The sequence below is a fragment of the Pseudorca crassidens genome, chromosome 1 (genome assembly GCF_039906515.1).
Source record: "Pseudorca crassidens isolate mPseCra1 chromosome 1, mPseCra1.hap1, whole genome shotgun sequence".
In the NCBI taxonomy this organism is placed as follows: Eukaryota; Metazoa; Chordata; class Mammalia; order Artiodactyla; family Delphinidae; genus Pseudorca; species Pseudorca crassidens.
Window position 1 is genome coordinate 20,179,977 of NC_090296.1, and position 144,179 is coordinate 20,324,155.

General features: G+C 35.4%; 1 non-coding gene across 1 annotated transcript; it reads left to right on the forward strand.

Moving 5' to 3' along the window:
• The first annotated feature begins 30,271 nt into the window (after positions 1 to 30,271).
• LOC137207174 (U6 spliceosomal RNA) lies at positions 30,272 to 30,378 on the forward strand. Its single transcript, XR_010934964.1, has one exon. It is a non-coding gene; the product is annotated as a U6 spliceosomal RNA (small nuclear RNA).
• The last annotated feature ends 113,801 nt before the right edge of the window (positions 30,379 to 144,179 follow it).

Here is a 144,179-nt window from a genome sequence, read left to right on the forward strand (position 1 = left end):
CCTAAATGGATCAGAACCCAGAAAAAAATGCAGCCTTAAAGTGAGCCAAATTTTGTTATCAAATTTTCTAAATTCTATGATACCAACAATTTTGAGATGCACTAATGATTTAATGGCAGGTTTTTAGAAAAAAAAAATAAAGCAGAACATAATATTAAATAAGCACAATGATGTTAAAATGTCTTTCATTTCAAATGCTGAAATATGATGTTGCGTGTTATAATAAGGAAAACATACACTTGTCATCCAACAAAAGTCAGAAATTATTATTATGCTGAGTCACAAGCATGAAAATAGAAAACACAAAACTCTTAGATATACATTAAAAAAAAAGAAAGTATGCTAGTGGGAAATCGAATACCTGTCTCACAACAAATCATAAAGATAAAATTTGGGAATCACAAGTTCATGTGCATTGAAGAGACATAGAGACAGCAGATGAATGAGTGGAAAAAATATTTAAAGTTTGAAGAAAGGGAATTTTGTAACCTGGATGCTATATGCCCTGTTTTTGGGGCAGCCACTAATAAATGTTAGCACTGTTGCCTTAATAGAGTGCTGACCTATTCTGGGCACCAAACAAAACATGCAAATGAGCAAAAAAGAAATGTCATTGCTCCAATACTCAGGTCACTTTCTGTGATCACTAATTTTATGTGTCAACTTGAGTGGCCACGGAGTGCCCAGATTAAACATTATTTCTGGATGTGAGGGTGTATGCGTGTTTCTAGATGAGATTAGTATTTGAATTGGTAGACTCAGAAAAGTAGGTGGCCTCTCTTCCCAGTGTGGGTTGGCATTATTCAATCTGTTGAGAATCTGAATAGCACCACAGGCAGAAGAAGGAAGACTTTGCCCTTTTTTCTGCCTGACTGGATGAGCTGAGACATCTCATATTATCTTCTACCCTCCACCAGAATTTACACCATCAGCTCTCCTGGTTCACAGACATTTGGACTCAGATTTCCCCTAGTCTCTAGCTTACAGACAGCAGTCTGTGGGACTTCTCAGCTTCCATAATAATGAGAGGAAATTCCTCATAATAAATTTCCTTTTACAGTGGTTCTGCTTCTCTGGAGAACCTAATCCAACCTGGAACACACATTGGATGCTTTGATAAAGTTTCCTACCAGGAGACATACTACTTATAGTAATCATCATCGTCCTTGATAGGCATTGGATTGACACCGATTTCCTAGAATTTCATGATCTTTGGAGAGGTTGTAAATAATTCCCTTATAATTGCCCTACATAACAGAGGTCCTAAGTCTGAGTTCTTTGTCCACCAGTACCGACTAGAGTTTCCAGTGAGACAATCTTTCCCATTTTTGACTATCCCTTGATCTCTATCTGACATGTACATAGAGAACTAGGCAAATGATTCAAGATACAAGGATTTTCCCATATCTAAGTTTCTATTTAGCCTCACTAATGTTCCTAATTTAGCCTTATATCAGAATGACTATTGTTCTGTTGCTCTCATTAATACCCAAATTTGTTTGATATTCTGGATCCTTTGAATATTTTTCATATCTTCCTTCAATCATAAAACCAAAGTTGTGCTCCACTTGAGAGATTAGTGGGAGCAAGTGATGTGGGTGTTTTCTCTGTTTCAATTTCATGGAACTCATTTTAAACTTCAGTTCCTGAGAAAATTATTACCAACATGCACATCTGAACTTTTTGAGAAACTAGAAGGTGATGAGCAGTTCCTCAAAACTATTGCTGACTGCTTTGATTATAGACTTACATTTGATAGAGGATTGTGCCATATCACTGCTATGTTTAAAGTTTGGCAGTATACCTAGGATTGTTCTCATTTTTCCAAACAGAACATACTGGAACTATTCAATATGGTGGCATAAAATATAAATGACGTTATTTATTAGGTACTGTAAGTCAAACTTTACCTCAGGTCACTAATATAAATGAGATCTATGCTTTGCAGACCTTCATATATCAGCAAAATGAAAATAACTGGACCATCCTTTATCTGTAAACTATGTTAAATTCCTTTTATCAAACCTTAAAGATTATCATTTGCTCATAGAAAAAATACATTCTAAATATATAATTATCTGTATGCTATGGAAGAAACGGTATAAATGTTAAAAAATAAAAAAATTTTCATTTAATGGAAAATATACTACCCAAAGATGCTTATGATAAAATTAGGTTTTGAACTGATCTTTGAAAGCAGTTTTTTTGTCTCTACCCCACAGCTTATTCTTTTTCATTTTTGTGAAAAATGAGATCCATGTAAAGAATCCAAATAAGGTTTTTATCAAGGTCATGGAGCAAATGATATGAGTTTAGAAATGAAACATCAAAATGGCTACATACAATGCTCAGTCAAAATCTGTGTTGCCCATCAGAAGACAATGCATCTCAACGTATTTATATTCAAGCTGAATTGGAACTACTTTCATATAAGAATTGCCTATTGACTTTGATGAAAACCAGGACAAAAAAATAAAATCATACATGCTGACACTTTTTGTTTTGTTCAGTGTTTGCAGATTCATTTGTACATAGTTGTAAAATGGTACGTTCAACCACTTTAATTTTATAAATATTTGCTATATACCACAATATGTATGTTTAAAACAATTTACCTCTATTTACATTTACCAACCTGCGTACATTATATTTGAGAAGTGTTCCACTGAAAATTTGAGTCAAATCGAAGCACGGGAAAGTAGAGTTAGACTTTTTGTTCCATTCAGCCATTATGTTGGCAAGTATAAAATGCTTGCCGTGTGCCGGGCACAGTGCTAGATGCCAGGGATTTGATGGTGAATGAGACATAGTTTCTAGAGTTCATAGTAGTATATGGTTGCAAAAACATCAGCAAATGGAAAAACTACAGATTGCACTACATGCTAAATTAAAAATAAGTTTTTATTCAGTAGAGCCAGGCAGTGGAGACTGGGAGAATGCAGTCCCAGGGAGCTCTATGATTTATTGGAATGTAAGGTCCTGAAGGTAGGAATTCAGTATGTCTCGTGTATCATCATATCTTTAGTATCTCACAGAGTATCTGGCCCATAGTAACACTTAGTTGATATTTGTGAACTGAATGAATGAATGGTATATTTTTCTAGAATGGTAATGAATATCCTTTCTAAGGACGTCACCTAAGTGTAGACTTGAAGTGGGAGGGGAAGTCTACCATGAGAAGAATGGGAGAAATTTTTCAGAAAGAAGAGAGAGTAGGTAAAATGGTCAAAGCTAGGAAAGACTGTCTGCACATCTGAAAGGCTAGTGTGGCTTGAGTAGAATTATCAGTGGGGGAATATGGCAGAAGTTAAGCTGGAGTTGTTTTCAGAGCCTCCTGTAGGTCATGGCAAATTTAGATGTATTTTCAAAGTCATCAAATGGGAGTAAGTTGCTATTAAAGGGCTTCTGACAATTATTAACTTATGAGATGGCCCTAATGGGTTATAAAAGAGAGTTCCACTGCCTGCCTTGAGCTACCATACACTTTAAGTATTCCCTACTACCCACATCTATTGACTTTCTTATTTGAGCAGCACAAGTTTAGCATGTGAGTTTGGATAAAGAAATATGACATTATTTAATTTTTCTAATTTTTTTCTTGAGTTTGAGAGAGCAGGTAGTGAGATGTCAGATAGTAAAGATTTCATTTAAAAATATATCGAGGGACTTCCCTAGTGGCGCAATGGTTAAGAATCTGCCTGCCAATGTAGGGGACACAGGTTTGAGCCCTGGTCTGGGAAGATCCCATGTGCCGCAGAGCAACTAAACCCATGCTCCACAACTACTGAGCCTGCGCTCTAGAGCCCATGAGCCACAGCTACTGAAGCCTGCACGCCTACAGCCCGTGCTCCGCAACAAATAAGCCACCACAATAAAAAGCTTGCAAGCTGCAAGGAAGAGTAGCCTCCGCTCGCCGCAACTAGAAAGCCCGCGTGCAGCAACAGACCCAACACAGCCAAAAATAAATTTATTAAAAATCAATATCAAAATTTGTTGATTCCTGATTTCTGATAGTGAGAGTTTAAATAACAACATTTGGGATGACAACGATTATCTGAATACACATAAGACATTTCATGCAGGAAGAAGATATACCCTTTGAAAAAAGTTGGATTTTCATTGAATCAAATACCATGTGAATGAATATATTTCATAATTCAGGATGACAGTCTAGTGGGGAGAAACAACTGCATCCCAAGGAAATTCAAAAATGTCTTTACATTTTAAGAGAGAAGAACAGTACATTTTACACACCAATACTAGTGGAGAGGCAATGAGTAGATGGGAGATTGAAGGGATGAGAACTTCTTCAAGGAGATCTTCAGAACCATCATATGGGCATAACAAGCAGAGGGAAATTCAAACTGCTATATAGAGCAGAAATTGCAAATTGGGCCCAATCTTACTCCATTCATTTTTTTTTTTTTTAAGAATTAGAGCACATAGCCTCAAGTTAATCACAAGGCTCACCACACTTTATGATATTATAACATTTCAGTTTTATGTATTTAAGTTATTTCCTGGCTATTGTAAGCACCTGAGTTTATAACCCTGGAAGAGGAACCAAAAGGAAAAAAAGGAAAGTTTTCAAATGCACTCTAAGTAGTAAACTAAAAGGTGGAGTTACTAAACATCTTATTTATTGTACTCTTAGAAATAATCTAAATCAGTGTTCAGCAAACTCTAGCCCAAGAGCCTTTTTGCATCTTCTATGTATTTTTTAAAGATAGCTTTATTGAGACGCAGCCATGTACATTCAATTGCATAATATCAATGTTTGTTTTCACACTACAATGGCAAAGACCACATTGCCTGTAAAGCTGAAAATATTTATTATTTCATCTTTTTGAAGACTAAGTTTGCCAATCACTGGTTTAAATGAGAATGATCTAGAGTAAATTTATTTAATTATGTGTTAATATTGATCCTTTCACGTCAGTATACACAATATGCAGGGAACTTCCTATGTATTTTGTCTGATTTACACCTGTATAGATCCTTTATGCTCTAATTTATCCAAAGATGTCTTGCATAAATCTAGAGACAGAAATGGAACCCATTTGCTGAGTTAACAACAACAACTCTATTAGCATAATTCTCCAATCCACTTATGTGCTGTTTAGTGAAATCTGAAGGGATCATTACACAGATGATCAAACTCTCCACGTGTCATCTTAAAATAACACCACTTGCACAAAAGATAAATGAGGTAAATACCTTAAGCTCAGTATAAATAAGAACGCTGAATTTTAAATTAATTAAAAAAAAAATAGTAAAAAGTATGGCTTGAAAATAAAATAGATTTAAAAAATATAACTAAATGTACATCCTGACCTTAGTAATATCTCCTGCAGATACTGGCAAGTAGAAAGAGAGATGGATAAATCATAGCACCATCATTCCAACTTCATTTTTAGTGTCTGTCTGTCTATCCATTTGGCTTTTAAAATAAAGTGCAGGTACATATTTTAAAGCAGCTCACAATGTGATTAATAAGGGCAGCACAGCAAAGAAACATAAAATTGCCCTGTCTCCTTCATCTATTCTTCTGGTGCAGTGATTAACCTTTGAGTTTATGAGTATTTTTACACTTGCTTCAGATAAAGTATTTTATGAGTTCTTCCCTCCCAGGCAACTTGGATTAAACTTATCAGGCCCAGGAAGATAGTGACCCATAATGGCTGTTCCCTTTGAAATCATAATTGTCCCCTTTGCTGCATTACCTGAACATTCCTTGCACACACCAGATGGAAACATCAAGGCAGAGATAAGACAACTTGTTAAGGTCACATTCTATACCATATACATCATTCATGCTTAATTGATTTGCAGCCCCACCAAAAGACAGATTGTCATACATCATGAAGCCTGAGAATATGAAAAGATCATTTTTGCTCCCCATTAATTCCCATTTGGAATGGCTCCTGACTTTAAAAACTTTTCGGCAGCACACTCACTGATGACTGATCACTCCTTTTCAGTGTAGAAATAGGGCAGAAGCAGGAAGATTTATCTTTCAGTAAATTTCTAATGAAATAACAAAGTGTTTAGGGTAACTCCAGTACTGCACCAACCCCCGAAAATAGCAAGTCAAAAATGACTGACTTCACCAATAGTTTGAGATTCTACAGACTCTCATTTAAAGGGGTACTCGCCTCAGCTTTGGAACTAGCACCCTGTCATGATAAAGGAATTAGGTTAACTTCTGTTTCCACATCCTGACAGTTTGCATCTTCATGTGTGTCATGCAGATCCATCATCCTGTCATCTCTGCCACCAAACCTGGGCTTTCACACCAGGATCAGCGTGTATCTGATCTGAGGTAACTCAGGACGTCCTTCTCATTAAATGTACCCTGTTAACTGTCCCTGTTTCTCCACAATTTGGATAAAGAACACCAAGAAGAAAAACAAAAATGAGAAAAGAGTGTTTTCTGTCCGTGGACCTCTACTATAATCCGTGCTTTCTAGTGAAGCAGTGTTCCAGGAAAAAAAAAAAAAAGAGAGAGAGAGAAACTGGTAGACAAATGGGATGAGTGAAGTAAAGATGGGACTTAAGAAACAGTATTTCAGAAAATGCTATAGCATTAGAAAAAACTAAATAAAACAGAGAGGATTTCCTGGTAACATATGTTGGTGTCTTCAGGAAGAGTTTCTGTTGAGAAAACAAAACTCTACACATACTGAAAATAATAATAGTAATTTTTATAAGCAATATATCATAATAATGGGAGTATGTGTAAATGAGCCAAGAGATGGTTCCAAGCCAGAAATTCAGAAACTGAGTATATAACAGAGAACAGCATGAGTAGCATCATATGCTAGTTTATAAGATACTGACTTGACCTGTTTCCAGGGTGATTGTGAGTGATACTAATTATCGTGCTTGTATTCACCATATGGAATCATGCAGTTCATTTTCATTTGATGATATTCTCTGATAATTCAACCTCTTTTAAAACACTGTTTTAAGAAATTTTATGTATAAGGAAAACAGATCTCTAACAAGAAGATGTACAAGCTTAGGTTTTTGATAGAATTTCTAATTGATTGTTGGCCTGTCCATGGTGAAAAAAAATCTGGACTCTTCTATCCAAATCATGAATCACACAAGGAAACTTTGAAAAAAGTTTTGGGGCTAATTTTAAATACTTGGAGAATAGATATGTACACATTTCTCAAAATTGCAGTATCTGTTTTCCTGAAAATGATATCAAGCCAGTGGTTCCAGAAAGAAGTCTATAGTGCCAAAATCTATTCTGCTAGTATAAACACCACATACACCCACCTGTTTCCATGAAGCTTGGTTTATTGTCTGAATGAGAATCATACTGGCAGGTATGATATGGGAAATTAAAAGGATTCTGTTGACCTGTGAGCCTACACGGGCAGAAAATAGTTAGGCCGTTAGTCAAACACTGGCAGCAAGGAGGTGACAGTGGAGAAAAGACAAGAGGGGAATAATCAAGTCACACTCCAACCATCTGGGGACACTCACCGACTGAACCCAGAACTGGCAAAACTATGGTCAGGTGATGGGCAACTTTTCCTGATAAAGAGGGAGCACAGTAACAGGAGACAATGCCCCCGGAATGCACATGCCCAGACCAGACAGGCGTATAACCTATAGTAAACCCAAACTCATTATACCGTCATTATAATAAAATCTGCATGTGGTTTTGCCCCGCCCTGGGTGGGTATGTCTTAGAGAATCAAGGAGCATGCGCAATAATGAACCTGTTACATAACTCGGGACTGTCAATCAAATAATGATCCCCTGTCACTCACTCCACCCCCACCCCCGCCTCCTTGCAGAACGCTCCTTATAAACACCCTTAAGCCTGTACAGGAGCGCTGGTTTCACTTTGCAGAAATAGCTCACACTCTCTCTGAGAGTGCAACTATGCTTACAGGCTGGTTTCAGTTCGCAGAAACAGCCCACTCTCCCTCTGAGAGTATAGATATGCTTTAATAAACTTTGCTTTGCGCTTAAGCCTGAAGTGGTAGTCTGCAATTCTTTGCTTGCTATCACAAGGAACGAGATTGCTGGTCCAGGTCTTCCATTGACCAGCTCAGTTGAAGTCATTTGACACAACACATGCCAACCCAGTAACAGAAATAAGACTGTGTCTGTGCTCTCTGGGGAAAACTCCCCTCTGGAGCTGCTATACTTCTATCAGCTGAGTCACGTGGGACCACAGAATTATATACCCTGACAGGGCAACTTCCATAAACCGACATCAGAGTCACCAGTACTCTCTGCCTTAGAATCAGCAGGACAGTTATTTCTTTCCTTTATCAATGTTCACAACACTCACCATAAAAAAAACAGGTCATTCAGATAATGATGTCAACCACTGGACTCTATAATTTCATCTCTTCCTAACTCTGGAATTCCTCCCTCTGTGCTCTCTGATAGTCATTTTCAGTCATCAGCAAAATCTTTTACATCCTAGAAAATTTATCTGAATGTTTTCTTTATCATCTGTCTCTAATGGAAAATTGATTCTCCGAGGTTCATCTTCCCTTGGAGTTCTCTATATAAAGTTGACTTTTCTTCTTGCTTTACCCCCACTACTTCACCTGAAGGAAAAAGAGCAACCTTTCTTACCTCCTCCATAAAAATACCAACCTTTGAATTTCATGGCATCAGGCTACAACATACACCACCACTGCTTATAGAATTCATCCACAAATTCCCAGGACACTTCTCTCTTGCTGTTGGAATATTTTAGCTCCAAGATCACTGTCCCTTTTTTCCACACTGTTTCTTCCAGAATACTTGGTGATTTCAGCATCCACATTGATGAAACTTCCAGCAAACTGGACCCTCAAATTAATGATTTTCTTGTCTTGCATCCCACCAAAACTACTCAATCTCATGATGATACTCTGGTAGAAATTGTCCCTACCCATAACTTCAGTCCCTCCTTAAACTGAATTTCAGAAACTCCACTCTCTGATAAAAAATTTCTGTCTAGCTAGTTTACTCGGTCTATTTCCTTGCATCTAACAATCTTTGCAGCAATCAACACATATAACACTTAAATTCATTTACCCTTCCAATATTTAACTCTCCCTGGTTCCAATAATTATCCTCTCTTTTCTCCTTATTCAGCATAAATTCAATATTCAATTACACTAAGCATTTTTTCTCTGACATTTTCAAATTCCTTGCTTTGTTCTAATTTTTTACTTTACCGAAACCACAACCCCAATTTTAATCAGTTTTTCTCTTGCACTGTTCCTGTATTAGTGGCAAGCAATTGAGAGTGGTGAAAAACACAACTATGCTGACTGCTCTCACTTTAAATTCATAATCACTCATTGCAAATAAGTCATATTGGTGCCTCTAACTACTATACTTATCTATTCAATTTCTAAGTCATCTAAATGATTATTCCATCTTACTCAAACTCCTTAAACTATTTTATTTAAGACCTTTCCCCTATTCATACTCTTAGTTGACTACCTTGTTTCCTATTTCACTGAACAAATGGCAAACAATCTTTATAAACATCCACCACACATCTAGCCATCTATATGTGTCCACATCCTCGTGCTGTGCCTTTTCTCCTGTTCTTATCGAGAAATATCTGTGCTCCTGGTAAAAGTAAAACTTAATACTTGTGTATTAGATTCCATCTCTTTCTCCACACTCAGACATCACACCAGCAATTATTTTTCTCATCTGTTTTATCAATTTGTTCCCTTTAAACTGGATCTTTCTATTATTATAAAATCACTTGTATTTATCTTATTTAAAAATAAAAATTCTTAAACTTACCTTCCTTTTCAGCTTTTGATCAATTTTCTTCTTCCCTTTGTGAAAACATTTCAAGAGAGGAAATCCTTTACTTAGTCCCTCCTCAGGTTCCTAAACTTTCACCATTGCTATGCCCCAGGGCTCAGTCCTTGTGCTTCTGTGCTTTTCTGTCTTCATACACTCCCCTGGCAAGTTCATCTAACTTTTTTGTTTTAGATACCATCTATATGCTGATAAAAAAATATATAGCCAGGAAGAGTTTCCCCTTGAAATACAGACTTTTAAATCCAACTTCTACTTGATGGTAGTCTCCACTTAATTGTCTAATGGTCATCTTGACCTTCATAAATTCAAAGTTCAAATCTGTTCCTCTCCTCCAAAACTATTCCTTCCATGCCTTTTATGTCTCAGTTTGCAGCTAACTTCTTTCTTCTAGTGGCTCAAGTCAAAAACTGTGAAGTAACTCCTCCTTCTTTTTCCTTTATATACCACATCCAATCAATTAGCATATCATGTGGGAGTTTTTATTCAAAATACACCCAAACTTCTACCACTTTTTACCATCTTTAGGACTATTGTCCTGTTCGCATGAACCATGGTCTTTTGCTCCATTATTTGCTCCAACCTCTAAATTGAATTTGTGCTTCTACCCTTGAGCACATTTACTCTAGTCTCAATATTGCATAATCCTATTAAGACTAGATCAGATCCTATTGCCCCTCTGCTCAGTGCCTTCCAATGGTTCTACACCTTACCCAGAGGCAAAGTGAAAGTCCTTACCATGGCACATAAAGCCTTCCAGGATTTGAGCCCTGCCCCAGTTGGACTCATATTCACTAACAACTGCATTCCACTCTTGTTTGAACATGCAAGGCAAGTTTCAGCCTCAAGGTCATAGCACCTACTGTCCTCTCCGCATGGAATGATCTTCTCCTAGACATCCACTTCACTCACTTCCTCACCATCTCCAAGTCTACACCAATAGTATTTGCTCATAAAGGCTTCCTTTATTCCCTACATAAAACTGGACCTAGCACAGCACCTGGTTTGTCTCCCTAATAACTCATATTAATATAATGTACTTTACATTTTATTAATTTATTATAGAATTTTCATCTGTCTCCTCCACTAATGTGAATTTCATGAGGGTAGGGATTTTAGTCTCTTGTATTTGCTTCTGTACCTTGCTCCCCACACACAGCCCACCTAGAACAGTGCCCAGTTCACAGTATATTCTCAATAAATGGGATCTGAATGAATAAATGAATGAATGAATAAAAATACTATTTCAGTCCATGTCCAATTTTGAGTTTCATGGAAAGAAGTAAAAGAAACAGAACTTTCCAACTTAGCAGAGACTTTATGAAACCTTGACTACAGAAGACTCAAGGTGTTACACAACCCAAGAGCCAATATATGACACACACATGAAGAGAAAGCCCTTCTCCCCACTTCCCTCCAGATCCCCCAGTTTATCTGGCAATCCTAAAGACCAGCATTACTTTGAAAATAACATTTTTGATAAAGGCTGATTATAATGAGCTTTTCTATTTTATATTTAAGAGTAGACAATATGACTCTAAGGAAAAGAAAAAAATATGAAGAAACAGTATGTGGAGCCTGAGAATGATAAGCTCTATGTTAGCACACACGAAACCAGAATTTTGAAGTCTCAGAAACAACTGGCAACTTTCTGAGGGATAGCCATTTGGGAATAGCAGTAAATGTGCTCTTATAGACGCAGGAAAATAGGGCCAGTGATAATTGTTTTACACATTATAATAACTCACTGAAATTTCAGTAATCTATAAGTAAAGTTAAAGATCTTAGTTGGGATAGGGAGGGTGGGAGGGAGACACAAGAGGGAGGGGATATGGGGATATATATATACATACTGCTGATTCACTTTGTTATACAGCAGAAGCTAACACAACATTGTAAAGCAATTTTACTCCAATAAAGATGTTAAAAAAAAAAAAGATCTTAATTGAGAACACAAGTGATATTGTCACCTAGACTACTTACAGAAGCTACTTCCCAGAGGCAGGAACGCTGCAGATGAGCTGACACTGTGCTTTCATGGGTGTTGGTCCCATCAGAGTCTAGTGAATTTTCCAAATGCCTGATTTAGTTGGAAAATCACCCTCTTCCTCAACAACACATATTTAGTTCATGATTTAAATAATATAGAATTTTATAGGAGTTTGTTTTAAAATTATAACCCATAACTACAGGACATTTACTTTACAGGCTTTAAAAAAAAATCTGTGAATAATTTCTTCCTTAACAAAAGTATTAGAACAAATACTAAATCATGACTCATGAGGTTACCTCCAGGCATGATATTTTTTACTCTTTGAGGTAGGTTCTGATCCCTTGTATAGCATTTGTTCTCTTACTGGACTTAACAGGCATCAAAAATATTATTATGTATACGTGGCTATGTTTATATATAGCTCTCTCTCTATAAGGGGGAAAACAAGGACTTTAGGGAAGAGAACCACTCCCATTTTTGAACACCAAATACATCGACACTTAGATTTTTGTTTGAAAGTTATAGACTGTTTGAAAAAAGCATTTTACTTGCCCCTTACTGAAAATTCTTATTGCACAGTATGGTAATATGAGGAAAACATAGTTTCTAGAGTTCTGATTATGAATTTTGTTCATTTGAAAGAGCATCCCCATTGAAAATAGGATTGTTACTATTTCAGTTTGTAAATTTCATCTTAACAGCAATTTTACATTTACTTGGTGTTGATTAAAATGATAATTCTGTGGCAGGGGTAGTTTCTGAAATAGTCAAAGATCGCATTTAGTAAATAAATGACTTAAGAGCGTAAAGAAGATCCAGCTACCCTCCTTAGGAGAAAACACTTTTAAATCCAGGCTTACCTCCATTAGTAAACAAAAAAAGACATCTTCATAACTGTTTCTTTTCTTTTAAGTATATTTTTAAAAATACACATTTTGTTAGACAACAGGCCTCATGAGACCAGGGACTGTGTTTTATTCATCATGGTTCACCCTGGTGACCAAGAGAGACCTTTACTAAGAGTATGCATCAAGGAAGGAAATTGCTTTCTCAGTGTCATGTATCTGAATGGAATGGCACAGTTCACACAATCAGGCTAGGAGAGAGACGGGTCCAAGTTAACATGCCTATGTCACCGGGGCAACTTGTTCGATTACATCCATCCCTTTCTGAAAATGTGAACCAGATGGTCTCTGACCTTGTAAGACCAGGACTCCGCATACAGGAGAAATTCTTCCTTTTGTTTGTATCTGCTGCTAACACCTGCCTCATTACCTTTAACTCCCCCAAGAGCCTTTTGCGTGGCATTCAGGGATAAAAAGCAGAAAAACTGATTAGGAATTGGTAAGAAGGGAACCTGCCATTCTGCAGCATTTCTGACAACTACAGAAATTAGACGCTCAATTCCACTGAGGCGAGGCAAGTGTAGACCTTAGCATGCAAAATAGAGTTTATTTATTGAGCTCCACCGTTTAGATATAAGCTGTCACTGCTTCATGGCAAGATGTCCTTTCTATCTCTCCACTTTGCTCAAAGGAGCTGTCAGGTCAGGAAAGGGGAAAAATGAAACAAATGCTTTTTCTCTTTCAATTTCCCAGCGGGGGAAGCCCTGTTGAAATGCCAGGCATACCCTGCTGCTTTCTGCATCAACAGATGGCAGACGGCTCCATTCCTTGTGTTTGTTTCCCATTCAGCAAACTGCAGGTCACATCTGGTCTAGCCTCTGCTTGGTTTGAGCAGATGGGAGTTCACATTCTTTATAGGTGGCTGGTTTAAAAAAATAAGGTAAAAAAGGAGTGCAAGAGGATAGAAATAAAAGAGAAAGACAAAGAATCCTTTAAAATGGTGACAAGGAAATCTGAACAGTTGGTATGATTTCAGTATCAGCAAACCATTTAGCCAGACCCCAGCCAACAATGAATGGAACAGAATCACACTTCGAGACAGCCAAGCAGTCCAGAACAGTAAAGAGCAAGCTTCCAGATGTAGCAAAGGAGATACACACAATTCAATTTACCCTCCAGAGATGTTATGCTTTCTTCTACCCTGATTTTTACAAGTAAGTTTTAGGAAAATCGTTTATGCTTTGGGTTGTTAAAATACACTTCTACTATATTGTTCTAATTGACTCTAGCTCTCACTGGAAAAGTGTTAAAATTGAGCATTCTGCTAAATGATCATCTGGGCAAAACAATGGACCAGAGAAATCATAGTTATAGGCTTCAGGGACGTAAGATTTTTCCTGAGCTAAGTTTGTGATGTAAAAAAACACTTCTCAAATTTGGATGTTCATAATAATCATCAGTTGTGGTTATTAGACATGCAGACATAGGAACACCAGCCCAGCTATTCTGATTCAGTGGGTCTAAACCAATGTTTCTAAAATTTACTTTGCATAAAAATCACCTTATGTGTTTGTTAAATACATAGGTTCTGGACCTCACATATATCTTCTAAGATTCTACTTCAACAGTTCTGGGAAAAAGATAATGTACATTTTTAATAAATATTCCAAAATAGCTTTATGCCAATGAAGTTTGAAGAACACTGGTTTCAAGAAGGGCTTGGAGGCCTTTCTATTTAAAAAGCCACACAGGTAGTTCAGGTGTTAAGAAAGGCTCATCAGTATCTAACTTATATGTTAATGTTTAGCAATACTGTTTAGATTGTACAGTGTCAAACCTAATACAGGTATTTATCATTGAAATATCACTTTTTAACCCTGGTCATCCTTAGACATCTTGAATGCTCCCAAACAAAAAGCAAGAAGCAGAAGAGTATAATCAGTAAGTAAGTTACTTTTATGTAACAAAGGACGTAAGAATGTATATTTGTATTCATATTTCCTTGTACAGCCAGCTTGTTTTGAAAATGTGAATTTGTTCCAATGCTTTTAATATATTAGAAAGCAATTTGAGCATAGCTTGAATTTCACATTTGCTTAGGCATGATTTGTCTGCAAGAAACACTAGAAAAATGCAGAAAACGGCATCCAGCTGAACTAAGTAGGCATGTATAAGATGTGGATGTACAGGTGCAGGCAGGCATAGAAACACATATGTGCGCACACACGCCTCCAACATCTACCAGCTATGGCCACACCAGTTCACCCCTTCAGTTATGTGACACATGCATCTGCATCTGGCGTTAAAACATTCAATCCAATTTCACTTAACCCACCTTCCAGGAAATCACAATAGCTCACAAGATACAACCCTTTGTATGGAGCCTGAGCCCTCCTCTCTTTTTAGTTTATCTCACTTTTTAATCAACTTACATTTTTTCTCTCTTTTCATCTGTATTTTTCTCTCTTTTCTCTCTATTTCTATTTCTCTTTTATTTAGCACACAAGGTGGCAGATATGGGAGTCCAGCAGGTAGGCCATGAGAGAATGGGTGCTCCTTTCCCCCAGGGAACTTTAGGTCCTTTTTGAGGTCAAGAGCAATTTATTGTGGTATTTAGGCATTTCTTAGCCATTTGAGATATGGCAAATTGTACTGCTGTTCCTAGAAGTTGCCTAACTTTTTTAATTTTAATGTGTTACTGTAAAAGTTTTTGAATGCTGCACCCATAATTCCATATTTTACTTAAGCCCCATGTATTTTTTTGATAAACTTTCTTTTTTAGAACAGTTTTTAAAATAGTCTGCTTTTATTTACTTTTTAATTGTTTTTGGAGTATAGTTGAGTTTTAGAGTAACAGAAATTGTGAAGAAAGTAGGGAGAGTTCCCAGATATGCCAAACGCAGTTTCCCTTATAATTAATATCTTAACATTAGAATGGTGCGTTTGCCCCATATATGAACCAGTATTGATACATTATCATCAATAAAGTTGGTACTTTTTCACTTCCTTAGTTCTTCTTTAATATGTTTTTTGCTGTTGCTGTGTTCCAAGATCCCTTCCAGAACACCACATTACATTTATTCCCCATGTCTCCTTAAGTCTCTTGGCTTTGACAGTTTCTTAGACTTTCCTTGTGTTTTACAACTTTTATGCTTTTGAAAAGTATTGGTCAAGTGTTTTGTAAAACATCCCTCAAATGCGATATATCTGATGTTCTCCCATGATAAGACTGGAGATATGTGTTTCTGGGAGGAAAACCACAGAGGCCAGGAAGGTGAAGTGCCCTTCATCAACTTACGTCAAGGATATGTATCATCAATGCAATTTATGACTATGTTAACCTTGATCTCCTGGATGAGGTTTGACAGGTTTTTCCATCGTAAGGTCTCTTTTTTTAATCCCCCTTTCTGTGCTGTACTCATTGGAAGGAGGTTACTATGTGCTTCTCACACTTAAGGAGTGAAAATCTCCACCTCCTTAAGGGCAAAGTAACTACATGAATTATTTGGAATTTTTCTAAATAATTACAGTATCACACTTAGTTTCACCACCCTAACGAATCCTCTGTGTGTGTTCACCCATTCAACACCCCTCTGTCCCCCTCAAACTCCTAGTAACTGCTAATATCTTTATTGTAGCTATAGGCTCTGCCTTTCCCGAATGTTATGTAATTGGAACCATATATTATGTAACATTTCAGATGGACTTCTAACGTGTAGCAGTATGCCTTTAAATGCATCTATGTATTTATATGGCTTGATAGCTCACATATTAAAATAGCTGAATGGTATTATCCACAGGTATATACCAGTTGATTATCCATTTATTGAAGGGCAACTTGGTTGCTTCCATTTTTTTGGCAATTATGAATTAAGCTGCTTTAAACATTCACATGCAGGAACACACATTTCCAAATCAATTTGATAAATACCTAGGAGCATAATTACTTGATCATAAGGTAAGACTTTGTAAGAAACTATGATAGTCTTGCAAAGTGAGTTTATAATTCTGAATTAAATTTTTTTAAAAATTAATTTATTTACTTTTGGCTGCGTTGGGTCTTTGCTGCTGCACGTGGGCTTTCTCTAGTTGCGGTGAGCGGGGGCTACTCTTCGTTGTGGTGCACAGGCTTCTCATTGCCGTGTCTTCTCTTGTTGCAGAGCATGGGCTATAGGTGCATGGGCTTCCGTAGTTGTGGCACGTGGGCTCAGTAGTTGTGGCTTACGGGCTCTAGAGCACAGGCTCAGTAGTTGTGGCGCATGGGCTTAGTTGCTCCGCAGCATGTGGGATCTTCCCAGACCAGTGGTTCAACCCGTGTTCCCTGCATTGGCAGGCAGATTCTTAACCATTGCGCCACCAGGGAAGCCCCAGTTCTGAATTTTCAAAAGTAATAGATGAGAGTTCCAGCTGTTCTTCATCTTTGCCAGGAATTGGTACTCTCAGGTTTTTTCTATTTTAGGCATTCTAATAAATGTGTAGTCATATCTCATAGCTGTTTTAATTTGCTATTCTATAATGAAAAGACATGTTAAGCATCTTTTCCTATATTTATTTGCCATCTGAATGTCTTCTTTGGTGAAGTGTCTGTTCATATAATTTTCTCATTTTTAAAATGAGTTATTTTCTTGTGATGATTTATAGGAGTTATTTGCATATTTTGGGTATTGGAACCTTATCAGATATTTGTTTTGAAAATTCTTCCCTAGTCTATGACTTTTTTTCCAATTTTTAAACAATGTCTTTCACATAGTCAAAATTTTTAATTTTAATAAAATCCAAGTTGGCAATACTTACTTCATGGAATGTGTTATTGATATTGTATCTAAAAACTCTTTGCAAGACTTAGTGTTATTAACATTTTACCTTTAACTTCTAGAAGTGTTATAGTTTTGCATTTTACATTTGAGTCAATAATTAATTTTGAGTATATATATATATTTTTTGTGTGTGTGGTACGCGGGTCTCTCACTGTTGTGGCCTCTCCCGTTGAGGAGCACAGGCTCCAGATGCGCAGGCTCAGCAGCCATGGCTCAACGGGCCCAGCCACTCCACCGGCATGTGGGATCTTCCCGGACCGGGGCACGAACCCGTGTCCTCTGCATCGGCAGGCGGACTCTCAACCACTGCGCCACCAGGGAAGGCCACATCACTATACTTTTTGAACCAAATAATTCTATCCCTAGAACATGCAATATACATTTTTAACTAATCTAAGTCCACTTTGAAATAACACTATACCACTTTATGTGTAGTATAAAGCCTTAGAGTATTCCTAATTTCTCTCTCCTGTTATGAGATGATTGTGATTCATTTTGCTAATCCTTATGCTAAAATTGTAACAAACTTAAGTAGATGGCTCTACTACTAAAGTATAAGGTATAAAAATTTTCTTTTCTTTAATCAATTTTATACATTGATATATAAAATCTTCAGAGGAGCAATGTAAATAGGCAGCCAGAAAGGCAACAGATGATAGAAGATAGTGTAAACCCAAAAGGTCTAAAGTACCATTCTGCCCCTCAGGTGCTACATGTCCTCTCTTAAAATCACTAGTCTTCAGTTTTCTATTCAATAAAGTGTGAGTAATAAGAGCACCGAATATTTTTGTAAGAATAAAATATTCTTATGATATAGTGCCTGATGGTATAGTACCTCATGGTATAGTGCCTGGCAAAAAAATAAATACATGATGATTATAACTATTTTACTACAATTTATCATAAGTCTATCAATGGGGACATTTTCCCCCTCATATAGTTCCTTCCTTCAAGGTTATGCCTGAGGGTTAGACTTTCCTTATTGTTCTTCAACATGCTCAAACTCTTTCTGCTTCCTCACCTTTTTTCCTCCTTCTATTTTCGAAGACTCAACATTCTTCAAACTATCTAACTGAGGTATTTATATTCCCGACTACTTGTTTACCATTTGTTGTATGGCACTTAACTATTCCATGACTAGCTTTCACATCAGGAAAATGGGGAAGATTATAGAAGTTTTCTCAGAAAATTTTTGTAAGGGTTAAACGGAAAGTCTGTATATGATACACTTAGTACAGTGTTTGGCATATAGTAAGTTCTTAATAAATGTTAACTATTATTATATATAGTGTGATTTGGCATTTTAATTTCCCTGTGTGTTGTTTTATATATGTGTATTTGTGCATTTGTGTCCCCATTTCCTTTAAGTTTTTACCTTGTGTGAGATTTTTAGCAATATTTTACCCATACTCTTCATTCCTGTCATACTGGGCTGTTACAAGGTGACATTGTGTTCAGTTGACTCTTCCCAAAAGAAAACCTTTAGATAAAGATTTAAGAACAAGTGACTTATTTGAAAATGTATCCCAGGAAGCATATGAAGGGAAGTACATAAGTGAAATAAGGAAGGAAAGGAAGGCAGTATAGATTATATAAAGGAGCAGGTTACCATGACGGGCTATACTCTTGGGGAAGTATAAGAGACATACAAAAAATCACACCTCAGAGTTGTCCCACCAAAACTGCAAGGAAGGTGGGAGATGTGGTCAGGATGGGAGAGTAGGAAGACCCTGAACTCATCTCCCCCCAGAAACACATCAGAATTAAAACTACTTACTGAGAAAGTATATGAGAATGACTTGAAGATTAGCAGAAAAGATTTTCCACAACTAAATACATAGAGAAAGAACCCACAATGAGACAGATAGGAGGGACCCACCTCTCCAGGTCAGTGATCCCAAAACAGGAGGAATATCATAATCATAGAGGTCCTCCCCAAGAAGTGAATTGTCTGAGACCCATGTTGGACACCCCAACATGGCAGTCCTGCACCAGAAAGTTGAGTCCCTACAATTGCCTGTAATTAAATTGCATCAGTAAGAAAAATAAAAGAGAAAAACTCTGAACAAAAGAAGTCCAGAACCAGATAGCTTCACAGGTGAATTCTACCAAACATTTAAAGAAGAGTTAACACCTATCCTTCTCAAATTGTTCCAAAAACTAAAAGAGGAAGTAATGCTTCCAAACTCATTCTACAAGGCCAGCATCACTCTGATAGCAAAAATAAAGACACTGCCAAAAAAATAGAAAAAAAGAATATAGGCCAATATCACTGATAAATATATATATATATATATAAATAATCAGCAAAATATTAGCAAATCAAATTTAACAATACATTGAAGAGATCATACACGATGGTCAAGTGGGATTTATTTCAGGGATGGAAATATAGTTCAATATCTGTGAAAAAATCAACTTGATATTCCACATTAACAAATTGAAGAAGAAAAATAAGATCATCTCAATAGAGGCAGAAAAAGCTTTTGACAAAATTCAACATCCATATATGATTAAAAACTCTTAGTGGTATAGAGGGAACATACTTCAAGATAATAAAAACCATATATGAAAAACCTACAGCACCATCATGCTCCATGGTGAAAAGCTAAAAACATTTTCTCTAACATCAAGAGCAAGACAAGGATGCCCACTCTCATCACTTTTATTCAACATAGTATTGGAATCCCTAGACAGAGTAGACAAGAAAAATAAATAAAAGGAATTCAAATTGGAAAGAAAGAAGTAAAACTATCATTGTTTGTAGATGACATGATTCTATATAAAGAAAATCCTGAAGATGCCACCAAAATTTATTAGAACTCATCAATGAATTTAGGAAAGTTCAGGATACAAATTAATATACAATATTAATTTTCAATTAATATTAATAGACAGAAGTCTGTAGCATTTATATACACTATCAACAAACTATCAAAAAGAGAAATTAAGAAAATGATCTCATTTACAATTGCATTAAAAAGAATTAAGAATCTAAAATAAATCTAACCAAGGAAGTAAGGGACCTGGACTAAGAAGATTGTAACATATTGATGAAAGTAATTGAAGACAACTCAAGGAAATAGAAAGATATATCCTGCTCATGAATTGGAAGAATTAATATTGTTAAAATGACCATACTACCCAAAGCAATTGACAGATTCAATGCAGTCTCTATCAAAATGCCAATGGCATTTTTCACAGAACTAGAGCAAATAATTCTAAAATTTGTATAGAAACACAAAAGACCTCAAGAGCCAAAGCAATTTTGAGAAACAAGAACAAAGCTGGAGGTTCATGCTCCCTGATCTCAAACTATACTACAAAGCTGCAGTAACAAAACATTATGGTACTAGCACAAAAACAATCATATACATCAATGGAACATAGTAGAGAGCCCAGAAATAAATCCACACATACATGATCAATTAATCTACAAAAAGGCAAGTATATGCAATGGGAAAAAGATAGCCTCTTCAATAAAAAGCACTAGGAAAACTGAACAACAACAAGCAAAAGAATCAAACTGGACTATTTTTTCACACAATATAAAAATAAACTCAAAATGGATTAAAGACTTAACTGTATAATCTGAAACCATAAAACTCTTAGAAGAAAACATAGGCAGTATTGGTGTGCTCTTTGACAATATTCCTAGCAATATACTTTTTGTTCTGTCTCCTTAGTCAAGGGCAAAATAAATAAATAAATAAATAAATAAACAAATGGAACTTCATCAAACTAAAAACATTTGGCACAGTGAAAGAAACCACCAATAAAATGAAAAGTCAACCTATTGAATGGGAGAAGATATGTGCAAATGATATATCTCATAAGAGGTTAATAACCAAAATATATAATGAACTCACACAACTCAGTATCAGGAAAACACTACCTGATTAAAAAATATGCAGAGAACATGAATAGACATTTTCTTAAGGAATACATACAGATGGCCAACAGGCATGTGAAAAGATGCTTAACATCACTAATCATCAGGGAGATGCAAGTTAAAACCATAATGGAATATCACTTTACACCTGTCAGAATGGCGATTATCAAAATGATAAGAAATAAAAAGTGTTGGGGAGGATGTGAAGAAAAGAGAACCCTTGTGAACTGTAGGTGGGAATGTAAATTGGTATAACAACTAGGGAAAATAATAAGGATGTTCCTCAAAAGTTAAAAATATAACTACCATATGACTCAGGAATTCCACTTCTGGGTATTTACCAGAAGAAAACAAAAACACTAATTTGAAAAGATATATGCAACCCCATGTTTCTAGAAGCATTCTTTAAAGTAGTCAATTTGGAAGCAACCCAAATGTGTCTATCAGTAGATGAATGGATAAAAAATGTGATATATATATATATATATATATATATATATATATATATATATATATGGAATATTATTCAGCCATAAAAAATGAAATCTTGCTATTTGTGAAAACATGGATGGATCTAGAGGGTATTATGTTAAGTGAAGTATGTCGGACAGAGACAGGCAGATATTGTATCATCTCACTTATATGGAGAGTCTAAAAAACAAAACAAAAGAAAAAAACAAAGCCAGACTCATAGATACAGTGAACAAATGGGCAGTTGTGAAAAAGAGGTGTGGAGTGGGACTGAAACAGGTGAAGGGGACTAGTTTGTACAAAACTCCAGTTATAGAGTAAATGAGTCACAGGGATGTAATATACAGTATAAGGAATTTTATCAATAACATTTTAGTAACTTTGTATGGGGACGAATGCTTACTGGACTTATTGTGGTGATAATTTTGTAATGTATGTGGTGATCATTTCACTATGCAGTACACCTGAAACTAACATAATATTGTACATCAATTATATTTCAATTAAAAATGAAAGGATGTTATGCTTTTGGTCACTCAATTCCAATTCATCATTGCCTGGGGGTTGTTCTCTGGTGCACTAATTCCCTGGCACTTCTGCCTACCCCATGGTGCACATGTGAAGAGAGAGCCCTCAAAAACAAAACAAAATCATAGAGCCTTGCCCTAAGATACAATCTGCACAGACTGGAGTTGAGCTTGCACTGGATATGGGTGGGGCACTAACAGCATCTCATAAAGTGTTTTATGCTGTGCATGAAAGTCCATACTATTCTTTCCAACAAGAATATTCTGCTTATTTCTTATTTAATTATTAAATTTCAACTTATCCACCATAACTCATCTCAAGAGCCACCTCTTCTAGAAGTCTTCATGATATAAGATCTGATGGAGTTGTCCTATCCTTCACGACAAGATGTAATGTGGGTGTCATGACACCCCATGCTTTCTTCTATAACACCATTTAAATGACTGGATTTTAATGATCAATTAACTTTCCTCCTAAGAAATTTGACTTTATTTTTTTTGAATGACCAAACATATATATATATATATATATATGCTTTTTTTCTTATTATCTATTTTATACTTATTAGTGTATAATGTTAATCTCAATCTCTCAATTAACGCCCCCCCCACCACTTTCCCCCCGTGGTGTCCATACATTTTTCTCTACATCTATGCCTCTATTTCTGCCTTGCAAACTGGTTCATCTGTACCATTTTTCTAGATTCCACATATATGCGTTAATATATGATATTTCCAAACTTGAGTTTAAACTCCTTAAAGGCAGAAATTATATACCTGGAGTCTTGCATGGTATTTAGCACATAGCTCTTTTTCAACAACTATTGGTTAGAGAGATGTTTATTTCTAACTGCCAAATCTTTAAAACCTTTGAGCACAATCAAGGCTGATTAAAATGATATTCACTGAATGCCGATTAGAAATACACATCTGAGGTAAGAATGTTTACCTTTGTTCACAAATGAACATATTTGTACTGCAATAAAATGTTGTCTCTTTTGTGATCATTTATAACAATCATAAAAATGACTCTTTTAATGGAAAAAAAAGGTAACTTTCTAAGCAATATAACAGGGATAATTGTGTTTTTTTTCTCCTATGTCATTCTTTATTCCAAGAGTATACTTCCCTTTGTGTCACTTTATTCTATGTTATGCCATTAATATTGCCTGCAAGGATTGAGATTAGCTCATGGTAAGTAATTTAAAGTTATTCAAGCAGTCTTCCTTTTTGTGCAGAAGAGTGAAAAGCAGCATGGAAGCTCCAACCCAGCCATCATAGATTCTGAGTATAGGAGCTCGTTACATTCCATCAATGCAAATAATGTATCAAAACATGCAGTTCCTAGAACGCTGGCATTTACTATTTTTCCACACATATCACTATAAATTAAAATAACATAATATTTTATAAGAAAAAAGGAAGCTATGGGTGATACACAGTCCCTACCTGTTTAACAATAAATGTGTTCAGAGAATCTCCTAACCATCATAAGGAGTGAAAACAATAAACTATAGATGATAGATAGATAGATAGATAGATAGATAGATATTAACTTACAGTGTTGAAATTCTGTACTATCATTGCCTTCTTCATTAAATGTATTAATGCTAAAGTAACTTTTTTATAGCTCTTGAAGGGCTCTTAAATATACATGTCAGATTAATAAAAAGAACAATCTCAGTAACTGTGACCATCAATAGATACCTTTAAGTCAAGTTTTATTTTCATGGTTTCTTTTCAATACACAATCAAAATTCTCCTTCCTTGGGAAGAGTCATGGGAATGGAATTTTTAAAGAATTGAGAAGGGATTGCAAAATTTTGATGAGAAATGGACTTAGATATTTTCTTCTTGGGGGTCTTACTTTATCCATGATCAGGATTATTTATTCCCCATAATGTTTTTCCTCTCTGTATATTTAAAAATATCTAACAAAGCTTATATCTAATACTATACATTGACATTTGTTGTTAAATACACTGCTGCAAAGTCCTTTAAAATTAGTGAATAAATGAAGTAGAGCATTAATTAGATATTCAATTTATACATCCTTTTTCAAAATAGGAAAAGATATTCTTTTGTAAATTTTTAGCACCCATTTCTGACCTCCTATACTCTCCAAAACACAGACTTCCAAAATTAACTATGAATTCTACTAAAATTCAAGTGTTACTCAACAGGCATATGTTAAATTCTGTCCAGTACTTTTTTGCCCAGTGAGAGATTAGTAGATTTACTTATAATGATCAATTTTCTAATACATAAAAATGCTTTATGTAAATTCACTCAAGTTTGGGTAGACTGTCTACAAAAATGGCCACCAAAATTCTCTCCATCTTTGTGTTTTTATACCTTGTCTTTAATCAGCAGTTGGAAACTATTTCTGTGTCAGTTGAACCAGGGTTGCCTTTATTTATTTTGACCATCAGAATATGGCAGAAGTGATGAAGTATGAGTTCTAGAGACCAGATCTTAAGAGAGCTGGTAGCTTCCCTTTTGCTCTCTGGAACCCAAAGAGCATCCTGTAAGTAAACTTGTCTACATATCTGCAGGAAGAAAAGCCACATGGAAGAAAATTGAGATACCTCAGCCAATAGCCAGTGTCAATGCCAGGCATGTAAATAAAGCTATTTTGAGATTGTTAGGACCAGCTGCTCCCATCTGCAAGTGAGCAAAAGAGAGACCAATAAAAGAATTGCCCTGCTGAGACCAGTAACCATTAGCCTCATGAAAAATCATAAATTGATTTTACTTTAAGCCACTTTAATTTGTGATAACTTGTTTGAGACAACATATAACCAATATAAAGATGAAGGGGAAACACAATGTATAATCTAAAATTCACTCATTTTACTTGATAAGAAGCATCACAGATTTTAGAAGATCTTTTTTTTTTGTCACTTGTTTTTCTATTTACATCCTTTCCACGATTAAGTTTAAACTTTTTTTTTTTTGGCAAATTAAAGCTAGCTCTGAAACTAAACCAAAAGATCAATGTATATCAAAGAATTTTGAAAATGTACAGCAACGTGTGATACAAAAATTAAAGTACATTAATAAAGCCTATAGAAAATTTTCTTCCCTGTGTATCTTGAACAAAACCCTGTTTAGCACTGACCTTAGGGTTAAACATTGGATTGAATGCCTCCTGATCATGAAGGTACTCCTGGAAACATATTTCTATTTGAGAAATTTTTATTAGAGGAGAATTGTCATATTATTAAAACCTCACTGAGAGTTAGTACAACATTGAAGTGTTACCCCTATCAAATATCAAAATTAAGTAAATTTTACAGTAAAATTTTGTCCCTACTCAATTCATCCCACCCCCCCTTCCCCCTTGGTATCCATACGTTTGTTCTCTACATCTGTGTCTCTATTTCTGCTTTGTAAATAAGATCGTCTATACCAATTTTTTCAGTTTCCACTTATATGCATTAATATACAATATTTGTTTTTCTCTTTCTGACTTACTTTGTTCTGTTGGGAGATTTGGATTGACATATACACACTATCAATACTACGTATAAAATAGATAACTAATGAGAACCTACTGTATAACACAGGAAACTCTACTCAATGTTCTGTGGTGACCTAAATAGGAAGGAAATCCAAAAAAGAGGAGATATATGTATATGTATAGTGGTCTCACTTTGCTGTAAAGTAGAAACTAACACAACATTGTAAAGCAACTGTACTCCAATAAAAATTTTAAAAAAATAAAATTTTGCCCCTACCGATCTGTCACGGTAATTAGTGACTTGTGCTATTACATTAGTCAACATGAACAGTTTGACTAAAAGTGGTTTCATTCCATAGTATTTTTCAGTATATTCATAATGAATAGAGACTTCCATTGATTTATAATTTAAATTGTAAACAAAAAATTTTAGACTTGTTTTGATTGTTGGACACACGCCACCTGTCCTTCTCAAATCTGGAAGCTCATTAGAGCCTACTACAGCAGAATAATTTCTACAAAGTATTCTGATATGCTGTCAGGGTTGTAATCCATTGCCTTTATAAAGGACATCCCTTCACTGCAAAAATCATTCCTGATGAATCCTGAGTAAAACCATGAAATCTCCCCTTTATGCCTTGGCAGCCACATGCTGCTTCTAGGCTTTCACCCTGATATTTTCATGTGATGCCTCCTTCCTCCTCTGGAGTATCTCAGTGTGCTCCCTGGACCAAATGTGTCAGATTCATCTGGAGTGATTATAAAATTTAAATTCTTAAGCCACTTCCACGACCTACTAAATCCAAATGATTAGAAAGAGCCTAGGGATCTGTATTTTAAACCAACACAGCTGTTTGCCATTTTCTTTTTCTTCAGTGAAATCATGGGCAATAGCTACCGTCTGAGCCATGCATTTTATCAGATAAAATTTGTGCATTACAGTTAAATTAAAGGATGAATGCCTAATAGGAAAAACTTCCAAAATATTATTCATCTTTTAATGTTACCCTACAGTGACTCGCCCTTCCAATGCTGGATTTTCACACTCAAAATGAGAGAAATTTGAAGTTGGTTGCTGATTTTAGGTTTCCCTTCTATTTTCATATTATAGTATGCAAATCGCTCCTAGAGAATCTACCTACCATGTCAGTAAGGAAGGAGTTCTCCACCAATGATTCCTAACTGCAGGGGACAACAATTTGTATTAGAGATAAACACTTCTGGTGTACAAAACTGCACTCAATGTACTCTGAAATATGACATGTTGTAGATCCACCCCCTATGTGGACTAGTGCCTATTGCAGAAACAAGGATGCAGCTGGTTTCATTAAGCTGACAGCACCAAGATATGTGCGAATATATGATGTGATGATTTTTTTTATATACTTCATCAGCCAAAGATGAAGATAAATTGTATTGAACCAGCAGCTTTCCAGCTGAAGAGTGTTTAAATTGTTAGTGTGAAGCTGAAACAATAATGCCAGGATAAGAGCCAGGTTTTATTATTGGTGATAGAGCTTAGATGGATAAATTCTAACCATTTCATTTAAACTTTCCAACTTTATATTATGTATGAGATACAATGAAATGGAAAAAATATAGCAATAGGGGAATGTGAAAATAAAAGCAACTTTACAAAATCAAGGCATTACAAAGGTCAGCTTCTCTAGGAGAAGGTAAATATTTCTGTATTTTAAATTCAATCATGGAGTTTGAAATATATTTCCTATATCATCTTGTCCTATGCTCAATCTATAGAAGAGAGTAGATCAATTGGAAAAACTGATTTGTTTTCTGACTTCGTCATTACTTTTCTATGAGATCTTGGGCAAATCATGCATCTCTCTAGACTGCAGTTTCCTTTTATGTAAATTTAGATCATTAAGTAAGATGAGTTGAAAGCCTTAATTTTGGAGAATTTTATTGATAATCCATGGAGATTTAGTGTATATAAACAAGTTATTTTAAAAATAAATAAATTCTATCCTTACAACATTTAAGATAGAACAACATTTTGTGCCAGATCAATAAATTATGAATTTTATTGAGAATTTTTAATTTGCCAATCACTATGTTAAGCTATTAATATAAATTTTCTGTTTCTAACATTCACTGCAACATTAAGTCATAGTATTGTTATTTTCCCCTTTTAACATAGTGAAATTGAGGCTTAGAGAGTGTAACCTGCCCAAGATCTCACAGTCGGTAATAGTTACAGCTTGATACCCCAAGGATTGTGACTATGGATTTTGTGGTCTTAAAGATGGTTCCGTTATAAATAAGTTAGCACCTTATTATATGTGTAGTGTGTTCTTGTGTCAGAATAATAAAGCCTGTTATTTGTGTCAGAATACTAAAGCCTGTTATTTTTTAATTAAAATCTGTTAATTCTCTAGCAAATGCTTGTTGGAATAGATTCCAAATCACAACAATTTTTCCTTCTTTTTCACCTGTACTTATTCAAAGGACAGTGTCTGTCAAGGATGTCCTGAAAAATAAAGTAATGTAGGTGGATTAACTCTACCAGATACGTGAACATTCTGTAAAGCCTCTAAAATTAAAATAGTATAGAACCATATGAATAGACAGACTAACTGTATGGAACAAAAAACTCAGAAAGAGGTCCAAGAACATTTGAAAATTTTATATATGATAAGATTAGCATTTCAAATACTGCAAAATAGAGTAACTTTTCAATAAATGTTATTGGAAAAACTGTATAGTCATTTGGGCAAAGAAAAAATTGGATCCATAACACACATTATACAGCAGAATAACCCCCAACAATTTCGGAGATCTAAATGTAAAAATAAAATCATACAAGCAGGAGAAATAAGCATGAGAAAAATTTATTTGTTACCTGGGATTGGAGTCAGCTTTTCTAAATTTGTCTGAAAAATCCAGAAAAAAGTAAAAGATTGATAACTTGTTCCATTAAAGAAAAATTGCATGACAGGAACACGAGTCAAAATTAAAAGACCATAACAAACTGGAAGAAAAATGTCTGTAACTTTTTATTTTTATCTCAAACAAGGAACTCATAAAATCAAGAAGAAAAAAACTAAAAGCCACTTAGAAATAATTTTTCACAATAATACAAAGGTTACAAAGATTTAAAAATGTTAAAAGCACCTGTGAGCATCTGAGAAGATATTCAGATCCAAATTTAATCTTTACAGAGATATAATTGTTTATATTTCAGACTGTCAAGCTCCAAAATCTTGTCAACACCCTCTCTTTAGAGAGATGATAAAAAATCTGACATTTTCAAAATTGCTCAAGGGAATGCAAAATGAAGTGAATCTTATGGAAATTATCTGGAAATATTTAATAAACATCCATAACATTTTATTATTTTATCCAGGAACCCCATTTCTAAAATTTTGTCATGAACATTTATGCCAAGAGAAAACTTATATACAAAGTTATTTGTAAAAGAATATACTAAAATCAACACAAACATCCTTCCATAAGAGGTTAATTGAATATACTCCAGTATATTTACAAAATTATATACTAACAAATCATTTATAAAGAACAAATGAAGAGCGTCTATAATTTTTTTTTAATTTGTGCTTAACCATTTTTTTCTCACTATCCAACAAAATGTATTTTTGAATCGTTATACAAGTAAAAAGAAGTAAATCTTACAATTCTCTAAATCTATACCTTTCTTTTATTTCTTGATGTATTCCCTTTATATTTGACAACATCCAGGAGAAAAAAATGGGTGAAATGACAGAAAAAGCTACTCCCTAGATATTTACAGGTGATGTTGAAAAACCAGTTATATACAATAAATCTTAAGAGAAAATAAAATTACAATAGCTATTGACACATACATGTAGAAAAATTGCAAGCAAATTTCTAAAATAGTGATTGGTGGCTCTTCCTATTAACTGAATCAGTTCCACCAATGTCCAGAAATTTAGAATATTTCCAAAAACTCTCCACTATCTCTATCAAGGCTTTTTAAATTTTGTATTTATGTAAATCAGTGTGAGATTAAAAACACCATAATTATTTAGTTTATGTCATAGATATAATTAAAATAAAGCCAAAAATAAGGTTATATTGCAAATATTTAAAAACTATGGGAAGAAATAAAAAACAATTCTAGTTGATAAAAAGTAGTTTTTGCTTGTTTTAAAGGTCACTGAAAGAGGATAAAGTCTAGAGTTAATAAAATATTATAGAGTGATATCAATAAAATCATTAAGTAAAGAACTCCAAAATCCATTCCTGGATAAAGGCAATCTACAGACTCAATGCAATCCCTGTCAAATTACCAATGGCATTTTTCACAGAACTAAAACAAAAATTTTAAAATTTGTATGGAAACACAAAAGACCCCAAATAGCTAAAGAAAACCTGAGAAAGAAAACAGTGCTGAAGGAATCAGGCTCCGTGACTTCACACTATACTACGAAGATACAGTCATCAAAACCGTATGGTAGTGCTCACTTTGGCAGCACACATACTAAAATTGGAATGATACAGAGAAGATTAGCACGGCCCTTGCACAAGGATGACATGCAAATTCATAAAGCATTCCATATTTTGTGCCCTTCCTCACCGTCTGGACACCCTTTGCTCTTCAGCTCCAAAGGAAAAGCTATGGGTCAAAAGCACAACATCTGGCACTCCATGCTGACATTGTGATTTTTCACTATAAAAAAAAAAAGGTATGGTACTGGTACAAAAATATAGATCAAAAGTCTTTTGACTTTTGAAATATAGACCAATGCAATAGGATAGAAAGCCCAGAAACAAACCCACACATGTGTGGTCAATTAATCTATGACAAAGGAGGCAAGAATATACAATGCAGAAAAGCCAGTCTCTTCAATAAGTGGTGCTGGGAAAACTGGGCAGGTACATGTAAAAGAATGAAGTTAGAACATTCTTTAACACCATATACAAAAATAAACTCAAAATGGGTTAAAGACGTAAATGTAAGATCTAATACTATAAAACTCTTAGAGAAAACAATAAGCAGAACACTCCCTGACATAAATCGCAGCAATATATTTTTGGATCCACCTCCTAGAGTAATGAAAATAAAAACAAAAATAAATAAATGGAACCTAATTAAACTTAGAAGCTTTTGCACAGCAAAGAAAAGCATAAACAAAATGAAAAGACAACTCACAGAATGGGAAAAAAATATTTGCAAATGAAGTGACTGACAAGGGATTGATCGCTAAAATATACAAACAGCTCATGCAGCTCAGTATCAAAAGCACAAACAACCCAATCAAAAAAATGGGCAGATATAAATAGGCATTTTACCAAAAAAGACATACAGATGGCCAAAAAGCACATGAAAAGATGCTCAACATCTCTAATTATTAAAGACATGCAAATCAAAACTGCAATGAGGTACCACCTCACACTAGTCAGAATGGGCATCATCAAAAATTCTACAAACAATAAATGCTGGAGAGGGTGTGGAAAAAAGGGAACCCTCTTGCACTGTTAGTGGGAATGTAAATTGGTACAACCACTATGGAGAACAGCATGGAGGTTCCTTAAAAAAGTAAAAATAGAACTACCATACGATCCAGCAATCCCACTACTGGGCATATACCTTGAGAAAACCATAATTCAAAATGTTCATTGCAGCACTATTTACAATAGCCAGGACACGGAAGCAACCTAAGTATCCATCGACAGGTGAATGAATAAAGAAGATGTGGCACATATATACAATAGAATATTACTCAGCCATAAAAAGAAATGAAATTGAGTTATTTGTAGTGAGGTGGATGGACCTAGAGTTTGTCATACAGAGTGAAGTAAGTCAGACAGAGAAGGACAAATATCACATGATATCACTTATATGTGGAATCTAAACAAAAGTGATACAAATGAACTTATTTACAAAACAGAAACAGACTCACAGACTTGGAAAACAAACTTATGGTTACCAAAGGGGAAAGGTCAGTGGGAGGGGTAAATTAGGACTCTGGGATTAATATATACACACTACTATATACAAAATAGATAATCAACAAAGACCTACTGTATAGCACAGGAAACTCTACTCAATATTCTGTAATAAGCTATATGGGAAAAGAATCTGAAAAAGAATAGCTATATGTACATGTGTAATTGAATCACTTTGCTGTACACCTGAAACTAACACAATATTGTAATTCAACTATACTCCAAAATAGAGTAAAAATTAAATTAAAAAAGCATTAGTCTTTAGGAAGTACAAATCAAATCACGAGATACCACTTCATACCCACTAGGATGGCTGTAATATGTAAATGACAAATAACAATTGTTGTTGAGGATGCAGAGAAACTGGAACCCTCATACATTGTGGGAGATGTAAAATGATACAGCCACTTCAGAAAATAAAGAAATAGTATCAAATAACCCAGCAATTCTATTTCTAGATATCCATAAATATCAAGGAGAATCAAAAACATACATTCAAGCAAAATTTGTACAGGAATGCTCATAGGAACATTATTCATGGCAGCCTACAAACAGAAACAACACAAAATGGCCATCAACTTATGAATAGACAAATAAAATGTAATAAATCCATACAATATTTTATTTAATATTTAACCATAAAAAGTGCTGATTTAGCCAAAAAGTATTTAGCAAAAAATGAAGTGCTGATACATGCTATGATGTATCTTGAAAACATTATGCTAAGTGAAAGAAGTCATGTATAAAAGGTCACATAATGTATGATTCTCTTCATATGAAATATCCAGAATAGACAATACCATAGAAATAGAAAGTAGATTAGGGAGGGGTGAATTGTGAGGTACCAGGTTTCTATTTACAAATATTTATAAAAATATTCAGTGATGGGGCTTCCCTGGTGGCGCAGTGGTTGAGAATCTGCCTGCTAATGCAGGGGACACGGGTTCGAGCCCTGGTCTGGGAGGATCCCACATGCCGCGGAGCAACTAGGCCCGTGAGCCACAACTACTGAGCCTGCGCGTCTGGAGCCTGTGCTCCGCAACAAGAGAGGCCGCGACAGTGAGAGGCCCGCGCACTGCGATGAAGAGTGGCCCCCGCTTGCCACAACTAGAGAAAGCCCTCACACAGAAACGAAGACCCAACACAGCCAAAAATAAATTAATTAATTAAAAAAAAATAGTAATGACATAGTATCTTAAAATATATATATATATATTCAGTGATGCAAACACTCTGGAATTAGACAGTAATGATGGCTGTACAATATTGTGAATATTAAAAAAACACTGAATTTACACCTTAAATGATTTAAACTGTGAATTTTATGTTATATAGATTTTGCATCGATTAAAAATGGTATTATTTTATAGGAAACATAGTTAAATTTAAAATATAAATATGTGTAAATGGTATATTTCATTATTTTATTAATTTATTAAAATTTAAACCATGGAACAGAATGAACAAAATATGTTTAAGGTTCAATATTACCCTTTATACAGAAAATATATATATTAAATAATTATGGACAATGCTTTGTATATGTTGATTTACTATCTACAGCCTATCACTTTTATGAAGTTGAGCACTTTTACACTTGAATAATGTTTTCACATATTCCATTTATTGGGCTGAGAAAGATCTAATTCCCATTGCTAATTCACTTCAAAATAAGTAACTGAATAAGGATAGATCTTCTGAAGTGATAGTATACAGCAATGCAGGAAAATAAGCAGATATTCTCTCTTTCCTTCCCATACACACTTTTACAGATTATCTCTCCTGAAAACATCTGCTGTCACTGCTTCTTATTTGATTCTCCTTCTCACACCAACATCAATTTTTCAGTCCATAGGCTTCTGCCAGAACTGAATTCACCCAGCCCTGGGGTTGGGCAGGTAATTATGGTCTGGGAAATCAGAGCCATACAACATGCTGGTCCCTGTGATTAAGTCATGGGTGTCTCAATTAGAGGAACTAATTGCAGTTAACATTTTGCTTAGAATGTGACCCTACCTGTGCTTTCTAATACTATAGATACTAGCCTTATGTAATAATTGAAATTAATTACATTTAAATAAAATTAGCAGTTTAATTTCTTAGTCACACTAGCTACACTAGTCAGGTGCTTAATAGTCACAGTTGTTGGATAATGCAGATAAAAGAACATTTCCATCATTGCAGTAATTTTTATTGGACAGCACTACTATATAGTATTTCTATTGGATATATAGTATGGTATTTCTATAGGATAGTACTACTATAGTTTATCTAGACCAGCAGTATCCAGTGTTAGTATAATGGTAGTTTTTGTCTAGTAACCACATTTTTAAAAGGAGAAGAAAAAAATATAAAATATGTTTTAATAAAATATTTTATTTGACACAGTCAATCCAAAATAGTATCATTTTAAACAGATTATCAATGTAAAATTGTTAATGAGAGATTTTTGTATTCATTTTTCATAGTATCTTCAAAATATGGTGTGTATTTTACACCTAAAGCATATCTCAATTTGTATCACTCACATTCCAGTTGTTCAATAGCCTCTTGTGACTAGTGGCTAGTATTGGACAGTGTAGATCTAGATGTTATTGCTGGATTTCTCAACCTTAGCATTACTGATATTTGGGGATGGATAATTCTTTTTCTTGGAGGGCTATACTGTATGTTGTAAGATGGTTAGTAGCACCTCTGGCCTCTACCCGCTAGATGCCAGTAGCCTCCCGACCCAGTTGTGACAAACACAATATATACAGTCATTGCCAACTGTCTCCTGAGGAGCAAAATTATCCCCAGGCAAGTATCACTACTCTAGGGGAAAAGCTGATCTTTCTTCTGGGAATGCTGGCCCAAAGAATGAAATAAGCCTAGAGCCATCAGGGCTACCAAGTGGAAGCTGAGTATGAAGCCAACAGGGTAGGAGCCAGAGTACAAAAATGGGAAGATAGGAGTACCAGTGACATTTTCTAGTCACTTGATCAAGACTTACCTGAATGCTATTGTTCCTCTGGATCTTTCAGTGACATAAACAAATACATTTCTTTCCTTGACCTAAGCCACTTTGTTTTTTCTTTATTTGGCAACTGAAATAGTCATAAACAATCTGTCATTACAATCTAAATATGCAAAATGAAATGAACCCACAAATATTTCTACTTCAAAAACTGAAGATGATTAATCCTTCCTCCCATATGATTTATGATAGATTTCAGTATCCTTCCAAGAGTTACCACATACAGAATGGAAGTTATTTTGCCTGCTTGACAGCAAATCCACAGCTTGACACTTTTTCCAGCCTTCTGGTGAGGACAACTAGAGTTATTAAGATCATGTGTAAATCTAAGGTACCACAGGATTGTCAAAGGGAAAAAATAAATAAAAATAAAACTTTAGCAATTTCATCATCAACAAAACTTTTGTGGTCACAAATTTTGTGCACAGTTCAATTCTGGGGATATAAAACAATATAAGAAAAAGTAAGAAAGGAACTGCTATTTGTCCAAAGTCTTTATATGTTAGCAAACTTTCTGAAAACGTTGCATATTTACTACTTAATTTTAAAACAATGAAACACAGGAACCTAAGGTTCAGAGAAATACAAATGTCACTGTATAAACATTTAACAATTTGAACTGATATAAATGATTTCTAAGTATTGATAGAACAACAAACTAAATTTATCATTTTACTCCTTTAGAAGAATTTAAGAGAAAAACTATCCTATGATTTTGCCCCATACACTATTTTCACTGAAGAAAAAAGTATTTAAAAATAACTCTTTTGTCTTATATGGATCTAATTGGAAAAATATTTTAAAACCAAAGGAAAATGTCACCAAGTCACTTGAACACCTGTACTAAGATGAAAACTTAATTAGCATCAATAATTGTTAACCAATTCCTCATAAAGATTAAACATTCTGGGTTCTTCTCTCAAGATTTTCTGGGGTATGCAAAAAAATGAGGGCAGTGAGGTAGTTATTTTCATTTGATTTTGTTTTTTAACCAAAAGTTTTCTAGTTATATTACTTAGAAAACTGATGCTGCTGTGTTTCTTAGGTCTGCCATTTATATTAAATAATCTCATCAGAATAAAATATTTCACAAATTTTAATAAAACTGATAATCAGGTATAGAAATCTACAGATTTTATCTTTTAAGAATATGTTATATTTATATCACCTTAATCTTATATCTTTTAAGAATATCTGTCTATGTACATATGTATGTATGAATGTAACTCTCTACTTACATTTAAATCTGTCTATATCTTTATTAGGGTGTTGCTGACCTCCTAATAATATTTTTGCATAAAAAGTTTACATTATTCCCCATCAGACTGTCCATAGCACAGCTTACATTGTGATAAAAGTGTTAACAAACATTCTGGTTTTCCCCTATGAAATATCTATATCTAATAAAAATTTAGAAGAATAAACAAACTCAAACAATGGATTTTCAAAAACCAAGAGCTGGAAAAAATGTACTTCTTCTTGTGAAGACATTTTATTATTTTTTTTGAAAGTGACATTTTGAATCCAGCTTATTGTTTGACCCATTCTTCTCCCTCCTTCTCACTATTTGAGCCTAGAAAAAGAAAAAGGAACATGACAGAAATGTTCCAAGTAATGGACTTTCAAAGGAACAACTGTGGGATGGTAAATAGCAGAGTCAAAGTTGGAGATTTGGCTCCTTGTTTGGAACACAATTTTCTAAAATGAAGCTGCTAGATGCCCTTCCATTTCCAAAAGAAGGGGGAATATTGGCACCTCCAGCACAGTTCATTGCTGCTGTTACCTGGAGAATTTTGAATAGATTTTGAGATTCTCTGAGAAGACAAAAAATAAATAACAAACAAACAAAACACTTGACTTTGTCTAATTCATAACAATCTCACTAAGACAGGAAAAAATTTTGCATTAAATGTGATGGGTGTTAAACAAAACAGAACATATTTTTAATTACTAAAATAACAGCTATAGCTATAGTAATTCACATTAGGTATGTACATGAGTTGGATGAAAGTGAGAATTATACAATTGAAAAGCATTTTATTTTTAAAAATTTAAATGATTTAGAAATATAAAGCAGAAAAATCTGCTATTCTTATTCTTAGTGGATGTGTATATGTTGATGGTGTTGCATCCTCATGTATATTTGTAGGAGGAGGGAGAAAGAGGAGGAGGTACAAATTTATCTCACCTTCTAGTTTTTCATGCATGTTTCTAGTTGAGGAAACAAAATGGTTCTGACACATACAGAATTATATTTACGATATGTCAGCTATCATATTCACAATATAGAAAATCAAATATGTCAAATCGCTAAAAAGTTCTATGATTCAGAATGGTAAGTTTTATATGCATTCAACAGTTTTTGGTAAAACTTTATGATTAAAAATAATAAACAAATTGGCTTCCCAATAATTCTAGAAACGTAATAGATTTAGCTTATTATCTATGTATGGTTGTTAATTTTTGGCATCAATGTTTTTAACAAACAGGTTGGAATGATTGGTGTTACATCCATTGAACAGTTAACTGATTACTAGGTTTCTATTTCAGTGAAGAACAAATGCGATGATTATTAAGGTCAGTAAGCTATGGTTATTGGCTCTCATAGCATGCCATCTAACAGATGAGACAGTCACATAAATTGATAATTATAATAGATTGTAATATGTGCTATATAAATATACACACACAAAAGCTTTCCAAGCACAAAGAAGGCAGTGAATGAGGAGTATTCAGTTCACTGGAAGCTTTGCTAAGGAGGCACTTCTTGAAATAGGCTTGGAAGAAATGATGCTTATTTAACCCACTTCTTTCTCTAAAACTCTCTTACTCTACTCCTTCCTGCCTACAGCCTATGTTTTAGTTGCTTCCCTAAATGTGGCTTCTCAGATCCTCCAGAATGACCACAGATAATACTTGACACTTTTACAGCACATCTGCACATATGACAGTATATTTGAGTTATAATGTCAACCTGCCTCATCACACTGACCTTCTTGATGACCACAGTAAATTTATGCAGCAACAGCATATGAAACAATGTCTGCGCTGATGTTAAAAAGAATGGATGAATTAATTAATATATTATTGGGTTGGCCAAAAAGTTCATTCGATTTTTCCATAACATTTTATGGAAAACCCCGAATGAACATTTTGGCCAACACAATATTTTCCCAGATAGAGCATTGGGGGAAAGGTCATTCCTGAAAGCTGTAATTGCACCTACAAAATGCAATGAAGAATATACCAAGAATTATTTTGTGACCCTAGAACTTAGTATGGTTGGAAGTTCCTTACCTTATTCTACTTCTTTATATTCCAGAATATTTAACAGCTTCTAATATTGTATATAATTTATATATTTGTTGTATGTATTTTTTTTAACCCTGCTACAATACAAGATAGTCAAAGTAAGGATCTAGCTCTCTTTTGTTTTCTCATGTCCCACCAGAGCCAAGAATAATGCCAAAGGTGATTTCAGTTGGACAATATTAGAACTGAAATTCAAACTCAGGTCTCAGCTATTCATAAAGTAACTTTCCAAAACCGACATTCAAAAATAGACATAACAACTAATGATATTCTTCATAATTTATTTCAACTAAACACTTGTACATTAATAATTTGTCATCTTCAAAATAAATTATAAGTAATAATAAAGCATACAAAAGTGAACGAAGTAGAATATATTCTCTTGAGTTAATCATGTTCTACCATGTAATTCAGACAATTATGGATCCAGTTATAAGGTGGAGAGATATTAGTTATGACCGATCTAAGAAAGCACTATGGAAGCACAGGATTCTATTCTGTTTGGGATGATTGAAAAAAGTTTTGTGGATGAGATAGCATTTGAGCTGAAATTTTGAAAATCTGCTTTCTTTATAAAAGAAAATTATAATAACAAATAAATCTACGCTCTCTAAGGTTAGCACTGAAACAATTTATACATGATAAGAGATAGTTGTACATACATTTGCAGCTCACATGTTTACCATCTGAGGTTCAACATTCAGTTATTTATTACCTGACAACATTATTCTTGTCTCAGGAGTGAAAAATAAGAAGTACCCTATGGAAAGACAAATCATGAGAAATAGAGTCTTGCCTAAAATTTTTAACTTCCCATGCCTCAGTGGATATACTCCCTGCAGTGAAAACTTTGTAAGGCATGGGTTTTACTTTTTTTTTTTCTAAAGAAAGATGATAGTTTCTTTACAAAGAGTAAATTTTTAAAAGCAGAGACATGGCATAGATATTTCAGCCTAAAGAACATTAGACTCAAATGCACAACTGTGCAAAGAAAATATTGGCAAATGGAGGATGATTCCAAAGTTACGGTGTGGGATAACTGTGATATTGTGTAATGGGAAGACTGAAAAAGTAGACAAAAGAGTGGATCTTTAGTGACACTGATATGTTGAATTTGATTAAACTAGCAATGGAGAGTTAGGAATATGTGTCAATTTATCTTCAGGATGAATCAGAGAGATCAGAAAATAGAAGCACAGATCCTCAGGATAATATTTCAGCAGGAAATTATTGCCCTAACTAGGGCAACAGAAAAGAATAATGGATGTAAGAGTTCTGAATGGGTTCTATAAAACTTAAAAACGATAAAGTCACAGAAACACTGAAGAATAGAACGAGGTGTGGCTTGGCTTCTTCTGCATTATGCTAATAAACTCCAGAGAGACAACATGAACATAGAAAAGATGCCAGGGCTAAATGCTATCATAAAACAATCTCAAACTCTCAAAAGTTTATATAATAATCAGATGAAGTTCTGAAGATCCATTTGAAATAACCAAATCCCAATGTAACATGGCCAATCAAAATCACAGACACTGTGAATCTGGTAAAGAATTTTCTTTCTAAAATCTACCCAGAAGATTTACAGTTAAGAATAGCAAAATTAACTTGAAAAGAAAGAGGGTACATGGCTTAAAACCCCAAATATGTAAATCCATTCCATATCTTAATGAAAATCTTAGTAATGGAATAGGAATACATATAATGATGGACTACAATAAGATGACCGCTCAGGTATATATCTATATATCTCATGTTTGATATTTAACTTCACTTATTTTTTGACATGCAAACATTTCATGGGTAATTAACTGTTGTTCTGTTGTTTGTAAAGTTTTATGTACACTGAGCCATCTATATTTCTTCTTTTGCTTTTATAAACAGAAGAGCAATCATCAACCTGAGGTGAAAATAATTATTCACAGATAGTTTTTCTAGTCATTTTACGGTAGATTTATGCATTTACCCTTTCTAAGTGACAAACTATTTTGCAACATGTTGCAAGATAGGAATCCAGCACTATATTTTCAAACTGGTTAGCTTTAGCTTCAACAACATTTATCCAATATTCTATACCTCCCTCGTTGAATTCAGGTGCATTTTTGTTATATATATAATAGCTAATTATATATATATATATAATTTTGTTATATATATAACAAAATTATATAATTATATATAATTTTGTTATATATATAATAGCTAATTATAAAAACACTACCAAATAATGTTATTAACTGATAAATTAAAAAGGCCATTCAAATGAATATGTTGAGCATATAGGCAAGAACTTACAAGAAAAAAATGTGAAAGGCTATCAATCTTTTAAAAATATTCAACTTCATTATGCTAATGGAGAGTCTATTTAATCTCCCAGAATGTATTTATAGCCATTGAAATGCTTTCAATCTTTGTGCCCTATTTTGTGGGAGGAGGGGTGTTTGTTTTTAATTGGAGAAAGAATGGGTCACTTGTCTTGAGTAGAAGACAAGAAGTAGACAAGCTGAGGAAGATGGAATTTAAGTAATGCTGTCTCATTTTCTGATCCTAGATATTTCTTTGGTCTCCTATGGATATAAGAGAAAGGACTTCAAATGGACAGAACTATTCATGATGGACTTTGGAGCCTATTGACATAGCAAAGCAGCTTTGAGGTGCAGATGACAGAGTGGGGTAAGGGACCCGCTCTGACTGCCTTTTAGGAATCTAGCAGCCTCCAGAGGATTGGGAGATTTAGGCAAAGCCAAAGACCACCCTTGGTAGACCCTCATTTCTCACTCTGCCCAGTGGAAGCAGAGATTTTATATCAAGCGCCTTAGTAGGAATAGGAATAGGAAAGTGAGAATAAAAGGTTACTTGGTAGACACATATGAGGCCAACCCTTGAGAACTTGAGCAAATAAGTGGGTTCACTTTCTCAGAAGCCAACCTTCTCTTTTAGCATATTGGCTAGTCGGGGCTAGAGCCACCACAGTTTTGTCTATGAAGTCAAATATTATTTTATTTTGTAGAAACAGGCTATTAGGTCTTAGATATCAAGGTTAATTTGAAATCAAAGAAATAAAAATGAAATAATGGGTAATCATAATGGCTAATATGGTTTGAGCTTTTATTATTTTGCTAGACATTGTTCTATGCGCTGTGACTATAATTCACTCTTCTCATATCCTTATATGGAAATGACCTTCTTAAAATATGTGACTACTGTAGGTTTGTAGGTTTGTGGTGGATAAATTCCAACCAGTTATCCTTTAAATATCTATAGTAACCCTAATATACAGAAAATTTAAGAGCATAATTTAGGATCACATGAAGCAGTAAATGGACTAGTTGAATCCATCGAATAGTAGAGCTACCTAGGTTGGTGATACTCATTTAAATCTGACCTGAAAATTAGGTAATAAGATGGCTTTTATTCTCAAGCATGTGGGTTTCTACCTTAACTTTTAGAATTTAAGAACATAGTAACTGTATACAAAAGCTTCATTTGATACATTTATAAGAAAAACATCTCTTTAAACAGGGTAGTTTTATGAAAAACTGAAAGTTTCTTATAATGTGAAACCTGCATTTCTCCTATGTTGGAGCAATTCCACTGCTGGATATCTACCTTTGATAAGTAAATACTTATGTTCACATGAATTCCATACATAGATTTTTAGAATGGCTTTATTCATAATCATCCCAAACTGAAAACAACCCAATATCCTTCAGTGGGTGAAGGGATAAACACACTGTGTTCATCCATGTGATGGAATAGTAACAGTGAAAAGGAAAGAATGATTGATAAACAAAACAACATAGATGAATCTCAAAGGCGTTATGCTAAGCAAGTAAACCTGTCTCAAAAAGTTACATACTTTATGACTTCTTTTACATGACTTTCTAGAAAATCAAAACTATGGTGAGAGAGAACAGTTTGGTGGTTTCTAGGGGTAAAGACTGGAGGGAATGTGTGACTAAAAAGGGCAGCACAAGAGAATTTTGGAGAGTGTGATAATGGAAATCTTCTGTATCCTAATTGTGGTAGGGCTACACAAATCTATACATGTGTTAAAATTCTTAGAACTATAGATTGCAAAAGAGTCAATTTTATTTTACATTAACTTTAAATAAAGTGTGTTTTTTTTAAAGAACTAAAAACATTGTACTGATAAGATATGCCCTCAAACACAAGTATTTACTTATGAATGAGCAAATTTTCAGCCAGGAAAATTTAGAATTGAATGAAGAAATATTTGAGAAAAACAAATACTTTATTACTTTTCTGGAGAATAGGAATCTATTCATCTGAGATAAATTAAGTACAAGTAGTTACTTTAAGAAAATCTGGCCTATATTTAATGTAATATCTTCATAACTATAATTTCAAATATGTTGTTTAGTAATCTACTAAGAATTTTTATTCTAATTTGAAATCTTATTATGTTTATACACAGTAGTAGAATGTTCCTAATAATTTATTTTATCATATTTATAAATTTATTGTACTTTTATTAATCTTAAGTGCCTATAAGTCAAACTATTGAATGATTTTAAATGAAATCATATGGTACAAATTTAACTTGAAATATTCTACCTTTAATTATGTATGTTAATGATGCCAAGCATTATTCAAAGGCCATTTAAAATGTTTTTCAAATTTCTTAGCCTTGTAAATACAATGACAAAAATCATAAGTTGACTATAAAAGCTTAAGGAGGATCTAGGCAATTAGAAAATTTGTTTACTATTTCTAAGATCAAAATAATGCCTAAATGACACTTCCCTAACATAAATTTACCCTCAAGAACATCAAAGATCTGATACAAACAGGTACTATTATTTTCCCCATTTTACAGATGAAGAACAGGTTACAGGGAGGCTAATTTACATACCTCATGTCAAACAGAAATACTATCCAATATTCCTGCAAGTAAAAAAATAATAGCCCTTCTATGGTTCTGATATAGTTGTAAATGATAAAATCCTGGAGAGCAAATGGACAACATAAATTTAAAAATATATGTCCTTATATCTGGTAATTCCCTTACTAGCCATATTTTTATATTAAAATTAACTTTCATTATAATGAAAATTAGGGAAATAATATCCTCTGTTAAAGAATTGGATACGTCTACACAATGTAAATGGCTCTTCAGCTATTTGATATAATACAATCTAGTGCTTAAAATTTTCTTTTAGGAGGATATTTAAATATTGGTAAAATAATTAAGTGAAAAATGTTTAGGGGCTTCCCTGGTGGAACAGTGGTTAAGAATCTGCCTGCCAATTCAGGGGATACGGGTTCGAGCCCTGGTCCGGAAAGATCCCACATGCCGCAGAGCAACTAAGCCCATACACCACAACTACTGTAGCCCAGGTGCCTAGAGACCGTGCTCTGCAAAGAGAAGCTACCGCAGTGAGAAGCCACGCGCCGCAACGAAGAGTAGCCCCCGCTCGCTGCAACTAGAGAAAGCCGGTGTGCAGCAACGAAGACCCAATGCAGCCAAAAATAAACGAATAATAAATTTATTTTTTAAAAAAAGTTTAAAGTAGTAAGGGCATATGATTTTAAGTACACTGAGTATGTACTTTATGTACTGGGTATGTACATGTAATAAATGAAATACAAGGAAAGAAAAAAAGAATTGAACACACATTCTAAAATGGTTCCATTGTTTTTTCCTAAGTGGTGAGCTGATTTTTGCTTTATTCTTTTCCTAAATTTCCTGACTTAATGAAAATATACTGGAAGCAGAAAAATATTTCCCATTAAAAAACAGACAAGTAGTGCTTATGTGCAATATTGTGTGTACTGATTCATTCGCTGATAGAGAAAACCTATAAGCTTGTCATGAAGGCAGTTAGTGCTTTCTGTTATGCAGTTGTATTAACTAATACTAACCTCAGGGTCAGCATCTTTTCTCACAGGACTTCATGGATCAGTTTCACACACAAGGTGCCTATTGGTCGTTTGGGTAATTGAACACATAAAACATATTTTTTCGGGTAGGTGTCTTATTTCACTTGTAGTTTTTCTTCTAAGATGACACCCTGTATCTGTAATACACATAGTCATAGGTATTCTCCAAACTCTAAAGAGCAAAAAATGTACAGATGTGTAACCTCTAAAACTCAGAGCAAAATGGAAGGCTAGAGAAGGCACAAAAACTTAGCCAAATTCCTGGTTCACACTCTGTATTTTTCTTAAGCTACCATAACCCTAATTGGATTTCTCTCTGGCCTGACTGCTACAGACTTACTCCAAAGGGCTGGCAGCACCCTTGTTTCACTCCTTGTTGTTTTCATTCAGTCAGCGTGATTTTTGAACAGGGTTATGTGCAATGTACAAGATTAATCTTCTTCTGAAAATAGCATTTCCCTAGCAGTGGTTAATCCATGAAAGGCTCAAAATTAAACAAAATCTTTTGACCTCAAGTAACATAAAGCAGGGATTTGGAATAGCGTGCCGATCTCTTGTTTTGCCTTTGATATTCAGATTGCTTCCTGAGCCCTCTTAGACATTTGCTAGACCTCCAGGTATAAGGGATGCGGCTTTGTTTTGACATCAAAGTTCAAGGGGAGAGTGTAGAATGCTAACGAGCAGTCTGAGCTCCAAAGGACATGATTAAGCTGTAACTGGTAAGCAGATGCAGCTCAGGGAATTAGCAGTAGGAGAGAACACACAAGCTAATAAAATAAAATAAAAATAATGTCATCTGATTTGTCCTTTCTTTTTCTTTTTTTTGGACAATAGTGGACAGCTAATAACAGGAGGTACTGAATCATTAATGATTCTGCAGAGGTGGCTGATTAAGGTAATAACCAATGACAAGAAGAGCAGATGTATTTGTCACAGGAAATTGTATTAAAAGATCACAGACCCTGAAATAGGAATATTTCCAGTTTGGTTACAGCAAAGTAGAATATGCCATCACCCATTATCTACAGCACACCGCTTAAGAAATTCTTTCCCCTACTGCTGAAACAGCAACGTATGGTGGTCCATTGGAGTCTGTGGTTATCTTCCTAGGTCAAGCAAAGCAGATCCTGGAATCCATCCTGCTGGAGTGTGGCTACAAGAAGTGAAGCCATTTATCTGGGCTGTAGCACAACAGGGACTTAATAGGAAGAGAATCTGATTGCCAGCAGTGAATTTGCTTCACAACTAGCCAGCAGCTATTTGTAAGGGGTTGAGAAAAGATTGGCCCTCAGGTAACGGGATAGAATGAAGTGTCATACTGAACTGCTGTGTCATGGAAGGATCTACTAAAGAGCTCTAAGTCCAGAAAGCCACATTCATTTTTGGCAACTTAAATTATTCTTTTTTATAAAAACACCTGATTTTTCACTGTTAGAACAAGGGCCCTCACCATTAAAAAATACAAATAAAAAAATACAACAAACTATTCTAATCTAACTCCACCTCCCATTTTAAATATTGGAGAGTAACATATGTGGGTTTTGCTACTGTTTTAAACAATTTTCTGAACGGAAATTTTCTTCTGAACAAGTTGTGTGTGTGTGTATGAGTTTGTGTGGTGTCTGTTGTACTGCTGTTACTTTCCGTCTTTATGGTCCAAATTGCCACATGTAAAATGAGTTTAATGGACTAAGTAGTGTGTAAGGTCCTTTCCAGCTCATTGGTAATATCAATTTCCCCAGTACCTTAGTTAAAAACATATAATGGGTTACATCAGCTGAAGTTTGTCAGGGAAACATAATTTTTATTTGATTTTCATATACATTAATAAAGAATTTTCATTCTCTTAAAGTTAAAAATAATTTACGCATGAAAGTCAAATAAGAATTTTTTTCTTGACAAACTAAGGATATATATGAAAGTTTATTTAATAAAGATGTTTACAAGAGATTTTGTCAATAATAAAATACTGTCTTACGTCCTGCAATATATACCTTCTCGGAGTCCTTTAAACAATTATAGCAATTGGCTGTTATTAGCAGTGACTGTTCCATTTCACCAAATCCTCATCAACATTAACCTTCCTCGTTTACAAAGTTTATAACCTGTTTGGTTAAAAAAAAAAAAATCTCTCTTTTTTTTTTTTATTAAGTGGGAGTTTGTTTTTCCTGTTTTATATTTTTCTTCTCCCTAAATAAAAGCCAACATGAAGATTATGAATAAGGGCTTCCCTGATGGCGCAGTGGTTGAGAGTCTGCCTGCCAATTCAGCAGACATGGGTTCGTGCCCTGGTCCGGGAAGATCCCACATGCCGTGGAGCGGCTAGACCCATGAGCCATGGCTGCTGAGCCTGCTCGTCCGGAGCCTGTGCTCCGCAACGGGAGAGGCCACAACAGTGAGAGGCCCGAGTACCGCAAAAAAAAAAAAAAGATTATGAATAAGAATGGCATCTGCTTGTGAATCACCTTTACCTTTCATTAAATCAACACTTCTGAGGGTCAGAATACTAGTTAAGAGCATTGGCTCCAGAAGCAGATGCCTGAGTTTGAATCCCTGATGAGCCAAACACTAGCATGTGACCTTGCGCAAATTATTTAACTTCTCTGTACCTCAGCTTCCTCATTTATAAAAATGAGGACAAATTTACCACATATAGCAGCTGCTGAACGTAAACAAAACAATATGTGCAAAATGTTTAACACAGTGCCTGGTATACAGTAAATGCTTAATAAATATTAGCTATTATTTTAACAAATTCATCTGCACACAATATTTTAAGTTTAACAGGTCTCCACGATATCTTGGTAAAACATTCAATCTTGATGAGACAATTTTAAAATAAAATATATTGTATTTAATTTCCATTACCATTTATGAAAGTACACTCTCACTTCCACACTGAGGTACCATAGTGAAAATTTTTACCCACCCCCCCCTTTCTTTTTAAAGGCAGGGAGATCCCAGCATGAGAACTTCGGAACTAAGATCCCAATTTGTACCAGTTTGTAAGAAAGGTTTCCAGGCATTTCTACAGTCTAATACTTTCCTTCACACATCCTCTGACTTACTGTGCTCCCTCTGTTCAGATTTTCCCGCAGTTTCTTTATCCATAATGAGAGAGCAGTTGGGAAGAGAACATCAGCCTGTGAGTCAGAAGCTCTGGGTTCTATGCTAGGTTCTGTCATCTGTAAAATCTAAACCTCCAACTATCTCTGATAACAAAGAAGGCAAGAAGCCTGGGAGAACTCGAGGTGCCTTCAGGCCTCGAGGTGCCCTTGTGGCCTCTGGTCCTATTTCACCTGTCTAGTAGTTACGTACTATTAGTTAATCTGTCTAATACGAGGCCAGTAGTTAAGAATTCAATCATGTAAGGCTGTAAAAACGCTGCCATGAATGAACAAAGGTGGCAAGTCAGGGCCAGGTGTCCAGTCCCACCCCCCAGAGCATCTCTGGCGTGTGGTGTGGTCCGAGCTGGGTGAGTGAGGCCTCCGAACCTCAGCCTCTCATCAGGCAGCTGCTCTGGTACCTGACCCAGGAATCCCCTCCACACCCCGGTTGACCCGCGGGCCGGATACGGCTTTCCCTCGCTCCCACTTTGCACCGGATGGCCCCGACTTCCCCCCAGGTCACCCACCCCTGCTTTCTGCTCGCCCTCCCCGGCATGGGCGAGTCCTCCTGGGCTGGCATCCGGGCTCAAACCCGGGCGTCCGCTGAGGTTTGGCAAACACTTGAGCTGCCTGAGCCTCGGTTTTCTCGGCTGTTAGGTGGGGGCGACACCAGCGCTCAGAGGACGGCCATGCCACCCACTGACTAAATTCTCCTCACTGAGCACCCCGCGGGCTTTACTGCCCAGATGCTCCCACGCCCCACTTCTCCTCTGCTCCTCACAACCCCATGAGGGACACTCTGACTTTCACCGGATCCTATCATTCCCGAACCTTCCTTCACCCCCTCAGGCAAAGCCAGACCCCTCTGCCCAAACTTCGCGGCCTCCTCACAAGGCCCGTCTCCTCAGAGTGTCCTCCTCCGCTTTCACTCCCTTTCCGGCATCACCTCGCAGACGGCCACGGCCGTCCTCTCCATGCCGCGCGGCAAGCCGTAGCAACACCCAATTGCTGGGCGCCCGCCAGGGATTCCAAAAAATCTCATTTTAACACATTTGATTAGTACTGAGCCTAATTTAATACTTGCTTATTTGTATTTCTTCATTTTCCCCCCTATTTTTTGTCTATTATTACTCTGGTATTCATATATCATTTATTTATGAGTTTATCTATTAGAATATCAGCTCAAACAATTGTTGCTATTTATCCAGATTTTTCAAAGAATTTTGAGGTGTGATTATACATAATTAATGTATGCAACTTGATGAATTTGGAGACAGCCATCACCACAATCTGCCATAAACATATCCATCACTTCTAAAAATTTCCTACCATCTTCTTTATTTATTGTTATTGTTATTTTTGTGGTAAGAACAACATAAAATTGGGAATTCCTTGATGGTCCAGTGGTCAGGACTCCTTGCTTTCACTGAAAAGGACGGAGGTTCAATCCCTGGTCAGGGAACTAAGATCCCGCAAGCTGCATGGCACGGTCAAAAAACAACAACAGCATAAGATCTACTCTGTTAGCAATTTTTAAAGTATACAATACAGTACTGTAAACCATAGACACTCTGCTGTACAGTAGCTCTCTAAAAGTTTATTAATCTTGAATAACCAAAACTTTGTACCCTTGGCTAATACCTCCCCATATACCCCTACCCTCAGTCCCTGACAACCACCATTTAATTCTCTGCTCATCTAGATTTTTCATCTTTAATATGTGTTGATTTTTTTTTTTTTTTTTTTCAGTACGCGGGCCTCTCACTGTTGTGGCCTCTCCCGTTGCGGAGCACAGGCTCAGGACACGCAGGCTCAGCGGCCATGGCTCACGGGCCTAGCCGCTCCGCGGCATGTGGGATCCTCCCGGACCGGGGCATGAACCCACGTCCCCTGAATCGGCAGGCGGACTCTCAACCACTGCGCCACCAGGGAAGTCCTAATATGGGTTGATTTTTTTTTTTTTTTTTTTACTTTATAGATATTGCCTTAGTTCATGATGGTTTATTTTAATATGTTTGTGAATTACTTATTTTCTAGTTTTTCATGGACTCATACATTTAACTTCTTTAAACATTTTCTTCTAATTAGAAAACATTATTTTCTTCTGATTAGAAAAAAACATACATGATCTAAAAGTAAGAAAATATCAAGAAGAAAATAAATATTATCCATCATTTCACCAGAAGAAAAGGCAATTCATTTATTTCTGGCTATTGCTTGTGTCACTATCATTGTGTACAGTCATACTGCATTTCATCAGTGTCTTTGAGGTTAGAGGCTGTGAGAGATTGATGCAGGCTCCAGTTTGTTTTCACGGGTTCCAGTTTGTTCTCTTAAGTTCCAATTTATCCCTTTGGACTTCATTTGTCCTTATTTTTCCTCACTATATGTCCAGCTTTCCTTTCTACCCCTAGTCCTGCTGACCTATAATGACTTCAGGCTCCCATAATTGTGTAAGAATTGATCCCTAGGGCAGATTCCCTGTGGTTCTGTTTTTCTGATCAAACTCTCTCGATAAGATATATGTTATAGACTTAAAAAAAAAGATTTGGGATCTGACTGCATAGTTTACACATATTGGCATCTTGTACTTTAATATTATAGAATAGATATTTTGAATACCATGCTTTGAAAAAAATAAATTACTAATAATTTATTTTCTGCAACATTTTCTGTCATGTAAATGAATGGTAATTAATTTAACTATATCTATATATTGAATAGTATACTGTTTCCATAATGAACAATCTTATACATAAATATTTATAGGATTTCTGATTATGTCCTTACCTTGAATCTCTAGAGGTAGATTACTAGGTTAAATGTAATGACTTTAATAGTTATGTACAAATTGCTTTCCAGAAATGCTAATATTTGCACCTAGAGTACAAGACAGAGCTCATCCTATATGAACTTTTTTATTCTAGTTTCTTAGGTAGTCTTTTCCTCTCAAGACCCAAAGTATATTTATCTGCATTTTACTTTATTTTATTTTTCAATCTTTATCCTGCTATCTAGCTTACTTTTAATTATTTAAAATATTTGGAATTCCCTCTTATTTAAAGTGAAAATCTAATTTTATTTTAATTCAAGTACTTTATCAAATATTCTAAAAAAACCTGAAATGGTGTTGTGAAATCATCAGAACATTTTAGAATATAAACTATATGCATAAAGAAAGAAAAATAGTATATGATTCCAATTATTACCACTCTGATTATTATGTTCTTTTCAGACATATGGAAAATAAATTCTGTAGAAAGTGATGAGTGCTATGTGTACATGCATATGTGTGTGTACATGCATTTTTTAATAGTATGTGATAATCATGTTGTATTTATGTTTTCTACTGTGGTCCTTTTAGTTACTTCTTATTTTAATTATTATACAAATTCTGAGATGAGCCATACTTATTCAATATATGCAAAGTTCTGGACAGATCCTCTAATATTTCTTCGGGTTAACTTTGAGAACTAAAATAATCAGGACAAATAATTTTTCTTTTCCTTGAAACTCAAACATTTCACAGCACTGTTATTTAAGAGTTCAGATTTTCAAATTTTCCTAGGTTAGATAAACCTATCGATTTGCAGATATAAGTCTCAAGCTCTGGATAATTTTCTCCTATTTTATTATGCATTGAACATATTTTCTTTTATTCTGTTCTAATGTCCATAAATATTATGTGTGTGTATATATATAAATGTTATATACAACATATATATACACATATACATATATACATATGTACACATACAGCATATGGATAAATTCTTCATAGATGACATTTTTGCTCTCATTTATTTAAACTCTTTGGCTTTTTCCTTGGGAATCCTCTCCTTCACACCTCACTCCTAATTGTTTTCTGTTCGAAGGACTTCTAATTACTGATTCACCTCTCAAGTTGCAATACACTGTAACTGGTCTATTTCTGCCCCTGGATATGTTGCACTACCAGAGGTGTGGCCTTTAAATGCATATTGACGTATGAAATACACCACAGGGCAGTGAGGTGAGTAGGGATCTGAAATGCTCATGCCATCTTAGAAGTTAGTTGTTTGAGGGTAGTAAAGTACATTTCAATTGTAAAGTGGCAGAAAATAAATCAGAAGCAGTAGCTGACCACATTAATCTGAAAGTCTTTTATCAAATAGTTGGATCCTCTCGAATATCCTGTGAGATACCAAGGACTTAAGGCCTTATTTTCAGGTATCAATGATGAAAACAGCAGCCCAAAGACTTTAGTGATGTATCCAAAGTCACACAAAGTGGGTGACCCAAATGGGACTCAATATAAGTTCACAGATTTGGTAATTTCTGCTGGCCTTATTGTAGCATATGCCAATTTTGTAGGAAATAAAATTAGCCTCATCCTCATAATTTTTATGGGCTTTATTTCTGATTGGCAAATCATTTCACACCATGCTGTCTACCATCATGTTGCATATTTATTTATTTTTTGTGGTACACGGGCCTCTCACTGCTGTGGTCTCTCCCATTGCGGAGCACAGGCTCCAGACACGCAGGCTCAGTGGCCATGGCTCACGAGCCCAGACGCTTGAGGCATGTGAGATCTTCCCGGACCGGGGCACGAACCCGTGTCCCCTGCAACGGCAGGTGGACTCTCAACCACTGCGCCACCAGGGAAGCCCTCATATTTATTTTTAACATGAAACCAAAACCAAATTTTTGGCATAGTTGTCAAAATATTCATTTGATTATACTCATAGCTACAACTTTTGAAGACCTTTAAGGTAAACAAAATGGAACACTTCGTTTTTAATTTGTTACTAACAATCTTGTGGCAGCTAGTCTAGGTGCCTGTGGCTGGTTGTTAATAACACTGAATTAAGAAACTTGATTCCTTTATGAAATGAGTAACATTCATGATCACCACTGCACTTCCAATTCTGGACAGAGGTCCCGTGACTCCAAGCTCAGAAATGTATTCTGTTAATTGCAGAGAGCAAAAAAGAGACCTGGCTGTTGATTGAAAGCCAGCTTTTGATATTTGTTGCTTAGCTACAGCTATTTCTCATGCTGATTCCTTATATATACTTACATAAAAAACCACTTATTATACAGGCTTGATTATATCACTTTTGTCCAAGGCTATGACCTTAGTACCTTTAAATGAAACATTTTAAAGGATTTGCTATCTCGGCAAATGCATATTTTTTTCTTTCTGATATTGTATTTTTGTTATTGTTTGCTTTAAATTTAGTTATATATACTGTTGTAAAGGGCTTAATTACAATCAACTTTTGTCCTTCACAGGAACTTATAATTACACTTTAAATATAATTTTGGTAAGAGATACATTACTCATTCATTCTTTCATTAAATAAATATGAATATAGATATTCACAGCAATATAGGTATATACATAGAGAGAGAGATATTAGATATAGATTATGCCTACAATGTGCCAGGCACCATTAGGAAATTTTAAATAAAAATGGTTGTATAGGGCTTCCCTGGTGGCGCAGTGGTTGAGAGTCCGCCTGCCAATGCAGGGGACACGCGTTCATGCCCTGGTCCGGGAAGATCCCACATGCCGTGGAGCGGCTAGGCCCGTGAGCCATGGCTCCTGGGCCTGCACGTCCGGAGCCTGTGCTCTGCAAAGGGAGAAGCCACAACAGTGAGAGGTCTGCGCACCGAAAAAAAAAAAAAAAAAAGTTGTATATATAGTCTTCTTGGTATACCACAGCTTCTCTTCGTAGTGCAAGTGAAAACTTATTTCTAGCTAAATAGTGATTTACACACAAATATTTTCCCTGTCAACCAAGACTGAAGATGTACAAGGGGATTTCTAATATTCATACAAAGAGCTGAGCAGACATGTGCACTTATCTTTTAATAAATAAGATTCCCTTTGCATGCAACTAAGCTTTTGTTACAAATATAAAAATCTATACATTTTGCATCTGTTTGTGTGTCATTGAGCTGAATAGAAGTGAAAGGTTTCAATCCTATTGAGAAGAAATGTTCTCTAATAGCTGACACTACTTAGATGGATTCAGACCTATTTCACCAGAGTTGCCCAAGTAAAATTTCAATAAGCTGAGAACTTTTGGTGGCAGATTATGTAGAACACTAGAATGTAATTCTTGGTCCACACTGATTTACAATTATTTAGGAGTCTAGTTACAGGATGCTAATAAAGAAGCTGCTAGTTATCCCATGTAATGTACTTCCTGACTTTATCACTTGGTAAACAAGGTGTCAACTTGAAATTGGTGGGTATTTTTCTTCAAATATTTAAGTAAAGTAGAAAGTTATGATGTCCAGGTTGATGTTTGAAAACAAAACAAAATGACACTTCAATCATCATCAGAAATTAAGGATAGATTTACAGAATCTTTGTAACTTTATTTCTTTGGGAAATGAAAGATCAAGTGTTAAAGTAAATTACTTCCACAGGTTTTTTTTTTTTATGAAAGCATTACTTATATTAAAGAGATTAAATATTTTTATTACTGTTCCACACATTGGGGCACTGATTTGATAAGACATAAATAAATGTATTAGAATATACTAACATTAAACTACCTGATAAGTAAATGATACTTGTTCAAAATTTGTAAAAATATAGTAACTTTGTTAATTTTATGTTTGAACTGAGTGATGTGAAAATATCTTCTTGCTTCTATTGTTTTGACTCATGCTATTAATTTAGTTTGGAAAATTACTACCGTGATTGGGCACAGGTTTATACATATATATTTTTTCAAATTTGTATTAAGGACCCCTTCTCATAATTAGAATTGATCTCTCTTTTTGTACACCAGTCTCATTCTTATACTCACTTCAGTTTGATGTGCATGATGATTGTGGATGCATATGTCTTCTCCTATACATTTGTATATTCCATATAAAAATGGGTTATTCTTTCTAGTTACCCAGAATCAAATATGCTGCCTTGTAAATAATAGGCATCTAAACTTTGTTGAAATTCCCTGAATGTTTTGTTCATTAAAGCAAATGGATAACTAGATCATATGCCACCAATTAATACTTCTTAAATACAATCAATATTATTAAAACATTTAGGCAGAGAGAAACAGCGTGAATTCTTGACACCTAGTTTAATCCTGACACTTCCTAAATTTTTCATGAAATTTCCATAATCCTAGGGGGGCAATAATCTAGCAGTTAAACACAAGTGATAATAAACACTGTATATATTCTTTGTTACAAGGTTTTATTTGCTCAAAATACTATGATTCTTCACTACCTGCCCTTTGACATCAAAAGATGCAATGAAGATTTCCAAGAATGAAAATTCATTCTGCTAAAATCCAAGCTGTTAAGCAAATGGTTAAAATTGTACTAGTTGATGTTTCAGTTTGAATTACAATTTACCTGCAATGCTATTTAGGGTTTTATGAACTTTGAGTAATATGGAGAAGGGAAAAACTTGATAGAAATGTAGCCAACCTCCTTAACTTTACTAATTAAGACAGCGCTATATTAAAAATAATCATAGAGAATGTGCTGTATGAAATAATCAGGTCAGAAATTGGGCATATATTTTTATGACCTATATTGCTTAAAAATACTATTCATTCATTCTTTCATTTATGAATTTATCCATAATGTATCTATTAAATGTCTGTAATTTGAAAGCCAATATGCACTGTGTCTAAACACTACTATCTGTTCTACATCAAAATATTTGAAATATCAGTTTTATTTGTCTAATTGGTTTATTTCTCTACATAACTAGAGAAGAAATGAACTCATTAAACTAAATATGTTTATTAGTGATCAAAGTAAACATAGTTGTATTTCCAAAAGAAAGAAAAAATAGCCACAAAACATACTGAGAATATTTGGCTGTGATTATGAGTCGAAAAGTATGATCCTCAAAAAAGTCACATAATTCTAAAAAAGGTTTGAGACAATATTTTATAAAAGATTTAATTTTACTCATATGTTTTGTTAATTCACTGAAAAGCATGTATTTAGCACCTATTATATGCCAGAACTGCATTATATATAGGGGTTATAACAGTGAGCAAAACAAATACAGTCTATGACTTCACAGAAAATTCAGCCTACTAGGGGAGTTTCATAATGATTACATAATCATGCAAATATACAATTAGTTATATTATATTTAAAATTTTATGTATGATAGGTATAGAGAGCTATGGAAATATATGATACAGTGGCAGAACTCAATGACTAATTGGATGTGGGAGAAAAAAGGTCAAGGATTAAATTTTGGTTCTTGACTGCATACATAGCTGGAGACATTCACAGATATAGGAATCTTAAATGATCATTACATTGCACAATTTCACAGGGTATCATTCACAGGTTTGCAGTGAAAATCATTAACTTCTTTGGCTTTGTACATAAGCTTGATATTCATCTGAAAGATCTAAGAAAATTTGGCATGTAGGCAATTGGATGTATGCATGGTAAACTCAGGGAAACTGAGGTGGAGAAATAAATGAAGCCACAGAGAATAAATGAAGCCATGAGACTGTAGAGAAAAGATATAGGATGAGAAGAAAATAGCATCTGTGAAGCTAAAATATTTTAGGGCCTAATAGTCGTCCTGAGCAAAGAATACAGTCTAAGAATAGCCAGATAAATAGAATGAAAATAAAAAAGCACATGCTAATTAGCTTAATGGTGGTAATTATTTCATGATGTATACATATATCAAAGCATCACGTTGTACACCTTAAATATGTACAATTTTTATTTGTCAATGATACTTCAATAAAGTTCTTCTTAATTAATCTTGGTTAGCTGAGATTTATTTGCTAAGGTCAAGTTTTCACTATGACGAATATAAAATACTGTATCTCCACTTAATGAATTAGTCTCGTATACCCCATTGCCTCTTTCTGGACTTCACTTGGGTGAACTACATTTCAAATTTACAGTGTTCAAACCAAACTCTTGATGTCTAAACATAACTCTCACAAACCTATTCTTTCTACACTCCTCCTTTTTAACTATATTTCACTCTTATTTTTTTAGCTCTTCCCTAAGTCCTGCCTCAAAACATTCTGGATATTTCTATTACAGTGTTTTTACTGAGCCATCTCTTTTTGCCTTGGCAACTACAATTGCTCATCTGGTCTTCCCCAAAGTAACCCTTGCCACAAACACTCAACACCCACTCTACATTGACAACAATCTACAGGTTACCCAGCTTCCATTTGACCAAGTCATTCTTTCCTAGCCCATCTCCAAGATGAATGACTTCCCATCACAACTGAAATAAAATCTAAGTGCAAACTCCAAACTTTAATGCCACTTCATTGCATTAAAATATCCCACATGCTGCATCTCAGTGGATTGTGCTGTTTGTTGAAAATGCCAAGCTCTTCACTGCCTGAAATGCTCTCCTTTCTGTTCATTGGTGGATTTACCTGTTCTTTTATGGGTCTTAAAGTCACCTTCCCAACTCCCACTCAAATGGAGCCCTGTTTTTGTCCTTTTATTATAATGTGATTATTAATTCCATTTGTATCATGATTTCTAATTGTTTTCTTTCTTTCTTTAGTTTTTTTGTTTTCTTTTTTATCAGACACCTCTCAAAACTTTAAGCTGCATGAACAAGGGAAGAGGTCTCTTATTCTCTCTTTCATCTTTTGCATTTAGCTACATGCCTGCACATTGCAGAGGCTCAATAAATACAAGTTAAAAGACTGAATGACAGTGAATCCCTAGACCTCAATTTATTAATCTATAAAATAAAGGCAAAGGGCTGGATAATCCATATTGTTTCTTCTCACATCAATAAAAGTAATATTGTACACTTGAATAAAATAATTTGATGTCTAATTATTTTACCCAAATTCATTGTCAAAATTATCCTATCTGAATCATATTTAACTAATATATTTGTTGGGTTAGTGGGGTGGGTTAGGGCAAAGGTTATAATTCCAGACCAAATCAATTACTATATTGCTTTTACCAAAAGGAGAACTAGTTCAAGGAGCACTGTGTTCTCGCCATTTTTCATTTCACAAACTTTACACTGACAGTTTTGAAACTAAAGTGCTGATACACTGTTTCCAGGTAATTCAAAAGCAGGAAACAATAAAAAATGTTGCAAGATGAGGGTGAGGGGTATACCCTTTTATGAGGTCCTGGTTTACTTTTGCTGACTCCAAATTTTAGATGTTTCAGATTGGAAGTAATATACGATTTTATCCGTGTAATTTACAACAGAAGTATAAACTTCAGTACCTGAATCCTAGAGAAATGGAACTAATTCAAAATATCAAATAGACAATTTTTGGTGAATTGGGTCATGCACTCTAAATTCCTTCGCTCAATGTAAGGCACTTCATGTCCTAAGTTGCCAGAAGTTTTTCTCAGGGCTCAGGGCTGAGTCCTTCTCCACGAATTCCTCTATGTCCTTCCTGAAGGATATCACTTCACCCAATATTAGTCCCTTCCCAGAGTAGATCAAATTACTGGTTGATGTGAGGGTGAAAAGGCCTGACACTCTTACCTTGAATGGGAACAACTCTGAGAAGCTAGAGCAGCTGTTGAGGTCTCTGTAGAATTGTCTCTGTCTTTTGTAGCAACTCCATCACAGTTCAATATTCTTGCTATGGCTGTTTTTCTCATTCCCTTAAAGGTGTCATTCATAAGCATACACTCCGTTAATATTCCTTTATGCAAATCTCTTCCTCAGGGTTTGATTCCTAAGAAATCCTACACACCATGCATTCTAAAATATATTTTTGCCTATATCCGTGCTAAAAAAAAAATGTTCTCTTCGAAATTTTCAAAATCTTATTAAAAACATTGCATTACCCATTTGAAATATCTTTCTTTGCTGTTAATTAGGGAGGAAATCACCTACAGTGGTTCTTGTTCACTATCACACTGTAGAAAAGAGCTTAGTGGGCCAGCATCATCAGCATCATCTAGGAGCCTGTTAGAAAATAGAAAACTCTGGCCCCATCCCAGCTCTATTGAATCAAAATCTCTAGAATGGGGACCCAGGAATCCGTGTTGTAAACATCTCTCCAGGTGACTTTTACATGTGTTGAAGTTTGACAAGCATTGCAAATATTGAATGTTAATGGAGAAAGAATGGGCAATACTATTGCATAATTATATTCAAAAAATAAGAAATTATCTTTTAATTAAATTACTTATACCAACAGGAGAGGCATCAATATTAGGGATATATATTAATTGTTTACAGGTGAAATATGAAGTTACAGAGTAACATAAGTAGTTAGACTCCCATTCTGATTGTGGTTCATACATTAGATTATTCCAGCCCTTTCCTTTAGTCAAAACCTAATACTTTGACTTTTCTATTTTTTCTATCAAACTGCTCTAATCTTTCTAAAAATCAGGTCATCAAAAGTCTTTTACCAAGCCTAACAATTGAGAGTACTAACCCTGTCAGTATTGGGCTACTCCTTCACAGTTTACAAATCGCTTTCACAGGTCACATGTCTTTTGATGCCAGTGAAAGTCACATGCCAGGTTTTATTTTAATTACCACATGATAATGTGTGTGTTTATTGAGGCCAAGTGGCTTGCACAAGATCAAGCTTGGAACTGATAAAATAAGATTAAGATTCAGGTTGTCTGAGTCTACATCTTGTTCTCTGTTAAATGGAGTTCAGACACTACCATTGGAAGGATCTATCATCATCTCTCTATCAATCTCTGGTGATTTCTACTGGATGCTGAGAGAATCACCTCAATGTGTAGTCTCCTTAAATTAAGAGAACACTTCAAACAAATTCAGATCTTCAGTACACTCTCCACGAAGGCTACGTCCCCATTGCTTTCTTTTCTAGTCGAGTCTGTGAGTCTATGTGTAAACATGCATGATAAGGTCTTGTGCTCAGGGACGAACTAAAGGGGCAACTAGAATATCTGAAAATCTGGAATCATTTTCCTGTTGATATTCAGTTTAGTATGTGATATTTGGTAACATTTTAGACAATATAACTGATCTTTATTAATTTTTAAGATATCCTACACTATTTATTGTGTCTATGGTTTGTCAGTTGTTTTGCTGAGTACCTTGTAAAAAGAAATGAGAAAAGTAAAATCCCTGCTATCCTGGAGAATGCTGTCTAATGAAGTGGAAAGCTGATAACAAAGTGTAAAAGCATACAAAGAAAATTTCCTCCAAAATGGGGATGCTATACTACAGAATAGTAGAAAGCAGAGGAGCTGCCTAACCTGAACACATCGTTGTTATTAATACTACTCTCAGTATTAATACTACTACTCTTAGTATTACATATTCAAGCTGTAAGATTCTATTTTTCTGAAGATATTAAACTTGCAGCTAAGAGCCTAGATGAAGAAAAAGATTATGTGATCCATACCGTGTTGCAAACTTGCCTTCAGGTTTCTAAAGTTGAAAATATATATGTGCTCTCATTTGTGTTTATGATTATCTAGATTGATATGTCTCTCAATTAAATCATAAACTATTTCCCATAGACTTATATCCAATCATAATTAGCAAACAGATTGCCTTGACCTTCATTTATTCACTTTGAAAGCCTTTGCTACAAGAAAGGTTTCTGGTCACCTTTTAATTTTCCTGTGGGTTTGAATGGCAACCGCTGCTGATACCAGGTGCACTGGGTGATTTTTACACATTTCAAGAGCAGGCAGACAGTAGCAGCAGAGGCGACATATTTATAATCCTGAACATCCCCATTGAGCAGTCATTTAAACATCTGGGTGTGAGAAAGGGTCACCACTGCTAGAATGAGTTCAAATGTGATATAACCTGCTTCACCCACCCCATCATGGACATAATGATGGTTAGCAATTCTCAAAAGCAACGGGATGCTTCTTCTTCCATTCTGATTTTTATTTTTTCCTGAAGCAAGATATTCTCACTGAATTAAAAACAACAGCAACAGGATTGTATAGTTAGCACATCCATAAAAGCAATGCATAGCCTTAGGGACAATTAGTATATGCCAGACTTTGTGATATTATTGCATTTAATCCACTAAACCACCCCTTGAGGTAAACACTATCATTATCTCATTCCTGAAATTCTTCAGAGTAAAAAAAGTATGAAAAGGGATCCAATAACCTTGCAGTAAGATGAATTCAAGTTTTCTCTCGGCTCTGCTTCTCCTCCCCTGGGATACTGCGACAATTTTCAAGTTACTTAATCAGTGTTACTCCTGGGGCAGTGGAAGCACCAGGGAAGGAATTTCACCGTGGAAGAAATTTCCTACCTGAAAATGATTCCTCTACATCACCATAAAAATAAGTTGCTTAGATACCAAGATAATGATATTTACAAAGATTATCATCATAGACTCTAATAGTAAATATCCCTTCTGTTTTCATCCATTTCTTTCCCAATTCCATAAAACTCCAGCAGCATATATAAACCCCTGGGGGTAGGGAGAGGGGACAATAAATCACTCACCTTTTAGAGTACACTATACTGTAGTCCAGTAAGTGTGCAATAATATTATCTCTAAAAAATAATGTACCTACCTTAATTAAAAAATATTTTGTTGCTAAAAAATGCTAATCATCTTTTGAGGCTTCAGTGAATCATAATCTTTTGGCTGGTGTAGGACTGGAACTATTTCAAGAATTACCAAAATATGAAAGAGAGATCTGAAGTGAGCAAACACTGTTGGAAAAAGGGCACGATAGACTTGCTTGACTCACAGTTGCCACAAACCTTCAATTTTTAAAAAACACAATAAAGTGAAACACAATAAAAAGAGGTATGCCTGTATAGACATCGATCTCTGTCTCTTTATATATGTATGTATGTATGTATGTATAATGGATTTAGGGTTAGGATTGCTATATCAGAGGAGTGAGGGAAACAAATCAATTAATATATTAAAACATTTATAACTAAATGTTTGTATAGCTATCTACTTCATAAAATATCACGGCTTAAGCTGGAAACTGGGTGGGTTCCACAAGACAATGGCTAAGCAGTAAGAGGACAGAAACATCCCCTATAGACAGACACCACAGCCCTAACTGCTCTTTCCTCCAAATACCTCCATCTCATTTGGTGTCAGCTTAGAGGCTTTTGACTCTTACCCTCTTTTGCTTGGATTGGCTGCTTCTCACATGACATCTCTTTGCTAACTTCTATAATAGGAACTCAACACAGTGCATAGTATGAATACAACATTGCCAGCAGGTGAATTATCCATCTCTTCCAATATCAGAAGGCTTTTTGTTTTCTATAATGTATATTCTGACCACCATTCATCTAATTTTTCTCAGTTGAGTTCTGGTTTCCTTCATATGAGCTACAGAGATCTTAACAGTTTTCTAGAAATTGGTCTAATATACCAATTTAACAATAAATTTAACCAACAGTTATTTTTGCCTCTGAGTTGTCTGCTAGGTTATGTGCTATTATGATACAATGATAAAAATTGAACACAGTCTACTGAGAAATGTAGACACACACAAACAGATATTGAAAAGTATCACATAAAGGATTTTTAAAATACTTTAAAAAGTATTTTAAAAAAACTGTTAAAAAAAACAATCTGAAGTGAAGAACTAATGAGGTAAAATTAATTCCAAGAGTTTGCAAAAGAAATAGGAGTGTGTCAAAGGACATTTTAGGGAATAGAGATAACCTTTGAAGGAAACCTAAAAAAAATAAAAAATAAAAAGAACTTTCCTAACATGTGATGGGCAAGGAGAGTGTTGTAGGAGAGAAAACAGAGTGAATAAGGGAATGAGGGAGGGCAAAGGTAGGAATTTGTGAGACCTATGCAAGAATAAAGAGCTCCTCAAAATAATTTAACCCCTTTGACGTTAACCAAAATTAATTCAGGCTAAATCAGTAGAGAATGTAAAATATTTCAAATATAATAATCATTCATTTTATCTTTTATTGATTTTTGGCTGTAACTAAAGGATATTTATAGTTAATTAATGCCTTATACTTGCTTTCTCCAATGTGTGATTTTATTTTAAAATCAATACCAAGAGAGTTTTGGGGAGAAAAACTTCTCTTGCAGAATATTGGAGGATTAAGTTTGACTTCCAAAGTTTTATTATCTCACTAAATAAGCCTCTACAAAGTAGATTCTGTCAGTCTTATAGATTACTTTATCTTTTATGATACAGAGCAAATGATACATTTGTCAATATACACCATACTTAATTTTCTACTGCCATATATTTCCACTCTCAAAAGATTAATTTTGATTTTATCATCACTTAACTTTAAGATTTGACAATGACCAGGAATTAGTTAGTGCTCAGTCACTAGTCTCTATTCTCTGCTCATCACTAGGGAAGAATGGTTATTTCTTCCCAAAAAAGAATCGTATACCCTGAAAGTGGTCAGTAACAATTCTTGTGACAATTCTCTCTGACTGATATGAAAGGGGAGAAGATGGGAGAGTTACTCATATCAAGCTCCAACAAAACCTCAGCATACTAACTCTGCTCATTTAGGACAATATTTGTTGCCTTAACAAGATAATTTCCCAAGCAATGTGGATTGTCACTGTGACTTTTAACTTTTCTCAGATAACTTCATTTGCCCGTCATGAAGCTTTAAACAATGTAATATACACACTTTAGCTATAAATTAATTGCACATGGATTAGCTTTTTTTGGCGATAATCAAAGTGTTTCTCGTAGCAGGGCTTGGCTCTTCTCAGCCCATGCTCTCCACAACAGGACATATATCTGTAATCCCTTATCTGAAATTTGGTAATCCACAGACTTTTAAAAGCCACAATTTACATAATTTGGAACAAATTCATTTTAAGGTTAAACATGATTTGAGCTGCTGTGAGCCTATTTGTGATTTACCTACTTAATGTGAAAATGTACACATTCCACTGCAAAAATATTAAATCTTTGGTATGCCTTCAGATTATTTCTGAAATATATTAGAACCATTGGATAAGTGAATGAGGCCCTTTACTCTTGGAACAAAAAGAGGAGTATATTTCCCTTTCAACCAAAGCCTTATTATTTGTAATTTGAGAGTCCCCTGTGTCTCAATATATTCAGTTAATTCATATTCTCTTGGACTCTAAGGGTTATCTATTTGTGAACTTACTATGAGAAAGGAAAAATTATTATTATTTTTTCTAGATGAGAAATCAGAGCCTTCAGAGGCAAAATAACAGAACCACAGCAACAAGGCTAGAAACTAGTGGAGGCAAAATACAAATTCCAGCAATTGGACTCAAGAGCTCTCCCTCTTCACTTTCTGACCTTTACTTCATGCTTTCTAACTTTAGAAGGTAACTTAGAGGAAGAAAGAATATCTCAACTTTGATTCTAGAGAAGGTTTTTTTAATCTAATTAGATAGCTCAGTTCCTTAAATAGACAGTACCTTAAAATATCAATATATCTACCTTATTTTGAAGAGGCATTGGGACTTTATCCTGTGTAGGAACCAATGTGAGTATTTCAATGACACATTTATCAAAGACTTATATGGACAACATTGTCTAGCACGTATTTCCCTCCTCTCTGCTATTAGCACTCCCTTCTTATTACGTACTACTTTACAGCTCTGAAGCACTTTCAGACATAAATCATTCTCACTGGGGACTAACTGCTCAGATAAACAATATTTTAATCATGTTTCCTTTGTTATTTAGGTGAGATAAATGTCACACCTGGCATGTCGAGATCTTTCACATCAATAGTCATTAACTAGCTTTTACAAGTTGCATTCTAATATTCTTAGCTTCATGCAATTATCAAGCAGTGTTCTCAGAAAACAGCCCTGATTTCTCTTAATAACTATTTTTTTAATGAAATGATGGAATGTCTTCTTGACAAAAGTACATACATAAAATTTCCATATAGAAATGCAAATTTTAGTTGGCCCTATATTTTTTTAAGTTTCTAAGTATTATCAAAAAGGCCAATCTTTAGTATTTGAGAGAAAAACTTGTGTGAAAGAAAAAGTACTTTAACTTAGACATCTGACCTCTTGACAAATGGGACACTGAGCTAAAAATTATTTTGTCATGATTTCACCAGATATTGATTTACAGATATTTTAATGTCAGTGACATATAAAGAGTCAGAATTTTTAACACTTATTTTCTAAGGTGAGTATAGATTATTTATTCTGGAGGCTAAGGGCACAAAGGAAAAGCATGGAATGGATCAATTCTATCCTTTAGCAACAAAGTGAGTTCTAGGGCCATATTTTAATGACATATGAACCTTGAGCAATAAAATGAGGTCATCTGGACTTGATTAGCTCAAAGTAAACTAATATCAGAATAATCTTTAATGTACCTTTTGATCCCAGCCTCCAATCACCCGGGTTTCTTCCTCCACTCTTAGAGAAATAGCTGTTAGCGTTTAGTCAATCTAAGCAGCATTCAAAAGAGTTTCTTCCTCTGGAAGCTCTATATGATTTTGGCTAAAGCACTTCTGTTAATATTGTGACCTGAAGAAAAAGAATACTTGATTAAGTGCTTATTATTATTAATTTTATTCACAACTGAAACCGGTATATGTCAGGGAAAAGATATTCTAAAGCAGAAGCAGGACCACAAGGAGTTAATGCATCAACCTCTCATTTTGTTAGACTTGTGAGAAATTCTGGAACATGTTAAAATCTGACATGAACTTGTTGAACTTCACCTCTTGTTTTAAACCTCTGTCCTTAGCACAATGGATTCAAGATATCCTTGCTAATAGCTAACTTCAAAAAGGAACCCTGGGTGATTTAAGGTCTCTCTGGAATGAAGTATAACTGACAAGGGAATCAACATGAATCAGGCCTAAACACAAACAATTCATTGCCAAGCAAAAGCCATGAAAACTGAGGGCATCTCCTATAATTATTAGTCATCTGGGAGACTTGAGGATAAAACTTTATGGGGCTCAAAGGTCAACATTAAATTGATCATCAGCTTTCACCACCATGTCATTCACAAGTTGGGATCAAATTAATTTTGCTTATTTAACTTCTAATGCTGAGAGTTTTTCACGTCTCTGTGAATGAAAGATTGTGAAAAGGAATGGCATATTTTTACTTTAGTGTTGGATGAACTCATTAGACTACTAGAGACTATTCATTTCTGCAGTCTCCAATTTGATGTTCTGAACCTATTCTATGGCAAAACATAACCATCCCATGTATTTTTAAAGAAAAATTTTCTCTTAAAAATGTCTATTATTAGTTTCCAAATATCAAAAAACATTTTTAGATGCTAATAAATAAGCAATAAAAAAATGCTGAAGTGTGAATACAAGTGGATAGCAAGAAGACAGTAAAACCATTATTGTCTTTTGATTTGCAATTGACAAAACTAATTTTAGAAAGTAAATTTATTGTTTGTCAATAACCATCAAAACAATTTTTTTAACCTTTGTTTCAGTAATCATATATTTTAGAATTTATCCTAGGTAAATAATCTTAAATACATGAAATTACACATTATATACTATTTATAATTATAAAGTTTAGAAATACTTGATATATCTTATAATAAAGGAAATAGGCAAATCATTTGTACATCTATATGATGAATTATATTGCCACTGTAAAAATAATGAACTATATGCTCTATAGAAACATAATATTCTGTAATGGAACATTGTAACATTTCCATAATAATTATTTTGATCAAACTTACATGGAAAATGATATAAAGAAAAAATATATAACAGAAACAAAATAAACATATCGATAACACTATATAAGCATAGAATTACACATAAAGACCAAAAAAATACATTAGTGATCGTGGAATAATATTTTTTTGATATGTTTGTATGAATCTTAATGTGATAAAGTAAGTATTTTCATGCCCAACATTCGTTGTATCTACATACATTATTTTTCTTTGTGTTGTGTACATATACATTATTAAATGCAAAAGAACACACTTCAAGTTCAGGAAATATTTAGTATAATCAAATATAACCCAGAGATCCTCAATAAATGTTAGTTGGCAACAATAATAGAGATTATAAATCATTACACATCTAAGTTTTCTAAGAAACAAAATATTGCCCTAAGCCTTGGTATCTTACTTTGTGCAAAAACAAAGTCCTTTGAAAATAAGAAACAGATAATCACAGCAGTTCTATAAAACTAGAACCCAACTAACAGAAAGCCTTAATTAAGTGAGATTTGGGTGGGGCTGTAATTCAAATTTAATGCAATGTACAAGATGATAAGGAAACAAGTGTGATCAATGTTTCAATCCAGAAAGAACCTGGAGGCTGTGCTTATGGATTAGTGGGAATTCCTAAACTCTTACTCCCACAACCAAAAATCCACATAATTTTGACCCATAGTCAAGACAAAGGCCAAATATTTGCAAGAACCTAGATATACCTTACTTTATATAGTAATCTCATAACTCTGTGAAACACAGAGTTTGTAAAAATTTTCCACATGAGAAGACTAAAAGCATGAAATTAAATTTTCAATTAGTTTATTCAAGAGATATTGTTGCAAACCACTATGTTCTTAATTCATATTGCAGTGGTTAAGATTTTGGTGTCTAGTGTCATAGTACCAGGTTCATATCTTGCCATCCCCACTTGCTGGTTACGCAGTTGTGAGCAAGTCATTTAAACTTTCCAAGCCTCAGTTTCCATGTAGATAAAATAGAGATTATAGTAATTATCTCACAGTGGTTTTCCTAGAAATAAATTAGGACACTGCTTATGACATATTAAGCATGTAATGTGTTGGTTGTTTTGATTGTGCTAGACATAGGAGATTTAAAAGTGAGAAAAACAGAAAACCCATTTCTGTATCCAGAGGAAAAAAAAATATTTTAACATGATATAAAGATATCACAGAGCTAACAATCCAAAGATAAATTATGGTTTATGAATAATTGCTATATCTAAAGAAAGAAAATCTGAAAAGTTGAGGCCAGTATTGGAGACTGATTTTATCCTAGGGGCATCTGACATTTCCTGAAGAGAGGACTGAGAGGCTGAGAAACTACACAAGATCGCTTTTGACAAACTTGTGGTGTTAGTTGTACAAAGATTAGAATCAAGGAAACTGGATTTGGAGGCTCTGGTAAACTTTCCATGAACTGGATTAGGATTCCAAAGAATTACACTCTAGGAGTTAGGACTCTAAAAGATTATACTCTGAGAGTAAGAGTAAACCAAAAATGTGTAAAATTGCAAGGACTGAAGATTAGCTTTGATTTTTTTTTCTAAAAATGAAACTACTAATATTTCTTGACATTAAAATGATTTTCTTCATCAGATGAAAAACATAATAACCAAGAGGAGAAGAAAAAAAAGATCAAGTAACAAAATGGGGGAAGGGAATAAGTTATACACAATAGAAAAAAACATTATAACATACCGTTATTAAGTGTAAGGAGATAGGAGAATACATATTAGGATATTAGATAATACACACAAGGGCTATTATGTATATTAGACTTTTTGTCTCTGAATCATGTATGTCTTTTAACCACTCTTCCATGTTTTCCATGTTTATCTCTTCATGATTCATTGTGGATATTTTTATGACCTTTCTTCTAGATCATTAGGTTTATGTTTGGCTGTGCCATAAATAATTTTACAACAAGCCATCCATTTATTTATTTTATTTGCTCTACATTTCAGTTCTAATAATTATTACTTTTTATAGAGTCCAGTTCTTGGCTGAATTTATTTTCTTTTATTTCCTTATACCTTATAAATTTATTTATTTCATGTTTTTTTCTATTGTGTGTAATTTAACCCCTTACCCTTTTTTGATACTTGATCTTTTCTTCTTCTCCTCTTGGTTATTATGTTTTGTTTTGTTTTGTTTTTAATTTTTTATTTTTTTAACATCTTTATTGGGGTATAATTGCTTTACAATGGTGTGTTAGTTTCTGCTTTATAACAAAGTGAATCAGTCATACATAAACATATGTTCCCATATGTCTTCCCTGTTGTGTCTCCCTCCCTCCCACCCTCCCCATCCCACCCCTCCAGGCTGTCACAAAGCACCGAGCCAATATCCTTGTGCCATGCGGCTGCTTCCCACTAGCTATCTACCTTACTGCGTTTGTTAGTGTGTATATGCCCATGACTCTCTCTCGCCCTGTCACAGCTCACCCTTCCCCCTCCCCATAACCTCAAGTCCGTTCTCTAAGAGGTCTGCGTCTTTATTCCTGCTTTACCCCTAGGTTCTTCATGACATTTTTTTCTTAAATTCCATATATATGTGTTAGCATACGGTATTTGTCTTTTTCTTTCTGACTTACTTCACTCTGTATGACAGACTCTAGGTCTATCCACCTCATTACAAATAGCTCAATTTCATTTCTTTTTATGGTTGAGTAATATTCCATTGTATATATGTGCCACAAATTCTTTATCCATTCATCCGATGACGGGCACTTAGGTTGTTTCCATCTCCGGGCTATTGTAAATAGAGCTGCAATGAACATTTTGGTACATGACTCTTTTTGAATTTTGGTTTTCTCAGGGTATATGCCCAGTAGTGGGATTGCTGGGTCATATGGTAGTTGTATTTGTAGTTTTTTAAGGAACCTCCATACTGTTCTCCATAGTGGCTGAACCAATTCACATTCCCACCAGCAGTGCAAGAGTGTTCCCTTTTCTCCACACCCTCTCCAGCATTTATTGTTTCTAGATTTTTTGATGATGGCCATTCTGACTGGTGTGAGATGATATCTCATTGTAGTTTTGATTTGCATTTCTCTAATGATTAATGATGTTGAGCATTCTTTCATGTGTTTGTTGGCAGTCTGTATATCTTCTTTGGAGAAATGTCTATTTAGGTCTTCTGCCCATTTTTGGATTGGGTTGTTTGTTTTTTTGTTATTGAGCTGCATGAGCTGCTTGTAAATTTTGGAGATTAATCCTTTGTCGGTTGCTTCATTTGCAAATATTTTCTCCCATTCTGAGGGTTGTCTTTTGGTCTTGTTTATGGTTTCCTTTGCTGCGCAAAAGCTTTTAAGTTTCATTAGGTCCCATTTGTTTATTTTTGTTTTTATTTCCATTACTCTAGGAGGTGGGTCAGAAAGGATCTTGCTTTGATTTATGTCATAGAGTGTTCTGCCTATGTTTTCCTCTAAGAGTTTGATAGTTTCTGGCCTTACATTTAGGTCTTTAATCCATTTTGAGCTTATTTTTGTGTATGGTGTTAGGGAGTGATCTAATCTCATACTTTTACATGTACCTGTCCAGTTTTCCCAGCACCACTTATTGAAGAGGCTGTCCTTTCTCCATTGTACATTACTGCCACCTTTATCAAAGATAAGGTGTCCATATGTGCATGGGTTTGTCTCTGGGCTTTCTATCCTGTTCCATTGATCTATCTTTCTGTTTTTGTGCCAGTACCATACCGTCTTGATGACTGTAGCTTTGTAGTATAGTCTGAAGTCAGGGAGCCTGATTCCTCCAGTTCCTTCTTTCGTTCTCAAGATTGCTTTGGCTATTCGGGGTCTTTTGTGTTTCCATACAAATTGTGAAATTTTTTGTTCTAGTTCTGTGAAAAATGCCAGTGGTAGTTTGATAGGGATTGCATTGAATCTATAGATTGCTTTGGGTAGTAGAGTCATTTTCACAATGTTGATTCTTCCAATCCAAGAACATGGTATATCTCTCCATCTATTTATATCATCTTTAATTTCTTTCATCAGTGTCTTATAATTTTCTGCATATAGGTCTTTTGTCTCCTTAGGTAGGTTTATTCCTAGATATTTTATTCTTTTTGTTGCAATGGTAAATGGGAGTGTTTTCTTGATTTCACTTTCAGATTTTTCATCATTAGTATATAGGAATGCCAGAGATTTCTGTGCATTAATTTTGTATCCTGCCACTTTACCAAATTCATTGATTAGCTCTAGTAGTTTTCTGGTAGCATCTTTAGGATTCTCTATGTATAGTATCATGTCATCTGCAAAGAGTGACAGCTTTACTTCTTCTTTTCCGATTTGGATTCCTTTTATTTCCTTTTCTTCTCTGATTGCTGTGGCTAAAACTTCCAAAACAATGTTGAATAGTAGTGGTGAGAGTGGGCAACCTTGTCTTATTCCTGATCTTAGTGGAAATGCTTTCAGTTTTTCACCATTGAGGATGATGTTTGCTGTGGGCTTGTCATATATGGCCTTTATTATGTTGAGGAAAGTTCCCTCTATGCCTACTTTCTGCAGGGTTTTTATCATAAATGGGTGTTGAATTTTGTCAAAAGCTTTCTCTGCATCTATTGAGATGATCATATGGTTTTTCTCCTTCAATTTGTTAATATGGTTTATCACATTGATAGATTTGCGTATATTGAAGAATCCTTGCATTCCTGGAATAAACCCCACTTGATCATGGTGTATGATCCTTTTAATGTGCTGTTGGATTCTGTTTGCTAGTATTTTGTTGAGGATTTTTGCATCTATGTTCATCAGTGATATTGGCCTGTAGTTTTCTTTCTTTGTGACATCCTTGTCTGGTTTTGGTATCAAAGTGATGGTGGGTCGTAGAAGGAGTTAGGGAGTGGTCCTCTCTCTGCTATATTTTGGAAGAGTTTGAGAAGGATAGGTGTTAGCTCTTCTCTAAATGTTTGATAGAATTCGCCTGTGAAGCCATCTGGTCCTGGGCTTTTGTTTGTTGGAAGATTTTTAATCACAGTTTCAATTTCAGTGCTTGTGATTGGTCTGTTCATATTTTCTATTTCTTCCTGATTCAGTCTTGGCAGGTTGTGCATTTCTAAGAATTTGTCCATTTCTTCCAGATTGTCCATTTTATTGGCATAGAGTTGCTTGTAGTAATCTCTCATGACCTCTTTTATCTCTGCAGTGTCAGTTGTTACCTCTCCTTTTTCATTTCTAATTCTATTGATTTGAGTCTTCTCCCTTTTTTTCTTGATGAGTCTGGCTAGTGGTTTATCTATTTTGTTTATCTTCTCAAAGAACCAGCTTTTAGTTTTATTGATCTTTGCTATTGTTTCCTTCATTTCTTTTTCATTTATTTCTGATCTGATTTTTATGATTTCTTTCCTTCTGTTAGCTTTGGGGTTTTTTTGTTCTTCTTTCTCTAATTGCTTGAGGTGCAAGGTTAGGTTGTTTATTCGAGATGTTTCCTGCTTCTTAAGGTGGGCTTGTATTGCTATAAACTTCCCCCTTAGAACTGCTTTTGCTGCATCCCACAGGTTTTGGGTCGTTGTGTCTCCATTGTCATTTGTTTCTAGGTATTTTTTGATTTCCTCTTTGATTTCTTCAGTGATCTCTTCATTATTAAGTAGTGTATTGTTTAGCCTCCATGTGTTTGTATTTTTTACAGATCTTTTCCTGTAATTGATATCTAGTCTCATGGCGTTGTGGTCAGAAAAGATACTTGATACAATTTCAATTTTCTTAAATTTACCAAGGCTTGATTTGTGACCTAAGATATGATCTATCCTGGAGAATGTTCCATGAGCACTTGAGAAAAATGTGTATTCTGTTGTTTTTGGATGGAGTGTCCTATAAATATCAATTAAGTCCATCTTGTTTAATGTATCATTTAAAGCTTGTGTTTCCTTATTTATTTTCATTTTGGATGATCTGTCCATTGGTGAAAGTGGGGTGTTTAAGTCCCCTACTATGAATGTGTTACTGTCGATTTCCCCTTTTATGGCTGTTAGTATTTGCCTTATGTATTGAGGTGCTCCTATGTTGGGTGCATAAATATTTACAATTGTTATATCTTCTTCTTGGATCGATCCCTTGATCATTATGTAGTGTCCTTCTTTGTCTCTTTTAATAGTCCTTATTTTAAAGTCTATTTTGTCTGATATGAGAATTGCTACTCCAGCTTTCTTTTGGCTTCCATTTGCATGGAATATCTTTTTCCATCCTCTTACTTTCAGTCTGTATGTGTCTCTAGGTCTGAAGTGGGTCTCTTGTAGACAGCATATATAAGGGTCTTGTTTTTGTATCCATTCAGCTAATCTGTGTCTTTCGGTGGGAGCATTTAGTCCATTTACATTTAAGGTAATTATCGATATGTATGTTCCTATTCCCATTTTCTAAATTGTTTTGGGTTCGTTATTATAGGTCTTTTCCTTCTCTTGTGTTTCTTGCCTAGAGAAGATCCTTTAGCATTTATTGTAAAGCTGGTTTGGTGGTGCTGAACTCTCTCAGCTTTTGCTTGTCTGTAAAGGTTTTAATTTCTCCATCAAATCTGAATGAGATCCTTGCTGGGTAGAGTAGTCTTGGCTGCATGTTCTTCTCCTTCATCACTTTCAATATGTCCTGCCACTCCCTTCTGGCTTGTAGGGTTTCTGCTGAGAGATCAGCTGTTAACCTTATGGGGATTCCCTTATGTGTTATTTGTTGTTTTTCCCTTGCTGCTTTTAATATGCTTTCTTTGTATTTAATTTTTGACAGTTTGATTAATATGTGTCTTGGCGTATTTCTCCTTGTATTTATCTTGTATGGGATTCTCTGTGCTTCCTGGACTTGATTAACTATTTCCTTTCCCATATTAGGGAAGTTTTCAACTATAATCTCTTCAAATATTTTCTCAGTCCCTTTCTTTTTCTCTTCTTCTTCTGGAACCCCTATAATTCGAATGTTGGTGCGTTTAATGTTGTCCCAGAGGTCTCTGAGACTGTCCTCAGTTCTTTTCATTCTTTTTTCTTTATTCTGCTCTGCAGTAGTTATTTCCACTATTTTATCTTCCAGGTCACTTATCCGTTCTTCTGCCTCAGTTATTCTGCTATTGATCCCATCTAGAGTACTTTTAATTTCATTTATTGTGTTGTTCATCGTTGCTTGTTTCATCTTTAGTTCTTCTAGGTCCTTGTTAACTGATTCTTGCATTTTGTCCAATCTATTGTCCATTCTATCTCCAAGATTTCGGATCAACCTTACTATCATTATTCTGAATTCTCTTTCAGGTAGACTGCCTATTTCCTCTTCATTTGTTAGGTCTGGTGCATTTTTATCTTGCTGCTTTATCTGCTGTGTGTTTTTCTGTCTTCTCATTTTGCTTATCTTACTGTGTTTGGGGTCTCCTTTTTGCAGGCTGCAGGTTTGTAGTTCCTCCTGTTTTTGATGTCTGTCTCCAGTGGCTAAGGTTGGTTCAGTGGGTTGTGTAGGCTTCCTGGTGGAGGGGGCTAGTGCCTGTGTTGTGGTGGATGAGGCTGGATCTTGTCTCTCTAGTGGGCAGGTTCACGTCTGGTGGTGTGTTTGGGGGTGTCTGTGGCCTTATTATGATTTTAGGCAGCCTCTCTGCTAATGGGTGGGGTTGTGTTCCTATTTTGCTAGTTGTTTGGCATAGGTTTTCCAGCACTGTGGCTTGCTGGTCGTTGAGTGAAGCTGGGTGCTGGTGTTAAGATGGAGGTCTCTGGGAGATTTTCGCCGTTTGATATTATGTGGAGCTGGGAGGTCTCTTGTTGATCAGTGTCCTGAAGTTGGCTGTCCTACCTCAGAGGCAGAGCCCTGCCTCCTGGCTGGAGCACCAAAAGCTTTTCATCCACAGGCTCAGGATAAAAGGGAGAAAAAGTAGAGGGAATTAGTAGAAGTATGAGGAAAGAAAGAAGGAAAGGAGGGTAGGAAGGAAGGAAGAAAGAAAGAAAGAAGCAAAGAAGGAAAAAAGGCAAGAAGGAAAGAAAGGAGGGAGGGAGGCAGGGAGGAAGGAAGGAAGGAGGGAAAGAAGGAAAAAAGACAGAAAGAAAGAAGATACAGTAAAAATAAAATAAAGTATAATAAAGTTATTGAATTAAAAACTTCTTATTTAGAAAAAAAAAAAAAGGGACGGAAAGAACCTTAGGACAAATGTTGGAAGCAAAGCTATACAGACAAAATCTTACACAGAAGCATACACATACACCCTCACTAAAAGAGGTAAATGGGGAAAAATCCTAAATCTTGCTGTCAGAGACCACCTCCTCAATTTGGGATGATTCGTTGTCTAAAGGAGGGAAGGAAGGACGGAAAGAAAGAAAGAAAGAACGAAGGTAAAGTATAATAAGGTTATTAAAATTAATTATTAAGAAAAAAAATTAAAAAAAAAACATGGACGGATAGAACCCTAGGACAAATGGTGGAAGCAAGACTATACAGACAAGATCTCACACAGAAGCATACACATACACATTCACAAAAAGAGGAAAGGGGAAAAAATCATAGATCTTGCTCCTAAAGTCCACTTCCTTAATTTGGGATGATTGGTTGTCTATTCAGGTATTCCACAGATGCAGGGTACATCAAGTTGATTGTGGAGCTTTAATCCGCTGCTTCTGAGGCTGCTGGGAGAGATTTCCCTTTCTCTTCTTTGTTCTCACAGCTCCCAGGGCTAAGCTTTGGATTTGGCCCTGCCACTGCGTGTAGATCGCTGGAGGGCGTCTGTTTTTTGCTCAGACAGGATGGGGTTAAAAGAGCCGCTGATTGGGGGCTCTGGCGCACTCAGGCCGGCGGGGACGGAGGGGCACAGAGTGCGGGGCGGGCCTGCGGTGGCAAAGGCCGGCGTGACTTTGCACCAGCCTGAGGCGCGCTGTGCGCTCTCCCGGGGAAGTTGTCCCTGGATCCTGGGAACCCGGCAGTGGCGGGCTGCACAGGCTCCGCGGAAGAGGGGTGTGGAGAGTGACCTGTGCTCGCACACAGGCCCCTCGGTGGCGGCAGCAGCAGCCTTAACGTCTCCCGCCCGCCTCTGGGGTCCGCGTTTTCAGCCGCGGCTTGCGCCCGTCTCTGGATTCCGCGCTTTCAGCCGCGGCTCGCGCCCGTCTCTGGATTCCGCGCTTTCAGCCGCGGCTCGCGCCCGTCTCTGGATTCCGCGCTTTCAGCCGCGGCTCGCGCCCGTCTCTGGGGTCCGCGCTTTCAGCCGCGGCTCGCGCCCGTCTCTGGGGTTCGCGCTTTTAGCCGCGGCTCGCGCCCGTCTCTGGAGTTCCTTTAAGCAGCGTTCTTAAACCCCTCTCCTCACGCCCCAGGAAACAAAGAGGGAAGGAAAAGTATCCTGCCTCTTCTGCAGGTGCAGGCTTTTCCCCGGACTCCCTCCCGGCTAGCTGTGGTGCACTAACCCCTTCAGGCTATGTTCAAGCCGCCAACCCCAGTCCTCTCCCTGCGCTCCGTCCGAAACCGAAACCCGAGCCTCAGAGCCTCAGCTCGCAGCCCCGCCCGCCCCGGCGGGTGAGCAGACAAGCCTCTCGGGCTGGTGAGTGCCGGTCGCCACCGATCCTCTGTGCGGGAATCTCCCCGCTTTGCCCTCTGCACCCGTTGCTGTGCACTCCTCCGCAGCTTCGAAGCTCCCCCCTCCGCCTCCCGCAGTCTCCGCCCGCGAAGGGGCTTCCTAGAGTGTGGAAACTTTTCCTCCTTCACAGCTCCCTCCCACTGGTGCAGGTGCCGTCCCTATTCTTTTGTCTCTGTTTTTTCTTTTGCCCTACCCAGGTACGTGGGGAGTTTCTTGCCTTTTGGGAGGTCTGAGGTCTTCTGCCAGCCTTCAGTAGGTGTTCTGTAGGAGTTGTTCCACGTGTAGATGTATTTCTGGTGTATCTGTGGGGAGGAAGGTGATCTCCGCGTCTTACTCTTCCGCCATCTTCCGCCTTCCCCCGGTTATTATGTTTTTATCTGATAAAATCATTTTAAAGTCTGAGAAATATTAGTAGTTTCATTTTTTTAAAAAATTCATCATGACCTTCCGTCATTGTAATTCTACCTACATCTGGTTTACTCTTACTCTAAAAATATAATCTTCTGAGATCCTAACTCTTAGGGTGTAATTCTTTGGAAAATCCTAGTCCAATTCAGGGGAAGTTTGTCAGGGCCTCCAGATCCAGCACCCTGGATTCTATCTTTGTACAACAAACCCCACAATGCTGTCAAAAGCAATGTGTAGTTTCCCAGCCTCTCAGTTATCTCTTCTGGAAATGACAGATTCCATCTGACAAATATATAATTGCCCTTGTGGATACTGACTATCTTATATACTAATATGTATATCAATACAAAATTGATGTTTTGATTATTATGTGGGGTATGAGATTGGAGGATAATGTGATGAGTACAGGAAGAGGTAATTTAGGACTTCAAAGGGTTATCTTTGGTATATAAAATGTGCTCTTAGATGAACTTTTTATAAGTCAGTTAATCCATTTATGTCTCTAAATATGCTATTAATAATTTCTAATGGAGGAGCAGATGTATATTTTTACTTATGGATTTCTATATTATAAGCTTGATAAAATACCCACAAAATTTGTTTCATTTGTTAATACAATATATCTTATTTTACAATAAGCATCTTATTTTTTGTAACTATGTAATAACATCAGTAGTAGATTCAGGAGTTCCTGGAAAATTAGTTATAAAAGGCAAGAGATTTTTAGCATTATAGTCACACTCTTTGGGGTCCATGTTAGGTTCTCAATATTTATCTAATAGATAATTGCACAAAAAAATCAATGTATTGGGTTAGCCAAAAAGTTCGCGTGGGTTTTTCCATAAGCTGTTAAGGAAAAACCCGAGCGAACTTTCTGACCAACCCATAATTACTGACATATTGGTTATTAGCACAAAATATAGTGCTATCCAGTTTCGTTTGATGTGAACTCATATGTCTATCGATATAATTTAAGATTTATTTATCTCATTCCAAATGGATAGGCAAATAAATATCACCTTGTAGTTCCCTTCTTAATTTTTACTCTTTGATTTTCTTTACTCCTCACTCACATGATGCCTCTACTTAGGCAACTGAAAAGAGTTTCTATTTCAAAGCTGGGCCATAGTTATTTCTTCTTCTAACATGATTTTTTTTTAATTCCATTTCCATTCTCGCTGCCTAAACCACCCTTTCTTACTCTTTTCTTCCATTCAAATATTGTTGTTTCTTTTGCAAATCAGTTGTTTCATTTTTCTGTAGCCATATTTTATTGATTGTTGTCTTTGGTAACATTGCTTTACATAGCTCCTCCCTAATGCACATACTCGATTTGTACAACCCAATTTGACTTTCATCATTTACTATATACTAGTTACATAGTAAGCTTATGATACCTTATATGTAAACCGTTCCATCCAGACAGTGAAAATATAAGTGGGACATACAGATCAATGGAACAGGATAGAAATCCCAGAGATAAACCCACATAACTATGGTCAACTAATCTATGACAAAGGAGGCAAGAATATACAATGGAGAAGAGACAGTCTCTTCAATAAATGGTGCTGGGGGTCTTCCCTGGTGGCACAGTGGTTGAGAGTCCACCTGCCGATGCAGGGGACACAGGTTCGTGCTCTGGTCTGGGAGGATCCCACATGCCACGGAGTGGCTGGGCCCATGAACCATGGCTGCTGGACCTGTGCGTCCGGAGCCTGTGCTCCACAACGGGAGAGGCCACAACAGTGAGAGGCCAGTGTACCGCAAAATAAATAAATAAATAAATAAATAAATGGTGCTAGGAAACCTGGACAGCTACAAGTAAAATAAAGAAATTAGAACACTCCCTAACACCATACATAAAAATAAACTCAAAATGGACTAAAGACCTAAATGTAAGACCAGACACTATAAAGCTCTTTGACATAAATCACAGCAAGATCTTTTTTGACCCACATTCTAGAGTAATGGAAATAAAAACAAAAATAAACAAATGGGACCTAATGAAACTTAAAAGCTTCTTCACAGCAAAGGAAACCATAAACAAGATGAAAAGACAACCCTCAGAATGGGAGAAAATAATTGCAAATGAATCAATGGACAAAGGATGAATCTCCAAAATATACAAACAGCTCTTGCAGCTCAATATCAAAAAAACAAACAACCCAATCCAAAAATGGGCAGAAGACCTAAATATTCATTTCTCCAAAGAAGATAGTACAGATTACCAACAAACACATGAAAGGATGCTCAATATCACTAATCATTAGAGAAATGCAAATCAAAACTAGAATGAGGTATCACCTCATGCTGGTCAGAATGGCCATCATCAAAAAATCTACAAACAACAAATGCTGGAGAGGGTGTGGAGAAAAGAGAACCCTCTTGCACTGTTGGTGGGAATATAAATTGATACAGCCACTATGGAGAACAGTACAGAGGTTCCTTAAAAAACTAAAAATAGATCTACCATACGACCCAGCAATCCCACTCCTGGGCATATACCCTGAGAAAACCATAATTCAAAAACAGTCATGTACCACAATTTTCATTGCAGCACTATTTACAACAGTCAGGACATGGAAGCAACTTAAGTGTCCATTTACAGATGAATGGATAAAGAAGATGTGGCACATATATACAATGGAATATTACTCAGCCATAAAAAGAAATGAAATTGAGTTATTTGTGGTGAGGTGGATGGACCTAGAGACTGTCATACAGAGTGAAGTAAGTCAGAAAGAGCAAAACAAATACTGTATGCTAACACATATATATAGAATCTAAAAAAAAAAAAAAAGGGTTCTGAAGAACCTAGGACCTAGGGGCAGGACAGGAATAAAGATACAGACATAGAGAATGGACTTGAGGACACAGGGAGGGTGAAGGTAAGCTGGGACGAAGTGAGAGAGTGACATGCATATATATACACTACCAAACGTAAAATAGATAGCTAGTGGGAAGCAGCCGCATAGCACAGGGAGATCAGCTCCGTGCTTTGTGACCACCTAGAGGACTGGGATAGGGAGTGTGGGAGGGAGATGCAAGAGAGAGGAGATATGGGGATAGATGTATATGTATAGCTGATTCACTTTGTTATACAGCAGAAACTAACACATCATTGTAAAACCATTATACTCCAAAAAAGATGTTTGAAAAAAAAAAGATGAAAGAGAAAATGACATTTAAAACTTAAAGTTTTTTTTTTGTCAGAGTCTGTTTTTCACTCTTTATTTATTTATTTTTTAAATTATGGAGGAAAACTGGACATGTCATGTCCTGAAGAGTATGTAATGGGAAATGCCTATGATATTAACTCAAACATTTAAACTAATAGGCTAAAAGAGGGAAGAAATTTGTTGAGAGAGAAATAAATCCCTCAGTCATAAAGTTATATGATCCCAATTAAAATGCACTCCCAGGTTGCAAAGCAGCTGCCAAACTGCTGAGCGTTTTCAAAACATAATTCTAGAGAGGGTCTAGGTGTCACAGGGGCTTTTAGCATTCATCCTCAGAATATTTCATCCACAAATATAACTCCATGCAAAAAGAAAGAGAGTCTGCCAAGCACAGAATTTCATTTAGCACCCTGGTAGTTCACTTAATTAGAATAAACCCTGACTTCCTTAGGAGTCTTCTATAAGCCTAAACCTCATCACCAGAAACTGACTTTTTAATTAAGCGGTTCTTAAGAGCCTTTGGGCATGTAATAGGACAGACTGTAAATATAGCCGTTAACACACACACACACACACACACACACACACACACACACACTCACAAACACATGCTTTTGGAGAATCTAGCAATGGATACTAATGCTATTCAGGTTACTTTCTCCTGGTATAAATTTAGGAAAGACAAATATTAACTTCTACAATACTCAATTTTCTATCTACAAAATAAGAATAAACTAGTTTCTCTTTCACAGCTACTGTTTTGTTTTCAAGATTAAATACGGTGCATACAATGTGCATAATACAGTGCTTAGTGTGATTAATTTAAGCAAACAATATTTAAGCTAGTAGTAGTGAAAAGAATGATAAGTGGAAGTCAAAAGTCCTGAATTAGAGCTCTTTCACTGTCATTAGCTAGATGTTTGATCTTAGAAAAATCATTATAATGGTTGTCCTCAGTTTCCCTATAGCACCAGAATACATTCAGGATCTAAGAGTCCTTAATTTTATTACAATTTAGCTATAATTAGATCTATTAAGAATTCTCAGGAGCTAATATAACTAAAGTTAAGTTATATAAGCCTTCCCATTAGGCTGTCCTTTTAAATTCACATTTCAGAGAGCTTGTACGTAGTAAGAACATTTTATTAATTTACTTGGGAAAAGATGTTGAGAATAAGTAAATTAGGGCTTCCCTGGTGGCGAAGTGGTTGAGAATCCGCCTGCCAATGCGGGGGACGTGGGTTCATGCCCCAGTCCGGGAAGATCCCACATGCCGCGGAGCGGCTGGGCCCATGAGCCATGGCCGCTGAGCCTGCGAGTCTGGAGCCTGTGCTCCACAACGGGAGAGGCCACAGCAGTGAGAGGTTCGCATACCACAAAAAAAAAAAAAAAAAAAAGAATAAGTAAATTATAATATATTACTCTCAAGAGTAGACTTACTCAGTCCTTGTTTTCAGGCAATACGGCTAATTAGAACCATAAATAATCATCCTAATAAAACAATCTAAATCATGAAAAAATGGAAGGGAGGTAGAAGACACCATTTGAACTGTATCAATGACCAAGGAAGACAATAAGGGATTCATAGAGGACAACTCTAATGTGAAGACATGAACCCTGGGCTCTTAGCACCAAAGCAAAACTGCCACAAAAGTTTTTAATGAAAACTGGGAAACTTGAACTTTTTCTTACCTGTTTGCACTAGGTAAGGGAACAGGATATTAAGTCTAGGGTAGCTTCAGGTAATAAGTTCAATGAGCAATACACATATTGCACAGTTCCAAATTTTGTGAAAGTAAACCTTAAATAGGGCTTCCCTGGTGGTGAAGTGGTTAAGAATCGCCTGCCAATGCAGGGGACATGGGCTCGAGCCCTGGTCCGGGAAGATTCCACATGCTCTGGAGCAACTAAGCCTGTGTGCCGCAGCTAATGAGCCTGCGCTCTAGAACCCGCGAGCCACAACTACTGAGCCCACGTGCCACAACTACTGAAGCCCATGGACCTAGAGCCCGTGCTCCACAGCAAGAGAAGCCACTGCAATGAGAAGCCCGCGCACCGCAATGAAGAGTAACCACCGCTCACCACAACTAGAGAAAGCCCGCGCGCAGCGAACGAAGATCCAACGCAGCCAAAAATAAATAAATTAATTAAATACATTAAAAAAAAACACCTAAATAAATTCTCAGGAAAAAGGAAACAACAAAGAAACAAAGCTTTGGAAAGACAAGATAAAATTAGTCTTGCAAATTGGTAGCCAGAAGCTGACATTTATACACTTATGGGTCAAAACATAAAACAAAGAGGAATTTGCTTATTATAATTGAATGATAGCAAAAAAACTGTGCATCAGAAATTGTGAACTGGGCTTCCCTGGTGGCGCAGTGGTTGAGAGTCCGCCTGGCAATGCAGGGGATACGGGTTTGTGCCCCGGTCCAGGAAGATCCCACATGCCGCGGAGCAGCTGGGCCTGTGAGCCATGGCCGCTGAGCCTGCGCGTCCAGAGCATGTGCTCCGCAACGGGAGAGGCCATGACAGTGAGAGGCCCGCGTACCGCAAAAAAAAAAAAAAAAATTGTGAACTGCAATGTATTTCATGTGTACTTACTCAATTTACATTTTAACCATGAAAACACAACGTATTAAAAAATAGAAGTTGAAAGGTTTTATTCCTCATGAATGTGTTACTAAAGCACCGAAGTCTAAGTTTAGCAGGTTCCCAGGGGGTCTAAAATTTCCCTAATCCATCCATAAATAGGACAGTTCCTCAGTTGAAAAGCTAGGGTAACTTCAGATTCAACTATACATTTATTTGAGGTTTATCATTTTTAGGAAAAGGAAATGGTCAATATGTATATATGACTTAGGAAAACATGAAAAGAGAAAACAGAATTCCTGACCAAGCAGTGTTTCATTTGGGAGGAACAAATTGTAGAGATTGCAAATGACATCATCAGTCATTGAATTTGATGAAACCTGCTAAGATAACATTTTTCACCCCAGTGTAAACACTGATGGATCCTCCCAGGGATGCCTTACATTGTAAGTCTGGGATTTGGTTTATAGGTCTGACAAGTGTGACCTTTAGAATAATGTATTTGCTATAAAGGAGGAAAGAAAACTCTTTATAACTAAAATACATTGGCTACAAAATCACTTTCCAGCAAGTAGTCTGATTACAATCAAAATAACACACCAAAATGAAACAGTTTACCTGTGATCAATTTAATGTGGTTGTAAAATGCTAATTATGAGAGAAAGCACACTCAAGGTTTGTGATACCATCTATAAAACTTACAGAGAATCTAACATTCAGTGATGTGTAGCACATATGGGTAAGCAGATGGCTGAAGTATTATTTTTAAAAATAGGACTTTGCTGACAAAATACAGAATTGGAATGGTGTGATTGAAAAGCTAAGAGGATGTTATTTATGAGGCAGTAAGCTCATGCTCAGTAGCTGGATTCTTGCTAAATGGCAGATAAAAAGGATTTTGGAGAAAAATGATTGTGTGCAGCTACAGAAATGAGTGAGAAATTCTTCTGACAATACACCTATCTGAAATTTTCATCCCAGCTCATCACCCTTCACTTCTTTGGCTTTGGGGGAGTTATAAGAGGAGGAGGCCTATTTTATCACATCAGGCTTGCTTCATGCAAAATTTTAACTTACCTCTTTTCTTTCTGATACAGTTCTAGGGGGGAAATGTTATGAGATAACTCTGAATGTGAACAGATACAAAGTAGATATAAAGTATTTTTTAGAAATCTACATACAAAATAGAATATATAACAAACATTAAATTGGACACTTAAAATAACCTGATTAAAGGGTTCAAGCTCTCAGTTATAAGATGAGTAAGTTCTGGGGATCTAAAGTACAGCACAGTGACTATAATTAATAATACTGTAATTGTATATGTGAAATGTGCTAAGAGAGTACATCTTAAGTGTTCTCAACACACACACACATACATACACACATATTCACAAGGTAACTATAAAGTGATGAACGTGTTAATTAGCTTGATTAATGTAATTATTTCACAATATGTACATATATAAAATTATCACATTGCACACATTAAATATATACAATTGTTATTTATCAATGATGCCTCAGTAAAGCTGGAAAAAATAACTTGCTGATGTTAATGTCTCTTCTTTGAACTACATTTGAAATGACTCATTTATATACCCATTACTCATTATGTTCAACCAAGATTTTCTGGGAACCTATATGGCTTCTTGAATTGCTATTAGCTTGCTGAAATCAAGGATTATCTCTTGTACATATTTCATTCTCCTAACCAAGCATTAGGCTTGGCCTGTAGTAAATGGTCAGTAAAATTTTACCAAATAAATTAATGAAGCCCTATATAATTAATTAATGAATTTTAAACCATCACATTTAAAATTGCAGCATTTTTTGAATTAAAAGTTTAACTTTTCCTTAATGACCATATTTAAGAAAAGAGGTTTTAATAATTCTATAAGAATTTGTTTAAATCTCAAATTACCTATAAGTGAACTAGACTTGTATTAGAACATAACTATGAGGTATAAATTATGTTTTTAAGACATCTAAAACCAAGTACAGACTTCACTTGGTAACCTTTTAAAATATTTTTGTAACTAACCTTTCCTCATCTTTTACTTAAAAAATTCTTGAAGAAAATCAACTAAATTACATACCCAGAGTTTTTCTTTTGTTATGTATCATATATATATATATATATAGTGATATATAAAATATATCTTCAAATATGTATTTCCATGGTGGAAGCTTAACTAATAGAAAAATATGTAAATGGTATGTAATATGTAAAATATTTGTGGGAGGAACCAACATTTTATTAAGCTCCCTCTACCTCTCAGAAATCTACTCCCTCAGATTTTTTTCTTTGCTGTGGGCATCACAGACACAGGTGTGTGACCAGCACTTGCCCCCCGATCCCCCAGCTGACAGCCATATGACAGACACAAGGGAGGAATGTTTCTTTTAAGGGACAGGATTCCCAGGGTGGGACTGAAGCCACGATGAAAGCAGCCCAAGCCAGACCTTGGTAGTTAACATGCCAGGACCTCAGAGGAATAATGCATTCAATTCTCTTACCAAACAAACCAAGAGAAACAAAAACAAAACAAAAACTAGTATGAAACCTCAATAATGCCTTAGCACTCAGAGTTTAAATATAGAAAAAAGGAATCATCAGAAAACAATTTAAAAGACAACAAAACCAACAGGGCCACTTCCAGGGATGGGGTCGATGTGGGGGAGGTCAGCAGCGCCCCCGCCCTGACCTGCAGGAAGTGGAGCCCCCAGATGAGCAGCAACACCAAAATCAGCACCGCGGACAGCACCAGCGAGGGGTCCTGGTGGAGGGTACTTCTGAGCTCGCTGGAGACAGACCTGCTTCTGGTACGGGAGAGCACCATCTACCCCGGAACAACACTCAGGGTGTGAGCTGTGAGGGCAAGGTGGAGCAAACCGCATCCTGTGCCACGCCAGCCACCTTAGCAGCAGCGACAAGGAGGTGTACTCCGAGAACCTCAGGCGAAGGGGGACTCTGTATTTGCCTCATCAAGCCAAAGGTCATGGAGTGACAAGGTGCCTCCTCAGGGTGAATTCTTCCACTGGGCACTGAACACAAAGGAACTGAAGCTACTGCAGACCCTTGTGAAGCGGGGAGTTGGCAGACTTGATGGTGGAAGATTACCGAAGGAAGAAAGTCGCTGTCAAGTGCATTAAGAATGACACCACTTCCCAGGCCTTCTGAGAGGGACGTCTATCAGGGTCTGGAGTTCACGTGCCACTGCTGCCCACCCATCTGCTTTGTGAAATGGAATTGTAATAAACTGCTCTATGAAAGGGAAAATATGTATAAACATATAATATTAGGATAAACACTGGCATGCATCAATTAGCATGCAAAATATTATTTGTTAACATTATTAGAGTAATCAAATAGGTAAAACTTAATCAGAATTGTGTTATCTTGAAGATTTTTGATATCTATTAGGCAAGCCAAGCATATATATTCACAAGGACCTGTTTTGGGACACATTCTTCTTGACAGTAGAGGCATCGGTAACTACATCAGCCTGCAGAAGGGTGGTGAAAGTCTTTGCTGTAGGCTGGGTGGCCTGAAAAACAACCCTGAATACAGCATTGGTGTTGACATGGAGGACTCTGAAATCAAAAAAACTGGGTTTGAGTCCTATTTCAGTCTCTGACTAGATTGGGACTTCAGCTATTAGCTTAATGTATCTAAATCCCAGTTTCCTAACATACAAAAAAAGGTGATCAATATTATCTAACACTCTTCTTAGCACTATTTGAAAAAAATAGGTTATCTTCTTAAACTAGTGCCTAGTACAAACTGGCTTTTCCATGATTGCAGTTATTAAGTCATTGACACAGTTGTGTTTTACAAAGCTGCTCTAGGAAGCCAACATTTAGAAAACTAAGGATACTGTACCATGAATATAGCAGAGAAATTTAAATGCACATCATGATTGAAGATAAATGGTTAAGTGTGTATATTTGCACATGTGTGATGCACATATGCAGATGTAGTGTATATACTATCTCAGCACTATAGATTTGGGCATGTTATCAAGATAAATATTTTTGGATGATAGGAGCAGCCCCCAACTAGAAAGACAGAAGCAACTGCTCAAATGAGGACAGATTCAACTGTGTAGGTGTTACAGACAGCGAAATTTCCACAGAACTCTCCAGAAGGCCAGAATTTACTGGAACAGCAGATGGAGAGATTTTAATCTTGAAGTCTAACTTGAATAAATTAAATAAAGAATATGCAAAAGCAAAATAACAGCAATAATTTCTAACCACTTTTCTCTTTTAGACAATCCACTCTTATCTGTGTCTTTAAATTTCAGTTGTCTTCTTTGCAGATTGTTCAAAAATCTGTTTTTAGTCATGAATTCTAAAATTGTATTTCAATTTTCCTACTCTACATTTCAAACTTTGCTTTTTGCTGATACCTCCAAGTTTTTATCTTTCCCCTGAATCCTTTTTTGTTTAACTCTGTTCCCTTTGCCTGAGAGGCATATCACATTTCTCCTAATAACTCATGGAAGGAATTTCAGACTGCATGGGGAAATACATAGCAATGGAAGAGGAGCTGACAGGTAGGGAAGTTAATGACTTGGATAATGTGCACTTTGATGTCAGCATATATTTAATTTGGTTATAACTGTAAATATTATATGTAAGATTAACTCTGAGGTTTCCCTGGTGGCACAGTTGTTGAGAGTCCGATTGCTGATGCAAGGGACACGGGTTCGTGCCCCGGTCCGTGAAGATCCCACATGCCACGGAGCAGCTGGGCCTGTGAGCCATGGCCGCTGAGCCTGCGCGTCCGGAGCCTGTGCTCTGCAGCGGGAGAGGCCACAGCAGTGAGAGGCCCACATATCGCAAAAAAAAAAAAAAAAAGATTAACTCTGGTCAGTTTTGCTTTACCCATTACTCTGTTCCTATGGTGTAAAGAAGTAATTTGGTAAGACTGATTTCCAAATCTTGCACACTCCACTGAAAAGTCCTTAGAATACCTTGCCTGATAAGAGTGTTTTTGTTTACCTGAGGACTTGGGTCTTGACACATTGTTTATACTAACAATTCAGTTTATGATGGGGGCCTTGGGCTGGAGTGGTGTCTGTTTTAACCTTGGAGGAGCTGGAAACTTAGTAACTAAGATCAGTCACATGTATAGTAGATGCCATACCTATGTTACTGACCCCAATAAAAACCCTGAACACAAAGGCTAAGGTAGCTTCCCTGGTTGGCAATACTTTATGAGTGTCATCAAACCACATTGCTGGGAGAATTGGGAAGTGTCTGTATGACCCCACCAGGAAAGAAAAACTGGAAGCTAATGTCTGGTCTCTCCTGAACTCTGCTCTATGCAACTTTTAACTTTGCTGATTTTAATGTCTCCTTTTTCTGCTGTAATAAACTTAAATCATTTTAATCTGGCTATTCACAGGGATATGAATTGATGCAACCATCATGAAAAGCTGTTGAATAATTTATATGGTAAATTTTTAAAATATGTTTCCCTTTGGCCGATTATTTCAACCTCTAAGAATTTTTACAAGAAAATAATTGTATGTGTGTTCAAAAATTTAGTGATAAGGGCGGCCATCACAGCATTTTTTTGTTAACGAAGTTGGAAAAAATCTAAATGTTCAATAAAGGGTTAAGTAAATAAAAAGGAACCCCATTCAGGGTAAAAATTGTGTTATAGAACTACAGTTTTTAACAAATGGAAAACTCAGAATAGACTGTTGAGTGACGTAAAAGAGTTTATTAAACTTTATATCATTTTTTAAGGAAAATGGTAATTTACATACATATATATGTATTTTTGATGATTTTTTAAAAAATTTGCTATATGTATCATACAATTAAGAATTCAAGAAATATTTCTAAAGAAAGGACCTAGGAAATCTAGGATTCCTAAAAATATTCATCTTTCCAGTCTTTTAAAAATTATTTTATACATGTAACAGAAAAATAATACTTATTAAGGAAAACATTGATAAAATGGACTCAGTAATAAAAATGAGCAGCTATGATCTATTAACAAAAATGAGCTATCCATAGAATGTCTATTCCTCTGTAATTTTTTACAATTATTATTTAGTTTATTGAAATAAGAAAAACACAAACAAAACACCCATTTCTGCCACCCCCATCTCTGGTAACCACCAATCTATTCTCTGTATCTATGAACTTGTTTTTCTTGTTTTTGTTTGTAAATATATATATGCATATATAATATATACATTATATTTTAGATTCCACATATAAGAGAGATCATACTTATTTGTCTTTATCTGTCTGACTTATTTCATTTAGAATTATGCCCTTGAGGTCCATCCATGTCATGGCAAATGGCAGGATTTCATTCTTTTTTAGTGAGTGAATGGCATTCCATTGTACATATATACACCAAATTTTCTTAATCCATTCATCCATTGATTGACATTTAGGTTGTTTCCATATCTTGGCTACTATAAATAATGCTGCAATGAATACAGGGGTGCATATATCTTTTTGAATTATTTTTTTTTGATAAATACCCAGAGACAGACTTGCTGGATAATATGGTAGTTCATTTTTTTAAATTTTTTAATGGCCCTCTATACTGTTTCCCATAGTGGCTGCACCAATTTACACTCTCAACAACAGTGAATAAGGATTCTCTTTACTCCACATACTTACTATCTGCAGTTTTTTTTGAAAATAGCAATTCTGACAACTGTGAGGTGATATGTCATTGTGGATTTGGCTTGTATTTCCCTGATGATTAATGATATAGCATATCTTTTCACGTACCTATTGCCCGTCTGTATGTTTTGCTTGGGAAAATGTCTATTTATCTCTTCTGCCCATTTTTAAATCAAATTGTTTGGTTTTTTTTGCTATTGAGTCATATGAGGTCTTTATATATTTTGGATGTTAGCCCCTTTTCAAATATATAATTTGCAAATATTTTCTCCCATTCAGTAAGCTGCTTTATTATTCCTTTGACGGTTTCCTTTGTGTGTAGAAGCTTTTTAGTTTAACAAACTTTTTTATTTGCTTACTTTTTTATATTACCTGTAGATATACAAATTTCTGTGTTCTTTGAGTCCTTTTAGCAAATATTTGATCCTATGGATAGTCTTGGGGACATGCAAACACAATCTGTAATAAGTATATTTGTAAAAATATAAAACTAACCTTATGAAGTTTTAGAGGATACTCAATTCTTCATGGCCAAAACTTAGACCTGAATTTATTTTATTTTTGCATCAAACAATATAAGAATTTAAACAGTCCTCATTCTTATTTCCTTTTTTTTAAAATCTTTTAACATCTTTATTGGAGTATAATTGCTTTACAATGGTGGGTTAGTTTCCACTTTATAACAAAGTGAATCAGTTATGCATATACATATGTTCCCATATCTCTTCTCTCTTGCATCTCCCTCCCTCCCATCCTCCCTATCCCATCTGTCTAGGTGGTCACAAAGCACCAAGCTGATCTCCCTGTGCTATGCGGCTGCTTCCCACTAGCTATGTATTTTACATTTGGTAGTGTATATATGTCCATGCCACTCTCTCACTTTCTCCCAGCTTACCCTTGTCCCTCCCCGTATCCTCAAGTCCATTCTCTAGTAGGTCTGTGTCTTTAATCCCATCTTGCCCCTAGGTTCTTCATGACCATTTTTTTCTTTTAGATTCCATACATATGTGTTAGCATACGGTATTTGTTTTTCTCTTTCTGACTTACTTCACTCTGTACGACAGATTCTAGGTCCATCCACCTCACTACAGATAACTCAATTTCATTTCTTTTATGGCTGAGTAATACTACACTGTATATATGTGCCACATCTTCTTTACCCATTCATCTGCTGATGCACACTTAGGTTGCTACCATGTCCTGGCTATTGTAAGTAGAGCTGCAATGAACATTGTGGTATATGACTCTTTTTGAATTATGGTTTTCTCAGGGTATATGTCCAGGAGTGGGATCACAGGGTCATATTGTAGTTCTATTTTTAGTTTTTTAAGGAACCTCCATACTGTTCTCCATAGTGGCTGTATCAATTTACATTCCCACCAACAGTGCAAGAGGGTTCCCTTTTCTCCACACTCTCTCCAGTATTTGTTGTTTGTGCATTTTCTGATGATGTCCATTCTAAGTGGTGTGAGGTGATACCTCATTGTAGTTTTGATTTGCATTTCTCTAATTATTAGTGATGTTGAGCAGCTTTCCATGTGCCTCTTGGCCATCTGTATGTCTTCTACCAGGAAATGTCTCATTAAGTCTTCTGCCCATTTTTGGATTGAGTTTTTTTTTTTTTTTTAATATTGAGCTGCATGAGCTGTTTATATATTTTGGAGATTAATCTGTTGTCCATTGATTCATTTGCAAATATTTTCTCTCATTCTGAGGGTTGCCTTTTCATCTTGTTTATGGTTTCCTTTGCTGTGCAAAAGCTTTTAAGTTCCATTAGGTCCCATTTGTTTATTTTTGTTTTTATTTCCATTACTCTAGGAGGTGGATCAAAACAGATCTTGCTGTGATTTATGTCATAGAGTGTTCTGCCTATGTTTTCCTCTAAGAGTTTTATAGTGTGCGGTCTTATATTTAGGTCTCGAATCCATTTTGAATTTATTTTTGTGTATGGTGTTAGGGAGTGTTCTAATTTCATTCTTTTACATGTAGCTGTCCAGTTTTCCCAGCACCACTTATTGAAGAGACTGTCTTTTCTCCATTGTATATCCTTGTCTCCTTTGTCATAGAATAGTTGACGATATGTGCATCGGTTCGTCTCTGGGCTTTCTATCTTCTTCCATTGATCTATGTTTCTGTTTTTGTGCCAGTACAATATTGTCTTGATTACTGTAGCTTTGTAGTATAGTTTGAAGTCAGGGAGTCTGATTCCTCCAGCTCCATATTTTTTCCCTCAAGACTGCTTTGGCTATTTGGGGTCTTTTGTGTCTCCATACAAATTTTAAGATTTTTTTGTTCTAGTTCTGTAAAAAATGCCATTGGTAATTTGATAGGGATCGCATTGAATCTGTAGATTGCTTTGGATAGTATAGTCATTTTCACAATGTTGATTCTTCCAATCCAAGAACATGGTATATCTCTCCATCTGTTGATATCACCTTTAATTTCTTTCATTGGTGTCTTATAGTTTTCGGCCTACAGGTCTTTTGTCTCCGTAGGTAAGCTTATTCCTAGGTATTTTATTCTTTTTGTTGCAATGGAAAATGGGGGTGTTTCCTTAATTTCTCTTTCAGATTTTTCATCATTAGTGTATAGGAATGCAAGAGATTTCTGTGCATTAATTTTTTTATCCTGCAACTTTACCAAATTCATTGATTCACTCTAGTAGTTTTCTGGTGGCATCTTTAGGATTCTCTATGTATAGTATCATGTCATCTGCAAACAGTGACTGTTTTACTTCTTCTTTTCCAATTTGTATTCCTTTTATTTCTTTTTCTTCTCTGATTGTCATGGCTAGGACTTCCAAAACTATGTTGAATAATAGTGGTGATAGTGGACATCCTTGTCTTGTTCCTGATCTTAGAGGAAATGCTTTCAGTTTTTCACCATTGAGAATGATGTTTGCTGTGGGTTTTTCGTATATGGCCTTTATTATGTTGAGGTAAGTTCCCTCTGTGCCCACTTTCTGGAGAGTTTTTATCATAAACGAGTGTTGAATTTTGTTGAAAGCTTTTTCTGCATCTATTGAAATGATCATATGTTTTTTCTTCTTCAGTTTGTTCTTATGGTGTTTCACATTGATTGATTTGCATATATTGAAGAATCCTTGCATCCCTGGGATAAATCCCACTTGATCATGATGTATGGTCCTTTTAATGTATTATTGGTTTCTGTTTGCTAGTATTTTGTTGAGGATTTTTGCATCTATATTCATCAGTGATATTGGTCTGTAATTTTCTTTCTTTGTAGTATCTTTGTCTGGTAACAGGGTGATGTTGGCCTCATAGAATGACTTTGGGAGTGTTCCTTCCTCTGCAATTTTTTGAAGAAGTTTGCGAAGGATGGGTGTTATCTCTTCTCTAAATGTTTGATAGAATTCACCTGTGAGGCCATCTGGTCCTTGACTTTTGTTTGTTGGAAGATTTTTAATCACAGTTTCAATTTCATTACTTGTGATTGGTCTGTTCATATTTTATATTTCTTCCTGGTTCAGTCTTGGAAGGTTATGCCTTTATAAGAATTTGTCCATTTCTTCCAGGTTATCCATTTTATTGGCATAGAGTTGCTTGTCGTAGTCTCTTAGGATGCTTTGTATTTCTGCGGTGTCTGTTGTAACTTCTCTTTTTTCATTTCTAATTTTATTGATTTGAGTCCTCTCCCTCTTTTCCTTGATGAGTCTGGCTAATGGTTTATCAATTTTGTTTATCTTCTCAAAGAACCTCCTTTTACTTTTATTCATCTTTGCTATTGTTTCCTTTGATTCTCTTTCATTTATTTCTGCTCTGATCTTTATGATTTCTTTCCTTCTGCTAACTTTGGGGACACTTTCAATAAAAACAAATGCAATGCTCTAGTTTGAGATGCTCTAGTCAATCCCTATATATTTTAGACATGATTCTGTGAGGAAGTTCTATTCCTACCTCTCAAGTGTACTTCCGAGAAGCATAATCATAGTTTTATAAAATTTATTTCATTACCAATATCATAATTGCCTGATTGTATATTGTTAATGGGATACCATTTAAACACAAATGCTGGTCCCCACCTACTAATATTATTACTAATGGTGATCTCATATCAGTAAATTATACACCAATTACACAGAAAACGTTTTTAAACACAGGAGTAATTTTTTTAACTAATTCAGTTTTATGGTTCCCGTAAAGTTAAATGGGGAAAGAAAACAAACACATAAATGTCAGAAAAGTAAATTATATTTATGTCATTTTATTTCCACTAAAATAAAACTTATTTGACTAGAAACAGAGGTATAAACATCATTTTAAAAAATGAGTTGAAAACTTTCTAAGTTCTACTTTCTACTTCAGAGATAAACTTTTTTTTCACATTTGTCTACACTTCTTTTTGAAGATTCCATATTCTGAAGCAGTCCTATAAAAGAAGCTCTTCTTTGAAAGTGACAACTGTAAACTACTGCTTAACATGGCCTTTTTGGAATAGAAGTGCCTGTTGACTCTGATAGCCCGAGTGGACCTTCTTTTCCCCAGGCTACCCTGCTGTCCATAAAATCATGCACAGTCCTTGCCAAACTATTTTGATGAGATAATATGGCTTCATACAATGCATGACTTATTTTAATCTAAGTAAGTTATTTTTTTATCTTATATATCTTCAGTTTAATACGCTTACCTTTTATTTATCTTATTCAACTTAATGCTCTGAGATACTCTAACTTAGAGGAACTCACTAACATTTGGAACTCACTATTCATTTGGAATACAAATAACACTAAAAACAAGTAAAAATTGTTTTAATATCATCATTTTTATATTTTTAAATACTAGAATTCATCCCATAGATAACAAAAATTATTAGGAGAATTTAACACAAACAAAATTCCCCAACCCCAGCCAGTCTGTAAAGAAGAGATAAAATGCAATCTACAAAAAAACTGAATCAGAATTTTGCCCAAACTTTCTCTTTAACTTGTTTCTTAGGCATACTGAAAAAAATGGATTAGGTAAAAATATAAATTGAGGCAGGACAGTCAAAATGGATCTTTTTTATGAGAAACATCTGGAAAATTTGCAATCTGTCCTAAAAATCAAACTCTTCTTTCTCATTTAATTCATATGGCTCTCTTCTCCTCTTTAAACTAGTTTAGTAAGCAGGCCTGGTGGCAGGGGAAAGGACCCTCCCCCAAGACCAACTTTGATTATTCACTTCATAATGGCATATGACAGAAGCTTCCCAGACTTGGCTGAGAAAATCCTTGTGAAGTGTCTGCTGGCTGTTATCACATCTCAACCTGCTGGGCACTTGCAAATATGACTTTAAAAGCCAGTTGATCCCCTGCTGCTACTCTCTGAGAGAGAGTGTTCCCAGAGGCTCAAGCTGCTACTAAATGAGGCCTTATGCAGCTAATGCCAAGGAACAAAACTTATTTTGTTTTTAAACTCCAATATTACACCAAAAATTAATGAAAAGGGTATGAAGAGAATAGAGTATTAATGGGTTACTAGAAAAAAATTTGCCATGTTGGGGAGAAAATATTTCAAGAGAGTTTACAGAAAGGAATAATTAGAAAGATGCTTCTATTCAGACTGGTTAGTGCTCTTAACATAGAAGTTCTGTAATATAATACCCTGTACATAAATTGCTTTACAATTGTCCCATTATTTATTACCTGTTTCATCAGACTAAGCTCTCCAGATTCTCGTATGAGCTTGGCATCTAGTTACCATGGAATAAATGTCAGTAGAAAAAAGAAAACAAATGAATGAATTACTAATGTTAACTTTATGATTGACTATAGCAGTTTAGCTATATCTTGCTTCTAATCCTTCATATTTTACACTGAAAATTCATTTTGTTTATTTGGGTTTATAGACTCTTCTTATGAATTTCTTAAATTCCCTTGGTGTCCTAGAGATTGGTTCCAGGAGCCCCCTGGATACTAAAATCTGAAGATGCTCGAGTCCCCCACATAAAATATGATAGTACAGTGGGCTCTCCATATCTGTGGGTTCTACATTCACCGATAAGGAGGGTCGACTGTACTTTGTGTTTCTTCTTCTCTTAAAACACTAATAGCAGTTGTTAGGGGAGGGAGAATGATTTTGAACCTCTGAGTACTTTTGGCAATCTATGGAAATTTATGCTTACCAAGACTTGGGAGTGGGGGGGAGCAGTTATGGCATTTAATGGGTAGAGACCAGGGATACACTAAGTATCTTACCATGAACAAGAAAGTCCCCACAACAAAGAATTATCTGGCTCAAAATGTCAATAGTGTTGAGGTTGAAAAAAACATGTCTTTAAAAATCTGTTCTTCTCCATTAAAGAGTTTTGGGCTGTCTTGTTTTCTTTTTTTTTTTTTTTTTTTCTCTCAGTTGAAGCTGTGATGTTTAGACTCTGAGCCACATGATGAACATTGTTCCTTCACTTTTCTGTCATCCTTGGGGCCTGCTAACACATTTTCAGGTAATTACCTGCAGCCAAAGATCAATAAAGTTGCAACCTGGAGCAAATAAGTACATAGGCCAAGATTGTCCCCATTCATTTTCTAGACTTCATCCTAAGGAGAAATGTGTCTTGAGTAAAGGACTGCTGAGTCCCCACCACTTTTTCTCTTACTCTGGGGAAAATTTTCCTTTTATTATTCTAAAAATAAGCTATTAGAATGCAAAGGGAGGGGAACCTTCAAGATGGCAGAGGAGTAAGACATGGAGATCACCTACCTCTCCACAAATACATCAAACATACATCTACATGAGGAAGAACTCCTACAGAACACCTACTGAAGGCTGGCAGAAGACCTTAGACTTCTCAAAAGGCAAGAAAATCTCTACATACCTGGGGAGGGACAAAGAAAAAACAGAGACAAAAGAATAGGGACAGGACCCATACCTCTGGGAGAGAGTTGTGAAGGTGGAAAAGTTTCCACACACTAGGGAGCCCCTTCACTGGGGGAGATGGGGGGTGGGCAGGGAGGAAGCTTCAGAGCCAAGGAGGAGAGCACAGCAACAGGGATGCAGAGGGCAAAGCGGAGAGATTCCCGCTGAGAGAATCTGTGACAACCAACATTCACCAGCCTGAGAGGCTTGTCTACTCACTCACTGAGGTGGGTGGGGGCTAAGATCTGAGGCTCGGACTTTGGAAGTCAGACCCCAGGGAGAGGACTGGGGTTGGCTGCAGGAACACAGCCTGAAAGGGGCTAGTGCACCACAGCTAGCTAGGAGGGAGTCCAGGAAAATGTTTGGACCTGCCAGAGAGGCAAGAGACCTTTGTTTTGGGGTGTGAGAGGAGAGGGGATTCCTTCCCAGTGTGTCCACAGAAGGCAGAACACTGCTTAAGCGAGTGCCAGAGACAGGCACAAGCCACAGCTATCAGTTCGAATCCCAGAGACAGGCATGAAATGCTAAGGCTGCTGCCACTGCCACCAAGAATCCTGTGTACAAGCACAGGTCGCTATCCACACTGCCCCCACAGGAGCCTGCCCAGCCGGCCACTGCCAGGGTCCTGAGATCCAGGAACAAGTTCCCCAGGAGAACACATGGCATGCCTCAGGCTGTTGCAATGTCATGCCAGCCTCTGCCACTTCAGGCTTGCCCCATATTCCAATTATGACTACCATACCTCCCCTCTTCCCAGCCTGAGAGATCAAGAAAGCCCTAATCAGCTGCTGCTTTAACCCCCTCATGTCTGGGTGGGGAACAGATGTCTGAGGGCAACCAACGTGCAGAGGCAGGGCCAAATCCAAAGCTGAACCCCAGAAGCTGTGCGAACAAAGAAGAGAAAGGGAAATTTCTCTGTGCAGCCTCAGGAGCAGCAGATTAAATCACCACAATCAACTTGATAAATCCTGCATCTGAAGAATACCTGAATAGACAATGAATGATCCAAAATTGAGGTGGTGGACTTTGGAAGCAACTGTAGACTTGGGGTTTGCCTTCTTCTTCTAATTTGTTTCTGGTTTTATGTTTACCTTAGTATAATATTTAGTGCTTATTATCATTGGTGGATTTGTTTATTGGTTTGGTTGCTCTCTTCCTTTTTAATATATATATATATATATATATATATATTTCTTCTCCTTTTTCTCTTTTTGTGAGTGTGTATGTGTATGCTTCTTTGTGTGATTTTGTCTGTATAGGTTGGCTTTTACCATTTGTCTTAGGGTCCTCTCTGTTCATTTTCTTGTTTTTGTTTTTTTTTCCTCTCTTTCTCTTCTTCTGATCCATGTGGTTGTCAGACTCTTGGTGCTCTGTCTGGGAGTCAGGCCTGAGGCTTAAAGGTGAGAGGACTGAGTCCAGGACATTGGACCACCAGAAACCTCTCAGCCCCATGTAATATCAATTGGTGAGAGCATTCCCGGAGATCTGCATTTCAACACTAAGACCCAGCTCCACCAAACGGCCATCAAGCTCCTGTGCTGGATGCCCCATGCCAAACAACTAGCAACACAGGAACACAACAACACCCATTAGCAGAGAGGCTGCCTAAAGTCATACTAAGTTCACAGACACTCCAAAACACACCACCGTATATGCTCTGCACACCAGAAGGACAAGATACAGCCCCACCCACCAGAACACAGGCATCAGTCCCCTCCACCAGGAAACCTACACAAGTCACTGAAGCAACCTCACCCACTGGGGGCAGAAACCAAAAATAACAGGAGCTACAAACTTGCAGTCTGCAAAAAGGAGACCCAAAACACGGTAAGTTAAGCAAAATGAGAAAACAGGGAAATAAGCAGCAGATGAAGGAGCAAGGTAAAAACCCACCAGACCAAACAAATGAATAAGAAATAGGGAGTCTACCTGAAAAAGAATTCAGAATAATGATAGTAAAGATGATGCAAAATCTCAGAAATAGAATGGAGAAAATACAAGAAACATTTTACAAGGACCTAGAGAATGAAAAAGCAAACAAAGATGAACAAAATAAATTAAATTTAAAATACTGTAGAATGAATCAACAGCAGAATAACAGGCAGAAGAACAGAGAAGTGTCCTGGAAAATAAAATAGTGGAAATAACTGCCACAGAGCAGAATAAAGAAAAAAGAATGAAAAGAATTGAGGACAGTCTCAGAGACCTCTGGGACACATTAAATGTACCAACATTCAAATTATGGGGGTCCCAGAAGAAGAAGCAAAAAAGAAAGCATCTAAAAAAAATGTTTGAAGAGATTATATTTGAAAACTTCCCTAACATGGGAAAGGAAATAGTCAATCAAGTCCAGGAAGTGCAGAGAATCCCATATAGGATAAACCCAAGGAGAAACACTCCAAGACATATATTAATCAAGCTATCAAATTAAATTCAAAGAAAAAATTATTAAAAGCAGCAAAGGAAAAGCAACAAATAACACACAAGGGAAACTCCATAAGGTTAACAGCTGACCTTTCAGCAGAAACTCTGCAAGCCAGAACGGAGTGGCAGGACATATTTAAAGTGATGAAAAGGAAAAACCTACAACCAAAATTACTACAACCAAGAATCTCATTCAGATTCGGTGGAGAAATTAAAACCTTTAAAGACAAGTAAAAGTTAAGAGAATTGAGGACCACAAAACCAGAGTTATAACAAATGCTAAAGGAACTTCTCTAGGCAGAAAACAAAAGAGAAGGAAGAGACCTACAATGACAAACCCAAAGCCATTAAGAAAATGGTAATAGGAATATACATATCAATAGTTACCTTAAATTTAAGTGGATTAAATGCTCCAACCAAAAGACACAGACTGGCTGAATGAATACAAAAACAAGACTGGTATATATGTTGTCTACAAGAGACCCACTTCAGACCTAAGGACACATCCAGACTGAAAGTGAGGGCATGGAAAACTATAGTCCCTGCAAATGGAAATCAAAAGAAAGCTGGAATAGCAATTCTCATATCAGACAAAATAAACTTTAAAATAAAGACTATTACAGGAGACAAAGAAGTACACTACATAATGACAAGGGATCAACCTAAGAAGAAGATATAACAATTGAATATATATATATGTACCCAACATAGGAACACCTCAATACATAAGGCAAATTCTAACAGCCATGAAAGAGGAAACTGGCAGTAAGAATAATAGCAGGGAATTTTAACACCCCACTTTCTCCAATGGACAGATCATCCAAAATGAAAATAAATAAGAAAACACAAGCTTAAAAGAAACCTTAGACCAGATAGACTTAATTGATATTTATAGGAGAGTCCATCCAAAGACAACAGAATACACTTTCTTCTCAAGTGCTCATGGAACATTCTCAAGGACAGATCATATCTTGGGTCACAAATCAAGTCTTGGTAAATTTAAGAAAATTGAAATCATATCAAGAATATTTTCTAACCACAATGCTATGAGACTAGATATCAATTACAGGAAAAAAACTGTAAAAAATACAAACACAAGGAGGCTAGACAATATGCTACTAAATAACCAAGAGGTCACTGAAGAAATCAAAGAGAAGGTCAAAAACTACCTAGAAAAAAATGACAATGAAAACTCGATGACCCAAAACCTATGGAATGCAGCAAAAGCAGTTCTAACAGGGAAATTTATAGCAATACAACCCTACTGCAAGAAACAAGAAAAATCTCAAATAAACAACCTAATCTTATACCCAAAGCAATTAGAGTAAGAAAAAAACAAACAAACAAACAAAAAAAACAAAGTTAGCAGAAGGAAAGAAACCATAAAGGTCAGATCAGAAATCAGAAATCAATGAAAAAGAAATGAAAGGGGGCTTCCCTGGTGGCACAGTCGTTAAGAATCTGTCTGCCAATGCAGGAGATATGGATTTGAGCCCTGGTCTGGGAAGATCCCACATGCTGCAGAGCAGCTAAACCCATGAGCAATAATTACTGAGCCTGCACTCTAGAGCCCACCAGCCACAACTACTGAAGCCTGCGTGCCTAGAGCCTCAGCTCCATAACAAGAGAAGCCAGCACAATGAGAAGCCCACACACCACAAGGAAGAGTAATCATGCTCACCACAACTAGAGAAAGCCCGTGATCAGAAACAAAGACCCAACGTAGCCAAAAACTTAAAAAAAAAAAAAGCTAATGAAGGAAACAGTAGGAAAGATCAAGAAAACTAAAAGCTAGTTCTTTCAGAAGATAAACAAAATGATAAACTATTAGTCAGACTCATCAAGAAAAAGAGGGAGAAGACTCAAATCAACAGAAATAGAAATGAAAAAGGAGAAGTAACAACTGACACTGCAGAAATACAAAGATCATGAGAGACTACTAAAAGCAACTCTACGCCAATAAAATGGACATCCTGGAAGAAATGGACAATTTCTTAGAAAAGTACAAACTTCCAAGACTAAACCAAGAAGAAATAGAAAATATGAACAGACCAATCACAAGAACTGAAATTGAAACTGTGAATAAAATCTTCCAACAAACAAAAGTTGAGGACCACATGGCTGCATGGGTGAATTCTACCAAACATATAGAGGAGAACTAACACCTGTCCTTCTCAAACACTTCCAAAATATAGCAAAGGGAGGACCTCTCCCAAACTTATTCTATGAAGCAACCATCCCTCTGATACCAGACCAGACAAAGATGTCACAAAAAAAGAAAACTACAGGCCAATATCACTGATGATCATAGATGTAAAAATCCTCAACAAAATACTAGCAAGCAGAATCCAACAGCACATTAAAAGGATCATACACCACGATCAAGGTGTGTTTATCACAGGAATGCAAGGATTCTTCAATATATACAAATCAATCAATGTGATACACCATATTAACAAATTGAAGGATAAAAGACATATGATCATCTCAATAGATGCATAAAAAGCTTTCAACAAAATTCAGCACCCATTTATAATAAAAAAAAATCTGCAGAAAGTGGGCATAGAGCGAACCTACCTCAACATAATAAAGACCATATATGACAAACCCACAGCCAACATCATTCTCAATGGTGAAAAACTGAAAACATTTCCTCTAAGATCAGGAACAAAACAAGGTTATCCACTCACACTGCTAGTATTCAACATAGTTTTGGAAGTATTAACCACAGCAGAGAAGAAAAAGATATAAAAGGAATCCAAATTGGAAAAGAAGTAAAACTGTCACTGTTTGCAGATGACATCATACTATACATAGAGAAACCTAAAGATGCTACCAGAAAACTAGCAGAGCTAATCAATGAATTTGGTAAAGCAGCAGGATATGAAATTAATGCACAGAAATCACTTGCATTCCAATAAACTAATGATGGAAAATCTGAAGGAGAAATTCAGGAAACAATCCCATTTGTCATTGCAACAAAAAGAATAAAATACCTAGGAATAAACCATCCTAAGGAGACAAAAGACCTGTATGCAGAAAATTATAAGACACAGATGAAAGAAACGAAAGATGATACAGACAGATGGAGAGATATACCATGTTCTTGGAATGGAAGAATCAACATTGTGAAAATGACTATACTACTCAAAGCAATCTACAGATTCAATGCAATCCCTGTCTAGCTATCAATGGCATTTTTCACAGAACTAGAAAAAAAAAATCACAATTTGTATGGAAACAGAAAAGACCCTGAATAGCCAAAGCAATCTTGAGAAAGAAAAACGGAGCTGGAGGAATCAGGCCCCCTGACTTCAGACTATACTACAAAGCCACAGTAATCAAGACAGTATGGTATTGGCACAAAAACAGAAATATAGATCAATGGAACAGGATAGAAAGCCCAGAGATAAAACAATGCACATATGGTCACCTTATCTTTGATAAAGGAGGCAAGAATATACAATGGAGAAGAGACAGCCTCTTCACTAAGTGGTGCTGGGAAAATTGGACAGCTACATATAAAAGAATGAAATCAGAACACTTCCTAACACCATACACAAAAATAAACTCCAAATGGATTAAAGACCTAAATGTAAGGTCAGACACTATCAAACTCTTAGAGGAACACATAGGCAGAACACTCTATGACATAAATCACAGCAAGATCCTTTTTGACCCACCTCCTAGAGTAATGGAAATAAAAACAAAAATTAACAAATAGGACCAAGTGAAACTTAAAAGCTTTTGCACAGCCAAGGAGACCATAAACAAGATGAAAAGACAACCATCAGATTGGGAGAAAATATTTGCAAATGAAGCAACTGACAAAGGATTAATCTCTAAAATATACAGGGAGCTCAGGCAGCTCAACATCAAAAAAACAAACAACCCAATCCAAAAATGGGCAGAAGACCTAAACAGACATTTCTCCAAAGAAGATATAGATTGCCAACAAACACATGAAAGATGTTCAGCATCACTAACCATTACAGAAATGGGAATCAAAACCATAATGAGGTTTCACCTCACAACAGTAAGAATGTCCATCATCAAAAAAATCTACAAACAATAAATTCTGGAGAGGCTGTGGAGAAAAGGGAACCCTCTTGCACTGTTGGTGGCAATGTAAATTGATACAGCCACTATGGAGAACAGTATGGAGGTTCCTTGAAATCTAAAAATAGAACTACCATATGACCCAGCAATCCCACTCCTGGGCATATACCCTGAGAAAACCATAATTCAAAAAGAGACATGTACCACAATGTTCATTGCAGCTCTATTTACAATAGCCAGGACATGGAAACAACCTAAGTTTCCATCGACAGATAAATGGATAAAGAAGATGAGGCACATATATACAATAGAATATTATTCAGCCATAAAAATAAACAGAATTGAGTTATTTGTAGTGAGGTGGATGGACCTAGAGTGTGTCATACAGAGTGAAGTAAGTCAGAAAGAGAAAAACAAATACCATATGCTAACACATATGTATGGAATCTAAAAAGAAAATTAAAAGGTTCTGATAAACATAGGGGTAGGACAGGAATAAAGACACAGAGGTAGAGAATTGACTTGAGGACACGGGGAAGGGGAAGGGTAACCTGGGATGAAGTGAAAGACTAGCATTGACATATGTACACTACCAATTGTAAAATAGACGGCTGGTTGGAATCAGCCGCATAGCACAGGGAGATCAGCTGGTTGCTTTGTGACCACCTAGATGAGTGGGATAGGGAAAGTGGGAGGGAGGCACAAGTGGGAGGGGATAGGAGATATATGTATACATATAATTGATTCACTTTGTTATACAGCAGAAACTAACACAACACTATAAAGCCATTATGCTCCAATAAAGATGTTAAAAAAAATAAAATAAAATGCAAAGATACCTCAAGAGAGTCCTGGATCTCCACCTGTGTGCACATACACCCACCCATATAAAACCTACACACATCTAGATTTTTTTGCTCTTTGTCTGGAAAATCTAAAACCAAATTCTAGAATGCAAGACACATTTGAACTTTTCCTTCCAGCCTTTTTCTGGACTGCCAGTTCAGTGATAAATTAGAAACATAATGTGAATAAAGTGAAAACATTAGCTATTTTCCTCTGCCTAGTAGTATGTCTATAAGTGACCTATGGTAGAGAAAATGAATTGACTTTTGGAATCAGGAGTATAGATTAATAACTTTCTGTTCTATACCATGTACTATTAATTATAAAACCTTAAGAAAATTTAAAAATATAATCATAATAAAGCAGAAATAGGTGACTTTATGTTTCTTTGATACTTCCCCTTGAACAACACACTGTAAGCTAGAATATTTTGTGTTCCAAGGCTACAGAGATGAGCTGCACTAGATTCTTTTCTCTGTTTCTACATTCTTTTCCTTGCTGTTTCTGTCTCTGATTTCTGTAGGCTAGAGGCTAATCATAAGGTCACTCTTGTCCCTGACCTTACTCTTGAGACGATGAAGCCAGTTGTTAAATTTTTACATTTCTCTATTTTGCTGTCATTTAATCCAAGTCTTACATCAGCACTTCCAATTATAAAAGGCAATGTAAGCTGTGACAAAGTGAGAGAGTGGCGTGGACATATATACACTACCAAAAGTAAAATAGATAGCTAGTGGGAAGCAGCCGTGTAGCACAGGGAGATCAGCTCGGTGCTTTGTGACCTAGAGGGGTGGGATAGGGAGGGTGGGAGGGAGGGAGACGCAAGAGGGAAGAGATATGGGAACATATGTATATGTATAACTGATTCAGTTTGTTATAAAGCAGAAACTAACACACCATTGTAAAACAATTATACTCCAATAAAGTTGTAAAAAGAAAAAGAAAAAAAAATGCAATGTAAGAACCAGTCACCAGTCTAAGTTGGCTGAGTTAACTGCTTCTCAAACACCTTGGGTTGATATAATAACTCTTAGTCACATCCTTATGTTTTTGTTGTTGTTGTTGTTGTTTGGGGTACGTGGGCCTCTCACTGTTGTGGCCTCTCCCGTTGCAGAGCACAGGCTCCGGACGTGCAGGCTCAGTGGCCATGGCTCACAGGCCCAGCCACTCCGCGGCATGTGGGATCTTCCCGGACCGGGGCACAAACCCATGTCCCCTGCATCGGCAGGCGGACTCTCAACCACTGCACCACCAGGGAAGCCCACATCCTTATGTTTTTAACTTCACCTTTACATTCTGATTCTAGTAATAGAAGCAATAGTTCAAGTCTTAATTACTATTAGTACCTGTGCTTAAAATTCTAAATACATTCATAAAACATTCATTCAATAGTTTCTCTATCAGTGAGTATCTACTTAGTGCCTTTGATACAAAAATTTTCAGTAAAATGAGGATCAAGAACATTGATAGAACAAAGTTTACTTCTAAATAAATAAAACAAGACCATAATGGAGGAAGAGTCATAAATTTGGATCAAGCCAAGTTTATTAATATGGGTTCACTAAGCAGAGATTCTACATTTAATGTTGTAGCTCCAGGAGTTGGCAAAGGCTCTAACAGTTTGGTTGTTTAGCTGAAACATGGACCAAAAAGTGACTCATAGTTGGAAATGCCAGGCCTGTTTTGGTTTAATGTAGTGTAAGGGGTTCAAAGGAATAGGGAGATTGAAATGCTGGAGAGGATTTGTCATTTAAGACCTAATCAACCTAACTGGGAGTTTCCAGAAGACATACTTCTCACCATTGTGAGAAATAAATTTGTGAAGGAGCCCTGGCATTCTTGAAGAGCTCTGTGATCCCTCCTCTCTATACACCAGACCTTACAGCAGGAACAGTAGTTACTGTATTGAGAAACCTAAATGCAATAGGCATAATTGGATCTTAGGGTAGCAGGAGCAACCTGGAGGGACTCAACCACCATAGGCAAGGTGAGCTTGGTTTACCATAATGGGCAACAGAGTCAATGCAGCAATCAGAATATTCTGACACCTGAAAACCCATAGCATTGGCTAGTTTATCTTGGTGTTTCTAGAAGTGAAATAAATAGGAAGCTTACTAAATTCTTACTTGATCTATGTAAGCAGAAATTCTAGGTCAAGTAAACAAAAGTCAAGTCTAAATCATGAAAACAGAATCATGGCCCCTCCATCTATTTCCAGACTCAGCCAGTGTACAGACCCAGAATCACTTGAATGATGTACAGGCCTGGTTCCCTTGAGGATGAAACCTTGTACACTGCCCAAAATTTATACTGTTATTTTTTGTCTTATCATTTCCCAAAGGGACATTCAGCTTTTTTGCTAGTGTAACTATGCATTAGGGAAAAGGACATAATCAGAATTTGGGGGGATTACTGGACACTGACTCTGAACTGACATTAATTCCAGGAGACCCAAAATGACATTGTGGCTCACCAGCCAAAGTAGGGGCTTATTAAGATCACATGATCAACAGAATTGTAGCTCAGGTTTTCTCAGTGGGCTAACTGGGTCCACAAACCCACCGTGAGGTTATATATCCAGTTCTGGAATGTATAGTTGGAATAGACATATTCAGCAACTACAGCATTTGTTCTATGACTTATAGAATGAGGACTAGTATGGTAATAAAGACCAAATGCCTGGAAAAATTGTAAACCAAAAGCAATACCACATTCCTGGAGTGATTGTGGAAATTATTGCCACCATGAAGGACTTGGAAGATGCAGGAGTAGTGATTCCAACCACATTCCAATTCAACTCTCCTATTTGGTCTGTGCAGAAGATAGATAGGTCTTGGAGAATGGTGGTGGATTATCATAAGCTTAACCAGTTGGTGGGTCTAATTGCACAGCTGTACCAGATGTGATATCACTGCTTGAGCAATTTAATGCATCCCCTGTTACCTGATATGCAGATATTGGTCTGGCAAATTCCTTTTTCTCCATCTCTGTCAATAAAGGCTACCAAGAGCAGTTTGCGTGCAGCTAGAAAGGCCAGCCATGTACCTTCACTGCCCTACCTCATGGGTATATTGATATCTAGGCCTACGTCATAATTTAGTTCACAGGAATCCTAGTCACTTTTTATACAAGATATCATACTAGTTCATTACATTGTTAGCATTATACTGATTAGATATAGCGAGCAAAAAGTAACAACTTCTCTAGACTTATTGGTAAGACATTTGTGTGTCAGAGGGTGGGAAATAAATTCTGAATAAAATTCAAAGGCTTTCTACCTCAGTGGCACATCAAGATATCCCTTCTAAGGTGAAGAATAAGTTTTTTCATCTTGTCCCTCTGACAACCAAAAATATGCACAGCAGCACAGCATCTAGTGGACCTCTTTGGATTTAGAAGACAACATATTTCTCATCTGGGGTGTTACCTTAGCCCGTTTACCAAATGACCTGGTAAGCTGCCAGTTCTAAGCAGGTTACAGTATAAGAGAAGGCTCTAGGACAGGTCCAAGGTGCTGTGCAAGCTGCTCTCTCTCTTGGTTCATATGATCCAGCAGATCCAATGGTGCTTGTAATTGTAGAGTCAGACAGAGATGCTGTTTAGGGCCTTTGACAGGCCTCTGGAGGTGAACTGAAGTGCAGGTACTTAGGATTTTGGATTAGTCCTGCCTTTTTCTGCACATAACTACTCCCCTTTTGAGAAGTAGCTCTTGGCCTGCTACTGTGCCTTCGTAGAGACTGAATGCTTAACCCTGGGTCACCAAGTTACCACGTGATCTGAGCTGTCCATCATGAACTGGGCGTTATCTAACCCATCAAGCAATAAAGTTGGGCATGCCCATCAGCACTTCAATATCAAATTGAAGAGGCACATGATCAGGACTGAGCAGGCCCTGAAGGCACAGGTAAGCTACATGAAAAGGTAGTTTGAATGTCCATGGTTCCCATGTCTGCAACTGTTTTCTCTCTTCCAGTATGTACCTATGGTCTCTTGGGGGAGTTTCCTATGATCACCTTACAGAGGAAGAGAAGACTCAGGACTCTTTTGCCATTAGTTCTGCACTGTATGGAGGAACCACCCAAAAATGGACAGCTGCAGCACTATAGCCCCTTTCTGGGATATCTCTGGAGGACAATGGAGAAGAAAATTCCTCCTAGTGGGCAGAATTTCAAGCAGTGCACCTGACTGTTCACTTTGCTTAGAAGAAGAATTAGCCAAACATGTGATTATTAAATGATTCATGGGCTGTGGGATAGTTTGACTGGATGGTCAGGAACATGGAAGCAACATGTTTAGAAAATTAATGACAAGGAAATTTGGGAAAGAGTTATGTGGGTAGGCCTCTGAAGGGACAAAAAAATGTAAAGGTATTTGTGTCCTATTTGAATGATCACTAAAGAGTGTCCTATTTGAATGATCACTAAAGAAGGATTTTAATATTTAAGTGGATTGGATTAGATGACCCATTCTATGGATACCTGTCGCCTCTTTACCCAGTCACTCCTACCATCACCCAATAGGCTCATGAACAAAGTGACCATGGTAGTAAGACATGGAGTTATGCATGAGCTCAGCACACAGTCTTCCATTCATCAAGGCTGACTTGGCTATGTCCATTGCTGAGTGTCCAATCTCCCAGTTGCAGAGGCCAATAAGGAGTCCTCAGTTTGATACTATTCCCTGGAGTTATCAACCCAGGTGGCAGGTTGGTTACAATGGACATCTTCCATCATGGAAGCATCAGCATTTTGCATTTACTCTGGATAAGGATTTGCTTTCTCTACAAACAATGCTTCTACCAGGAGTTATAACAGTGATTCCATTGAACAGGAAGTTAAGATTGCCACCTAGCCACTTTGGACTCCTAATGTCTCTGAATTAACAGGAGAAGAAAATAGTTACTGTGTTGGATCAGATGATTGATCCTGACTACCAAGGGCAAATTGGACTACTACTCTGCAATTGGACTAGTATATCTGGAATACAGAAAGATTAGAGTGTCTTATTATTATCATGATGTTTAATTAAAGTCAATGTAAAACTACAACAATCCAATCAAGGCAGAAGTACTAATAGCCAAGACCCTCAGGAATTAATATTTGAGTCACATAATCAGGTAAAAACTATGGTCAGCTGAAGTGCTTGCTGAAGGAAAAGGAATACGTCATGGGTATTGGAGCAGATTGTTATAAATACCAACTTTAATCACATGACCAATTACAGACAGGAGGACTGTAATTGTCATAAGTATTTCTTCTGAATTTTGTGTGGGCGTGTTTGTGTGTGTATGTATATGTAATACCAATACCCTTTTCTTCTCTCTTATTCCCTCATCACATAAGATATATTGACTTTACATCATAGTATTTAAGTTACAGGATATCAAAGGGAAGAGTAAATATCACTCAAGGACTTTACCTCTTCTTCTGAGGAAGGGTTTAGTGCATTTTCAGTTGCATGCAGGATAGCTGTATCATGTTAGGTAGAATTAGGACCTTGTTATTATCTTAATTTGGAGATTAAGTATGGTTTAAGGAGATGCATAAGGCTGGCAAGTTGACAAGAGGTATTCTTGTGATTGTTAATTTTATGTGTTACCTGGGCCATGGAGTGCCCAGATGTTTGGTAAAACATTATCCTGGGTGTTCTGTGAGTGTTTTTGGAGGAGATTAATATCTGAATTTGTAGACTGAGTAAAGAAGATTGTCTTCTGTAATATTGTGGCTCTCATCGAATAAGTTGAAGGCCTGAATGGAACATAAAGTCTGACCTTCCTGAGAGGAAGAAAGAACTCCTCCTCCCTGACAGCTTGAACTGAGACATATTTTTTTTCCTGTCTTCAGACTGAGACTAAAACATTGGCTCTCCTTGAGTCTAAAACCTGCTGGTTTATACTGGAACTAAACCACCAGCTTGTCAGCTGCAGATTTGGGGACTTGACTTCTTTATCCACCATCTTCCATGAACATGAGAGAAGATACTGAGCAAAACAACATGATGCCTGTCCTCCTGGTACTTATAGTCTGATGACTTCATAGTTGTCCAGTCCTGCACATAACATAAACTATCTCTGATACTACTGATAGTTTTAACCTCTCCATATATCCTGATTTTAGAGCTTGTTTTTCATTTTGCATTTAAACTTTCTTTTTCTTTCTCCTTTTCCATTCTGTCTTCCTTTTTATCTGCTTCAGTATGTACTTATTGAGACTTTATGATGAGAAATACATAATGCTAAGTACCCTGCTGATTACAAGATGAAGGTGACTCTGCCTCACACTCAATGAGTTCAAAGCCTGCTGAAGGATCGGCTAAATGGCAATGTTAGTATATGAAGAGAGAAGTAATTCTAGTAAAGAACGATACTTGAGGGACAGCTTCAGGGAGAGAGAGTTTTGAGACCATCTTTTAAGAAGAAGCAAGACAAACAGATATAACACCCTACTGGACTGATGGTTCACACTGAGCAAAGATTTCAGAATACCCCCCAAAATTAATGAAGATGAAATTGTGTGGTTCCATGTGGTTAGGCTAGGGGTACTGATTTGAAGAAAAGAAAAAATGCTAGTCCAGGAAGAGCCTAGAATGGAGTGCTGAGAAAATGTAGAGGTGATATTTCTTATACCTTCAAGATACAACATAAATAAATGTAGATATGTAACTATTGGAGCTATAAATTATTTATAGAAATAATATTGCAAAATGGAATCTATAAACAAGTTTTCAAGTCTTGTTTCATTCTCTGATGGATTTGGGTTTTTATTGAACTATAAAAAACAAAACATTGTCATACTGTGTTTATTATGGAAAATCTTTCTGTCCTGTGGCCAATATTCCACAATTTTCATCAAGGTGAAAGATATGCAAGTAAAGCATGGTCAAGTCCATTCACAAACTAGATAAAACCAAGTAACCACTGTCAGTATCATGTGGAGTAGAAGAAATAGACAGCTGATTCCTGAGAAATTCCTGAACCACCCAATTATAATATTTAATAAATTGTGTTGCTTAAGGTTCTAATTTTTGATAGTTTGTAATGCAACAGCAGTAGATAACTAGAATGAGTACATTCTTGGAGTATACACTTTAAACATTCATCATTTTGACCCCCAAATCTTTTGCATTTGCCAAATGGATGCTGAAAATTGTAGACCTCATAATGAGGTCTATTTGCACATACAATTGGAAAGAAGTCCCTTCATTTTAGGAAAGAAGTAACATAGTTATTACTTAGAAAACCCATTACAAGTGCAATTACTTGCAGGTTAGTTTCTGCCCCTATGGCTAATTGTAGGCAGAAGATTTGAATGAAAAATTGAATGCCTACTAGAAACTGCTTATAAATGCATTTCTGTATTACTCTGTACAGTTTTCTGGTGACCTGTGACTATTTATATCATAAGACATTACTCAGAGTGGAAGTCGTGCTCCTGGGACTCTAAGCTAAAATTGTGTCACTAAGTCATTTCTGCCTAAAATTCTTTACATTTTCATATTTTACTTTTTATCATTAGCTTTGACATGCTATTACCTTGCCCTTTAAACCTCTTCAATGTGTCCAGTTGTGACAACTCCATTATATTACATAATGAAAGAACACTGGCCTATTCATAGCATTCTAGAGGAAAAAAAGTATTGTGAGCTACATCTTTTTTAATGTACACTGTATGTTTATTACATATAAACTGAAAATTAATATAGCCCCCAAAATATAATAATTCAAATTGCCATAACCTGGAAACAAGAAAAAATAAATGTATGTCTCTATAACTTTATCATAATATGTGTATTATATACCTCTGTAATGTATTACAAAAATTGTTCACATCTACATATTGTCTGTAAACTTCTCTATTTACATAACAATATATTATGGTCAGTAATGCATGCTAAACAAAAATGTTTGCTCTCATTTTTAAACTTTACATGTTATTTTATTCTTTAACTTACTTAACCTATTATTGTTATACATTTATATCATTTTCAATTTTTCACTAAAAAAATGTATTGAAGAAAATCATATGTATCTCTGTGCATTTGTCCAGTTACTTTTTAAGGATATGTTTCTAGAAGTGGTAATCATAGATCAAATTTATAGATGTGTTTGTTGAGTAGGAGATGCCTCTTGCCACATGAATAGTGAGGATAGTTCTTTAAATGGTCAATATGATAATAAAAGAAAAATATCATTCTTGAATTTAAGAGACAAAACACTCAGTACCCTATAAAAAAGTAATTTCCTCCTTATATATTCTGGTTCATCATGATAATTGTCTAACCTGAAAATGAAGAAATGTCAGCAGCACAGTCGGCAGTACTGAGAGGTCATGGAGTAAAAGAAAGTTGGGACTGGCACCACTCGTCTTTAGGTTTCTGGGGACAATTATTAGGATTTCACTCTGAGTAGATTTTGTTACCATTTGTTGAAATCACACAAACAAATGGTAATTTGCTGATACTTGGGTGTGGAAGAATGCTGAGCTAGGCAAACGTGGAGGCAGTTCCTGTGTGTGGAACTGCACCAGATATAATCTCATCACTCAACCTTACATTTTCCTCACTAATTCATATGCACCTAGTGATGTAATCAAAACAGAACAAACCTCTACCATACTTAGTCTCGACATGAGTTAAGCTTGATATCTACATAGAATAATTCTGAAGAGTTTGAGCACACCCACCCACTCCCAACGCACACACACACACACACACACACACACACACACATAAACAGACATACTATCTGACACTAAAACTCTGCTAAAATTCATCTCAGTTTAGCTGCTCTTTACAGTGAGAAAATGTAAGATACTAGTTTAAAAATTTTCTGACAAAATTAGTGTCTAATAATTAAAAATGTAAACATTTATTAAAAATATTGAAGACTAAAATATGTAAGATACATATGAAGAATTATATCCTTATCATTTGAGAAGTATTAGATACATATTTTGAAAAGAAAAAAAGAAAATAGTCTCTTCAAAAAGTGGTGGTAGGACAACTGAATATCCACATACCAAAGAATGAATTTGGACATATATTTTACTCCTGCAAAAAGGGCATTATCAAGAAAGAGAAATAACCTACAGAATGGGAGGGAATATTGCATATCATATATCTGATAAAGATACTGTATTATCCATGGTTCTCCAGAGAAACAGAACCAATAGGGGATAGCTGTAGCTATATAGATATAGATAGAAGAAAGACAGAGACAGAGAAGAGAGATTATAAGAATTGGCTCACACTCTTATGGATGTGGAAAAGTTCCACAGTCTGCTGTCTGCAAGCTGGAGAACCAAGGAAGATCATTGTATAATTTGATCTGAATCAGAAGTTCTGAGAACCAGGGGAGCTGATGGTGTTAAGTCCTGGAGTCCAAGGGCCCACAAACCAGGAGATTTGATGTCTGAGGGCAGTAAAAGATGGACATCCCAGCTCAAGAAAAGAGAATTTGCCCTTCCTTTGACTTTTTGTTCCATGCAGGCTTCCAAAGGTTTAGATGTGGCCCACCCACTTTGGTAAGAGATCACTTTACTCAGTCTACTGAATCAAATGTAGCTTCTTATAGAAATCACAGACACACCCAGAAACAATGTTTTACCAGCTATATGAGGATCCCATAGCCCATCAAGTTGACACATAAAACTAACCTTCAAAGGTTTAGCATGCAGAATATATTTTTAAAAACTTCTAAAACTAAAAAAAAAAAAAAAAATTAAAAATGGACAATGGACTTTAATAGATATTCCTCCAAAGAAAATATACAAATGTCCAAAAAGCACATGAAAAGATGCAGGATGTGATTAGTTATTAGGAAAATGCAAGTCAAAATCTTGAGATACCACTTCACACATACTAGGATGGCTATAATAATATTTTTAAAAAATGGAAATTAGCAAGTGTTGAAAAGGATATGGAGAAATTGGAACCTTCATATACTGCTAGTAGGAATGTAAAATGGTGCATCTCTGTGGAAAACAGTTCAGTGATTTCTCAAAAAGTTGAACATAAAATCATCATATGACCTAATAATTACACTCCTATGTGTACACTCAAAAGAAGTGAGATAAGATACTCAAATAAATACCCGCATATGTGTGTTTATAATAGCACTATTCATAGTAGTCAAAAGGTGGAAAAAAATCCGATGTCCAAAACTGGACAAAAGGATAAACAAATTGTAGTATACACATACATACATACATGAAGTGGAATATTATTCAGCTACAAAAATGAATATCAGACTAGTATATTCTATAATGTGGATGAACCTTAAAAACATTATGCATAATGAAAGGAGCCAGACCAAAAAGCTACATATTATAGAATTCCATTTATATGAAATATACAGAATAGGTAAATTCATAGGGACGGAAAGTGGATTGGTGGTTTCTGGGAGTTGGTGGAAGGAGAGAATAGCAAATGACTGCTTAATTTCAATAGGTACAGGGTTTTATTTTGTGGTGATGAAAATATTTTGGAGCTGTATAGATGGGGTGGCTGTACAACATTGAGAATATACTCAATGTCATTTAATTCCTCACTTTAAAAATTTGCCAGTTACTGTGCTTAGACTTACCCAAATGAATTGAAAACTTAGCCTACACAAAAACCTGCACACAAATGTTATAACAGCTTCATTCATAACTGCCAAAACTCATTAGCAACCAAAACATCCTTCAATAGGTCATGGATAAACAAACTGGTACATCCGTACAATGGAATATTATTCAGTGATAAAAAGGAATTATCAAGCTATGAAAAGACAAGGAAGAACCTTAAATGCATATTGCTAAGTTAAGGAAACCAATCTGAAAAAGTTACATACTGTGTTATTCCAGCTATATGACATTCTGGAAAAGGCAAAACTATGGCGATAGTAAAATGATCTGTGGTTGTCAGGGGTTGGAGGGTGGGAAAAGGGATGAGTAGGTAGAAAACAGAGGATTTTTAGTGTGGCCAAACTATTCTGTATGATACTATAATGATGGATACATGTCATACATTTTTAAAACCTATAGAATGTACAATACTAAGAGTGAACCCTAATGTAAACTATGGATTTTGTTAATAATGACTTATCAATATTGGCTCATCAACTGTAACAAATGTACCACATTAATGCAATATGTCATAATAGGGGGAATTACCAGGAAGGGTTGGCAAATGGGAACTCTGTATTTTCACTAAAGTTTTCTAAATCTAAAACAGCTCTAAAAAATAAAGTCTATTAATTTTTTTAAATGCCAATGCTCTTGTTAATGAACTCCATTTCATTAGAAACATTACCTCTGGATTTTTATGCTGTGTAAATACCATCTCAATCAAAAATAACAAAAAAATGAGATAAAATTATGCAAGTGGTCTACTATTGAAGAGTCAAATATATCGTTGGCTTTCTAACATGTTCTTATGCAGACCAAAAGGAATTACAGAAAAACCCTACACTTCGTGAACATATGTAAGTTGATATTTAAAAATTGTCATAATAAAATTAAATCGCTTAAAAATACTGTTTAGCATATTTAAATATATAAAATTATTTGTATATTTTAAAGTGTTACATAATACTTCTAAATATACCTAATGGATCTAAAAATGCAGCATCATTTTATTTAAAACATATGAACATTAACTTCATTAATATTCATAAATTTAATATTTTCCTATTCTTGGACATGTAGTTTCACTCCAAATTTTTCACAGAATATTTATTTTATTTTCTTATATTTTTAGCTGTAAAATACTTTATCCATCACTTGATAATTTTATTACATGAAATATGAAAAAAATTGTTTTATTTGTTTTCTTGTGAACATAAGTCTCAAGTGTAAAAAATAAAATTTCTTCTAGAGTTCATTATGATTATTATTAGTATATACTTCATCAAAAACATAAATAAATGAAAAAGTGTTAGCATTTATTAAGCATAAAAATTAATTGGACTATATATTTAATGAGAAAAATGATACTTTTTTCTATTATTCTTTGTATCCATAGATTGAAATAACTTTTCTAAACAGTGTCATGTTTCTGCATAAATTCTACTCCTATTAATCACTAACTGCTATCAGCTGAGCCATAGTATTCATGTAAATAAATATATGAAAGTGACATTAGTTTTCTTCTATCAAGTTCACTCTTTGAAATCTTTCTGAAGTATGTGCTAAAAATAAATTGTGACATATTATTAAAAATTATCTTCATTGATTCATTAGCTATAACTCAGATCTTCTCTCAAATTGATGAAAGCAAGGATTGTAAACCACCTCACTTGAAAAATGTATTTATCACCAAGAATTTGGCACCATTTTATTTCTCAGGTTCTAAGAATGATGGCATTTTTAAATTAATACTAAACAAATGACCATTAATCTTTCATATAGAGGCACCAGGATTTATCCAATATTTTGGAAAGGACTGAAAAATTAAAATAATGTTAACATTGTTAAAATTTTCAATATAAATGTTTTAAACTTGTCACACGCTTTAAATATATAAATATAAATAAACATCTTTTCTGCAAAATAAGAAATGCCCTGTGGGAATCAAAATATGCATAGATCACAAAACATATGTAGCAAAGTTTGACAAAAATCCTCAAAAGCAATGGAAATGTGGTAAGAGCCTGGTAATCCCAAACACTGTATCTCAAAGTTGCTATTTTCTGAGTTCTGTTACTGCTCATCAGCATTACTTCCATAACTAAAATTTCATGCTTGATTTTTCAAATTAAATTCAACTATTGACACATACATGTGAAAAATGAGAAAATTGTTCCATTTAAACTTCTTCCCATATCTCCAGTGTCTTTATGTTTGCTTGACATAAGCCTTTTGGGGAAACATGAAAAAAATAGAAATATATCAAATATAGTTTTAGATATGTCTGTATTTCTAGCACGGATTTACTAACATACTTTTGGAAACCATTAATTGTTCATTCTGCTATTCTACTTTCTATGGCATTGTAATTCATTCCCAGATTGCTAGAGAAATGATCTGTTAACTGCCATTTCTATTGCATGACTGCAAAACATAACTGAGAGGTAATAAATAGCCACATACCAAGTAATAAATGGTTTGCTTTCAAAACAAGATTCTGATTATTTGTATTAAAAAAGTGAAATGCAATATTAAAGCATAAAAATGCTGACATCTATTGAGAGATGTGGTAGTATCATGTGGCTCGGTGAAATTGAATGCAGGTTGTTTTCTTATTTTCAATTAAAAAGGCATCATTCCTGGAAACAATTATTTAGTTGTATTGCACACTATAATTTTTCAATTCTTATTCATAATTTTCATTGGAAACACAAATTAAAAAATCAATCTTAAAATGATTTATACTATTTGTTTCTATCATCCAACACTCCAGGAAATATATTACTTTGCAACTAATTAAAGACACAAAATAAAGTATTTGTCACTTATTAGTAATTACTTTAGTTGATGAACATGTCTTGAAATTTACAGTAATTCAAAATTGCTGTCAGAGTAGAACAGAGAAATTAATTTTAGTTACTAATGCAAACCTCAACTGAACCTCAGACCAAGAGCTGTGGGACATATAAATATGATAAATATATTCACAGTCTATTCCAAAGGCATCAAATAAAACCAATCATAGTTATGATCCTTGGAAGTGCTTCATTCTTTCAGTAAAAGTCAGAATTGCTAAATTTGAAAATATTTGGTACTAAGATTGAGAAATAGCCTTAGGCCAGACCTAGCTTTACAAAATAAATAGAGTTAAAGTAGTTGTCTTGATATCATTCCCAACATTTGAGAAAAGGAATTTTGAGGGCAAAATGTGCTCTGGGTTCAGGTTTCTTCCATTTCAGTAAAGCACTCCTTTATCTGTTATGTGCTGCCCCTTCTCCATCTCTTTACCAACTGAGTGGCCTTGTATAAGTCAGTACATTTTGAATCTATGTTTCTTCCTTTGAAGAAATGTGTGGTGAGACTAATTGTTTTCAAATGTTAAATGCCATTCCAGATCTGAATGACATGAATCTATAAGAATTTCTCTTTCAGTGTAAGCTTTTGAATGCTTCTTTGTTGATCCAGGGAAAACTACCTGATTGTTCAAAATAACTGTACTATTTACTTGCTGAGAGTAATTAAATTATTTCTCAGACTTCTCTCTAATAAGCTAAAAACTAAAAACAAACCAAGAACAAACAGAAAACAAACTAAAACAAAATCAAAACTGAAAGATCTCCTAAAATATTTTTTCCTAGACCTAGTTTCTCTCCCTTAAGTGTGTCCGTTGTCTCTCTTCCCCAACAGTAGTGACTGAAACTGGACCCTACGCTCTAACAAAGGCTGAAGGAACAACACCAACTAAAGGAGAAAAAACTCTCAGATAAAAATATTCTTTTGTGGTTAAGCTCCCACCTAACCCAGCCAACCTCTATATGATAAATGAAATTGAAGAGAGAGAGGTGTCTAAGTAGAACTGTGAACCATTGGCAATGATCTTGATCACCTTCCCAATCACCTTCTCAGTTGTTCTTCAATGATATACCCTCTTACCCCACTCTTGTGAGACATTCCTCAGAAGGGTCAGAGTTCCTGAAGAACTGACAAATCCCACCATTTTTTTTCTTTTCCCTTATGGTTTATCACAAGATATTGAATATAGTTCCCTGTGCTGCACAATAAGACTTTGTTTTTTATCCATTCTAACATAATAGTTTGCATCTGCTAACCCCAACCTCCCAATCCATCCCTCCCCCACCCTCCTCCCCTCTTTTCCCCTCTTTATGCCCCTTCCTAAGCTACACCATTTACTTATCACTTGAGGAAGAATCAGGAAAATGATTTCATACCTAGGAGTTACAACAAGTGTCTTTCTTTTAAGAGGGAGAAAATAGAAAAATTAGAAAAATCTGAAAATTCTCAGGAAGGGATATAGATAAAGTTCGCAGAGTTAATGGAGGTATGTTAAGACGATGTCAGGATGCTTGGTGTTTTGCAAATATACAGTTGCAAAGAAGCATAGTACATCTTAAATCCAATGGATTCCTTTGATATAAGTGACTCTTGCCCTCCTTTAATTGTTTTTTTCATTGTTGATAGTAACTACCTTGCGTTACAAATGACTATTGCTTTCCTTAATAAAATATAATTTTAAAAGTATAATTATAATTTAAATTCAAAGTATTCATAATAAAAGTAGTAAAAGTATAATTTTCCAAACATTAATAACATACTTCCCAATATAAAGTGAACATATGTCAAAGATTTAACTCTTCAATGAAGGAAACAGCAAAATAATAAAGAGACAGAACTAAAGAGTGAAAAATGGTGAAATAAGATTACTAAATTAGATATAAAATGGATTAACGTCTTAAAGGGCAAGAAAACCATAATCTATTGGGTGTATTTCCTACCGACAAAAAATAATTTGCATCTGCATTTAACATGTCACTCACAGAATTTGTGGTCCCTAATAAAATGGAACTAGTAAGTCAAACAAAAAAATATCCCTCCTAGAAAATTACACTATCTTTTCATGGGCCTATTGGACAATGCTCCAGGATGAGGCAGAAAAACATGAAAGCTCCCTTTGGCCTTATTTTCAAGTTTTGAATAATTTTTCTTAACACCTTCGTTAGTTATAATTTCCTCCTTATAAAAAAGGAAACCAAAGAAGAAGAAAGCAAAAACAAGGAAAGAGTGCTTACTACATTGTCAGTTTGCATTGTTTTCTTCTAAAGATGTATCACTTGTCTCAGTTGATTTTTAGTTATACACTCAAATGTTCTGCAATACACAGCTGAAATAATGTTCTATAAATATCTTATTCAATTTATGATTTTTTGTCTTATTTTATGAATTTACCAACCATTGTTCTCACAAATGAGAATACTTGGTAATTGGAAATGTCAGAAGACCATAAAAAAGTAAATTTTTTCTTTCCAAAATATTTTGGTGGAGGTGGGGAAAAGCAGAAACAATCAAATAAGATACAATATGCTGGTGTAAAATGAAAGAAAATAATTACAAATATGTTAATAAGTAACTGATTTTTAAGTTATGTAAAGTATCCTGTTGAACGTTGAGTGAGAATTAATAAAGAAATATTCTTTGTCTGATGGACTGGGTAATAATTTGCCTGGTAGTTTTTAAAGGGCAGATTTCCATTATCATCCTGCATTGATTTCGCTGATGATTAGAGCAAGCCCAGGCTCCTTTGCAATGTGCAATTGTGTATGTACTCTCATAAATTAAATTGTTAACCTGGTGACATTATCCTCACTCCCAACAGTGTTATGTCTTATTTGAAGATGGAAAAGATCAGTGTTTTTTTTATAAGACGTTTATACACATTAATTCTTTCTCTTTGATATTTACCAGTTGTGTTTTCAAAAAGAAAACGATCACAAGGCATTGTTGGAATAAAGACACAAACAGATATTTTTTTTTTTTTTTTTTTGCGGTACGCGGGCATCTCACTGTTGCGGCCTCTCCCGTTGCGGAGCACAAGCTCCGGACGCGCAGGCTCAGCGGCCATGGCTCACGGGCCCAGCCGCTCCGTGGGATCTTCCCGGACCGGGGCACGAACCCGTGTCCCCTACATCAGCAGGCGGACTCTCAACCACTGCGCCACCAGGGAAGCCCACAAACAGATATTTTGAAGTCAATGACAAACTGCTTTCCAATTGTCATGTTTTGACTCTTTGAAAGGCTTTAGGTTCAGTAAAAAATTAAGAATTTCACAGGAGTCACTGAAGTGCATCAGAGAAGGAAGCTGTCTTGCAGCTTTAAGTCCAAGTACTTAGTTTCAGGGAAATTAGCACAGTTTAAGTTGATTTGGTTCCTGCTAGGGAGCTATGATACTTTTCTTCCTAAGTCATTCTTAGAATTACTTTGTTTCTTCAGTATCCAGGGTAGAAGTTGACTGCGTGAGTGAATTCAGTAAAGGGTTTGTAGAGGAAAATTAGCTTAATGCTAGAAGAAATGGGGTAGACAAACTTTTGCTCACGGTTCTTTTAGTAGACCCTGTGCCAAGTGCCTTGACTGCTTTTTCTCCTTTAATTCTCACAAAATTCCTATGAAAGAAACCCATCATCCCCATTTTGTAGGTTTGAAAAATGAGATGGAGACATTAGTTTAGTTTTCTCAATATCACACAGCTAGTGAATTGTGAAGCTGGAAATTGAACACATTTAAGCCAACTTCAGAGGTCACAAACAATTATTCTATATTGTCTTTACTAGATTAAATGACCCAGGTATTAGCTCAGTTAAGTAATAATAAATGTCTCAGGGTTTTTTTTTTTCTTCATATGAAAATAAAGATTTTAAAATCAATAATACAGAAGATATCTTTTCTCTCTATGATTCTAGGTCATATATTGTGTTATTTTTCCAAAGAAAAAGACACACACTTCCCAACTTTATTTAAAATTGAAGGTGATATCCATATGCAGATTCCATACATTCAGTATGATTATTTCTTTATAACATGAAAAACATGTGGACTATTACATAACTTTTTCTTAGAATTCATTAATTAATGGCACAATAGTACAATCATTTAAGTAGAAATACTTATAAATGATTTGTATCTTGAAATCAAAATATCATTTACATACATTTGAAAGTCTGAAATATAGCTGTGTACAGGGATTATTTATTCAGTTTAGAGTTATTATTTGTTGTACAAATAAATTCATAAATTTACTGTATTCAACTTTTAGTCACTTGGTGCATGGTCTATAGACCGAGAATCACTCACATAGAAATTCAAGTTATAAGAAACTCTAGAGCAGACATACATTTTTTTTTCTAAAATACTGGGAAAAAATTGTTTTCCAATATTTAATATCAGATTCATAATTGTTTCTTGAGTGCATATATCAGATAATCACATACAGTTTTGCTATTTATACTAAAGGTCCATTAGTAGTTTTACAGTTTGGAGAGTGTGTTAGTTTTCTAGAGCTGCTCTGCCATAACTATTATAGACTGGACGACTAACAGGAATTTGCTTTCTCACAATTCTAGAGGCTAGAAGCTCAAGATCAAAGCATCAGCAGAGTTGGATTCTTCTGAATCATCTCTTTTAGGCTTGACGACAGCTGCCTTCTCACTGTGTGCTTACATGGTCTTTTCTCTATGTGTCCTAATCTCTTCTTATAAGGACACAAGTCAGATTGGATTAGCCCTGCTTTAATGAACTCATTTAACCTTAATTGCTCCTTTAAAGATCTTATCTCCAAATACAGTCCTATTCTGAGATACTAGGAGTTATGACTTCAACATATGAATTTGGGGAGGGACACAATTTAACTACAATTCACTCAAAATTTGGGGGTTTGAGGGTGGAGCCCTCATTCAATTATGTGCTTTCTATCCATTAAGACTTCTTCATCTGTGATTTGTAAAGTGCATTTATAGACTAGATTAGCTTATTTTAACTTATCACCACAAAAAGGGAAGTAGGTTAAAACAATTATTGCAAAAAAAACTATGGACTAAAAATAAGAATGTAATGCAAGCTTAAGAAGACACAAGAAAATATCAGAGATGACCAGTCCTCTCCTGGTACAAGTTTTTCTCAGTCACATAATGAAGTAAAAAAACAATGAAAAATATTAACAGAGGTGTAAGAATAACTCACAGGTTTTCTTTATCCTATTACTAAATTGCTTTCTGCTATTACTAAATTTTTTAGTTTGCAATAACTATACTCTGTTCAGCACTTTGTTGGAGAAATGAGCAAGAGTGAAGTTGTAACAACATCCACGGGAGTGAGTGAGAAAAACCTTTGCTGACTTAACTCTGAGAAATAGGCTGTGGTAGGGGTCCCTGAGATTACCTCAAGCTGGATGAGTCACAAAAGACTCACAGGACTTAAAGGTTTTTATATTCACTGTTACAGTTTATTGCAGTGAAATGCAGAGAAAATCAGCAAAGGGAAAAGGCTCATGAGGCAAAGCCCAGAGGAAACCGGGTGTAAGCTTCTAAGCATCCCTCGCACTGGAGTAGCACAGAATGAGCTCAATTCCTCCAGTAGCATTGTGTGGTAACAAGTGTGAAGTGTTACCAACTAGGGGAGTTTAACTGGGCCTGGCTGTCCTGGATTTATTGGGGGTCAACCACAATCATGTAGTCTTAACAGTGCCTGTGTGACTGACTTCAGTTACTGCAGCTCTAGCCCCCCAGATTGAAAGGAAGTGTTTACCATAAATAACATTATTAGCATAAACTGGATAAACCGGCAGAGCATGTCACAAGGCCTCAGGCTTACACAAACAACCTTATGAGACAGAATATTCTAGAAGGACAGTTACATTAAAACAAACCTTTTCAGGGAACGTGCAAGGGTAGGGCAACACAGTCTTGCTGAGTTAACTCTTTCCTGCACTAGAATTGCCTAAGCCCATATTCCAGAGAATGAGTCCAAGTGGTAGTCCTAGCTGTAATCCAGTGTAAATCAGGGAAAATGAGGGAGGTGAATCATTCTGAAGATTGAATCAAGTCTATAAATAAAAATAAGTAAAAGTCAGAAAATGGAAAAGCTGGAAGCAGAGCAAAAATCCAAGGAAGACACCCTTAATGATGGGCTAGAAAAATGAGAATGTTCTAGAGACACTTGTTAACTGATTCCAGTTGTGTGACATCAAGAATGTTTGAAATGGCTTATAGGAATCACCTAACAGTGCAGATAATTTTAAAAACAAACCTCTGGGGCTAACAGCAATATCTCTAAGCTAGAGTACACAGGCTCAAACCTATTTCTCTGTGTGTGCATAGATAGATATTTACATGTCTCATATTTATAATGTATAAGTACAGAGGGTCCCCGACTTATAATGGCTAGACTTACGACTTTTCATCTTTACAATGGTTCAAAAGCAATACATATTCAGTAGAAAACATACTTCAAAGTTTGTATTTTGATCTTTTCTCAGGCTAGTGATATGTGGTACAATCCTCTCTCATGATGCTGAACAGCTGCAGCAAACCACAGCTCCCACTCAGCCCCACTAGCATAAAGGTAAACAATTGACACACTCACAACCATTCTGCGCCCATACAACCATTCTGTTTTTTCCCTTTTAGTACAGTATTCAATAAACTGCATGAGACATTCAACACTTTATTATCAAATTGGCTTTGTATTAGATGAGTTTGCCCAATCGTAGGCTAGTGTAAGTGTTCTGAACTTGTTTAAGGTTGGTTACACTAAGCTATGATGTTCAGTAGGTTAGATGTGTTAAATGCATTTTTAACTTATGGTATTTTCAATTTATGATGAATTTATAGGGATGTAAGTTGAAGAGGAACTGTAGATACCATCTCAGAATATTTCTCACATGGACCTCATTCTTGTAGAGTGATTCAAATAATTAGCAATCTTCACCTCGGACTTTCCTCATAGAGAAGTTAACATGCCAAGTGTGGCCTTGCCTCTATAGCTTAATTAAATTGCATTTGGGCTTTTTACTGTCATATCATTGTCATGGGTGACAGAGGTATCCTATGACCAAGGCTACCAGAGTCTTATGTGGGGAATATGATCAAGACTGAGAACTCTAGTTCTATGTGGTTAAATTCTCACCGTGTTTTGAAGCCCATCTCTCTTTAAGATTGCAAACTATTCTACCATTATTTTTGTTTGGGCTTCTTTTTGCCTTCTTCTCTCTGTTTATAAGGATGCTTATTTCTCATGCATGTACTGATTTAACTTCTTAAAGCCCCTGCCTCCCTTCCTTTTTTTTTTTTTTTCTTCCTTCTTGCATTAGTTTCCTATGGCTGCTTTAACAAACTCTTGCAAACTGTGTGGCTTAAAACGATATAAATATATTATTTTATTATACTGGAGGTCAGAAATGGGTTTCACTGGGCCCAAATCAAGGTGTCAGAAGGGTTGTGGTCTCTTGGAAAACTCTAGGTAAGTATCCATTTCCTTACTTTTTCCAACTTCTGTAGACTGACCTATTTCATTGGCTCATGGACCCACATGACATTGCCTTTTCTACCCCTGCTTCCATTTCCACATTGCCTTCTTCCTCTTCTCTCTGTCAAATCTCCCCCTGCTTCTCTCTTACAAGAATACTTGTAATTGCATTTAGGGTCCACCCTGATAATGTAGGATAACCTCCCCATTTCAAGATCCTTCAAGAATCTCATCTGCATGGTTCATTCTGCTATATAAAGTAAACATTCGGGCTTCCCTGGTGGCGCAGTGGTTGAGAGTCCGCCTGCCAATGCAGGGGACACGGGTTTGTGACCTGGTCCGGGAAGATCCCACATGTGGCAGAGCGGCTAGGCCTGTGAGCCATGGCCGCTGAACCTGCACGTCCGGAGCCTGTGCTCCGCAATGGGAGAGGCCACAACAGTGAGAGGCCCGTGTACTGCAAAAAAAAATATATATATATATATAATATATATATATATAATATATATAATATATATATATTATATATATAGTAAACATTCATGTGTTAAAAGGGTTAGAAACTGGATTCATCTTTCATGTGTTAGAAGGGTTAGAAACTGGATTCTTCTTCAGGCCATTATTCAGCTTATCATGCATCTATAGAATAGATATTCACTCTGATCCTCCCCTTGGTCAATAACTATTATTCAAAAAACACACCTTATTTCATCTTTATATTTCCTTGCTGGTTAGTAAGGGCAGCTGGGTAAAGAGTCTGGGATTTTTAATTGCATCAGATGTCTAATCAGCTCAATTTTATCACCAGGTGATAACCCATGACATTACTTGATTTTTTTAAACCACCTAGTTCTTTAAGGTAATATACCTTTTCAAATTGAAGGAAACCTACAAGTGGCATTGCAGAAAGCATTTAATTAGTTTTGAAGTAACCATATTAGACAATACTATATAATAATTTCTTACTTTAGAATTTTTCATAAATGATACATGGATGTCTTAGATTAAAAGGTAACAGTGTTATTCCCATGGAAGAATATATAGCTTGTACATATCTGTTGTGAGAGTAAAATTGAATTTGATCCAATATCTTGTGAAAACTTTTTCTCATTCCTGCAAAGAGTTTATAAGTAAACATTTAACTAAATCATAAAATGTAATAGGAAAAGTACAAAAATCTTAAATATAAGGATTAATTAATTTTTCCAAAGGGGATCACACCCATGTAACAAACACCCAGATCAAGAAATGGAAAGTTACCAATAAGTCAGTCAAGTTTCACTGAAGGAAATTGAATCAATATGAGAAACATATGAATAAAGAACTTATTGTGAGTTTATACTTTACAGACATGTGGGAGGAACTGGCAAAATGAAGGTCTGGAATGAAGAGTCAGGGAATCATAGAAAGAGTCACTAGTCAACTTGGCTAAGGCACTGTTGAGAAAGATAGCTTGGAGTTTACCCAGAAATAAAATATTCCAACAACCTTCTGCTGCCAAAGTGAGATCGTGAATGGGGATCTTGTAAAGAGGTTTATGTGATGCTGTTGCTTTAATGCAGCTACCCCCATATGGCTTATAGTCAAGTATCTGTGTAGTGGGCCTAGAGTCTCTGTTGGTCATTAAGGTTAGCAGGTAGAAGATGAGCTGAATGTAGAGTAGGTAATGGAAAAGACAGTCTAGGACCTGTGGGGCACCATTGTGTTTGTTCTTCCCCATATCTACTGTGGTGACTGAGAATAATGGTGACTGCTGATGTTGAAGTTCCTCTTTTGTTTAATATTAACTTGGAATTATATTGAAAAGGGATAGAAATATAATTATACAATTTAATCAAGTTAACATTGTACAATCCAGCAAATGAGTATTTCAGAAGCTCCCCACTCTACCCACAACCCCATCCAGTCATGGAACCTCCCATAGGTAACCACTATGTTAACTTCTAAAAGCATAGACTAAGTTTTTCTGTGTTGAACTTCATATGAATGGACTCATAACATGTGCATTTGTGTCTGGTTTCTTTTGCTCAATATCAACTCTCATAAGGGTCACCTATGTTGTGTATAGTTGCAATTAATTTATTCTCATTGATATGTAACTATTCCTTTGTGGGAATAAATCACAAGATATTTTTCTATTCTACCAATAATGAACATTTGGTTTGTTTCCATTTGGGGGCTATTGCTAACAGTGGTGTTATGAATATTCACATATATGTGTATTTTATATATATGCAATTGTTCATCATTGTTTAGTATATATTTAAGAATGTAATTTTGGGCATTCTATTGGAAGACCAAGAGTAAGCAAATAAATAAATACATAATGTATAATTTCAAATAAGGAAAATTTCTCTAAAGAATAAAGTAAGGCAGAGACAGAAGATGTGGAGATAGACCTGGCCAAGAAGTACTACTTTAGGTAATTTGTTCAAGGAAACATTTGAGAACACCTTTTAGACCGTGTACATATATGTCATCTAAAGGACATCAGACTATGTTTCAGGCAAAGTCTTACAGATGAGTATATATTATTACATAATAATACTAGACTACTGACTGCATTTCACAATTAAAGAAAAAAAACACACATTTAGAGAGAAGATACTATTTACTAGACCCTGACAAAATTTAGAGCATAATTGTTGACACTTGAAAGGCAACAAGGGAAAATTTAGCTATGACAGTTGACTCATGTTTTTTTACATTATTACAATTATGAGCTGTCAGAGATAAGACAAACTTGTCATTAATACTTTTAGAGACAAAATGCCAGTATAACTTTGTGTTTTTATTCTTGCTGGACAAAATTCATTATAAAGTCAACTCCACCTCTCTCCAGAGAATTCAGCCAGGAACCCTCTCTCTAGCACAATGACTAATTGCCAGATGAATAAAGGCATTGCTCATTCCACAATATAAGTGCTTAGTTTCTTCTACCCTCAATATATGTGATGGATCATTTTCTCTGATTGTTCAGATGATATAATTCTTTTCACATTATATTTTTCTACTGTAATTAATATCTTTTAAAAATCATTATTTTTAAAGAATTGGTTTCATGGGATTGATAGGAGTAACATAAAAGGTAGGGATGTGAGGTTGCAATCTGACCCCACTGATAATTTAGCGTAAGATCTTGGCCAATTCATTTAACTCCCTCAAGAAATTCTTAACTCTCAAAATATTTCAGTTAAAAAAAAGAAAAAAATATCATCCTGTTGGGATCTCTTTGCATAATTGTATTTTTAAATTGGTAAAATTAAAATATCAGCTATGACATGAGTATTGAAGGGATTGAGTGAGATTATAGAAAGACTTTAGTGTTAAATAGACCTAGTTATGCAACTTATTTTCATGAATTATAAGAATTTTTTAAAAATTCAGTTTTTTCATGTGAAAAATACAGAGTTTGTATAATAAAGATAAATTATATAAATATATAAATATTTGAAGTTATAGAAAATACTGTAATGCAGTAAGTATTCAATAAATTATTGTGGCAATTGTTATCTGTAAAGTCATCTCCTGAAAACCATCAATATATAAGGTGTGGTTTCTAGCTCTAATGCCTTGGCTGACTTCCAGATTCCAATATACAAATACATACTAGACAGTTCTTTTTGGGTGAATTATCTCAAGCTTAGTATCTTCAAATCTGAATATTTCCTGATAGATATCTTCTATTAGCCACATGCCAGATCCATTCTCCACTGTTCATGACCTTGATCATATCCAAGAAAGCTGATATATATAGACTGTCAGTAAGTTTCAACAAGCTCTCAGGCTTCTGGTGGTGGAGTACAGCCTATGAGGAGACCATTAGCAAAATAAAACTCGAAGTGGGAAAGTAAAGTTGAGAGAGTCCTTCTCTCCACCTCATGAAACACTTGTTTCCTTCTTGTGTGTTTGTCATAGACAGGCTTATTCCTCGACAAGAGGTCATTGCTTTTGGCAGGTGGCCCTATACACATAGTTTTCGCTTTCTTCTATTTCTCTTAAACTTGTCCTTCTTGTGCTTACTAGCTCCAGGTTATAGCACATTGTTTCTAGAGTTTCCCCTACTCATTGTTCATACCTCTAAGACACTTACTAAACACTACCCTAAGTATTTGTGCATTATCTTTCTGTTTAGCTCTGACCCCCAGCTCTATATAATATATAGTACACAGTTGGCACTCAATAAATAATTGTTTTCTAATTGTTTAATCATCAAATTTGGAAAAATGTGCAATTTTCTATACTTGTTCTGGTACTTCACCTCTATCATCAGATCACTCATAATATCTAGTCAGAAACAAAGTCCCATAGATTCTGCTTACTTACTCAAAACTTGTGTTATTTCCCTTATCCCTGCTTCTATAATGACCAGTTCCGTTTATGTCTTGATCACTTGTTGATTGAAATTTTGCATTACACCCTTACCCGGCTTCCTTTCATCAAGGCTGGCCCCTCTGAAATTCACATTCACAGTGAAGCCAGAATAGTATATCTAAAACACACATTTATGTATGTCTTTATCTTTCTGGCATCCCTCCAGTATATACCCACACCAGGTTTAGGATAGTATTACTTCTAATTACCTCCTATCTGGATTATGTTGTTTTCTATTTTTCTTGCAAAACAAGTTCTAATATCAACTATCCCAGCTGACTTGTGTGTTTAAAACTTTCTCCTTCATTTTCACAATCACATTCATGCATATTTTTTCTCATTTTCAGTAAAAAGAAATACATATGTACATATATATGTAAATACAAACATATGTACATACATAGCATTGCTTTGATGCTGTGAAGTGCTTCTAGATACCATAGTGTTATTTCCTACTTTTTATAGCCAAATCATTTTAAGGTATACGGTTTTTGCTTTCTCAGCTTCCTATTCATTACTAAATTGACTACAATTTTGATCTGACATCATCCATCCACTAAACTCCTCTTAGCACTGCCACTATTCACCTTCACCATGGACAGTTCTCATCCTTACATTGTTTTACTGTGGCCACATCTGACACTTTTGAAAGCCTCCCTTTAAACACTCTTTCACTTTCATGCCACTACACTACATATGTACTCTTTCTCACTTTATATTCTCTCGTTCTTTCTTATTTGTAATTAGATTGTAATATTCTTCAGGCTTCTGTCCTAAATCCTCTTTTCTTACACTGTACACATCATTTAGTCAATTTAATTCACAACCATAGCTTAAATAACCAATACTACAGACTGGTGTCTTCAAAATCACTGTCTTGCTCAAAATTTTCTGTAAAATGGACAGCAATATACCCATTTGCTTTTTGTTTATTTCAATTGGATATTCTATATATATCTCAAACTCGACACCTATAATACTGAACTTATTTTCAATTAATCTCAGTGAACCTGCTTGCATTTTCAATATGTAATACAAAAATCCTCTGAGTTACCAAACTCAGAAATCTGACTCTAATCTTCAACCCTTTCTTCTTTATTATCCACAGTGAATAACCAAGTCTTGTCATGTCTGCATTTAATTGTATCTCAAACCTCCCCCTCCCACTCTATCTATTTTGCTTTCTTTCTCTTACTTCTTTCATGCACTGCTGCAATAACCTTCTAATTTGTCTTTTCACCTTTATTCTGGTTCCAATTGAATTTATTCTTCACAATTTTAGCAGAGAGACCTTTCTGCCATGAATACAGACATCTTACTGCCTGGTTAACACCCTACTAATATAAGATAAAACACTAATACATAAATAAGACAGACCTTGAAGATTTGCTAACAATCTAGTCTTGAATTTATCTCTACCTCCTTCTTGTTAGTTTATTCAAATGTTCACTGTACCAGTGAGGAAAATTTAAAAATTCTTAATTTCTGCACAATTTCACTTACTATTTTCTATCTCTAGGATATATGTCCTTCCTCTCTTTTCCTGGATTCATCCTACATGTTCTTTAACTTTGAGAGTAAGAGTTTTCTCACAGTGGAGGACTTTCCTGACCTTATCACTGCCTTAAGAGCCCCCATTCCAGTCCCATGCTCCAGTGACACACTTTTATCATGATAATATTTACATTTCATTGTAGTTACCTGTGTAGTCATCTGTGCTTTCTGCTTATCTGTCAGCTTTGTAAACAACTCTGTAAGATTTTCCAGCAGCAAGCACTGTCTACTACATTGTACTTATCCAGAATATATTTATTTAATGAATTTACAAATGAATAACGTCTAATATATTGTATGTACTTAATTCTTGTATTGAATGGGAGAAAGAATAAATGAATGTTCAGTTATTACCTATTGTACTATCAAATCACTTGTCTAAGGTATTTGTTGTATTGGTCCCAGTAGATTTATAATTCTTAAGTAATTACATAACTTTATTTTCCCCCTCAGGAACCAAAAAACAATTTTTTTTATTGTTTATCAGTAAACTATTATTTGAGACCTTTGTCAATAGACTTTTTCCTCATTCCTTCTAATTAAATGACAGGTTTAGCTTTAGATCATAATATTTAACCTAGATCTAAAATAGAGACCCAATAAAACTGTTTTGAATAAATTTTCTAAGCACTGGAGATTTCAAAGGATTTATTTTCTATAGCTATAATTTTACAGGTGTGATTGGTTGTCTTTTTATGATAAACACAATTTAGGAGAGCTAATTATATATTTGCAGTTGGAACTGAGAGATATTTAAACCTAGATGAGAGAAGAAAACAGCTGAGTGAAGTGTGAACAAAGGGTAGCAGATTATTGTAGTGTGTTGTTGGATACTCTCTTGGGAGGATATTGAGACCTCCTTAAGATATCCAACTAGTTTTAACCTGATAAAGATAAAAATGAGCATCTGTGCTGTATTGCATTTCCTGACTTAAGAGATGGCATTACCAACTCTTTAAAAGAGACATTGAGAAATAACCTGTGTAGTCATTTTGCCTTCAGGGAGTTTACTAGCTAAATCACATCAGAAAAGTGGTTAACTTTTGTTTTTATATAACTTTCACAAATAAAGATAATGCTCAATAAACTTTTAATGTGATTGTAAGCCATACATTTAATTATAGAATGCAAAATATGGAGAACCAGAGATAATGGTTTCCATCTGAGTACTAGACTTCTCTGTTTTAAAAAAAATATGGGTAAATCATAAATGTTTTATTTTTTAAAGATGGAAATAACTGTAAAAAGTAATGCTTGTAAAAAATAATTCAAGGTGACATTCTATTTTATAAAGAAAATAAACTGTTGTGTTTTCTCAAGGCAAATGTGTTATTAAAATATTATTTTGTCCTCTTAAAAGTCACAGGAATAACTTGGTATTTAATCTGTGTGTAGACACTTTTCAAGGAACATGAGAAACCAGGTAGAGAACCTGGAACAGAAGAAATGGAGTACAGTTTAATTTGTTGACCTTTCCTTGCTAATTTTGTAAATAATATTTTAAAAAGAATGTTTGCAGAAATGCTGAAAAATCTTGATGATTTTACTTCTAGTGTGATTACAGTCTATAATTTTTCACCTAGAGTAATATTGACTACCAAAGAATAATTCACTGTCTTGAAGTAAAGAGTTCTTTTTTCAGATAGCTGTGCTTACTGTTTCCTGAGTGGGAGCAGAATGTGCTTCTATTGCCAAGACTTTTCTCCATATGCTTAGGTTGCTTTAGATTATAGGACCATTTATAATTAATGAATGCAATCTATTAAAAAGAGGACTAAATTAACAGGGGATGTTGGAACTGGTTCTTCCTGTATGATTATACACATTATTTTTAGTTTTTTAGAAATTTTATTTTATTGTAGTAAGTACACTTAATATGAGATTTACCTTCCTAAAAAATTCTTGTGTGCAACACACTACTGTTAACTACAGGCATAATGTTATACCATAGATCTCTAGAACTTATTCATCTTGTTTAACTGAAACTTTATGCCCACTGATTAGTAACTTCTCACATCTCCCTCGCCCAAGCCCCTGGCAATCATCATTCCACACTTTGATTCTATGAACTTGACTGTTTTAGAAACCTCATATAAGGGGAATCATACAGTATTTGTCATTCTGTGACTAGATTATTTCACTTAGCATAATGTCCTCTAGGTTCATCAATGTTATCGTACATTGCAGAAGTTCCATTTTTTTTTATAACATCAATAAAAGCTAGAGAGGGTGTGGAGAAAAAGAAGTCTCCTACACTACTGGTGGGAATGTAAATGGGTACAGCCACTATGAAGAACAGTATGGAGTTTCCTTAAGAAACTAAAAATAGAGCTACCATATGATCCAGCAATCCCACTCCTGGAAATATATCCAGAAAAGATGCGAGCTCTAATTCAAAAAGATACATGCACCCCAATGTTCCTAGCAGAACTATTTACAATAGCCAAGACATGGAAGCAACCTAAATGTCCATCAACGAATGAATGGGTAAAGAATATCTTGTGTGTATATATATATATATATATATAGAGAGAGAGAGAGAGAGAGAGAGAGAGAGATGGAATATTACTCAGCCATAAAAAAGAATGAAATAATGTCATTTTCAGCAACATGGATGGACCTGGAGATTATCATACTAAGTGAAGTAAGTCAGACAGAGAAAGACAAACATTATATGATATAACTTATATGTGGAATCTAAAGAAATGATACAAACAAACTTATTTACAAGACAAAAACAGACTCACAGACTTAGAGAAAGAACTTATGGTTACAGGGCAGGGAGGAAGGGTGGGAGTGAGGCATAGATTGATAGTTTGTAATTATGTACATTTTATCTCTCTTTTTAATCTCAAACAAATCAAAATCAAAATGATTGCTACAGTTGCTCTTCTACAAGTTCCTCACAGTCCCATCCTGGGAAAGCAGCGTGACTAGGAAAAGACAGTCTTCCAATTTGTGGAACCCAGACTGTCCTTATCAAGAACTTCCAATAAAAGTGAGTAAGGAAGTGCGTGTTGGTTCTGAGGACATCTTCCAACCTCTTTTGAATTTGTTTTTTGTTTAGGAAAAGTAAAATTAAAACAAGACCTTTAAGTGTTTATGCATTTTTTTTTTCATTCTTAAAGCAGCATGTGGAATTCATTTGGGCAAAAATAATTTGTCACTCTCTGATATTAAACTAAACTAAATGAGATACACTGGTGCACATATAAATATTTTACCAACTTTCTATTCCATAATCTATTAGGTCCTGTCTCAGTGTTCCTACTGAAATTTCAACAGCCTTACAAATAGCTTTTAACAATCCTTACAATTCATTTAAACAAAATTGTGTTTTCCTTATTCAAGTTTTATTATCTCTATCCTCTTTGAGCAAAGAAATATACTTTTCTCCTTGGAATTTAGAATATTTTCTATTGCTATCTGTAGCTCTGGGCAAAAAAAGCATAAGAAACCTGAAAATCTGCACCTAGTCCAACTCTGGGCCTAGAGCCCATAGTTAAAATATAATCTTCTAAAAGTTAAACACTGATGACTTTCTTACAAACGAAGAGAATATATGTCAATTTATTCAACTCATTACTTAATGAGTAAAGAAATAAAATGTTAAGTCTGATTCAAAGAGCACTTGAAGATCTGTACATTTGTAGGCAATCCATGAATTAATATTAGAATAAAATTGAGTGAGATACAAAACCAGATTACTGGTTGTCCTGCAAAACTGGCTGTCCTAACAAGGCAATAAAATTCAAACTTTGTAGTTACCTTTTCTACTGGACAAAAAGTACTAGCTTCATTATAGATAAAAATCTACAAGTTAAAATGTAATTTTACCAAGTCTCATACCTTAAATCAATGGTAAAGAGTAATTAGAGCAATTTGACCCCTTAAGACCAAAAGATGCACGGTCTAACTTTTAGTCTTATTTCCAAGTTCTTTATACTTTTTCTCCCAATGGCATTGTATAAATTTTTTAATAATTTGTTGAATGGATAGTATCAGTAAAAAAAAATACTAGATTTCCTTCACAAAGTCAATATAACAACAACTAACAAGACTTCCTGGGTATCATAGCTGATAAAAGACAAAAATCGAGCTGTAGACAAGATTTATCAAGCAATTTTCACAAATAGAATAATATGAGACTAAAATTATATCATGCATAATCCTGTAAGAGTTTTTAGAGGAAAGATTGGAAAATAAGTTCTGGAGGAATGTGCTATTTAAGAAGTCTTTAAAAACACATTATGGGGCTTCCCTGGTGGTGCAGTGGTTGAGAGTCCGCCTGCCAATGCAGGGGACACGGGTTCATGCCCCGGTCCAGGAAGATCCCACATGTCACGGAGCGGCTAGGCCCGTGAGCCATGGCCGCTGAGCCTGCACGTCTGGAGCCTGTGCTCCACAACGGGAGAGGCCACAACAGTGAGAGGGCCTCGTACCGCAAGAAAAACAAAAAACAAAAACAAAAACAAAACACACATTATGGATTTAATTCCCATTACAATCCTTTAGGTTAGGCATTAATACTGGTTTTAGAAGTGATAGTTAATACACTATTAAAGGTTACATAGTGGAAAGAGCTAAGCCACGATATATGAGTGTTCAAAGGTAGAGAGAATTTGTTTTTACAAGGAGTAGATAGAAAGAGGAAGAGTCTCTCATTTAAAAAAAGACAACATAGGGACAGAATATTCTATTTACTTTAGAACAGATAATACTTGAATTTTTCAAATCTTCCTTCTTTTATTCCCTGAGCACAATCATTTCATACTGAACTAGAGAGTCTTGAAACAGTGTAAATCATCACTTGTTTGTCAGAAAATTCAATACTCCTTTTCCCCCTCAAGTTTTTATTGTTTTCTTAAGAAAGTCGTGTCAATACTCTGACTGACAGATGATAAATCCCAACAGCAGCCTTAGAGATTATCAATTATTCTTGCATATAACTACTATAAATTTGAGAAGAGATAACTTTTTGATCATTGTCTAGTATATGTCACCGAATTTTTCATTCCTTGTGTCTCCTTAATTGGTTGTATATTGCTCAATTTCTCTCATTATGTGACATGGTGTTAAAGATTTTTTGCCCTGATAGTCACTTATTTTTCTTTCTCTTTAGACCCATGCTTTTCAGAGTAGCTTCCCATATCTCTAAGAGAACATTTTTCCCCTTAAAAAACTATTTTGAAATTAATAATGTATTTCATCGTTATTGTTCTGTATTACCAATACTCTGCCTCCCAAATATGTTTTATTTTCTATTCACTTACTCCATTTCCTTTTGAAAATATTGTGATTTTCACAGTGTCTCTATTGGTTTTTCAAACACACTTACGAAAGAAGCTGGAATGTGACAGCCAATGCAGACTTTATAACTATGGCTTTTGAAAAGTTTGGATAAGAATATTGAATTTTAACACTTTCCTAGAGTGACAGCTAGTGGAACATTCCAGAGTCTTTCTGAGGGTGGTAAGAACAGGCAGGGCTCAGTTATAAAATAGGAAAAAGATATCCTTAATGCCTTCATTTATACTCTCTCCTGAGCATCCCTCATGACCCTTAACTATATTCTTCTTCCCAATTACTCATTCATCCCACTTGAAAAATCATTTCTACTGTATCAACTGAGCATTGAGACCACAAATATTTTAAAAAAATTTTTTTACTCAAACTTTTAAATATATGGTCTTAATATAGTTAACCATTTGGCAAACACAACATTGATGAAAGTAACAATAGTAGTGATAATAATAGCTAACATTTATTGAGCTTCTAGTACAACCATGTTCAGGTACTTTAAATTATCTAATTTAATCTTCATAATAACTTTGTGATATATATATTTAAACTCATTTTATAGCTAAAGTTTAGGGGTGTTAAACAATTTTCTCAAAAAATTATACTGCTGGAAGGCATTCTATTTTGAAGAAGGAATAAAGGATACTTAGAGGTAGAAGCATCACCCAACCTTCTAGGATCCATAAGTGACCCTAGAACAGTGATAGATAGATTGATTGACTCTACTTTTGAGTGAATCACAGGAAAGTCAAATCATTTATCAATAGATTTTAAAGACCTATGATCATTCAGGAAAGAGGTAAGATGCAGGTAAGTTTTGTTTCCTCCTTCTTGCTTTACTTTTTTTTGTCAAATCATCTTTCCTCTCTCTTGGTGCCTACCCCTACCATTCTTTACTTTCCTCTTTCCATATTGAGAACCTGTGTTAGATTCCACACCATTTGTTCTCCAATTTCCACACTGTTTGTTCTCAAGTGTCTATGCAATACAGTCAATGTCATATTTTATACATAAAAGCTTTATCAACTCTATGGTATGTTTATCTTAATGATAACATCTTAAAGACTAGAGAGCATTCCAATCCAAATGAATGAAAACATTTATTGGATTTCAGATGTGTAACATGAAGAAACAGAACTGTTACCCAGGCATCATTTGTAACAACAACTTGTTGAAAGCTACTTACTCCGATTGTTCATTGAATGTACCTACTCTTTACCATATACTACAAACTAAATAAGGCTGCACATTCTTCACCCTCATGGAAGTTATAGTCAGGAAGGGAAGGTAGACCATTCAAAACACAGAGATTGTAAAAGATGAGGAGTGTCAGGACACAGAAAGAAGAGAGCTACACGCTTTTTTCTTTGGGCTACAAACATAAAGAAAATAGAAAAGGGAGTAGGAGACAGGGAGAGACAAAGAAAAAGTTTAGAACACTGAAGCCACTTTGGTGAATTATGAGAACTCCCAATAACCTCAGGAGGATACCCTCCCTGATCTTCTCTTCTCTGCAAATAGTGTAAACCATTTAGTCTGTATGTTATTCTATTTTTGGAAAAAGTTTAAGGGGAAACCCTTTATGTTTTCTTTGTGTGTATGTTGAATATGAATATGAATATCAGAGGTTACATGAGGTGAGAGTAAATGAAAGATAAAGCAATATATATTTTATAACTTTGCTCATTTTATCTTCTCCTTAGATGTTTAAATTTCCTCCAAAACTGAGTTACATTACTAAAAAAGAGAGCATGCTAAAATGTATTGTATTTGTAAAATCTTAATATTGCACAGAGTAAAACTTATGAAAGTTAAGCAGAAATGATTCAGAATTTTTCCTCTTATCCAACTTGCAACTGGGGATTTAACAATTACAGAAAAATAGTTTGGAGGTTCATATATCCTACAGACTTTTCTTTTCCTACCTTTCAATCATCTCTGTGGGTCTTCAGGCCTACATATTTTTAAGACTTGATAAGTACTGAATTTCCACTTTGGTACACAAGGTTCAACAACTTGGATTTTCAAAAGCAGTATACCAGGCTTGCCCCCACTCCCCCAATTTTGTCAAGATGGAGAAATCATCACAAGAACCGTTTGCTAACAGTGTCTTCAAGAACAAACATAGTCTCAAAATGCAGACTGCTTGAATTTTAGTTCTCTGCTCTGAGTGTTAATCAGAAAAGGTCTTGTCAATTCTGCAGAAAAGCTTGGGGGTATGAGGGAGGATTGAAGAATTGAAGGATTGAAGGATTGACAGATTACATCTATACAAAAGCTCCAAATCAAGCTTAGCTTTTGAAAATTTCATAATCATGGATTGAAAATGTGTTATCCATTTCTAAAATACCAAATTCTGTCTTTAGTGATCCTCCTCTGCTCCCTTCAACTTTTCTAATCTTAATTATGAAATTATATCACATTGATAATATTAAACTAAATAAATTTTATATTGCCACCAGAACTTCTTCTCAATGGCATCAAAATTATTGTGAGAATTGTAGACATACAAATCTAAATGTATGTAAGCATGTCTTTGTACAATGAACTTATGTTTATGGGAATATAAGTTCTCCTGTTTCTAATTACTTTATATTTACATTAATTTCTTTCTCTATATTCTTTGTCTACATTGTACTCAAAACTCAGAGTCAACACATTTCAACTGGTAAAATTGTTTCAAAAATACATAATATTGTGATTCAGTTTTTTAACTTTGACACTTATTTGGTTTACTATGTATTTCTCAAATGTTTACATGAAGAGAAATAACTTTTCAGGTCTTTCCCTAAAAGTCTTAAGATTATAGGTTGGGACAGGGAAGAGAGCAGGAAATTAATAGTGATTTCTGAATTACAGTAGAAAACTAATTTTATGGAGTTTCTAATGACTTAAAATTGCCCCAAACCATAGTTCTCCATGGCACCCAATAGAAGGCTCATCTCAACAAAAGAAAAACCAGCAGAATTCTAAAGTTTGACTTTTTTCTGTTGATGTGCTCTGGAAATCTTGTCAACAATTTCCATTGTCCCTACATCATAAATATCTCCATATGATAAACAATTCAGTATGATATCATAAATGCCCCCTTCATTACTATCTTCTTCAAACTATATAGGACATCTGAGATAAGCTTGATAAAACCATGAATAAAAAGTCAGAAAGACATTGGCAAATCATAATTGTAAAACAGATAATTTAGAACAATTGTCCTGCTGAAGATAACTGAAACATCTAAACAAAACATATTTACAATCGTCTTAAAACCACAAAAATATGAACAAGATACTGAGGCACAGCTGGGACAAATCTAGTATCTCAGAACTCAGAAAAATAACACTAATACTCAGAACTCCTTTGCCCTGAAGTCATTTTATGATAAGAGAAAAAGAAAGCTTCAAAGCCAAACTGACTTTGAAGGCATCACAAAACAAGGAGACAAAGCAAAGTTAAGTACACATTAAAAAACTTTCAAGAAAGCTGGGATTCCAAGGTCAAAATCCAAATGATAAGAGTCAAAGGGAGATAAAACAGCTCTTGAGTGAACTAGAGCCTTGGCTTCTTATAATCTTCGTTGCATTAAGACTGAGGGTCTTCCACTGACCATACTTGAATTGCTCAGAAGAAGTAAACAAAAATCTTCTCAGAGGATCATATAATTATCCTAGGCCTTGTATTATTATATTTGTAATTATTTTCTATTGCAAAATAGAAAATAAAGTAGAATATAAGACACAAAAAATGAGAGTCAATAGATAAAATGTAAGTAAAAACAACCCACATGCTTGGATATTTTGGGATTATTAGACACAGAATGTAAAACAATTATGACTATTAATTCAAAGAAGTTAAAGCTGAACAAAGAAATTGTTGGTAATTAGAAGCTACAAAAGTAACATAGCAAATATAATAAAATAAAATTTATAACAAGAAAATATAATAATACTAAATCAATAGATGGATTTAACTGTGTATTTGATACATAAATAAGTAGAGAAGTAGAAATATGGTCAAAATAATTATAGAGTGTGACACAAAAATGCAAAATTATGGAAGATAATGAAAAGCATATAAGAGACATGGAAGATACAATGGGAAGGTCAAATATAAGTACAATTGGAGTCCCAGAAGGAGTGGAACGAGAAAGTGAAGCAGAGGCAATATTAGATGAAGTAGTATTTGAAACACATAAAAACTAACAAAATGTGTCTTGATGACAAAACTGGACCTCTGTGCACTGGTGCTAAACCGAATCTCGGAGACTGAGTTTTGGGTGAAGTAGAAATGAGTAGCTTTATTGCTTTGCCAGGCAAAAGGGGACACAGCAGGCTTGTGCCTCAAAAACTGTGTCCCAACCAGGGGGGATTTGGTAAGGAGTTTTATAGCAGTGGTTCAGGGATGGGGTGGCTGTTAAGGATCAGAGTGTGTGTAGGGCCTGCACTCCTTTAATCTGGCCTCAGGTGGTCTCTTGATGAACTTCGAGATTATCAAACATTCTCTCTGGAACATCTTCAATTGGTGGGGGTTTTAGTTCTTCAGAAGAGCTTAAAGATATTGTTATGTGTATCCCTTGAGGCAGAACTTAGACCCTGATCCAAGGCTGCACTATTGTTTTTTGACTACTCCTCCCTTGTCTCTGCATCTCCTCCCTTCCCTGATTAGCAACTGCTCCAATCTGCCCTTTGGAACTCAGGGAAGGTCATGGAGGCTGGAGTCTATTCCCTACAAACAAGAAACAGGTGCTTATTTGCATAAGCAAATAAGCTAGCTCCCAGTATGTCAATATGTGGTAGATATGTAACAGGGAAGAACATTTAGTATTCTATTACAAGTTAAGCACTAAAGGAATATTGCCTATGAGCTTAAATTATACATAATGACCCATGTCTGGAAACCCTGCCTCCAGGTAATAAGCATTAAGCTAAAATACCTTTGTTTAGCTCACGGGAAACATCCTGATCAGGGGCCCCTGTGACAGACTACAGGGAGGAAGAAATTAACACATCCCCTTCAGAGGCTGACCAGAACCAGGAAATGTTTAACCCTCCCCTTTGTGTATGAAAGGAGCCTGAGGCTTCCCTGGTGGTGCAGTGGTTGAGAGTCCGCCTGCTGATACAGGAGACATGGGTTCATGCCCTGGTCCGGGAGGATCCCACATGCCGCAGAACAGCTGGGCCCATGAGCCATGGCCACTGAGCCTGCGCATCCGGAGCCTGTGCTCTGCAATGGGAGATGCCACAACAGTGAGAAGCCCGCGTACCACAAAAAAAAAAAAAAAAAAAAAATTGGAGCCTGAATTCTAACTCAGGCAAGGTGGTTCTTTGGGACACTAGGTGTACCATGGTCTTGGCTTGCTGGCTTTCTGAATAAAGTCACTCTATCTTGCCTCAACGACTTGTCTCTCGATTTATTGGACTGTTGTGTGGTGAGCAGTACAAGGTTGGACTCAGTAACAGATATATTATATGAAACCATCACATGGAAGAATATCCAGAGAGAACTCCATTTCTGCTTACTAAAGATTAACATTTGAATGAAGGCTTATTTAGTGGCCTTGAATATTTTAATATGACTAGTATGCCAGATTTCAACAAAATAAATCCAACATTCAATCTAAGATACCCACACATACAACAACAAAGGATCCTAGTGTGGTTAAAAATGAGAGATAAAGGGATTAGAAATATTAACTACCTAAGTGATCGAATATGCAAGACTGTAGTGTACATAACTGGATCTGAGTACACCACTTATTAATTCCTGTTTAAGGTCCTAGAACAAGTCTTGCTTATACCTGGTTCAAAGAATTTATTTATCTAAAAAATAGCCCTGAGGCTATTTAAAGTTTTGTTAGAAGAATGAGCCATGTGATATAATTCAAGATGATAGGTAACACTGCCAACTGAATAAGAAACATGTCAATTTTAGCTTCAATAACCAAAGAGGTTGTGAGTTTAAAGTAAAACAAAACAAGAAAAAGAAGCACAATTATATTTTTTGTACACATCACTGGCAGGAGCTTAGACATCCTCTACATGTTTTTAACAGAAGCATTAGAAAGTTTTTTCTGCATTAAACTTGTTTTTGAGTTGTTTAGTTGAAATGGAACAACTATCTATGCTATTTTTGAGTTGTATTTTTATTACTTTTATTTGTAAAAATAAGAATTCAAGGTCTGAAATTTGGAATGTCAGATAAAACTGGATACAGATAACTGATTTTAAAATATTCTTGATTTTTTGGATGATTTCAATCAAATTATTGACTTGCATTAATTTGATCCACATTTTAGTTTAAGTACTTATTTAACTTAAAAATACAACTTCTTAAATAGGCTTGAGAGTAGAAATTCCATTTCTAACATAAGTACTTACTTAAAAGTCTAATTTAGCCTTGACATGTTTTTAAGGATGATGATTGGTTTGTAATTATAGCGATTTATAATTTTTTTTTTGCTTTTTTTTGTTTTTTACTTTTTTATTTTATTTTTTTTTAATTTTATTTTTGGCTGTGAACAGGCTTTCTCTAGTTGCTGTGAGTGGGGGCTACTCTTCATTGTGGTGCATGGGCTTCTCAGTGAGGTGGCTTCTCTTGTTGCGGAGCATGGGCTCTAGGCACGTGGGCTTCAGTAGTTGTGGTATGTGGGCTCAGTAATTGTGGCTCACAGGCTCTAGAGCTCAAGCTCAGTAGTTATGGTGCACTTGCTTAGCTGCCCCGTGGTATGTGGGATCTTCCCAGACAAGGGATCAAACCTGTGTCCCTGCATTGGCAGGCAGATTCTTAACTACTGTTCCACCAGGGAAGTCTCCATGATTTATGATTTTTTAAAGAGAATCAAAAGTTAGTGGAAAAGAGAAAAAAGGAATTTAACACTTTAACAACTAAAAATTAGGCCTTTGTTTTAAATGAATGATAACCTCAATAGTTATGCTATTTTTTAACCATTGCAGAATATTAGAACTAATAATTTTTACTGATGAGTTAATATGTATTCAGTGAGAATGAGTTTAATTAAACAAAAATGGAGCCTGTTTTATACCACACTATCCTATTTGATAGTGTGGTATTAAATTCATTAATTGTTTGGGTACATCCTTCAATAAAGAAATGAGTTTAAGTAGAGTTTTCCAAAAGTGTTTGATAACAAAATGATTTGTTGCATCAGAAAATCTATTGACATTTTGCAGAGCACAGGATTTTGGGAAACACTAATCAAGATCAGTTTCCTTAATATACAAAACTAGAATACTAATTCCCATTTTCAAAAAATGTTATTCTCATATTCACTCGAACAGTAGTCTATAAAAATATCTTGTAACTTTTTAAATATCTGTGTTATTTTATTATTTAATATCTTTGTACATGTTTTTCTCTCTTTTTTTTTTGAGAACCTTAATGCAACCATTCTCTTCTGGAAGAAGAGGGGGTTGGAAGACTTATGTTCATTGTTCAAAACTCTATAAACTTTTGTATGATTTCTTTATAAGCTAGGTACAATAGGCATTGTGAACAAAATTGACAGAGTTCTTATGTTATGGAATTTATTCTTTGGTTGAAAAGGAAGTTATTGGATATTAATAAAATATTATAAAATAATATTAAATAGAATATGAGGCATAATAATAGTTCATATTTAGATTGGAAGTAAAGCCAAACATCTTCTGAGAAACTAACTTATAAGCTGAAATGAAGAAATATCTGAAATAAGTTGGAGGAAGAGGAAGACTGGCATTATTGAAGTATAGTAAATGGCAGAGTTTTTGAGGTAAACAGTCCTATTAAAATTATGAGTATACTTGTTTTCTGACTTTTAGAGAATACCATTTACCTCTTCTTTTTCATAGTCACATAAAACTACCTTTACTTTACCTTCCTCTTGATGTCTCAACAGATGACAAGGCCTCATACTTCAGAAGAAAATATTAGTAGATATGCAATGGCAGGAAAACTCCTTGCCTTCTCACTAAATCTACTAATTTACTTAACAAGTCCAACAAAACCAAAATAGAGAAATATGAAAAAAAAAAAAAACAAGGCACGTTATAAGCCATTGTTCAAAACAAATGATAAAAAGAAAATCTAAAAAGCAGCCAGAGACAAAGGACACATTATATACAGAAGAACAAAGTTAAAAATGGCAAGACATTTTTCAACAGAAATATTTCAAGAGAGAAGTGGACCAACATTTTTCAAGCACTGAAAGAAAAAACCCTATCAACCTAAAATTCTATACATGGAGAACATATCTTTCTAAAAATAAAGGCAAAATTAATAGGAAACATAAAAAAGAAAATCAACACAATAATATAAAATACACCAAGAATGATGTATAATAGATAGATGATAGTTAGACAGATAGATAGATAGATAGATGATAAATAGGTATAAATAGACCTGAAAGACTTCATCACTAGCAGATCTTCAGGATGAGAAACATTAAAGAAAATCTTTTATCACAAATGAATCAATATTTGAATGGATAAAAAACAAGATATAACCACATACTGCTGTATTAGTTTCCTAAGGCTGCTGTAGCAAAGTACCACAAACTAGAAAACAACAAAAATGTATTCTTTCACAGATGGAGGCTAGAAGTCCTAAACCAAGGTTTCAGCAGGGCCATGGACACTTCCATATCTCTTCCTAGCTTCTGGTGGCTGCAGGCAACCCTTCTTCTTCCTTAGCCTGTAAATGCATCACTCCAGTCTCTGTCTCTGTCGTCACATAGTGTTCTCCCATCTATATATTTATCTCTGTGCTCAAATTTCCTCTTCTTATGAAGACTCTGGTCATTGTATTAAGGTCCATTCTATCCTAACCTAGTATTATTTCATCTTGATTTGATTAAATCTGCAAAGACCCTATTTCCAAATAAGGTCAAACTCATAGGTACCATATATTTTGTAGAACACTATCCAATTCTTAACAGGAGCCTACAATAAATGCATTTAAATATAAAGACATAAACAGGTTAAAAGCAAAAATATGAAAATGATATACCACTAGTGAAAAGAAAGCCAGAATGCTGATATTAACACAAAACAAAATAGATTTCAGAGGAGAATATGATAATAATAAAGGGTCAATTAATCAAGAGCACTAACAAGCCTAAACATTTATACACCTAATAAGATAGCTGTAAAAAAAAAGCTAATAAAACCAAAAAGAAACTTAGAAAAATCCAGTTATAGTCAAAAATTTAAATGTCCCCTCTCAATAAATGATATGTGAAAAAATTCAGTAAGAATGTCAAAGACCTAAAAAACACCATCAACTTGACTTAATTCACATTATAAAATATTATAATCAAGGGCAATAGAATATGTATTTTTTTAAGTACACATGAAACCATATTCTAGTCATAAAACAAATCTCATTAAATTCAAAAAGATTAAAGTCATGACCACCACCTAATTAAATGCATCAAAACTATAAATTTCTCCTCAAAAGGCACTTATAAAGGAATTAAAAGACAAGCTACAGATGAGAAAATATTTCCAGATCATGTATCTTACAGATGAATTCTATCCAAAATATATTTAAAAACTCTCAGAACTAACAAAAAATATCCCAAATATATAAATGGAGAAATGATTTGAACACTCAACAGAGAAGATATACACATAGAAAATAAGCACATGAAAAAATGCTTATCATTATTAATCATTAAGGAAATTGGAATTAAAATCCCAATAAGATACTACTACATACCTAAAAGAATGGATGCAATGACCACCAACAACAAATTGACCATACCAAGTGCCAGCTG